The sequence below is a fragment of the Spermophilus citellus genome (genome assembly GCF_964194105.1).
Source record: "Spermophilus citellus genome assembly, contig: SCAFFOLD_149, whole genome shotgun sequence".
Classification (NCBI taxonomy): domain Eukaryota; kingdom Metazoa; phylum Chordata; class Mammalia; order Rodentia; family Sciuridae; genus Spermophilus; species Spermophilus citellus.
Genome location: NW_027673076.1, coordinates 435,932 through 580,110, shown reverse-complemented (window position 1 = coordinate 580,110; position 144,179 = coordinate 435,932). Strand labels below are relative to the sequence as shown.

At 35.8% G+C, this 144,179-nt stretch overlaps 2 protein-coding genes across 2 annotated transcripts; one reads left to right on the top strand and one right to left on the bottom strand.

The window, feature by feature from the left end:
- Positions 1 to 68,650: 68,650 nt before the first annotated feature.
- Positions 68,651 to 107,148, bottom strand: LOC308640146 (NHL repeat-containing protein 2-like; the record flags this gene model as incomplete). Its single annotated transcript, XM_081312159.1, is given in 11 exon segments — positions 68,651 to 69,171; positions 73,107 to 73,350; positions 76,220 to 76,439; positions 77,427 to 77,636; positions 78,697 to 78,819; positions 79,372 to 79,603; positions 82,425 to 82,516; positions 94,352 to 94,486; positions 101,717 to 101,838; positions 104,109 to 104,564; positions 107,013 to 107,148. Coding segments are annotated over 11 exon segments (1,983 nt in total). The 3' UTR covers positions 68,651 to 69,158.
- A 7,632-nt stretch (positions 107,149 to 114,780) lies between these two features.
- Positions 114,781 to 133,524, top strand: LOC308640145 (mitogen-activated protein kinase kinase kinase 2-like; the record flags this gene model as incomplete). The annotated part of the gene is made up of 9 exons (XM_081312158.1): positions 114,781 to 114,818; positions 117,564 to 117,631; positions 117,798 to 117,890; positions 118,581 to 118,787; positions 122,096 to 122,244; positions 122,617 to 122,748; positions 127,154 to 127,283; positions 131,806 to 131,983; positions 133,299 to 133,524. The coding sequence occupies 9 exons, from the start codon at positions 114,781 to 114,783 to the stop codon at positions 133,522 to 133,524; spliced, it is 1,221 nt and encodes a 406-aa protein (XP_081168284.1).
- Positions 133,525 to 144,179: the final 10,655 nt, after the last annotated feature.

Below are 144,179 nucleotides of genomic sequence, written 5' to 3'. Positions count from 1 at the left end.
ATTATTTTCTATACCAAATGATTTAAATCTAGTCTGATGAGCTGCTAACTTGGATCAAGAGCAAGGTACAGCCTTGTGGCCATTCAAAAGTGGGAAATTATGATAAAGGGAGACTACATAGAGGTAGGATTTTTGCTGGCTCCATATTCACTAGATCCTTAGTAAATATGCAATGAATAAATAATCTTTAAATTAATAAATGAATTTATAAAACTAGAGACACATGTCCATTACCCAGGTTATGAGGAGATTTTAAACTTTGTTCTAACAGAACTGGGGAACCACTGAAAGGTTTTTAAAGGGGGACATGAATTGATGAGTTTTGAATTATAGGTAAAAGGATTAAATTACAGGCAGTAAAACTGAAGATGGCTAACACAGGCAAGAGATGCTGTTTTTTAAGCAAAAATGGCTAAAGGAGATGTAATTCTAAATAGTTGGCATATGAATTAGGAAGGTGTTTGGCTGCAGTTAGTAGAAAATCCAGCTTGTAGCAGTGAATGACTAGGGTTCCCTTTTTTAAAAATATAATAAGTCTTGGAAATATACAGTGGCTCTAATTGGTTCAGAAACTCTACTGTTATACTACTCGGTGTCCTTACAGTTCTGTGAGAGATATCTTGCCTATTCTTTCTTTAACAGAAAAAATGTTACAGGTTAATGACTGATGGGAAAGGGTTGTGCTAGGTACATTATTTATTAGGAAAGAAAAAACTTTCAGCAGGCTATAAGAGGCTCCGTTCCCCATCTACTCAGCTTCAAGGGAGGTTGGGAAATCAAGGAAAAATGTGATTATGATTGATTATCAGTATTCATCACTAGGAGGTCACATTGTTTCCTCAGCTAAAATCATGTTTCTGTTAACAAGCAGCAAAGGGAGAATGGAAATGGGAGGAAATAAACAGTATCTTCCACAGCTGACCATTTTATCCCAGGTGGCCCTGTGTACTGGGTTGCAGTAACACACTGCACATAGATGTAAACATGCCATTTCCCTGACTGACTCTTGTTCATAATTGTGTATGACAATCTGAATTAGTGAATATGATACCTAAAGGAAAATAAAAATCAAGTTTAAAAATGAAGTAGCTCTAGCAGTTTTCCCATTTTTATTTAATGATACCCACAAACACAGCCTATACCAACCAGAGCATCTCTCCTTTCAGCATGGCTGCTGTAGAGCTTTATTGTTTCATGACAATAACAGATATGAGGAAGAATAGAAATAGAAGTCTCAGAAGGGAAATATGAAGGAACACCATGGCACTGACCTGCATTGAAAATTCAGCATTATCCAGATAGTGTATTATTGTAAACTATATTTTGTATCAAGACAGTTGATTTTTCTTGTAATAGTAATTCCTCAATATGAGCAAAATCATATGGTTATGCAGCCTTGCACAATCTGTTTCAGTTCTCTGGCAACAACTGCTGAAAGACATTAGCTCCAGGGAGCCTTCGTCAGGCTTGAAGAACTGTGGCATCTGGCATGTTAATCAGGGAATTTTATAAAGTCAGTGAAAACAAAATATCTCTTATGTATTTTTAATTAGCTTAAGAAAATTGAATACCATAGACCTTTAAAGGTTATTGGTTTAACAATGTAATAATAGTGATTAGGCTTTGTCTATAGAAGTGAATGCATTATCTGCTTCTCTAAGATGTATGCAAGAGACTGTGATTTCTGATACTGTACAATAAGTTCTACTTAAAAAATATTTAAGGTGAATTTGAACATTTTGAATAGTTTTGTTATGGGATAATTTTTTTTAGGAAACCATAACATCTGCATGAAAAATACAGAATCAGAAAAAAAGAAAAGTTACCTTAGTCAATGAAGTTCAATTTATGACATGTTTTCTACTACTTTATTTTATACTTTCCTATTTATGTTTACATGACATGTATTGTTATATGCTGTAATTATAAGTAATATGCAGGTAAATGGGACCTCTTCCATAACTAATTTTAAATTAGTCTTCCCACTCTTCTGAAATGTGAAAAGGCAATGAACAATTACTTCTTAGAGTCATTGAAGTTTAGATTGCAGAGGTGGTCTGAGAGATCAACTTCATAAACCTATTCCTTCCACAGCTGAGGAAATACAAACACTAACTCATTGAGTTATCTGCTGAAGATCTCGCAGCTTACTAGGGACAGTGATCTGAGGAATACAGTTTTAATAATACTCAGTGTTTTCTCTTGGTCTTAGATTAATTTCCCTAAATATCTAGGTATAGTCATTAATCATAACAGAAAGTCCTTCAGTAGTGCCTAGAGTCAGATAGATGAATTGGTCTTTTAAACACTTAGCCCCTGAGACAGTTACTCCTTCAACCTTAGTTTATAGAAAGATGGGATCTATGAAAGGGTGAGAGGAGGTTGAATAGACATGATGTAGGTTGTATTCAATTATTAATAAATTAATTAATAGAATAGATATTTATAGAATATTTGCCAAGTGCCATGAACCATTTGAGGCTCTATAACACTGTACAAGATAACATTCTTTTTCTAATGTCATTTATATGCAGTGAAGACAGCAAGTTAAGCAGACAAAGGCATAAGTAAGCATGATATTTACTGAAAATGTTCATTCTCAACACCATCCTACAATGAGATTTTTCCACTCTGAAAGACACTGAACATTCTTTGAAGTAGACACAATTTGTGTTATTCTTTAGTGCATTTTAAATGTTTGTAGAAATTTCTTTGTTAGGGGGATTGTTTAATTTTCTTACAACATTGCACTCTAGAAAATCACAGACTTTGAATAAAAACTACATGTATTCTAATCTTTATTCAAACATGTATCCTTACTGTTATTTAACTTTCTGGAGCCTGTTTTCTCACCTGTAAAACAGATTTAACGCCGCCTTGCATGTGTTATGTACTCAGTAGCATCAATTCTCCTTTACTCCCATCCTTCTTAGGGTTTGGTTTACATTGAAGATTACAGATTGGGTCTCTGAGATGGGTCTGAATAAATAAATCTCATCTAAGGCATCTCTACCCAGTGTACAACTGTGTTAAAATATATAGTAAGTAGTCACTAAAAATTGGTAAGAGCAGTAGTCTCTTGTCATTTTCTTCTGCTTGGGAACATAATTGTCTTTACCAGGTCACTGGGTAATAAGATCAGCAAATCCCATGGGCATTAGAACTTTGCTCTGAATCTTTTGCCATTTGTTTGACAGAAGTAGTGTTGCATGGGATAAAATGCTGGTGCATTAGGCATTTAGTAAGTCCACAGATGGTGGTTCTGATATAAGCACAATGAGTAAGGAAAGAAAATGCAACAGCATAATGAGTGTCTAATTCTATGAGGAGGTGTAATCACATTTTTCATGATGGAAGGGGTCTAATGTAGTCATTCTGCCATCATCCAGCAGGTTGATTTCAATGAAGCATGATAGCACGCTGAGTGACAAGGGTTAGTCACCACTTCCAAAAATCTGTGTGACAAAGGTGATAGATCAGTCTTAATGAGGCAATTCCTTGGCATTATGCCCATTATATTCTATGTCCCTGCCACTGTGACTGCCCACCTTGTTTGTAAGCCCACTGAACAAGCACTAAGTCATTAAAAAGGAGGCTAACCCCTTTCCAGAGTGGGTGAATGTATCAGTTTACTATGATCTACTCCACTGTGGAAGTGTTTTGAGTATTTCCTCCCAAATGTTCTTAGTCACAAGTCTTTCATCTTATTTTTTTTCCAAGTCCCTGATCATTAGCCACAGCCCAGTAATTGCTATAGCTCCTTAGCATAGGTAATCTGTCTTTTCAGGCAAAGTTCACAGTGAAATATGTAGCTGATATTCTGCCTGCTGAAACAATTTTCTTTAGTTCCTGACTTTCAGAGTCATCCAGAATGTGTCTAAAGTAGTCCAGTTTAAAGTCTGTGTCTGAGTTTTAGACTATTCTAGTCTTGTATTTATCTATATCATAATGGGTTTGATTATATTTACTTTACATCCAGTTTTAATATCTAATTGCATATGCTTTTATCAGTATTTTTCTTTTAAAAATTACTACCCATCCTTGCATATTTCTTCTTCAATGTGATTTATGAAATTTTCTCCTATTCCATGAAAAAATATTATTGGTATCTATTTAGAATTTCTTTAAATTTACATGTTAATTTGGGAAGATTTTAATAGTTTTACAGCATAAATCACCAGTTGCTTGAGGTTATTTAAAAACATTAATAAAATTGAGTATATATATTTTGCCTAGCTTTGAAGGCTCTCCATAATAGAACCTCACCCAAACTATTTAATTTTTTCTAAATTTTCAGTTAGACTCTTTCTTGGAGTCACCCACACAGATATTTAAATATAACAGTGCCAAAATGTTGTGAGTCTACTATATTCTAGTTGCCAAGTAATTAGCAGAGTTGGTTCACCATGTAGAAATTTGCAATGTAGTAGAAGGAATCTGCTATTCACAAACAACAATGGCACAAAGTAGTAGATAATAAATGCTCCGTAATACAGGTTCAAGTAAAGTATAAATTCAGCCTACCCAACCTGTACTATAACTTTCTCAACATTTGCTCACCTTCAATGTTCAGATGAGCCATTACTTTTACAAGAGGTAAAGTAATGGTCTCATCACCATAATTCATAGTGATCTTGTCTAGTCTAGTATTCCATAATATTTACCACCAATGAAGGAATTTCCACTTTGTTCAAGATATTGTGTTATGTACTTAAAGGAAAGGATATAATTTCTCAAAATTTTCATAGGACGATTTGTTACTAACATTCCCATTTTATTAATGGGGACCAAAGATTCCAGATATTTTCTTCTTTCAAGGTTATAAATAGTCAATAAATAATAGAATTGGATCCTAGATCCTTCTTATCTAATGCTTGATGATTTTTGTTCCTAATATCTTGCTAACATCTATATTCATGAGGGATACTGATCTGTAGCTTAATTTCAAACATCTTTGTTTTTGGTATTAGGATAATATATGATAATATATGTTTGTATTAGGACAATATACCTCTTTTCTGTTTTCTGGAAGATATTGTGTAGTATATTATTCCTTAAATGTTTGATATTCACCAGTGAAACGGTTTGCATGATTGATTTCAAGGTTCAAGCTTCTTTCAACATATTTCTTCTTGACTCAGCAGAACACTAATTTATATTCCATTTTTTTAGTGTCCCATTGAACCATGTCTATTTTGCTTTCTCATTGTTCATTTGACCCTAAAATTCTGTCAAAATGTTAACTGCATTACCTCAGCATTAAAAATAATTCCTTACATATTTAAAAAAATTATGACCCATTTCTCTCATAAAAGAGAGGCTTCCTTTTACCTTGAGAATTTTTTTCAATATATCTCCTTTTATTTTATCTTTCGGCAATCCAATAGAATAGTGAGTTTAGAAAGTGAGTAATAAATTTTCTGGTTTAAATCATAGACCAGGAATATTGTTTGAAGGAAGTATTTTTCAAAAAATTCATAGTTGTTGCCAGGACATTTTCTTTAAGTTAATTGGAAAAAATGCACTGAAAACAAAGATCAATTTGAACTTGGACTAATGGATATAGAAACTAAGTTTATAATGTGAAATAATTATCTTTACAATTTTAAACTTCTCCTCCCCAACAAAAGTAATGAGAATCATATTTTGATTGACATACATCACCGAATCTCTGTAAAAATATTTTTTCTTTATTTTGTGGGGGGCGGGAGCGTACCAGGGATTAAACTCAGAGGCACTTGACCACTGAGCATATCCCCAGCACTATTTTGTATTTTATTTAGACAGGTTCTCACTGAGTTGCTTAGTGTCTCTCCATTGCTGAGACTGGCTTTGAACTCTCATTCCTCCTGTCTCAGCCTCCCCAGCTGCTGGGATTATAGGCATGCACCAATGTGTGCCTGGCAAAATATTTATTTCTTTGTGGTTTAGTTTTCATGCCCATTTGTTAACTGCCTCTCTTATTGTCTCTCTGGTATACTGGGGGTAAAATGGCAAATCAGACTAAGTAGGATTGAGATAAGAGTATTAAGGGCCAAGAACCTGGTCTAGAGTTCAGCACCCCAGGGGACTGTGACAGCTGAGATGTGACCTGAAGACTGAGGAGTCAGCTGGACAAAACTAGAGGAAAGTATTTTAGGTGACGGAAAGCATATATCTAGAGAAACTTGGGAGAATTAATGATGCATGGAATATGTGTTAGTGTGGGTAGGACTTGGGAGTGTTTGACAAGAAATGGAGAGAGAACAGGAGAATAGAGTTTTAGAAAAAAAATCTGGATTGTTTTGAGGTCAATGGGCAACTGCTAGGAAACTTTGAGGTGGGGTGAGATAGTGGGATTTGGGTTGGTGAAAGATTAATTTACTCTAGCTGCACTTTGGAGGATGCATTGAACTGAGAACTGTGATAAAAGTAGAAGCAGCATTTTGTGCACAGGTAGAAAAACACTGTAGGTGGAAGTGGGAAAACTTTGTGATTAATTGAATGCAGAGGTTAAGGAGTACAGTAGATAAAAACAGGGAACCAACCACAAGTAATCTGAAGCTTTAATTTTTGAAGAAAATATTAAATCATAGCAAATGCAAAGATGATTATAATTATAGGTGTTATTTCTTCAGAAGTTATATAGTGAAAATGAAATATTTTATAAACAGTATTTAAAAATGATTTCTAGAAAATACATCAAACAATAAAGTAGCTTTCAGATATGATCAACATGTAAAAGCTGTTTGAGATTTGCCACAGTGGCTCCATGCCTGTGTTTATTTACAAACAATATTTGATTAGTCAAAGATTCTAAGGAAAGCATCTTTGGTTCTGGTATTAGGATAACATACCTATAATGGATTTGGTTTGTTCAAACCTAATTAAGTGCTTATGTTTACATTTACATGAAAGGTAAAATGAGATGCCATGTATGTTTTTAAATATGCATTTTGCTACTAGTATGTGTTCTTTTTGCTACAAAGCATTAGTCATACCCGTAATTCCTTAATCTTATTTATTATTCAGTTCCTCATTGCTATCAAACCTTGGCCCTTTTCAAATTGTTTCATTAACATTTTCCTTTTGTGCTACATTCTTCCATCATCCTGATAGTGAAATCTGCAAGACTAATTAAAATAAATATTAAACACAACATAATCAAAACGTGATTTCTTCATAATTCAGTACATAGTCACTAATGAGTGGAAATCTTTTATCTTGTTATACACTAATGTTCTAAGAATGAAAGTAAATTACACAGAACAATTGTCAATAAGGCAAAGGGGAAATAAATGAACTCATTGTAATGAGATGATGAATGATTAATGTAGGAATATTTCTATGTTATTTAATCGTAGTACACTTCTGTGTTGCCAGTATCACTCTGTTCCTTAATCCAGCCTGCTATTATTTGAAGTAATGCTTATTCCAGGGTACAACAGAAGATAAACATCGGTTATGTAGTAAGACTAATAAGAATATTTGAATCTTGGTGAGTTTATAATGTTTTATTTATATTCTACCTATTTTCAAGAGTTTTTTGATGTTATACTTTACAAAACACTTATTTTATTTTTATGTTTTGAGTCTCCTAATAATTTTGTTAGAAAATCATTTTAGTTCTTTACAGAAGAGAGAATTCAGACTGTGAGGGTTAGTGACTTTTCTGGAAACTTCACTGGTAAATATAAGAGCTTACATTCAAATTTGGACATGCCGACTCTTAATCCTATAGTTTTTCCTATATCATGGTGTGGTTTTCAAAAAGTGTGGTGAGGTGAGTTGCAGTGTATAATGTTCAATTTCGCCAACTTTCACTAAGAACTAGTTCTGTGCAGCACTGTGCAAGGTGCTTTGGCTAACAGCAGGATCCCAATGTTTCAGATATGGATACCCTCAATGTTCTATGGAACATGCTATCTGCTGCATTTTTGTGGAAATTAGCATATCCTTCCAAAAACTTTTATCTATTTATTGCATTTATTGAAAGCAAAAGGAAATGTTATCCACTGTGAAAAATGTGATGAATCAAATTCTGGTCTAGATTGTCTCATTGTGTACTCCAATTGGATGTGAAGAGGACAGTCTTGTTGGAGACTAATCTGTGAACAACACATGTTGAAGGTAGAGTGCAATGGATTTAATAAGCATCAATACCCAAGTACAGCACTCTGCTTTTCACCTGAATTTTTCCAGCTTTATTAAGCCAGGCAAGCAACATAGCACGTCTCATGGCCTGTATCATATGAATGAATGTAATATAGAAAATGTATCTGTTACCTGTCTTTAAATGAAGGGGACATATTTTCTTGAGTGGATAGAGAGATGAAATGGATGTCACATTTTGCAAATAAGGCGGATCAAATAGTCATTGATAACTGGATTCTTTTTTTTTTAAGAGAGAGAGTGGGAGAGACAGAGAGAGAGAAAGAGATAATTTTTTTTTAATATTTATTTTTTAGTTTTCGGCGGACACAATATCTTTGTTTGTATGTGGTACTGAGGATTGAACCCGCGCCGCACGCATGCCAGGCGAGCGCGCTACCGCTTGAGCCACATCCCCAGTCCTGATAACTGGATTCTGAATAGTCTGGGGGTGAGGTTACTTTCAAACTAGGAGAGGAACTTGTTTTGTTCCCTTAAAAGAAACAATGATTTTTAAACTCCCTTTTAGATTTTTATTTTTTTTACTGGAATTTAGTTGTAAGTCTAAATTTCTTACATATAAAATTTTTAAAAATATATTTTTGAGAAGGATTTAAATCAATTCTTAAAATGTTTGGTAGAATTCAACAACAGAAACATATGGTACTAGACTTTTTTCCATTGTAATGGTTTTGATGACTAAATCTCCTTATTCAAGTTTAGTCTGTTCATATTTTCTTTTCTTTCTGATTCATTCTTGGCAGGGGGTATGTTTCTAGAAATTTATCCTTTTCTCCTAGGCTATCCAATTTGTTGACATATAAATGTTCATAGTATTCTCTTATGATTCTTTGTATTTCTGTGGTATCAGGTGTAATGTCTCTTCTTTCATTTCTAATTTTATTGGAGTATTCATTTTTCCTCAAAAAATTGTCAGTTATATCATTTCTAAAAAGTCAACTCATTTCATTGACTAAATCATTTTTTTTAGTTTCTATTCCATTAATTTCTACTTTAACATTTATTACTTCCTTCCTCTTACTAAATTTGAGCATAGCTTGTTCTGCTTTTAGTTTTTTGTAGTATAAAGTTAGATTGTTAATTTGAATTCTTTACTTTTTTCTTCATGCAAACATTTGTTACTACAAACTTCCCTCAGTACTAATCTTGCTGTATCCAATACGTTTTGGTATTATGTGTTGTTACTCTCAGTTGTCACAAGATAGTTGTTTTTATTTCCTTTTTGATTTCTTCTTTATTTATTGTTTAATAATATAATGTTTAATTTCCACATACTTCTGAATTTTACAGCTTTCCATTCACCACTGATTTATACTTTCATATAAGTATAGCCAAATCCCAAATGACTGATCATTAGAGATCTTGAAGACATATATGAACCCCAATATTTATTGAAGCACAATGGGAAAGGTATGGAAGCAACCCAAATGTACTTTGATGAGATAAATGCAGAAAAAATACATGTATGTAGTATGTAGTATACATACAATGGAAGGGGGCTGAAATAGAGGGATAACAAGTTTGAGGCCAGCCTCAGCAGCATAGTGAAACCCTGAGCAACTTAATGAGACCCAGTCTCAAAATGAAATTAAAATTTTAAAAAGGACTGGGGGTATAGTTCAGTGGTAAAGTGCTTCTGGATTCAATCCCCAGTAACCCCTCCCTGCCAAAAAGAAAGACAAAACCATTCCTGAAAACATGAGTAAACTTGGTGGACATTTTGATAAGTGATATAAGCTAATCTCAGAAGGACTTATAGGAATTAACTGAAATAGTCAAATGCATACAGACAGAGAAGAGCAGGGTGGTTGTCAGGGACTGGGAGGAGGGATTGAGAAATGGGCAATTGTCTTTCAGTGGGTATCAGTTCTGTAAGCCAGAATGAATGAGATCTAGAGATCTAATGTACAGTACCTAAATTAAAAACAACATTGTATATTTTAACATATTTTAAGAGGGCAGATTTCATGTTATATATTCTTAAAAAAAGAAGAAAAGGTCAAAATCCACAAAAGAACACAAGGAAGTTTTTAGAAGCAATGGATATATTTTATGTCTTGGTTAAGTCATGGCCTCATGAGTATGCAAATTTCCAGTTTCATGAAAATCTGGACATGAAATGTGTACGATAATTTATATATCAGTTATATCTAAATAGCTAAAAATTATGAAAAAAATCCCATTATACAAACTTGAGTGTTTGGTGAGTTTAGATGTTTTCAATTACAGAAAATGACCTAGTAGGGAATTAGAAATGAAATGATTTCCAATAGAGCAACCAATACTCTCAGGTTGCTGCAAGTTATTAGGTTAATAAACTATAAGTAGAAATCTTTGGAGGTAAATGGTCAAATGCCAGTTATAATGCTTGGAATAAAATTATCTTGGGGAAATGTGAATGTTTTAATAAGTTTGTAAATTTTATTCATAGCATTTTTTTTCCTGCAGGCTATATCTGTTCATAGACAGAGATGGAAAGTAAATGTGCTTGTTGATCTTTGTACCTTGGCTATTGCTGTCCATGGCTGAGCTCCTGCTAGAGCCATTTAAAGCATAAATATTACTGAAGAACTTCCTTCTGGGATGAGCATGAATTTCTGATGCATAAACAATCTGTAGAACACTATCACATAAATTCCAAATTGTTGAAGTAAGTTCAGGAGCCCAGGAAGCTCCAATTTTATGTCCTGAATAGATTCTCTGTATTTTATAAGAAATTTTTAAGGAATCTAATCTTGGTGAATTCCAGCTTGTTTACTTTTAGATACCTACAAATGCCCTTAGTTAGATGGAAGATAGGTAAGCACCCCTGAGTGGAGAGAGAACATGAGCAAGATCTTGGTAACTGAGTAGACTGCCTGAGTTTGGTCACTAAGAGAAATGACTATGTTTGAGAAAATATGTGCATATGAATCTTATGTGTTTTGTAATAAGAATTCACAAGAACAGAGTGATTGCTGATACAAGGCTAATAGAGCATTTTTGTTATGATTATTGTAAAATGTGTAGTTCTGTAAAAATTAATAGAATTTGGGGCCTTGAAGGGTTCTGACTTTAGAAGGGCTCTTCAGACAAATAACCAAAAACTATTTTCTTTTGTAATTTGTTAGCTACCTAATGTCTGAGGAAAACTAAAGATTTATGAAGATTAAGAAAATTTTCAGTGAAAATACAATTTTAAACTTATGTAAAAAATATATATTAGAACAAATTTTATGTTCTACTCTTCCTTGACTTGAATAAATCATATCTTTCTGTTATCTTTGCATTTTTATATGAATGATGGGAAGGCATTATGCTTATCATTGGATCTGAAAAGTTATAAATATGTATTGTTTATAATCCCTATGGTAAGTAAAAAATGTCTTTGTATTGCTTGTTCTTTTGCTCTATAATAAATATATTCTAATGAACATTTTTGTCATAGATTATCTGAAGCTATAAAAATATAGCTATGACAAATAAAATGGTATATTTTTGAATGAACCAAATTTATGATTATCACAACCTCCACATACCTAAACTTGATTTTTGAATGGTTCGTGGTGAGAAATACCTTGGTTTTAGATCTATGCTCTTCTGGATTAGAATTGTATATCCCTTGCTTATGAACTGTGCTACTTTTAATAGGCAAGTAAACCCTGTCATGTTCTCCTTCCATGTAACTCTGGGTGATAAGAGTCACTCTCAGGCAAGTATGTTAGGGGATGAGAGAGGCCAGAGTAACTTTTACTTTCTGAGGATAAAAACAAACTAAAAACTCAAAAATAATTTCAGTGTATTTTATTAGTTCTAATCAGTTATACATGATAGTAAAAAGCTCTTCAAATCATTATACACAAATGGAGCACAATTTTTCACTTTTCTAGTTGTACATGAAGTTGAGTCACACCATTCATGCAATCATACCTAGGGTAATGGTGTCCATCTTATTTCACCATCTTTCTTATCCCCTTGCCTCATGACCCTCCTCACCTTTGCCCACCCAAAGTTCTTCCACTCATCTCATGCTCCCCCCCCCACCCCATTATAGATTAGCATCCACTTGTCAAAGAAAACGTTTGGCCCCTGTGTTTTTGGGATTGGCTTATTTTGCTTAGTATGATACTCTCCAACTCCATCCATTTACCTGCAAATGCCATGATGTTATTCTCTTTTATTGCTGAGTAATATTCCATTGTGTATATATACCACTTTTTCTTTATTCATTCATCTATTGAAGGGCATATAGGTTGGTCCCACAGTTTAGCAATAGTGAATTATGCTGCTATCAACATTGTTGTGGCTGTGTCATAATGCTGCTTTTAAGTCCTTTGGGCATAGACCAAGTAGTGGGATAGCTGGGTCAAATGGTGATTCCATTCCAAGTTTTCTAAGATATCTCCATAGTGCTTTTTACATTGGTTGCACCAATTTGCAATCCCACCAGTAATGTATGAGTGTGCCTTTTCTCCCACATCCTCACCAACACTTATTGCTGCTTGTATTTTTTTAAATTAATTTTTAAAAATTTATATATGACAGTGGTATGGCTTGTATTCTTGATAACTGCCATTCTGATCAGAGTGAGATGAAATCTTAGAGTAGTTTTGATTTGCATTTCTCTAATTACTAGAGCTGTTGAACATTTTTTCATATTTTTGTTGATAAATCATATATCTTCTTCTGAGAATTGTCTGTTTAGCTCCTTAGCCCATTTATTGATTTGTTTTTTTTTTTCCGTGTGTGTGTGTGTGTGTGTGTGTGTGTGTGTGTGTGTTAAGTTTTTTGAGTTCTTTATATATCCTGGAGATTAGTGCTCTATCTGATGTGCATGTGGCAAAAATTTGCTCCCAAAATGTAGGCTCTCTCTTCACCTAATTGATTGTTGCTTTTGCTGAGAAGAAGCTTTTTCATTTGAATGCATCCCATTTATTGATTCTTGATTTTATTTCTTAGACTTTAGGAGTCTTATTAAGGAAGTCAGAGCCTAATCCAGCATGATGAAGATTTGGGCCTACTTTTTCTTTTATTAGGCATAGGGTCTCTGGACTAATTCCTAGGTCCTTGATACACTTTGAGTTGAGTTTTGTGCATGGTGAGAGATAGAAAATCAACTTAACTAAAGAGGTGAATACTTCTATAAAGAAAACTAGAGAACACTAAAGAAAAAAATTGAATACCTTAGAAGATGCAAAGTTCTCCCATGCTCTTGGATAGGCAAAATTAATATTGTCAAAATGGCCATACTACCCAAAGTACGATACAGATTCAATGTGATTCCAGTTAAAATCCCAACATCATTCCTTATAGAAATAGAAAAAGCCATCATGAAACTCATTTGGAAAAATAAAGAACCCCAAATAGCCAAAATAGTCCTTATCAAGAAGAATGAAGCAGGAGGCATTATAATACCAGAACTTAAACTATATACTACAAATCTATAGTAACAAAAACAGCATGGTATTGGCACCAAAATAGGCATGTAGATCAGTGGTACAGAATAGAAGACATACAGACAAACCCACATAAATAATTATCTCATATTAGACAAAGTCACCAAAAAAATATGTTGGAGAAAAGATACCCTTTTCTTTTTCTTTTTTTTTAAATTATTTTTAATTGTAGTTGGACACAATACCTTTATTTTATTTATTTTTATTTGGTGCTGAGGATCAAACCCAGGGCCTTGCACGTGCTAGGCGAGTGCTGTACCACTGAGCCACAAACCCAGCCTGAAAATGTAGTCTTTTCAACAAATGGTGCTAGGAAAACTGGAAATCCATATGCAGCAAGATGAAACTAAACCCTTGTCTCTCACCATGCAGAAAACTCAGAGTGGAGCAAGAATTTCAGTATATTTTAAATATTTATTGTTCAACAAATGATATGGGGATTGCTGTCTGTGTTCCCTAAACCACTAACAAGATGAAGGTAATGACATGGAGAGAAATGAGCCTATTTTTTAATAACATATAGAAACCTTGTCAAAGTTTGAATTTTGAGAACCTTTATCAATGCAAGTAGCTAAAGAAATCTTGTTTTTGCTGGTCATTTGCTGTTGTAAATGCCAAAGCAATAGTAGAATATATGTGAGAACTAATTATAATGTTTGAAAAGTGTCCAGGAAACATTCTGCTACTGAAGAAAACCACATGTAACTTCTGGATAAAATACATTGTGAGACAATAGAATTCATTTGAATTGTTTCTTCTCCTCCATTTTAAAAGACTTTATTGTTCACAAGTTAATGCCTCTTTTGAGACTCTTAAGGGGACATTAGCAACTTCCAGTACTTCTTTATTGACAATGACCCATTTAGTCAAGTACTTACACATACATGCATCTCATATTACACTAATCTAGCCCATTCTTAAAAATATGTTTAACATAAAATTTTAATAGAGAAGGAACTTTAGTGTTGATCATATTAAAAAATTATAGCCATTTATAGTGGTACATGCCTGTAATCCCAGTGGCTCAGGAGTAGGAGGTAGGAGGATCTCGAGTTCAAAGGCAGGTTTAGCAACTTAGAGAGACTCTGTCTCAAAATAAAAATTTAAAAAAAAGGTCTGGAGATGTAGCTCAGTGGTTAAACACCCCAAGGTTCAATCACTGGTACCAAAACAGACAAAAAAATTAATGATCTATCAGCTCATACAAAAATCTAAAATTTATTCAAACATTATTAAGACAAGCAACTGAAATAAACATATAAAAATCGACTAAGAATTTCTATACAATATAAAATATCTAAGAGACTAAATAATTACTTAATATTTAATGAACATCTGTAAGTATATTTGGGGGAAAAATTCAGTAATAATAGATAAGAGGAGAGTATTATTCTCTTTTACTTCAGGGGATATGTAAATATATCAATGTGATATTTCTTATTCCTCTGGAGGTCAACAGTGAAACAAAACAGACACAGTTTGCTTTAAACAGACAGTTTGCTTTAAACTGAGACCACTTGATCCAAATTTTATGTGGTCCATCAGGAAAAGTGGCACATGCCTCTCTATTATGAAAGACATCTCAATGATGACATTTAAATAACACAGGTCTGCGCATTTCGAGGTCATTTGATCCACCAGTATTTCCTTTGAAACCCTACTCCTTCACCAACTCAATTACCTCCTCCATTGCCTTCTTCTTCAGATTTCTTGAATATTTACAGCAGGTTCTATTGTGTCCACGTGATGCTCAGTGGCAATCTTTGCTGATTGGAGACATTGACGACCCCAGTGCACAGGGTCTTCTCTATCTGTTCCCTGCACTCTTGCAGCATGGTAAAGCTTTCCAGAATCTAACATACTTCCCTCATTTTTTTTTAATTTTCTAACACATTTATGTCTTTGAACGATTTTGTGTTTTTCTCAATCTATGCAGCTTAAAACTTCCAACTTTTCTTCTAACATATGAACTTTTCAAGAACTTTTAAGTTTAATTACTTTCTTCAAAGCCTTTTATCCTTTTTTTGAAGATTTTTTTTACTCAATAATGTGGGGGAGATAATAACCATAATACACAATACACTTAAGTGTTAAAAGCACAAAATATGATTCTGCTGGGGAAAAAAAGATGCTATATGATGACATGTTAATTTTATACTTTATTTGTAGACTTACAAGCAACTTAAATGTTTTTGTCTGCATGTACATATAAATTTGTTGTCATGATTTTTGCTTTGGTTAGTAGACTTTTGAGTACACCTGATTGCACTCCATAGAAGCATGTCTTCAGATAGAGACTTCAGCTAGGGAGAACTTGGCAGACCCCATTATTTTTTCAACTCTTCAGTCCCTCCACAGTAATAGGATTATACATCCACACCCTTTGCCATATGCCTTTTCAGTGGTCTCCTACCAGTGGGAAGACTATAGCTCTCGAAACTTGGCTCATGATTTAGCAAACAACTTTCTTTGGATGGATGTTAAGAAATGTAATATAAACAATGGTTTAAATAATATTTGAGTGATTGGTCCTCCTTTCCTGTGTTTCTCCATTGCTATGAGATGAACATACTGCCAGCACTCTTGTTCTGGTCCTGGGGGAAGGAGGATAACAGATATGTGGAGCAGAGCCAAACTAGCCAGGTTGACTCCAGATCTGCTCAGTGAATAAGCCCAGTTGAGATCAACATCCTGTTGAGACTCAGCTAAGTGTAGACTAGAATCGGCAAAACCTAACCTACCCACACATCTGCAAGCTAATTAAAGTCTTATTGTTTTATGTTGCTATAACTTAGTGTTTTCATTTTTTCGTCTTTTAAAAATACAGCCTTATGGTGGCCATACATAGCTAACTGATACAGGGATATCTGTATAAACAAATCAAATCTAAGTTTCACATAATAACATTTTGTATTAGTATATTTTCAGCCTTATTAGATGCTATACAATCTGATTTTTTTCATAATTATAGTATTCTTTTCTTGTTTCCATTTCATTATTTGAAAGTGATGTTTATAATGAGCTATAATAGATGACAAGACCACTAGTGGACCTCTATCCAAGTTACCTTAACTTCTTGTTGTTTCAGTTTTGTACTCCTTCTATATCCTCCACAATATCACATGTTCTGCCCCCAAGTATAGTATGCTCAGTTTGCAGCCCCTGTAACTTCAAGCAAACATACAAGATAGGGTAGTTCAAACCCAAGACTGACTTGTTTTTAGTAAAGATAAAATAAGCCACTTTTAGATTTAGACAGTTTATTACTTATATAGTCAGCAAAAAGATCAAGCCAAAGTTGCCAATTTCTTGTTTCACAAATTGGAAAGGATAATATTAAAACAACAGGAATCAGATAACAACAATGAGATCTGAGGGATACACATGGCTGAAGAGCTAAAGACAGACTGTACCTAAGTGGTTTTATGCTCTGAGACTCTCTTCTGAGAGGGATGAGGCAGAAAGCTCCACACCTTATCAAAACTCAGAAATTGATGATCTGTCTCATACTAGCCTGCTGAGAAAGATAGTGAGGAGACTAGGATAAGGTCTAATGTAGCTCCTTATAGGCCTTCTATTCTCTTTATTGAAATAGTATCACAACATGCTCTGCCAAGACTCAGACATGTATGGTTCAAGCTTTTGTTTACATGGATGTGTGCAAGGAACCCAGGTACCAAGATGGACTTTCTACCTGTAGTTAGCACCTCCTTTGCTTTTGTTGCAGCAAATGCTCAAAGTTCTCAGATTTTATAAGGGTGACATGTCTCCAATAGTCTATGCGAAAATAGCAGTTTCTTTGCTTGTTATCTCAAATGACTGCACAACATATCAGCGTCAGTTTTATATGACCATTTAGCAGTTTTTCCACTCTGACATAATTATTTTCTCCCCAGTGGTCAGCATTATGCAGATGCTGATTATTGAAGGATTATTTAAACTTCTTTTAAAGAAAAAGAGTAATTTTCTTCTTGCTGTCAGAATTAAGTATGAACTTAGAATTCACAGTGACATGAGATTTCCTGTGTAATACTAACAACTTTCATCTAGAAAGAATTATTCAGAGATTTTAACATTTAGTCACATCATGTCTTAAGTTTTGTAGTCTACAAAGCAGTTTAAAGTCCAAAAAAGAAAATGCTACTAAATTTCAGCAAATCATAATTTTGAAGATATTTAATTCCATTGCTAGAAATCATGTGTAGTAATTAGTAAGACAAACTTCATAACTTGTGTAAAGAAAATTTTGGATTTTTCTGCATATTTAAAAAATATTATTATATTTATTGTCTTATGAATTTTAATTTTACAAACAATAATATTTGTGATTTGTAATTACTAGAGAAACTTTAATTCAAATTCAAGAAGTTATACTGAGCAATATGTTAGTGATATTATGATTTTTTAAAGTGAAATAAATTCTAATTTTCACTTTATAAATGATTTTAGAAAGGCTGGATGAAAACAAATAGACCCACCACATTAGCATTGAGAAAATAGATTTCCTGTGATAGCAGAGATAGCATTCAAAAGCAGAAGCCCAAATGCTGAGCAGTGACTAAGTGAATGGCAAACTATTCCAGACTTTATTTCAGTCTTCCAAAGGGCTTCAATCTGGGAGAAAGCACAAAGTGGAAATGCACTGGCCCAGTCAAGATCAAAATTTTAATTTCAGATCAACCCAGTTTACTATTGGATTAAGATGATCTACCCTGTTTTTGGTTTAGTTCAGAAAGCAGAGAATAATATAGAGACCTGGATGTAATTATTTTATTTGAGCCATTATTCTGGAGGCAGAAAAGGATAGAGTAGGGGAAAAATTCCGGAAAAGAGAGAAAAAAGTCAGTGTTTTAATGATCTGATTACTACTGAGGGCAATTCACTCTCATATTGAGAGAGAATCCTCAGAGAAACCATGCAGTACTTACTTCAGAATTACCCACACTGAAGAATATGAAACTGGAGTAGTTATCTACTGATATCATTGTTGGTTGAATGTTGCACTCAAAAGCATTATTTTCCTGTAATTCAGGACTCCACCTCTGCACAGTTTTGAAACAGGCTTCCATGGCATTGGAGAAAGCTTTTTTTGCAAAGAGTCACCAAAATGCTGATATACACTTGACATGAAATGTTGACCTCATACAAGCAAGTGCACATTTCAGCTGTGTAGAAATCAGATAGTCCAAGGGAATATGGCGTGAGCAACCCAAATATCTGCTGTGCTAAGGGCCTGCTACAATCCAGAGATAAGACCTTGCTTAAAGAAGGGACTTTAAATTATCTCTACAAATTTTCAGATATAATATAAGCATTTTTGCTAATATAATTTATGTCAGACAACATGATTTAAATGAAAATCAAGAGAAATACATAAGAAAGATGCACAAATATTTAACTAGATACAGGAGTTAACCAACATACAGTTTAAAATGACTGTTTAGATAATGATATAAAATTTCATTAAATTAAGGACAATATACATGAAAACTATACAAGTAGAAATGTATTAATTGAAATTTAGAAATTAATGGACAGGTTTAACAGAAGTTTCGACACAGCTGAATGATGAATTAATGAATTGATATGTAGAAAATGTTCAGACTAAACCCCAGAGACAAAAAGATGTGAGGTATAGAAGAGATGTTAAGATATACATGGGATACATCTAAAATACTTGCATTTAGAGTGCCAGGTGAGAGATGGAAAGGGAGCAGATATAACATCTGAAGATTGACTGAAAATGTTCCACATACAGTGAAAGATAGCAAGCCAGAGATTCAAAGAGTGCTTTTAACCAACCCCACACAGTAAAGAAACAGCTGTCTATCATGATAAAATTTCTGAAAAATTAAAAAGCAGTCATAAAATGACAGCTTTTAAGTGAGAATAATAAAAAATTCAGCTGATGTCTCATTGGTAATCATGGAGGCCAATTAACAATAAGATTGTATCTTTAAGGGGCTTAAAGAAAATAACTACCAATCTAGAATATTATAACTCTAACTTAAAAATAAACATGAGATAAATATGCTTCAAATAAAGCCTGAAGAAACTAATCAGTTAGTTGCAAGTATCACTGTATTCGTCAGCTTTTTAGCAGTGGTGACTAAAGGACCCGACCAGCACAATTATAGAGGAGGAAAAGTTTATTTGAGGGCTCATGGTTTCAGAGGGCTTAATGCGTAGAAGGCTGGCTGTATTTCTTAGGGCTGGAGGTGAGGCTGAACATCATGGCAGGAAGGGTGGCTGACAGAAGCAGCTCACATGGTGATCCAGAAGCAGAGTCTCCTCTTGCCAGATTAAAATATTTAACCAAAGCTGTGCCCCAATTCCCACCTCCTCCAGCCATACCCTACCACTTCAGTTACTACTCAGTTAATCCCTATCAGGGGATTAAATCAGTGATTGTGTTAAAACTCTTAAAACCCAATCATTTCTTCTCTGATCCTTCTTGCACTGTCTCACACATGAGCTTTTGGGGCCACCTTATATCCAAACCATAACATTACCTTGTGAGACTGAAAACACAGAGACATAAAATATATGACAGAATAAAAAAGGTATAAAGGATAAATGGAATTTAAGGAGTCCATTTCCAATATTTCTTACCCCTATTCCCTATGTCCAGTTGATGATAATTTAGGCCACATAGTAGGAACTGTAGTCTGTATTCTGGAAAATTCTGTGCATGGGTCCTGATGAAGATGGACAGATCACATGGCCATTGCTATGGTGTTTATTCGAGTTTTAAAATCACATAGTGACATCATGTTGATTTTAAATCTTCTATTAAACTGAAAGGAATATAGTAACAAGCCTATAGTGGACCCTTGAGTAGAGAACATATTAAAAAGCTAGCTGAAAATAGAAAGATAAGAACTTTTTCTCACATTTTTATTATTAATAATGATTATTAAGGTATTGAATAAAATATTGTTTAAATAAAAATAGTTTGAAAATTATATTTCTAAGATGTGAGTTATTCATAAAACTTTCAGAGGAAGTAAAATATTATTATAGTAGAACCAATATGTTCACCTATTAGAAGTTCATTTCAAAGTAAATTAATTTCCTTACAAGTATAGAGAAATAAGAATTAGATTATTAAATTTTTGCATAATCAGAGGATAATATCTTTTTTTCAACATTGGCATTATTATAAAATTACTGTAATAATTTCATTAGGTTTATCATGAGCATGCATGGCTCAAATGTTCTGAGAAAAACAAAACAATTCTGCACAACATTTTTATAAAATGTTTAGATTACTGAATTTAACAAAATTTCAATTTATATTTCTTAAGTTAATTTTTTTAGGGCATACATAAGTAAAAGTGAAAACATCCTTTACTTAATATTAGTGCTAACTCTAGCAACTTGAAATAGCTCTCCTTGAAGAAAGTCTGCATGACAAGGTTAAAATTAGATAATGATTGATGCAAAGATGTTAAAAATAAAGGCTGAAAGAGTGTGTGTTTTTTTTAAATATACCTAGTCAACAGTGTCCACACTTTATAAAAAGAGTCTGTTTCACAGCTTTCCTAGAAATTACACTGGGAAAACAGTTCTGCTATTTTTTTTCTTTTAAATAAACTGTACTCTTCCTTTTAGGGTCCCCTGCTACTTTGAACCATAAACTTTCATTATAAGCTTGTTTTATGTCACTTGCATTTGTATTAAACATACTTTGGCTCACTGATGTCAGAGATAATATTGGTACTGAAATCCCAATATAGCTTTCTTCTTGGGAATACTATATACTTTAAAATAACCTAGAACAGAGAATATCCCTTTTGGCAAGGTACACTGGTGTTAATCCTGCTCTGGCAGGTCATCAATGAAAAAGGGGTTTCCCCACACTACTCCAATACAAAGTGCAGCTACTGCCAGAATTAAAAAGCTTCCTTCACGTTCATACATAATTCAACATGTGTCTTCTGATATCTGACGATTGTGCCTACTGTAGCCAAAGGAAAAAAATATTGAAATAAAAAAACCATGTTATGAGTCACAATAAACAGCTCTGTATGTAGAAAGAATACATTTTTTATATATTATTGAAATGTTATTAGAGGTTCTAGTTCAAAAATTCTAACACCAAGAATGACACAAAGAAAAGTATGTTTATGTTCATTACATACAAACAACATCCTCTTCCTCAGAGGTAGTCACCAGGAAGAGTTTTGTGTCTTTTCTGAAATTCTCTGTATATGCAAGTGTTTTTTTTTTTTTTTTGTGTGTGTGTGTGTATGTGTATACGTTTCAAAAGGAATAGTTTTTAAAGCAAAAATATAGTTATAACTTGAGGAATATTTTAAAAATAATATATATAGTTATTAATTTAAGTGATACAGGTTTACATATTTCCAGTGGATGTATTTCAGTCATTTTACTGTTTTTAATTAATTATTGTTTTAATTCTTTATCAAATTCCTATAGGGACGTATTATTCAAATAAGATATTCTTAATGTGGATGAAAACAATAGAGAATAAAGTAATTTTGTGCTTAATATGTATATACCCTCATCCAAATGATTTACTTTTATTAACTTACCAAATTAGCTTATAAGATTATCAATTCATCTAATTTTATGTATAAAGAAACTGAGTCAACAAAAGATGCTACACGTGAAATTCACAGAGAAATGAACAGCTAAGGGTATCATTGATTCCTGGTAGTGTGACTGTAGGAAACTACATTCTTACATATTCTGTTACCTTGGTTATCACATTTAGGCTATTAATCTGAAAATATTATCTTCAAATACATTGTATAGCTGTGAAAGTTCATACTATGACATAAGGTTCACTTTATTATTCCTTCTGTGTGTTCCACACACAGATGATAGACCTCTTTTTCCCCATCCTAGTATACACTATGAATTACTTCCCACAATCTATATTGCTGTCACTCCTAACTCTTTCCAATAGAACTATCAGAGATAATTTATTTTAGGCTGCCTTGACAGCCACACAGAGTGTGGACTTATGATTCTGATGTTGGCACCAGGCTTCCTGCCTTGTGAGGATCCATCTGGAAATTGACTTCCTGTCTCTTTTGGCATTGTATGCGTCAGCTGCGTGACACTGGTTCATTTGGGGGTTCTTCTTCCTGGCATCTCTCTTCATTGCCTGTCACTCCCATCAAAACAAAAACTCTATAGTGATACATTAACCCTTCTGGTACCAAACCCCCTTTTAAGGGAGTAATCATGTTTTTATTAAAAACAGTTTTCAAAAATGTTGTGGAAGTGTTGACCCACATTATCTTCCACAGTAACAATAAGCTGCTAACCTCGTCTGAGTGCAGCTGTGCATGACCAAAATACTTCACATACAGTTCCATTTGTTTTTACATAGCCAAAGCTAAATGATGCTGCTGAAAGGAAAAATCACTAACATTTGAAGGTTTTGTGGGAATATTTCCAATTCTTCCTTCTGAAATCAGATCCAGTTTTCATGAAATTATGAATTTATTAGATTATGTCTAATTAGCGATTGTAAGCATAGAGAAAAAAGTAATGGTGCAGGGTAAATAGAAATATTTCTAACATTTTTCTAAGAAAAATATAAGCTGATTGGGAAGACTATATTATATTTACATTAAGTTTTACAAAAAGAGCAATAGCATTCCTTGAGAATGAAGAGCTAAGGGTAGGCCTACTTGGTGCCCGTTTATAGATGTACCTGAGGAAGCAATTCAATAGATACATTATAAATTTTAACTGCTTAGAAGAATTAAGCCTTCCTCTTCTAAAAGAGGTACACGTGTACATTTATTTATTTTTTTGTTGTTATTTAGCTGACTTATTTTATCAGCATTTTATTGTAGTCATTACAGCTATTTGTAAATACTCCAGTTATTTGCCTTTATTGCTATGACTTGTCGCGACCCCCTTGCCCGCAAGGAAGACGCAACACCAGGAATCTTCTTTCAGCCGTTTATTCGGATCCTCGAACTTTCTTCAACTCACTCCCGAAAGCCCCTCCCAGCCTTAATAAAGTATCCCAAGGCCCAATGCAAAGCTGCCACGTGGAGCTTTCTCATAGGGTGGTAAAGAACCATGCGCCAACTCTCCCAAATAAGGAGTTGTTTGTCTGAAGACCACAACGAGGCCAGCGCCATCTTGTAATGGCGACCACAGTCCGCTGAAGCGGCTCACCACAGTTCCCCCTTTTGTTTTCTAAAAACAATACAGGCGAGAGTAGAGGTCCTATCCCACTGTGCAGAAAGGGCTGCATAGTATGGCTCAACCCCAAGGAGACGCCTTCCCCAGATTTGAGGCCATATCAGCCGACGCTTTTTCCGTGGGACGGGGCGTGGACGCGTCTAACCCGCATGCAATAGGACATGCTCTCCTTGAGGTCCACTCCAAGGATCACTCAAGTGCAGTGCCTTGCCTCGCATCCTGCATCGTGACGATGGTGGACGAAAGGGGATAGCCGAGGCTGAACTGTGGCTATTTAGAAATACAACGACAAACAAGTTGGCAACACCCTAAAAGAAAGGCACGGGTCCTAAAGCGATAGAAAAGCACTAGTGTGGAAACCCATCTGTGTGCAATGGCAGTAAAGCCGGCAGAGTGCAAGGGCTTTCCAACACTAAGAGAATAGCAAGAAGAGACATGTCGTTCCCAGTGCGGTGTCCGTAAAACTTGGGGTGCAACGACCATGTCAAAGATTTACTGTTTAATTTGCGCAAGCCAAACTTGAGGTGAGTTGCCATTTTCTAAAGCTGCAAGAGCTTGTATGATCATAGCCTTATCATGAGCATTGCGGGCCTTGAGGCGACAGAGAAACCATAAGCAGAGAACTATACCGAAGCAAAACATTGCCCCAAAAATGCCTACCCCCACCCACTCTTTAAAAAAGGAAAAGGCAGAAGATATCCAATCGGTGAATTGACCCAAAGTTATGGGATCGACACGGGTACTATTCAAGACAGCTATCTGGGTTAGTTGAGACTGGATCAGGTCTTCCGCTGCCATGGACCAATTTCCGGCCAAGTATTCGCCAATGATACGGGAAGCATTCCTGGAATCATTAAATCTGACAGAGGTTATACATAAATGTGCACGTTGGTCAACACAGCCCAAAAGCACTAGGTCAGCCAATTCTTCTACCTGAGCTTGGAGTAAATCTATTCTTTGGTTGGCAGCTAAAATCCCTGACAAAATATGTTGATTAATTGCATTTTGGGAATCAAGTATGGTGGAAGTTTGTTGAACAACTTGATTAACAGTGGCAGCAGTCTGCACTTGATTGGCCATGGCCACTCCGGCCGCGACCGCTGCAGCAGCAGATACCGCCACGGCTGTCACTATAGCAGCCGTGATTCCAAAATCTCTGCGGACTCTAAGTAGCTCAACAATGGGGAATGTATCAGGGTCCGCAATGACTGGGATTGGAACAAAGGTTGGAATTTTCATAACCACTGCTACAGCCGAAGAACCATCCCAACACTCAGATAAGAAACAATTAACATTAAAACAATCTAGCATTTCTGATGTGGTGTCATTAGCCAAAAGGAGTAAGAACGGAGATTGAACACAAACCGCTGCAGGGGGCAATGTGGCATTATCCAACAGAGAGTTGAACGAAACAGATGTGAGTCTACTACCTCGCTCACTCTCGTAAACAGTGCCAGAAACATTAGCCAGCCAACTTCTGGCTCCCAGCAATTGAGCCAGTGCAGAAATATCAGCTGAGGCCCCCTTTGTGTTGGAAATCAGCCATTGAAACCAGGACCAACCCACTCCTGTAGAGGAGTTGGCACTGTTGTCAAAGTTATAAACATACCTCTTAAGAGAGGGGGAAAGGGAGAAACCTTTAGCAACTTGACGTTTTTCCCAAGAATAATCCTGACAGGGCGTGAATGTTGGGGGGAAACCAAGATTAGGGGTACAGTAAGGAGAAGCCTTAAAATGAGTGGCATAAGGAAGTCCACTAGAATATGGGGGCATTGGGATTAATACCTCGGAGATACTAGCCAAGGTAGTTATGGTTAAAGCAGAGCTATTTACGGAGGTTCCTGAGCCTGATTGTTCCCCTGAGACTACTTGGCCCAATACCGCACTGAGAATGCTCCCTGAGACTTGATTGGACTGCAATGGGTTGTCCCAGTTAGTCAAATTCTTGGTCTTAAGACGGATACAATGAGCGTTCCCAAGGCTAAAACAAAACACTCCTGTGAGATTAACTTGAGATTGATTGTAAATGCGTTCCATGTCCCCTCTAGGAGAGGCACAGGGAGCAGACATCTCACACGAGGTAGAGAACAGAGTGGGAAGGACACTAGAATTACCATGAACCGGCATCGGCATTGGCCAAGCCCGTGCCACTGCCCACCACTGCATCGGTGTCGTCTGCGTCATCGGCATCAGCACCAGAGCCAGGGCACTCAGCAGAATGAAGATGCTCATCGCGGGATTGCCGTGGTAATTCTTGTTGCTGAGTAGCTGGCGCCAAGACTCTTCTTGTCAGGCGTTCCGGGACCCACAACGGTTCCGTGCGATCCTGGGGGAAAACACATACAGATCCTCGTGCCCATGTCAGCACGGGGTCAGGGCCGTTCCATTGGCCCGTAAGAACATCTTTCCACTTAACATAGCCAATCACAGAGGGCTGAGGGGACACATGTCTATCGGCCGCAGAGCGACCATGAATATCCAAATTCAAAAAATTAATGGTAAAGAGAGCTAAAGACAGGCGTTCTTTAGGAGTATGGTTAGCTCCTATTCCCCCTTTTTGTTTTTGTAAAGTTTCTTTTAAGGTGCGATGAGCACGTTCAACAATGCCTTGCCCTTGAGGATTGTAAGGCAAACCATGAGTAAGTTGTACTCCCATAGTAGAACAAAAGGACGTAAATTGTCTGCCAGTATAAGCAGGTCCATTATCAGTCTTAAGGGACGTGGGCGCACCCCACGCCGCCCAGGCCTCTAGGCAGTGAGTAATGACATTACGTGCCTTTTCTCCTGATAAAGCAGAAGCATGAATAATTCCGGAGAACGTGTCAACAGAAACATGGACATACTTGAGGTTACCAAAGTCAGGTATGTGTGTCACATCCATTTGCCAGACAACCAAGGGTTTCAATCCCCATGGATTCACTCCATAAGTAGGGGGATGAAGAAACGTGACACAATGGGGACAGTGCAAAACTATCTGCCGAGCATCTGCTCTTGAAATGGAAAACCGCCTGCGCAATGTTAAAGCGTTAACATGGAAATTTTGGTGAAATAATTTAGCCTCCTCTAAGGAGGAAGCCAAACAGATCAACTGACCTCTAGTGGCTAAGTCTGCACAGGCATTACCCTGCGATAATGGACCAGGGAGAGAGGTATGAGCCCGGATGTGCAGTGGATAAAAAGGGGCAGTGCGGTTACAGATAAGCTGTTGAAGCTGATTAAAGTAAGCAGATACATTACAGGCATCACTAATAACTCCCACAACCTCCAAGATTTTTAGTGCTTGTACTACATAGATGGAATCCGAAATGAGATTAAAGGGAAAAGAACACTGTTTAAAAACCTCAATAACAATTTGTAGTTCCACCCACTGTGGATTTCCAGGAGCAAATTGATGCTGAACAGGGGGAGAATCACTAATTACATAAGCTCCCATTCCAGACTTGGAACCATCAGTAAAAATGTTAACAGCCCCCGGAATCGGACTGGATGAAGTTACTTTAGGGAAAATGATAGGATGTTCTTTCACAAAATGGAGTAACGGATGAGAAGGGTAATGATTATCAATGTCCCCTTGAAACGAGCAACATAAAATAGCCCAGTTATCTAGAGTAGCACACAAAACACTAAGTTGAGCTTTAGTATAGGGTATAATAAGAGAAGAAGGTGATTGTCCGAAAAATTGAATGCTTTGTTGAATCCCTTTAAGTGCTAATGCTGCAACAGCATCTGGATAGTATTCTAAGGATTTTCCTGGGGATACATGTGGGTGTATCCATAGCAAAGGTCCCTCTTGCCATAGTACTCCAGTAGGTTGCCGCATAGTGGCAAGCACACATAGCTGGAAAGGTTTATCACTCTGGAGCCTGCATAAAGTTGCATGTTGTATAGCTTCTTCTACTGACATAAGGGCCGCTCTAGCCTCTTTGGTGAGGCTACGAGGGGAGGTAAGATCTGGATCACCCTTAAGGGTAGCATACAAAGGCTGTAGCATAACATTAGAAATATGTAAATATCCTCGTATCCAATTAATATCTCCCAGCAGTTTTTGAAAATCATTAAGAGTTTGGAGATCCTGAGTTCGTATGGTGATTTTCTGTGGTCGTAATTTGTCACACCCAATTGTTGCTCCCAAATATTTAATAGAGTTCCCTGTTTGAACCTTTTCGGGTGCGATATGCAGTCCAAATTGAGCTAACAACTTCACTAGGTCTTCATAGGCCTCATGAACTATCTGCTCTGATTTAGCAGCCAATAATACATCATCCATATAATGAATGATCTTGATGGAGGAATACTTGTGCCTGAGAGGTGCGAGTGTCTTCCCTACATACATCTGACACATCGTGGGACTATTAGCCATTCCCTGCGGCAACACTACCCACTCGTACCTTTGATCTGGCTCCTCGTGGTTACACGAGGGAAGGGTGAAGGCAAAACGCTGCGAGTCTTTAGGATGCAAAGGAATAGAAAAGAAACAGTCTTTAATGTCAATAACAATAATGTGCCAGCCTTGAGGAACAGAGGAGAGCAGAGGCAGCCCTCTTTGAATGGGCCCCATGAGTTGCATTTGAGCATTAACTGCCCGTAGATCATGCAACAGGCGCCACTTCCCTGATTTTTTCTTAATGACAAATATGGGAGTATTCCATGGAGAAGTAGAGGGTTGGATATGACCCAAGTCAAGTTGCTCTTTAACTAGAGCATGGGCTGCTGCCAATTTAACCGAGGGAAGAGGCCACTGAGGCACCCAAACAGGCTCCTCGGTAAGCCATGTTATGGGTATCTGAGCCTCAGCGGCCCCTAGGAAAAACCCAGACCAAATCTGTCAAGCTTTTGATGACCTTGTACAGGATGCTTACGTCCCTGTAAATGTTTTCCTAGTCCTAGACCTGGCCTATACCCCATATTTTGCATAATCTGTTGGGACACTGGGGAATAGTCATTACTAAGAGTGAACCCCATGTCTTTCATCAGGTCACGGCCCCATAAAGAGATAGGTAAATCAAGCACATAAGGCTGAAAAGTACCATTATGTCCTTCCGGGTCTTTCCAGAATAGATGCCTGCAGCTGATCTGAGGAGCTTGGGCATATCCAAGTCCTCTCAGAGACTGATCAGAAGTCTGCACTGGCCATCCCTTAGACCAGTCCTTAAGTGCAATAATGCTACGGTCTGCCCCTGTATCAAGCAAGCCCACAATAGATTTACCCTCTATACTTAATTCCAAAGTAGGGCGATTGCTCATATCTAGTGACAAATAAGCACAATTCCCTCCGGTGGTACCAATCTCATTCCCTGTCCGTGACCTTAAGTCTGCAGGGAAATGATCATGTAAACTAGGCAAAATCAGTAATTGAGCAATCCGATCCCCTGGGGAAATGGACACAATGCCCCTTGGAGCTTCCACCATAACCTTTACTATCCCAACAGTATCAGGACTTATGACTCCGGGGAAAACATGAAGACCTTGTAAAATAGAGGATGCACGTCCAATTAGCAAACCTACAGTGCCAGGTGGTAGAGGCCCTTTGAACTCAGTTTCCACCAATTGAACTCCCATCTTAGGTGTTAACACGAGTCTGGAGGTGGAACAGAGGTCCAATCCCGCGGCACCTGTAGTGGCTCTCCGCGTTTCATGGGATGGCGTAGAGATGGCCATGTCTCGGGTTCGGGTGTGACATTCTCCACTGCCCCATATATTTGCGGGCCCTGGGGTCGGGGGCCCCGTCGGCCGTTTTTTGGCCCAGCTGAAATAGGCTGTCCATGGATGTCCCTCACTGATTTACACTCTCTTGCCCAATGCCTCCCCCTTTTGCATTTTGGACACAATCCCGGTGGACGAAGGCCATTGGAAGGGCCACCGTGAGGAGGTCCAGTAAAATTGTTTAGTTTGGGACACTCACGTCTGACATGACCGGGTTGACCACAATGGAAGCACGTTCCGGCGGCAGGACCGCCTCCTTTTGCAATCCGAAGGACAGCAGCTGCAAGACCTGCATTAGTTAAAGGTCCTCCAATCTCTCTACACACCTTCATCCATGCTTCTATGCCCTTGTTCTTATAAGGAGCGATTGCTGTTTTACATTCCTTGGTGCATTGCTCAAAGACCAATTGCTTGATAAGGGGCATGGCTCTATCAGGATCCCCAAAAATCTTTCCAGCGGCGTCCACCAGCCTTGCTACAAAGTCTGAAAAGGGTTCTGTAGGGCCTTGTATAATCTTGGTCAGATTACCAGATACCTCTCCTCTGTTTGGAAGTGACTTCCATGCCCGAATGCAAATGTTATTAATTTGATCATATACCTCAAGAGGGAATCCCGTCTGTTGATTAGCAAATCTACCTTGCCCCAAAAGCATGTCCTTATCCCAATGAGGGTGTCCCGCCGCATGGTTTTGGGCGGCCTGCTCTATTACGCCCTCTAGCATAAATGCTCTCCAGTCCAAATATTTGCCTGGGGAGACACAAGCCCGAACAAGGCTAGCCCAATCAGAGGGAGTCATACAGTATCTAGACAGACTCTCCACTTGAGTTAGTGTGAAGGCGGCATCCACCCCATAAGTGCGCACAGACTCCGCCAGGGTCTTTACAATTTTGAAATCTAAAGGCTCCTGAAATCTTCCCCTATGTTCATCCTGAAAAACTGGATAAGCAAGACCCATTTCAGCGTTAACAGCCTTCCATGTCTGAGCATGGAAAGCTCTCCCCGAAACACCCCCACCATACGGTGGTGGATCCGGAGGATCACATTTCTTGAGCCCCTGTCTATCTTTGTTTCCTTCTCCTACAGCTAAACTCCCTAGCTGGTGAGACAGCCTCCCAAACTCCTCCTCCTCATCCTCCTCTTCCTCTGACCCACTTTCACATGGGGGTGTGCGCAGCGCACTGAGATCTGGATACAAGCGTTTCTTCCCTTGCTTCTCGTTCCGCACACTTCCATCCTCCCGAGATACCTCACCTTTTGCCGGAGACAATCGTCTCCTCCCCTGTTTCACACTTCGCACACTCCCATCCCCCTGAGATACCTCACTTCCTGCCGTCTCTGATTTCTCCTCATGTAATTGCTCTAGAACTTCCTGTCCTTTAGTAAGTGCATCATGACATCTGTCATCTGTGAGACAACTACGAACTATTTTCCAAAGAGGTATCACCCCACCCTCTAATATGCCCTGCTCAGAAGCAAAATCAAGATCTTTGCCTAATTTATCCCAACTAGGTATAGTAAGACTGCCCGAATATGCAAACCACGGTGCAGCAGTATCCACCTTCTTTAAAAATCTCTGTAAAGTGTTATGTTTCACTTTCAGGCCCTTGGAGCGGAACAGGCCGTCCAGGGCCAGAAGAAGTGGACTTGACGATGTGACACCCATGACACAACAACAAAACAGACACAGAAAACAAAAATGAAAGCACACAGAAAACAACAATGAAAGTACACAGTGCAGCTGCAATAAAATATGAGGCTCTCTCTTTCTAGTAGAGGAGCTGATTCCGCTTTGGTTGCGGGTCCCGCTCACCGGGACTATGGGGTCCCGCTCTCCGGGACGTTGGGGTCTCGCTCTCCGAGACGATGGGGTCCCACTCTCTGGGACGATGGGGTCTCGCTCTCCGAGACGATGGGGTCCCACTCTCTGGGACGATGGGGTCTCGCTCTCCGAGACGATGGGGTCCCACTCACCGGGACGATCTGGTGCACCACTCCTGATGACTGAGAGTCCTGGTTTTTCCCGGGTTTCGGCACCACTTGTCGCGACCCCCTTGCCCGCAAGGAAGACGCAACACCAGGAATCTTCTTTCAGCCGTTTATTCGGATCCTCGAACTTTCTTCAACTCACTCCCGAAAGCCCCTCCCAGCCTTAATAAAGTATCCCAAGGCCCAATGCAAAGCTGCCACGTGGAGCTTTCTCATAGGGTGGTAAAGAACCATGCGCCAACTCTCCCAAATAAGGAGTTGTTTGTCTGAAGACCACAACGAGGCCAGCGCCATCTTGTAATGGCGACCACAGTCCGCTGAAGCGGCTCACCACAATGACTGACAAATTGTGAACTATATATATATCTTTTTTTTTCAGGTGTTATTGTGCCATTGTAAAATGGTGCCTTTGTTGCCCTGGGTTATTTGTTGACTTTGATGAACACCCACTCTGTTGACCTGGATTGGACATTAATGTGAGGTATAAATAAACCTATGTTGTTCATTGAAATTTGGAGACTGTTAACTACCACAACATTATCTAGCCAATCTTGCCTCTTCTAACACACACAAACTGTATTGCAGTTTCCACATTCATGGATTCAAAAAAATTTTGGATCAAAAAGACCGCATCCTCTCAATGCATCTCTACTAAACTGGTACCTTTTTATTTCTTGTCATTATTCTCTAGACAATACAGTGTAAAAATAATTTACATAGTCTACATTTTATTAAGTATCATAAGTAATCTAGAGATGATTTAATGTATGCAGGAAGGATGTATATAGGTTATATGCAAATACAGTCGAACATCTGCAGAGAATCATATCCATGAGCTCCTAGAACCACTCCCCAATGGAAACTAAGGGATGGTTTTATCTGTCCTAGGGACCCTTGTCTTCATTTTTTTTTCAGGCTGCAGTAATAAAATGTTAGAGAGTTTGCAGTTTATAAACAAAAACAATGTATGTCTCATAGTTCTAAAGGCTGAGATGTACAAGATCAGGGCACAAGCAGATTCAGTGCCTGATTAGGACTCACTTTTTAAAAGGCCTTCCCTTAATTGCAATTTCACAAGGTGAAGCAGCTGGGGGTCTATCTCAGGCCTCTTATAAAGGGCACAAGTCCCATTCACTTATCAATGCCCTTAGGCAGAACCTAATCATCTTGCAAAGGCCTCAACTGCTTGTACCATCAACTTTAGGGTTAAAATTCAGCCATGGCTTAGGTTCTTAAAATTCATAACCATCTCCCATATTATTTTTCATCTAAAACCTAGTCACATAACTGCTTCTGATATGGGGATATGTCAGTGTTTTGAGAAGCTGCTTTGATACCACATACCTAAAATGTTTTCCCCTCCCTTCACTTATAGCATGGAAGAAGGCTTTCTGTTTCATGTTAGTTGTCAATGTTAACTATAAGTTGTACATATTTTGGGGGCATTAATCTGCAAATTTATAGAGTTCCTTTAAGTACCACTTAAAAATAAGATCCACAAGTAATGTGACTATTAGGCCAGCCTTTTATTCAACAACAAGGCTTTACATTAAGGTGAAATTAGGGCATACACATTTTTACTTCAATCATTTTTTCTTATTAGAACGAATAATATTAAATGACATTTATTTTTCAAGAATTATACTTCTGCTTGTGACTTAATGTTGAGCATTTTAAAAGTAAATGTGTGGAAAATCTAATACATGATCTCTCTGGTTTGACCTCGCCTCCTTCATTGGTTTTGGGTTCCATCCTACCTCAATCATTCATTTCCATGGGAAAGTCCTAGAGATCCTGTCTTACCATAATTTAACCCCTGCAAATGTAAAAGCATGCATGTGTCCACTTTCTAACCACATCCCTCTTTTTTTCCATTTCATAGTCACTACCTGGAACTCAAGACGCTTGAAATCTAATCAGTACCTCTGTTCTGCTCCATGGGCACTATTATACTGTCCTTTGCCCTCCTGATAGCTTTTCCATATACCAAAATTAAAATCATTGTCTCTGATTTTGGTTCCTTTTATATATTCTCTACTCCTTTTTTAAAAAAGGTTACTCTTGCTTTATTTTATCCCCTTGGCAAAACAGAAATCTTGTCTAACTAAACTTTTCTCCTTTACCAGGCTTACAACCATGCAACATCAGGTTGGAGGAAAATGCACAACTGAGTTAACTTGTCTCACTTTAAATTCTTGACTTTTAGTACTTCATTGAGAAAACTGTAGCAATCATTAGCAAACTTTCACAGAAAGTCACTACCACATCCAACCATCTACCAGTGTTAGCACATTCATACTCCAACCATCCTACTTGTTAATATGAACTCTTAGTGATTTATTTTAAAGACAGCCCCTCTACTCATTGATGAATCCTATCATCCATCACCTATTCCATTTCAATATTCCAGAGATCCTCCTCTTGCCATCATTCTTAATATTTTCTTTCTTTTTTCTTGCTATGGGATCAGTGTGCAAATATTTTGTTATTTCTTCAGTCTGGAATATTTTCTTTCCTCACCAGCTCTCATGCCATTTTTTTTCTTTTACATTGCAGGGAAACTCATCAAAATAATTGTCTTTACTTGCTGTGTCCAGACTTCTTTGTCTCTTCTCTGAAATGCACTCCAATCAGGTTACCCCCAACACTCCACCAAAATTGCCCTTCCAAGTTCGCCCTGCTACAAGGATGTCCTTCTCATCCCCTTCACCACTTCCTGCTCTCTTTTACTCTTAGTGTTACAGAGTTCAGACTACTTTTCTCTATGAACACATCCCTCTGGAGATCACAGCCAGTCTCCTGGCTTTAAATATTACCTTTCCTTTGGCAGTTCCCCTTTATTTTCCATATAAAAACAGAAATACTCATTATATTTTTTATTTATTAGACATTAACTAGGATTTTGTATGTGCTCACCTAAAAATAATGTAATCAACATTGTAAGCCCTGCTCTAAAACAGCATGAGAAATATAGAGTCCATTAGGTCTGTTTCTGTCATACCAGACATTATATTATTGTTTCTCTTAATTCTGTCTTCAACGTTAAATTAGATTTTTTTTTTTTTGGTACTAGGGATTTAACTCAGGGTCACTGCACCACTGAGCCACATCACCAGCCCTACTTTGTATTTTATTTAGAGACAGGGTCTCACTGAGTTGCTAAGCACCTCATCATTGCTGAGGCTGGTTTTGAACTAGAAATCCTCCTGTCTCAGCCTACAGAGCTCCTGGGATTACAGGCATGAGCCACCATGCCTGGCTTAAAATTAGATGTTCTGATTACTGTTTTATGTGGACTGTTCCAATTGCATACTCAGACTACTTTTTTTCTTTTCAAATTCAACCCACAGAAATAACTTAAGTGAAAGACTATCAGTGGTGATTTCTCTCAGTCATGTGCATTTTTTAAAAGTATTTTTAATATTATGTATTTTTCAAAATGTGATGTTAGTATCAAGAGTGATGTTTATATTTATTTAATCCCACTAGATGTCATATATTATGTGGGGTACCCAGTATGTAGAAGACAGCAAAACAGATGCTGTTCCTGCTCTCATCAGTTTTAAAATAGCATGAAATTCATTATTACAAATTAATTATTTTATAGTATATATAAAATATTTATATTTTATATGTATATCTTTATAAAATATTATATATGTACATATTTATTCTATATAAATATAAATAAATCCATTTATATGTAAAAGGATTTAGCCTCTCATTTGCATATTTTTATTTTCTAATTGCTTTTCTTAAATTTTATAACTTTCTCATGAAAAATACTTTATATTCCAATTTTACATTAAAAACTAAAAAAATGTGATTTAGCACTTGTGTGTGTTTAACTTGTGAACAAATATTTATAGACAGGTACAAGCATAAATCCTCTTTTGCAATCCATAACTCATTGTTCATTATGAGTTTGGTACATGCCATCAGGGATATTATACATACAACAGCTTGAAGTTATGGGGTTTGATAATTTAAAAAGTTGGTTATAAGACTAAAGACTTGATAATCCAAAAGTATAGGTCATGAGCAAAAACATAATAACAATAAACTAATAACTATTCCATAACAAATTGGTAAACCTGATGTTGCATATTTATCTGGTAAAAAGTTAATTGTTCAAAGAATGTATTTGTCAAGACAATGTAAACATTTCATTCCAATCTTTATTTCTGTCCTCACATGTCCTTTTTCAATATGCTATAATGTATTTGAATCCATCTGAAAATTTGTTAAAAATTTTGCTAAATATGAAAAGGAAGTTGATCTTAAGAATTACTATAAATGGGACACAGTATTCTATAGAGAGGAAATATCTCATTTATGTCATGTGCCTGCTTATTCTGTATATAATCAGAGATATCTTTGGTCTGCTCAAAATAGATTCATGCTAACTCACAAATTAACAGTGGAAATGGGAAGAAAATATGGAATGGGCAGTTCCTGCATAATGGTAATGGTAAGTTATTACAAAGTTTATTTACATATGTTTGCATGATTTTTGATGGATTACATGCAACATATATTGGATATGCTTATTGAAACATTTAATTTACAAAAATGATGCCAAGCTTTGAGTAGCCAGAGCTTCTAGTTAATAGAAGTATATTTGTTTACCTGGAAAATTATCTAGGTACTAGGTTTCATTAGAGTATCATTTATAAAGTTATGGATTATTTCATATATATTTATAAAAAGGGTGGCATAACATTTAAAATATATCTTTTCAAAATTAATTTAAGATTCAAGTTTATGAGTGATAAAGAATGAGCCTGACAATTCTGGAGTATAATTCATTCCATTTCAGTGGTTTCTGCATTTTATATATATTAGGAAAACAAGGTATAATGAATATGTATGTGTATATGTATATGTATATGTATATGTACATATATAGGTCTATGTACATATATACGTGTATGTATATATACGTATATATATATGTATGCTCTGTGATTCACTTGATTATAAGTATATCTGATGTTTTCAGCAATCACATGTGCTTTTATTTATAATTCTGACTTTTTTTTCCTCAGAGACTAGATAAGAAGATGATATCACAGAACTTTTTAAACTGAAATAAAATAACTATGCTGAGTTTTATTTTTGAAAATAATCACCACTGGTGACTTTGAATTTATGTAAGTAACAGTCTATTTAAAATATTCTAGAGAAGTACTTTCAGAAATTTTTTAACAGCTAAATTTATGAATGATTGAAGAATTAGCTTTATATTATACTTCATATATAGTGGAAATGTCATGGAAATTATAGCTATAATTTTAAAGTCAAAAGAGATATATGAGATGTTAGTCTGGTGACTTTGGGCCACATATTAGTTTGAACTAAGAAAACTTCCAACACCACAGAGAAATAAAAAGATTAAAACAGAAAGAAAAAAGAAAGAAAGAATCAGAGGAGGAGGGAGGGAAGGGAAGAAGAGAGGAGGGAAAGCAAGGAAGGAAGACCACTTAATTGGAGTTCCCATCAAATCCTTCTAATTTGTGTGTGCATTGCTTGAGGAGGATAATTGCAGAACACTTCTTAGTGAACACCAGCACCCTGTGTAAAAATTACCTGTCATTATAATATAAATGCAGTCCAAACCAGAATCCAGTCATCAGTTGTACCATATTTTCTTTTCAACCTATCCTAGGTTTGAAAGATCTCAATTAGCTATAGGCACTATCTATTGATTTCCATTTTCTAGAAATAAGTAGAATATTTCAGTCAAGCCAGTTCACCTATACTAAACATGTTTTTCTGACACCTGGACAATATTCATCCTGGTTTATTTAGAAAACCAATTAAAGTTAGGTATCAAATCAATTGCTGATCTCTTTCTGTTGTATTAAAGTCAATACACTCATATTCCTCCTTTTATTTTTCACATTTTAATTTTGTTCTATAAGAGCAGTAAAAAAAGAGTATGTCGTTTCATCTGTATTTTCTTTTCATCCAAGATTCACTGGATCTTGGAAACAGGAAATACATGAATGATCTTTAAAGAAAAGAGAGAAATTCATTAATAAAATTTTTTAAGCCTGACATGTTGTTTTGATCCTGGGGACCTGAATTTTGGGGTGTGTCAGGGTGTTCTCTGAAAAGTAAAAGACTCATCTCTGTACCTTACACAACACATCCGTTAACAAGAGGACAGCAACTGTTGAGGCTCTGTAGACTGTGGTGGTAATTTCTTGCACATTTCAGTGTCTGCTCTTCCTGTTCACTGAGTAATAATACCTAAGCTTTGAATGAGTTCCAGAGGGAGAGGAATCTGTAGAAGATGCACACTGTGAGGCTGCCAGTTCCATCTCAAGAACCTTATGACCCATAAGATCCAATAATATCGGCCTCATTAACAAAACTTTCATGTCTTGTATTTGTGTAACTATGTGAGTTAAATTAAAAATAAGAAAGAGAAATAAACAGCAAAAATATTGGTTGAGTGCAAAATAAAAGAACAAGGAATTAAACCATTCTATACAATTGGTGAGAATGTAAAAGAACAACTTCTGGAAAACAGCATGGAGGTGCATGTATGTGAAAGAAATGAAATTAGGATCCCAAAGAGATATGAACATTTCTATCTTCATTATAGCATTACTCACAATAGATAATGGGAATAATCCAAATGTCCATATACAGATGAATGGATAAAGAAAGTGCCCCCCAACCCCAGTGTTATCAGTCTAAAAAAAATCAAAAGAAGGAATCTTATCATTTGCAAAAACATAAATGAAACTAGAGGATATTATATTAAGGTAAAAGTCAGAGAAGGACAAATCCATCATGATTTCTTTTTTAGATAGGAGGTATCTAAAATAGTCAAAGTCATAGAAACAAATAGAATATTGGTTTCCAGGGGCTGATATACAGGGGAGAATAAAATAGGGAGCCCTTTCTCAGTGGGCCTAAAATTTCAATGGTGTAAGATGAGTAAGTTCTTTAGACCTATTATATAACATACTTGCTCTAATTAGTAATATTGTATTATACACTTAAAAGGATAGATTTCATTTTCCATGTTCTTAACACATATAGACACATATACAAACCAACAAAGAGACATGAGGATCCTCTTGGAGGTAATGAACATGTTTAATATCTTGATTGTGGTTGATAGTATCATGAGTAAATGCATATTTCCAAGTTTATCAATTAAACAAGCACTGTTTAAAAATATTAACTATACCTCAATAAAACTGATAAAATTTCTGAAAAAAAATAAAACAAGAAATGAATTTCATTTTTTGGAAATGATCCTGTCATAAGACATAGAAAATAGGTCCATAAAGAATTAAACTATTAACTGGGTGCAGTGGCACATGCCAATAATCCCAGTGGCTCGAAGAATGAAATAGGAGGATCATGAGTTTCAAGCCAGCCTCAGCAAAGTCAAGGTGCTAAGCAACTTAGTGAGACTCTATCTCTAAACAAAATACAAAATAGGGCTGGGGGTGTGGCTTAGTGGTTGAATGCCTTTGAGCACAAACCCTGGTACCCACTCACCCCCTATAAAAGAATTAAACTCTTTACATCCAATTGGTTAATTAGTCCATGGGACCATTAAGCACATGGTCAAATATTAGTCAATTTCAAGTAAAAATTTTGTTATCCATTCACAAAACATTTCAGCAGTACATGTTGATAAAGACTTAAAAATTTATTTGTGAGAGAGATTTCAAATGTCAACATTTTTTATACTTTTCTCATGGTACTGAATACTTTTTATTGTGAGATATGAGGTAGTATGGAATACTCATTTAAGTTTTTAGGCTTTTTAGTTAACTATGTATAATTTGATAATATCCAAATAGAAACATTAAATCTGACCAAGGTTAAGTGTTATGGTGTTTTGTAGTTTTCTTAAACTCTCTGAACCTCAGTTTTCTGCTGTGCAAAGTGGAAATTTTAATGGTGTTGGGTCAGAAATTGGTATGAAGCTTAAATGAAATAGTCATGTTTAAGTATCAGCAACAGAGAAAACCTTCAGTAAATATTAATATCCTGGAGATTGGATGCCAGTTTCTTCAGCTGTAAAATTATAATTCTTTTCTAGTGTGAAAAGGTAGATTTCTGTCATTTAACTCATATGTGAAATGAAGATTTAATCAGTCATTTTATTAAAGGTAAAAAACTACCATATAAACAAAGCTTATGAGCAAATTGTTAGAAACTGATTGTATATTAATGACTCAATGAAATTTTTATTTTTAAATGTAGGAAGTCAACCTGATTAAACATTCTTTAAAACCATTTAATTTTTCAAAACTCTAGTTACATTGTACTAAATTGTGTTATTAGCTCCCAGCTACCACATCCTTCTTTTGAAATTATATTTTCCATGTGTTTTCACATTAAATATTTTGCAATTTAATAAATAATGAATATAATTATCAACATAATTTATGTTAGAATGCTATTTTCACTTGTGTTTGGTAAAAAGACATCTTTTTTATTTTCTAAAATATCTTTATTCTCTTTTTAAAAATATTAAACATTTGTTAAAGGTAGTGACATTAATGAAAATAAAGATCCATTTTTTTCCAATAGAAAAACAAAACATAAAAGTCCAAATAACTTTTGCCATTGATTGAGGGTCTCACAATAGAAAATAACTGAGTAACTGTTTTGCCGGTTTAGAGATCACACAAAGAATTACAGCATTTGTTTCATTTCACTCTGAATTGATAGACTAATCTATTTGGGGAAGATTTTGGTCTCAAAATACACTGTGAAATTTCTCCATCAAAATCAATATCTCTAAAAAAGGTATGCATAATAAATGAAATTTTGTGCACTTCATGATAACCTCCATAGTTCTCAACTCTTCCTTACTGTGAAGGACAAAATAGTTATCATAGAATAATCTTGAGTCAGGCTTTCCATTTCTTTCTTCAAATTGTAGGCTAATTTCTCCCTTTTGAATTTCACTGCCTGAAACAAATTGACTCATTGATTGTGATACATTTTTCTGTGCTTCTCCTAATAATTATTTGACAGAGAATGTGACTTAAAAGGATGAAGACATATCAATAATGATCTCAAGAATCAAGTTTATGGTATATAATAAACTATTGATAATTTTTAATAAATAAATAACATGATGACTGGTAATATCCATTAAAATCCTTGTAATTAAAAGTGATCTTAAAGTCATGGTCATCCATAATTCAAATATTACTAAAAATTGTTATCCAAAATATGGAAAACTTTAATGTGTTTTTTAAAGATGAAAGAAAGAATCAAAGATATTCTATTGTTAGAAAATCAGCCATTTACCTGAGACGGCAAGAAGAAGGCTTGTGACTTCTCTCTGACTCTTCTGCCACTTTTAAATTTGGACCAGATCTCACAAACTTAAGGGCCTAGGGAATTGTACTGAGTGAAGGACATCAAGCAATACATATACTTATGAATGCCATGTGTAGCATCTGCCTGATGTCACTGCTGCTCATATCAAACAACAAAATAAAGATCACATATGGGTTTAAAATTGTTTGCACAATGTGGTTTTGACCATATTTTTGTTTGTCTAACCTGTAGCATGTTATATCTCTGGCTTCCACTGCCAATAACTCTAGCATACACTGCATACAACTCTGCTGGTCTTCTACATGACCAAACTTCTCATATCCTTTTCTTTTTCAAAGTGTTCTCTGTCTTTTTTCTGTTACTTGATGCAAACACCTCACTTTCCAAAACAACTTCAACCTTTTGCTTCAATCTGGTGTCCTGTGCTCTGGCCATATTGAATATCTTGCTATAATCTTTCAGTGCCTCATGACTTTTAGGGACTATTATAAGCTTTTTAATAACTCTCACTCTTACAAATTGACAATTAATATTGTGAATCCTTCCTCTAAAATCAGCAGGTTTTCATTGAGGACACTGCTTTTGTCTATTCCCACCCCACCTCTTATATGGTATTACAATATGGAATCTCCTATTTCCACTCCTTCAATTTCAGGACAGAGAAAATTCTTATTTATCTTTGCCTCAAAACTTTACAATACTTGCTTGTAAAGAGGTTTTCAAATAATGTATGAATGTGTATGTGTGTGTGTGTGTGTGTGTGTGTGTGTGTGTGTATGTGTGGTGTAGAACTGCATGAATGAATAAGCTAGCAGTGTGGCAAAATTAAAATTCTAATACATTTCAAAGCATGATAAATGCTTTCTACAATTTTTCAGCTAGTGAAAAGTTCTTTCAACAAATGTGAGCATATGGATGAAAACAATGAATACATTGAGAATTTTCAAAAGGAAATGTATTTTCTACTTTCACATTAACTAAGATTATTCTGTACACAATCCATATATCTACTATTGTTTCTTATCCTTGACAAGTGCTTTCCAGATCTGTGGTTCTCTGATGATTTGTTGCTTTTCTGTACAATTTTCACCTGCTTTCCATTCAAAATAACAGAATAACTGTCCTTGAAATTTGAATGTTTTAAAAGAAACTCAGAAATGTGTAGCTCTCTGCTTCTGAGACAGCAGACTCTTCTATGACACCCTGCACCTGGGTTTCAGAATCACAAGAAAACAACAATTAAAAGCACAGTGATTTTCCATTTGGTGCGTACCTGTGTATATGAGTGTGTTTAAATAGGATGGAATTGAGCTAGAAATTTGAACATTCAAAGCCTAGTGTTCTACAACATGTATTATTATTTATGTATAGTATTTCCATTTTCTTTACTGAACATAAGTATTGCTAGTACCTATCTGATAATTGTACTCTGTAGCTGTAATATAATGTTAATTAAACTTCCCTAACATTGGTTTCACACAGTGATGGAGGAGCATATAATCATGGTCTCTTTTTGGATGAAGACAATCACATATATACAGTCCATAGCTTAGAGCTTTCTTATTTTTCCACAGGTTTCAATATTTTTCCCTGAGCTCTTAAGATATATCTACATTTTTTAAGACATACCTTCTTTTACTAAGAAATATTTTCACCTTACTGCTGAATTATTTCAATATTTCTCTATCTTTTTCTATTTCTTTGATGCACTGAAAAACTTTAACACTGTTTTCTGATTCCTGTGTTCACTACAGAGAGCTCAGGCTATGAAACCAGGCTTTGGAATTAGATCCAGTTTGAATAACCTTCAGCCAAGTATCACCTCTGTCTTGCTAAAGTGAAGACATTATTCCCTTAGAGAATATGAAAATAATACTAATACCCAAGTAATGGAATTGAAAGGATTAAATAAGACAATGCATGTAAAACAGGATACACATTTTCTAGAACATGTTTAACAGCCAATAACTGTTAGAGATCATGGTGATAGTAATGATATTTTCTCACTGCCACTTATACCATAATCAATACAATTCAGGTTCTGCCTATGCTGTTTTCTCATTATATTTAGTGCCTGTGATGAGAAGTTTTCATTGACTCACTCAATAAAGTCTTCTGCAGTGTACCAGGTATTGCTCCAGTGGATGGAGATATGGCAGTGTACAAAATAATAGACACAAATTCCAGTAACTGTGAAACAAATTTGATTTTGGGACAGATATAAATAAATAAATTAATAAATGAGTTATTTTGTAAGTTATTTTTAAGTGATTATTGCTGTGGAGAAAAATAAAGGCTGAATGAAGTATAGAGAATTAAATGGATTTTAAATAGGGTAGTCATGGAAACTCTAAGAGGATTTTTGGATAAAAACAAAAAGAGGAGAGAAAGCAACTGTCTCAATATCTCAGGAAAATGAAATCTACAGAGCCAATGCTTGTGAGGTGCAAAAACTTCAATAAGTCCAGAGGGCTCTAGGAGTGAGAAAGAGCCCAGACATCAGTTCCACTGTAATGATACAGGTCATTATCATATTTGCTTTTTCTCAAATCAGTGGAGGAAAAAAAGTGGCTCAGTGGGCCACTTGTGTGTCTCTTAACCAGAGTGTTCTCTACTGGGGCTGTGTGGTCGACCACTCAAGAGCCCAGAGTGTTGGAACTAGGAAGCACAAAATCCCCCAATGAGTCTTGGAAGAAATAATAAGTGAGGTCATTCCTGCTCCCACTTCTGATAGAAGGATCTGTATATCATTCACACCATGAAAATAATACTACCATGGTCTCTGGTTCATTAAACCAGAGAGCATCTTCTATCTGGAAAGTATAGCATCATCTCTACAGGGTGGTTCCTTCAGTTAAACCTTCAGAAGCCTGTTACAGCATTATGTACAGCTGTCTGCTGTGAAGTGAATCCCTTGGACAGGTAGTGTGCCATGTAGATTCCATTTATATAAATTCTATGTTTCTGAGTAGTAGTATTGGCTGAGGCTTTGCAGAGAGGAAGAGAAAATTAACCTCAAAATAATTAGCTTATAGACTCTTCAAGGATGAAAGGGGCCTAGTGCAGCCAATTTGCCACCTACTTGCTAATTAGCCTTCTATCTGGAGCTCGATGTTGGAAAGTGGTACAATTGGAGGTACAAACAGATGAATTTGCCTTAGAAATTAGAGTCCATAATTTTGGAGTTAATATGTACTCTTTGTGTCCACCTCTGTGGTCATTCTGATCCAGCTTGAACAGATGTGCTATTACCATCCTGTGATAGATTCTTGTGGCCAGGTATCTTTAATGACTTTAGGACTTGGCAGGCCTGACAGAAACCAATTTACAATGAGAAGTTCTGGACATATATTCACTTGGAATCCCATTGGTTAACTACTTACTTTCTACCAGGTCCCATACAAATGTCAAGACTTGCTTCTCAAAAGGCATATTGTTATTATCCTTCCAATACTTAGCTTTGTGGCCTGCATTAGATTCTTTCATCATAGCTACCTGCAAACTCCACATTGTATTTTTCCCACTACTGTTATGTCCGACACCATAAGGTTTGTCAGATCACATGATGCAAGTTTCAGGGCTAACTGCACTAAGACCAGGACCTACTATAAAATCCTTTCTACCCGAGGTCTGCCTAAGTCTGGAAGTCTTAATTTCATAGGGTATACAAACCAGAGCAAAATTCCAAGCTATAGAATATGTTGGCTCCAGATCTAAAGAGGTTTATCAAGCACTGTGCTTCATTATTTGTATAGGGAATGAAGTAGATGACAATGACAATGATAACAAAGATAATGACAGAATCTCACCATGATTATGATATCTGGACACTTAAAAGTTCACTGGAGTGACACTTCTCTGAAACTTCTTCAGGTTTGTTTCTTATACAGTTTCTAGCATACTAGCCATAAATTGCTCATCTTGCACAATCAACATGATGTCCACCAATGCAGTGGTTGCTGAGATATTCTGTGAAATGTCCAGGTAGTACAGGTCTTTTCAGACTATAATAGGATAGAGGGTGGAATAATTATCACTGCCTTCAGAAAAAAAGCATAAATGTAAATTATTATCCAGTCCATATGAGTGCCAACTATTTTTAACCTTATTCTTAATCAGAATGGTTAAAATACATTCACAAAATTATCGTGCATCAATCATACCTGAGGCTTTCATAATTTGCACTAGCAATGATACTATGTCCACAACTGCTACAACATTACAACTTTATTAAATCTGATAGAGTCTACATCTATTTTCCATATCCATCCCATTACTTCAGGGACCAGATTGGTAAAGCAAATGAAGATAAAATATGGGGCGACATTCTTGTATCTGTAATATCTAATGGCAGTGCCCATATCTGCCATAACCCCTGGAATAAAATTCTCATTTTTATATACTATTTTGGCTAAAGGTAGATGAGTGGAGGGTGGACAGTTTCAAAGGTTTCCATATGGACTCTCCTAATATGATAGCTTTTACTATATGAACTAGAGACTTTGCATGGCCATGCATAACAAAACCAAATTGTCCCTCTGGTGCTGAGGAAATGACCACTTATTTGAGTCCCTGGGCCCACTGGGTACACTGTGAGCTGGAATGTAGACAAGTGTCCCTTCATTAGTTGCTTCCCAAAGATTTTCACTTTTAACAGGAAGGCTCTGATGCAACTTGGAACTTTCAGGCACCGGAGTCAATTTGGAATCTTTGTCTAATAGTCACAAAAAAGTGATTATTTTCCTTTTACTGAGATACTTGAGTAAATGGTCATATGTAGGTTTCTTTAGATAATTTTCATTATTTTTTTTATTATATATTTGCATTGGTGTTGTCAGATTTTTCTTCCTAGAGACTTGAACTTTTGTTCAATGAGTTCCAGATCAGAAAATGGGCTCAGGAGCAAGAAATGATAATTTTTTATGGTGACAACTGTTCTCAGTCATCTCCTCCTCCATTCTTGTTCCATTTTTTTAACCTTTATTGGCTTCCATTTATTTTCCTCCCTGGGACATCATGTTCTGTTAATTATTTTCACAACTCCCGTTGGTCAAGTCCCCTAACCTACTCCTAGCCTCAGAGGTGAAAGGAAAATTGTGAGGAAGAATCTTAGTTCCTACTGAAATATAAAAAGTTTTAACAAGATCACCAGCGTGTCTTGGAGCCAAAGCCAGCTACAAGAAAAGCTGTTGGTCTTTCAGTAATAAACCTGTTTCAAGATCCCTGTGTGCTCCGCCATTTACTAGAGATAGCTAGTAATAAATGTGTGGTAGATTTAAAATGTGACTGTGATGCTTTTGGCCAACTAAGGTCCCTAGAGTTCGAGACCTGTAAGAAATATTCTCATGATTGAAACATTAAATAAATAAAAAATAATTAATTTTTCAGAAATAGGAAGGGGTGGGATGGAAATGCAAATAACCATAGGAGTGTAGCAAGTGATATAAATGAACAAAATATGTGGTCTGGCTTCTGGAAAGAAACATTGATCAAGCTTAAAGATAACTTGTCTCCTCCCTCCCCTTTGCTCTATCTAGAGTTCATCTAATCCTCTCATGCTCCCTGCCCCACCCCACCCCATTATGAATCAGCACCCTTTTATCAGAGAGAACATTCAACATTTGGTTTTTGGGATTGGCTAACTTCACTTAGCATTATATTCTCCAACTCCATTTATTTACCTGAAAATGCCATGATTTTCTTCTCTTTTAATGCCGAATATTATTCTATTGTGTATATATATATCACATTTTCTTTATCCATTCATCAACATCTAGGTTGGTTCCACAGTTTAGCTATTGTGAATGTGCTGCTATAAACATTGATATGGCTGTGTCCCTGTAGTATGCTGTTCTTAAGTTCTTTGGGTATAGACCAAGGAGTGGGATGGCTGGGTCAAATGGTGGTTCCATTCCAAGTTTTCCAAGGAATCTCCATACTGCTTTCCATATTGGCTGCACCAATTTTCAATCCCACCAGCAATGTATGAGTGTGCCTTTTCCTCCACATCCTCACCAACACTTATTGTTGTTTGTATTCTTAATAGCTGCCATTCTGACTGGAGTGAGATGAAATATTAGAGTACTTTTTATTTGCATTTCTCTAATTGCTAGCCATGTTGAACATTTTTTTTTCATATATTTGTTTATTGATTGAATATCTTTTTCTGAGAAGTATCTGTTCAGTTCCTTGGCCCTCTTATTGGTTGGGTTATTTGTAATTTTGGTTTTAAGAATTTTGAGTTCTTTATATATCTTGGAGATCAGTTCTCTATCTGATGTGCTTATGGTAAAAATTTTCTCCCAAAATGTAGGCTCTTTCTTCACTTCACTGATTGTTTCTTTTGCTGAGAAGCAGCTTTTAAGTTTGAATCCACCCCATTTACTGATTCTTGATTTTATCTTTTGCACATGGGGGTAGGAAAGATGGTGGAATGAGATGGATATCATTACACTAAGTACATGCATGAAGACATGAACGGTGTGACTCTACTTTGTGTGCAACCATAGATATGAAAAATTGTGCTCTATATGTATAATATGAATTGTAATGCATTCTGCTCTCATACATAACAAATTCGAATTTTAAAAAGTCAGGTTTGAAGCCGTAAAAACAGAAAAAATAGCCTCATGGAATTCAAGTTAAATATTGAAAGGAATAGACATCATATATAATTTCTTATTCATTAACTAATGTAACAAAATAAAATGTTGATGTCAGCAAATAAAAAAAAAGATAACTTGTCTTCAGGTGTTAGAAAAAGAAACCTGCTTTGGTGCTGTGAATGAATGATTGCTTCATGAAAACTTGGAATCTGACATTGCTAAATCTGATTTTTTGGAAGAAGCCAAATGTATGTTTATTACATAATGAAAACTAGTTTCTAAAAACCCATTGCAAACAAAATCAAATGCATCCAAAAGTTTATTTTGTCCTAAAATTTGTGCTTCTCATTTAACTATCTCAGTACATGATCTTCTTTTCATCTTCTCTACTTACATTTTATGGGAAAAATGCTAGTGCACAGATAATTCACTCTGCACTCCCCAATTCAAGATCTAATTGACTTTATTCCCACTTTTCTTCTCTTTGTCCCCCAGTACTTTAATTCTTGATGTTGATGCTCAAGGCCAGGGAAGAAAAAAATCTTTATCCTTGTGTTGTGCCAATATCATGGTCATTGCAAAGGATGCCTCCAACAGTTCCTGTTAGTTGTCACTCATACATTCGCTAATATCTTTACCAGTCCTATTGGTGCCACTTCATATCCATCACCATTTCAATCCTAAAACCAGTAATGTTACTTTTGCTGTTTTATTTATACAGAATACTTTCCTATAACTTGCCAATGCCTTTATTTTTCTTTTTTTTATATTTTTTTAAAGAGAGAGTGAGAGAGGAGAGAGAGAGAGAGAGAGAATTTTTAATGTTTATTTTTTTTTAGTTCTCGGCGGACACAACATCTTTGTTGGTATGTGGTGCTGAGGATCGAACCCGGGTCGCACGCATGCCAGGCGAGCGCGCTACCGCTTGAGCCACATCCCCAGCCCAATGCCTTTATTTTTCAAATTGGCATACTGATAAAATTTAAATTCCTGAAACATTTTTTTTCCTTGTCATAGAGTCTCAGTGTCAATATTTTTCTAGAGCCAGGGTGGGCTGAGAGCTGAGGTTTGCTATGTTAGGATGTAAGTGATTTTTTTGCTGGTTTAAATCTGAATTTTAAAGGAGTTCTTGACCTAGAAAGTATATGCAAAATTGTTATTCTTATTTTTTTCTTCTGATTTAGAAACTCTTTTACAAGAAAAATGTTGGCTCAAGCACCCTCAGGACATTTTTTTGTGTTCTCTATTTTAGAGCCATGATTTTCCCATGCACTAATAATAGTAACTTAAGGAAGTATGTTTTCTATCCCACATACCTGTTCACACCATGATCATTCCTCCCTTAGAATTAGTCTCACTAAACAAGTATATAATTACATCATTTTTCCTTTCTTCACTTATATGTCAGTCCTACTAAGGAACACTGAGAAACTGGATTCCATTCATGGACATTAATTCCAACCCTTAACAATCCCATTATAACCTACTTATTTATTCATTCTCAGTGTAAAAGGAGTTTAAAATAATAAATGTTTTTATTGCAACATGTGTATCTATTGACAATTTATTCATCCATTTAAAAAAAAACAATGCCAAGGAGCTTATATTTATAGTAAAAATGTTATTGAGTATGTTGCTCAGTGTATTAAAGTGTCTTTTATGAGAGTCTGCAGAATAGATTTTGCTGTAGTCTCGGAACCAGGAAGAGTTATTGCTCCCCTTGAGGAACTAGATGTTTTTATCTTAAGACATGAAGAACTATGTAACTGAATAAATGCCTTTGCAAAACCTGGAGCCAATGTGTGAACCCTCCACTAAGGTTGATGGTATTTATTTTGTTTTAAACTCATTCTGGTGCCATTTTACTTTTCCATTCTTATTTCCACTTTGCCTTGTTTTTCTTCTCTTTTTAAAATTTAGTCTTGGCTGAATGGCATACTTTTCATTGCATATGTTCTTAGAAGTCCTTTCTGGACAAAAAGAACATATAAATAAATTATACATAAATGAAGTCAGCACTCTTCCAACTAACAAATTACAAATTACATGGCATGACTGTAAAAGAGACTTAAATCAGGCAAGATTTCATGGGAAACTTTATCCTGTCTAAAGTAAACACAGGTAGGCTTAAGTTTAGAATTGTTTCCCAAGCATATAGTAATTTTTGAGAACAGTTTTCATAATGAATGTATGGGGTAAAGTATGGTTGTGTGTATTGGCAGAAAAGTTGGGAAGTATGTTTGCAGATGTTGATGGTCTCAAATCCCTGTGTCTCACAGTGTCAGGATAGTCCTGTGAAATGTGAATGTATAAAAATATAATTTGGCTTTCTTCTAAACCTAGACACTTTAAAAGAAGAGTGTGATTTGCAGCTCTTTCATCCAGATAGGGGTAAGGAGAAGAATGGCATGAGCGAGGCAGGGTTTCATTTGATTCTGAGGCTTAACACCTTTCTGAGATAAATAACTTCTCAAAGAATACTTGAAAGTCTACCCTCGTTGGTGTTTTCTTTAATTTTTTTTTTTTGCATGTAATATGAGTGTCGAATTCCTCATTTTTCTGCAAACTGTTAAGTTTTCATTTCAATGTTTACAAATTTGTCTTTTTTACATTTGTTTTGTAATTTGAAGTACCATTCATTCATATAACAAAGTTTAGTCAGACTGCTAATACATTAAATTTTCCTGGAGAATTTTATTTTTTGAAACAACGGAAGTCACATCCCCATTGCCTAGAACCCTTCAATAGTTTTCTGTGAACTTAGAATGAGTTCAAACTCTGTGTCATAACTTGAAATTCTCCCCCATTCTAAGTCTGCCTACTTCTCTGACCTCACCTCTTGCTACTCTCCCTTTCATTCCCTGGGTCCAGTAATCCAGGTCTTCATATTATTCTTCTAAGGACAAAATTGATTCCCTCTCCAGCATTTGCACTTAATCTTTCCTTTCATGGAAATTTCCCTCTGGATTTTCAAACGACTATTTCTTTTTCTTTATTCAAATTAAGAAAGAGGTATTTCTCAAACATCCAGGCTACATTATACTAGCTCTGTGTCCCCACACAACTTCATTCATCACATCATTCTGCTTATTTTATACAGCTAGTTATACTAACTGGTTTATTTCTTACTTACTCATGCATTGTTTGGTTTCCTGTGTTTGAATGTAAGCTCCTCGAAGAGGTGAGCTTGTGTATCTTGTTGGTTTTGCTATCTTCTATGACAGATCTGGTACAGAGTAGATGTAAGTGATTTTTAACTATTTCAGTAGATGATCTTGTATCTTTATGAATGATGTAAAAACAGAATACACCGTCGTGTAGAAACAAGGCCTGGAATTAACTTCAGTACTGTTTTGCCAGGTTGGTGAGTGGATGTCCTGTGAAGGTTTCTTGTTCCCCTTTCCATCAGCAGGGATGAAGAGAACTGGTATGCTAGAAGCTTCTTTCTGCAGTGATTGTGGGTTTTTTCCCCCCATGGAAAATTTGGATCTCTGAAACATCTCCACTGGATTTTAAAAGACTCAAATTGATGGCACCATAGGGCCTCCTGCAAAATTTGCTTTTCTTTTTTTTTTTTTTAAGAGAGAGTGAGAGAGGAGAGAGAGAGAATTTTTAATATTTATTTTTTAGTTCTTGGTTGACACAACATCTTTGTTGGTATGTGGTGCTGAGGATTGAACCCGGGCCGCACGCATGCCAGGCGAGTGCGCTACCGCTTGAGCCACATCCCCAGCCCCAAAATTTACTTTTCAATTTCATGAATCTCAATGGTCATACTTGAAAATCCTTTGTACTCTACTTGAGTCCTTTAATTAAAAATTACATAAATTTACTTGCATGCATTATCATAAAGTTAGTCTCAAAACCATCAAACCCTGAATCCTAGGGTTGTACCATACATATAAATTAGAAAATTACATGGACAGAATAGCTTTCTAATTTTACCACATATTTGATGGTAAAACTTCTTTATAATTTAACCTCATATTTTTTCAATGTATATGGGAAATGGTTTGTGAAAAAACATCATGGAAGATAATGTGAATTGAGTCTATATCATGTGCTTAGTACTTTTCTCATTTGATCTTAAACCAAACTCCCGTGGCACTATTGCTATTAATTCCATTTTACAAATGAGGGGACTGAGGCAAAGAAATCAGAGATAGTGTGGAGCAAGAATTTGTCTGATGACAAACAAAGCCTGTCTGATGAACCACCTTTGTGGATTTCAGAAAGAGATGGAAGTGTGCTTCATCAATCTCAGCACAGGAGCTTGGTAGACACTGCTCAGATGCTGTCTGCAAGGATCACAGTCTGCTGATTGTCAGGACTTATGCACTAGGTGCATCCTCTAGGATCTCTTTCCTAACTGTATTGTCTTTGGACATGACATCCAATTCTGTAATTCTTTTTCACAATTTAATTATAAAAGTATTTGTGCACTGGAAAATTTTGCAAATAGTAAAAATATATTTTAAAAATCCCTTATAATCTCTACATAGTTAATTATTAATTATTCCTTTTCCTTCAGTTTCTCATAATATCTTTCCTCTATAATTATATCCTTGGTGCCAATGTCTTCTTATGTGTTTTCTTGGGTCTTCCTAAAATCAAATGCAAGATGAGGTTAGATATGTAAAAAGTTTTTTTTTTTTTAATGGCAATCCCTGTACTGGCACAAAGATGCAAGTGCTGGAGAAGATGGGGAGACTCTTGAGATTGTAATGCTAGTCTGATCTCTTCAATCTAGAAATTTAGTGGTACATTTAGAATATGTCCTTCCATTGTTCCATGAAGTTAGTTATTTCTGGATGCTAACATATGTGTTTTGATGAGTCCATGGGCCTATTCTCATGCCACTCTGCTACAAAGTACATGCTTCAAGGTTTGTTTTCGCATGTCTGCGGATCAAGTATTCTGTGAGCCAGGATAGTGGTAGTGATTGAGTCTAAAAAAGCAGGAAAGAAGAACTCATACCCTGAGTAAATCTCTATGGAGATGAACCACTGCCCCTCTGAGGATAAAAAGAGCCCATTGTAGGTGATTTTCCATTAGTGGATAGTGGTCTCTTAAGGAAAAGTGCTCATTGACTAGTATCGTGATAGATTGAATTATGTCCCATGCAAATTTATATATTGAAACCCTACCTTCAATGTAACTGTATTTTAAGATAAGGACTTTAAGGAGGTAACTAAGATTAAATGAGGTCCTAAATGTTGGGGGTGTATTTTGATAGGATTATTCTCTTTATAAGCAGAGGAAGAGATACCAGAGCCGTCTCTATATGTGTTTGTGCATGCACACAGGGGAAAGGCCAGAAAGGACACAGTGAGAAAAAAGCCAGTGAGAGAGGCCCCACCAGAAACCAACCCTGATGGCAACTTGATCTTGAACTCTTAGTTTCTAGAACTGTGAGAAAATAAATACCTGTTTTTAAAGCTATGCTGTGTGTGGTATCCTGTTAGGGTAACCCAGCGCACAGATATGGTTGCTGACATGATAGAAATTCAGAGATTTGGCAACTGGGAATGTACATCAACGATGTTCTCCTCAGCAGAGGGTCTGGGTGAATAGTACATTTTCAAGCCTACTTTTTAAAATTAACATTCATTTGACAGGCAATTTGGGAAGAGTTGGAATTGTTTTAACTATAAGAATAAACCAAAAAATTCTAATAGCACACATTTTCCACTCAAATCCATATTGAGTTTAAACTAAGTAGTAGGGAAGAGATGATTAATGTATTTTAGCCCTTAGAACTTACAGTTCACTGTAAACAATTCTAGCATGTTTCTGCTAGAAAGTATATTTCAACTTCAGTTCCAAGGGTATTTGTTGAGATTTCCAAAAATAACAAGAATCATCTTGAATCTGTTTTTTATGTTTCATTAATTGTTTAAGACCAATAAACATGAACTTGATGTTTTTCAAATGTCAAAATTAATACATATAAAAACTATGTTTTACTTTTTTTGGAGTTGACAACTCCAAATCATATTTTTATTGTACATCTACTGTGGGCTCACCCCTGTAGGGGGTGTGAATAAAGTAAAGAACATGGGTGCTTATGCCACCCTTAAAGAAATTATAAGGTAATAGATCTCTGTCAGAGCTTCACTTAAGATGTCGAGATCAAATATTTTTATGTCTACTGATGAAGCTTTTGAGGCTTGTGCATCTGCTTTAACTCCATTAACTTCTGATGGTCAGGAAGTATAGCATAATGAGAGGAAACAATTGCAGAGTGTCTGTCACTTTATTTAGCTGACACACATAGTGAACATAAATGCTACTTGTAGTGGAGTGAGCAAGAATGGGCATTGTCATTCTGCTATAGCACAAGCTGAAAGTAAAGGCTTAAGGCAGAAAAAATGTAGCCATCATAGCAAGCCCAGTTCCAACCTTTTCATGGCCTATAGAGATAGGATCTGGACATGCTTTTCTAGTTGCTTTATATTATTATTCCTATTATCTTAAGTGATTTTTAGATGTTTTCTATAATATGCTTTAATGTGGCAATACCCTCTGTAAAATATAAATAATTCTTAGTGATGAAATTCTTATCCTTAACACTTGCCAAAGATATTTTAATCTCTTAAGGCATTACTATTATTTTTGCACTGATTATATATTTTTTGTAGAAAATTACTGGTGTGGCATATGTGTGTTTGTGTGTATGTGTGTGTGTGAATGTTTATACATGTGTGTCTGTGCAATATGGAGTAGAAATCTTATATTCCTTGCTATATTATCTAGTTCCTCTTTTTTTATACTCCACACATTCTAGAGTTTATGCTGAACTATTACTGTTCTATATTAAATTGCTGGTCCTCATGAGGACATGTCTTTTCTTTCCCTAAATATATTTAATATTGTCGTATTAAAGTTCATTCCCAAGACCTTTAGCTATATCCAATAAATATGTCCAAGTTAAAGCATGCATTATTTTTATATCATCAACTCAAGGACAATATCACCAGGGCAATTTACAGAGTTCTTCAAAATTAAATGCATATAACTCTTTTGTTGCCGTTGCCTAGGAACAGATTGCATTTGAAAATGTTTCTAAGAGTCAAGGTAGAATTGAGGCAAGCAAAAGATTTCACTCTATAAATACAATTAACAATAAACCCTTTCAAAAATATACCATGAGATATGGTGGTAATTTTGCTTCTGAATTAAATTAGAAAAATCTTACCCCATAGTCATATTCACTAAAATACTAAAATTATCACATCTTGTCTCATGGGCTGTGGTTGCTAGATAGCACAGTTCATGATGTGGACTTTATGAAGCTGTGACAACCCTCTAAGGGACGTGATGATTGTTTCAGTGTTTTTCTTCCTTCTTATAATTTATCTCTTATTTTTAATGTGTGATTCCAGTAGCAAAAGGTTTATGAGTAAAAACAAACTCTACTATATGTGTTGCTTTCTGGGTAAGGAAAAGTGTCTGGAAAGGGTAAAAGCAAAGGAATAGCTGGTGCTAGGGTAAAGTACCAGCAGGGCTAGTCCTGCTATTTAAAATGCACTTGCTTTCCTTTCTTTCTTTTTTTTTTTTTGAATCATGTGAAAAAAAATGTTCATTGCTGCTGTAATCTAACCTTATTACTTTATTATTAGTTAGAAAACACTATTTCAATTGGTTTATATTTTGTACAAAATGTCCTATTAACTAGTACTCACACTAGTGATATAAAAAGTGATTCATATGTGACTTTAATGTAATTGGAGTTACATAATTATGTAATTAAAGTTCTGATTGGTTTATTTGATTTGAACAGGCAGTAATCCACAGCCCAAAGATGAAGGAAGCACACACCATTCCTGCAGCAAAAATACTATTATATGAGTTTTATATTTAGGTAATATATCATAACTTATTTGTTCTATAGAATTATCTAACATGGCAAAAAAAAAACAAATTCTGCAGATGAAATAACCCAAAACATCAAACACATTTGTCTTTTATCAGTAAGCCAGATGTTTTCTTGATAGAGTTCCCTGCTTTTTTGAAATTACTTGAGAGGGCTCTAAGCTCCAATTTCATGACCCATGGAAATTTTCAGCCTTTCTCCTAGTGCTATGTAAAGTCACCTGGGTCTCCTTAGGTTCTCCTAGCTTCAGCTTGCGCTGTGTATCGCACCATTCAATGAGTGAGACTCATCCCATGCATAAGATTTAAGGGGGGAAATACTATAAGAAACCACTTGTAACTGGGGTGGTTCCCTGGAATATTAGTTAGGAAGGATATTATAATTAGGTGTAGGAGTTGCAGAGGTAAGTCCATGTGTTGAAGTGATACCAATAATTAGAAAGAGGACAGTTTTGAATGGAATCTTCTCTTGTGTATTCCAGTAATACTGCATCTCTGCTTCTTCTGAGTCTCTGGCTATTCTCTATTTGCCTGCATGTCCTTCCCTCTCAAGAGCTGAACAAATTCCTGTCCATGTCACTTAGAGAAGAGTTTAATCCTGATTCTTTCTTTTTTTTTATTGTTGGTCATTCAAAACATTACATAGTCAATCTTGATTTTCCCTCATCCTAAACTCCGTAAGACACATCCTCTGCTGAAAGCGGCTTAGCCAGTTAGTTACCCAAATACATTTTTTTCCTAAGTTCTTTTTAAAGGGAAAACTTTTTATGAAAACTTGTTCCCATGCAATGGCTGAGTGTGATGTCTCCAGACTAGGAAGAACTACAAAAAGGCATTTTGGGGCTGGAGATTGACACAGCTCTTCAGAGTGATGGCTGGGTGTTCCAAGTTGATCTGATGATACAGCTATCTCTGCAGAAATAGAGCACCGTTTTCACAGGCAAATAATTCAAAAGCTCCTTTCTCTGGCTAAAAAGGACCATATTCACTACTCTTGCTTTTATATGAAAAATGTGTGTTCTCCTTTGGTTTAAAAAGTGACGAGTACGTTCCTCGATTTTACTGTTGTAGTGAATACCTACACTGATTATGTAATAAATTACTGTACTTTAAATGTTGGATCTTTATAATAAAATTGTACTAATTACGTGATAATTCCTAAATTGTCTTAAATTTCCATATGTTATCAAGTCAATTGTTGCTTTCATGTCATGTTTTTCCAGGCATGCTATCCGTAAAATGCCCTATTTTCAGAGTAGGTTCATTATCCTAGAAAAGCTGAATTGTTCTCTGTTTAGAAGTGCTTCAAGAGTGATCCAAATGTGATTGAGATTGTTCTTACTATTTCGTATTGTATCCATCTAATTTCTTCTAATACACACACTCACATACAAATCTAATCTTTTATTTTAAAAAAGAAAATACAGAAAATATTTTTTTGCAAAAATATGGACCAAGTGAAAATATATATGAGTATGCAAGGTCAAGTACCTTTGACCTTGCATACTCATATTTTAAGGCTGTTCTCACGTTTAAAATTTTTCATCCTTTTGCTTAGCAAAACTGTGGTCATTTAATTCAAACGCTATTCCAAATTTCCATAGCCTTTTGTGAAAAATGGAATCAAATAATCTGATATTTTTCCTATACATGAAAAAATGCAGAAAAATTCTTCTGGTTGCATAAAGAGACTGTAGTATTAAAGTCTGGGAAATAAGGTTCAGACTGATTCATTTGTTGTGATCATAATTTTGTTTTTTTTTTCAAGATATTCATAACAATGGAGTTAAATAGTCTTTTCTCTGATTTTTTAGTTCCTGGCTAATGTAACATCCAATTAAAGTCCAAAAGGTTAAGTGAATATAGGAGTTAATCTTTTAAGAAATTCCAGATAAAAAATTATTCCTTTGTTTTTATATTGCCTGAGAATGAAAAGATTAATTAGGGGACCTAATATTTAAAGCACATGTGTGTTATAAACATAAGGCTAATGCATCTATTATAAACACTTACTGCATTCTGCCTGGTATTGGAATTTTATACATGTTTGATCACCATATTTTTGTCTGTACTCATTAAAATCAATTGCTTTTATTAATGTTCCAGAATACCCATTCTAAATAGTTATTTATATATTTATTTACTTTTGTGGTGAGGACATTTCAAGTATCTTATTCATCTTTGAGTAATCTAGTAGTATATTATTTATAACAGGCACTTCATAAATGTGTCAAGTTGAATGTATGAATGATAGTAGTAACAATAACATTTTGAGTAGTTATCTGTGCATTATATAGTTTACCAAGTATTCTATTTTAATGGTGAGGACAATGATGATTATTTTTAGTGTTTCTATTAAGGACAAAGAAGAAGGAATCTTAAATTACAGTAATTGTAAGGAAGAACACTGAAGTAGGTGGCAAAGGATTTGCATTCTTCCATGTTAAGATAAATAAGGTAAACTGAGATATTAAATTTTAAGTATGAATGAGTTTAATAATTGTCTCTCACAAACAGATCTCAAAGAACATTAGTAATAATTGGTCATATTTTATTGTAATGATGTCTGCTAATTTGACCTGTGCTATGTTTGTTTTCACTTCTAGTGACAATACTCTATTTATTCCCCTTTGGGGCATCTCTTCTCTGCCACTCTGAGTTCATGTGGGTTATAATGGGACAACCCCATGCCTTCATTCTAGGGGAAGAACATCATTCAGGCCTGGTTTATGATAGTGGCCTTCTCTTTGGCCATGGTAATTCAGTAATACATGATTCTAGAAAAAGAAACTATTGACAGAACTAGGTCTTTTGTTGCAACCAGAGAATGAGGTATGCTCTTTTTATTGAGATTGCTGAGCTTGTTTAGCTGAAAGTTAGAGCGACTTGAGGTCATAATTTTTTTGGCAAGGTCTTCCTGAGAATGGAAGTAACATAGAAGAAACAACTGAATAAGTGTTACAGACAATATCCACCAACTGATGTGAAGACCACTGGGTGAAAGTTTGAGGAGAAAACTGATATTGGCTTAGTCTGTGTGTCTTCCCCAAAGTGATTTATCAATTGCAAAGGGAAAATTCTAACTTTACAGTGTAGGAGTCTGGTAGCAGAACCTCAACCAAATGATCATTGTTATCTAATTATAGGAAAAAAAATCATTATTTCTGCTATATTGTCAAAAGTGTATAACTTCAATTCAAGCACAAAGAAACATCCGACAAACTCAAATCAAGACACATATACAACATGACTGATCATTACTCATCGGAAGTGTCAAGGTAATGACAAACAAGGAAAGAGTTTAGAATTGTCACAAGTAGAAAGACTAAAGATACACATCAATGAAATATGAGGATGTAAATGCAATACAACAGTCCAGAGTGATCTAGGGGGAAAAAATTTTTAGGGAAAAAAAAACTTGTGAATTCAAATAAAATCTTTAGTTTAACGAGTAGTATTGTACTAATGCTAATTTCCTGGTTTTAAACATTGTATTTGGCTATCCAAAATTTTAGCATTAGAGAAAACTTATCATTCTATAATATTTCACAAACATGTTTGCAAATCAAAAATTATCTCATGCTAAAAATGTTTTTAAAGATACAAAAAGGTAAGAGTATGAAGATTCCTGGCAATTCTGTATACCTCTGTCCAGCTATGTTTGATCAAAAAACCTACCATGGACTTTTCAGATAAATGAGTCAAAATATTGTTTAATCATTTTAGTTGTATTTCTCTTTCTTCTAAGCAAAAGAGGTAAATATATGTTTTTTTTCCCCAGTGAGTTAACTCTGGCATGTCTAGAAAATGCCTCAAGACCAATGAAGTATTTCGCATAAGGGAATTTCTCAGATTACTTTTATACTCAAGGCAATACTTTTGTTCATTTTAATGATTCTGCATGGGCAATTTTCTATAATATGCTTCATTTTCCTGTCTCTATTGTAGAGTGTATGGAAGAAAATGTTTTGTTCTTTCAATGACTTTGAGTCATTACGCTGAACATAAATCACTTTGCATGATAGCACGTGATGGCATCATGATTGATTGAAGTGTAGAAATGTATGGTTTTACATTAACTGACCTCTGATTGCTAAGATGTTTTGTCTATTGTTATAGTTTTATGACTATAGTTTTACGCACATATTTCTGCTTTTAAACTATTTATAACAGCTTCTTACCCCTTCAGAACTTGCTGATGTAAATCTATTGTTGGAGAACACAGTTCTATTGAAACCAAAATGAATCAGAAGTCACACTCTGAATGAAAATCTCTCAGATGATCAGTTTTCATGGATTTTGTGATATGTATTTTGTTTAAGGAGTTTTATTGGTGTTGTTTCCTCATACTCATAAGAATGAGCAATGCTCAATAGGGGTGAACTCACTGAATGCATCCCTTTGGGACATGGTATTGTGATTATATTAGAAATTAGAGTTTATAACTTACATTTTAATTAATATTTCCAAGCCTTAGTTCTTAATAAGCCATCAGTACTTCTGTTCACCATAATACCTTTCTCAAAACAGCCTAGGAAAAATGTTCATCACCAGATGATGAAGAGAAGAACTAAGGGTAACACCCTTAGGCAGATTACATGTTTATCCAGGTGCTAGGGACTGTGATTACTTCTTCCTGCTTCAGAACTTTCAGTGAATCTCTCTCATGACAGGTCCTTTGTCCTTGCTGATATGAATATAGAGATTTTTCTTTTTTTGCTTAAATATGTCAACTACCTGCAGCCCTAAATGCCTGTCCCATTTTATTCAGGTCTCCTTCAAAATTTGTCCCTTGCACTTGTATCCGATTTGTAATTAATCTGAGCTGATTGTACTTTTCTTCATTGCCCATATGAATCTATTATTATCCATTCTTTCTTTTTGTTCCCCTTCCTTCAAGTCAGCAGTAGCTCTACTATGCTGTCATTTCCTTGGCTTGGAATCAATTCTCTTTTCCTGCCAAGTGCCATAGATCCTACAAAGTGCTTCTGTTGCAGTAGTAATTTCGTTACCTAATATAAATGAACAGCCAAGCTTCAGAACCTTTGCTATTAATAGCATGGAGTTTCTCAAAGGTCTCCCACTGATTTTTTCACCAGACTGATTTAATCTGTACTAATAGGCTTAATTCATAAATTGACATTTTAACATTGTTTTCTGATTTTTTTCTACCTGCACACTAACCAATTTTTTCCTCATTGTGTCTACAGCATTGACTATTCATTGTTTGTTTGTTTACAGCACTTACACATACATATGTATAATCTCAAAGAAAAGGAATAAGTAAGAAGATTTGGGATTTTCTATTGTCTCTTATTCTTGCAAACTATTTGTCTATCAACCTTTTGAACAGGATATAATATGGAGGCTCTCTGGTATATTTTGTCCTTGTGATCATCAGTTGGTAAGCAAATACATTGATCACTGACTGGGCTCAGAAGATTCAGTAAAAGGGAAATGATGTGAGAATGTAATAGTAAAAGCCCTGGGCAGTGAGCCAGAAGAGGAGTTTGGTCACAACAATGTCAGTGAACTTCTGTGTGCTAATATGTAGGTTTAGCCCCATCTTCTAAAAATAGTTATATTTGATTATTTGAATTTCAACTACTTTCATTTATAATACTTTTAAAGATATAATACTGTGTTTATTTTGGAATTCTCAATTTAATTGAGATGGAGAATGAGAGGAATGTCAATCCCCAAATTTTCCTATAAGAGTTTTGAGTTGCTGTTCCAACTCCAGGCATAGTCTTCAATGGAGATTTCAGTTTTTACCACAAAGACACAAATTTCAGTGACATTGATATTTACAACACACACTCATAGGTCTTCAGAGTATTAGAAGCCCATCTGTGATCAAATGGTAACTTTCACCTCTCCTCTGTCATTAAATTTCAATGATACTATCAAATCTGCTTTTGTTTATTTAAATCTCTTTTTCAGGTGTAATGGATGCAAAATAAACTGTACATATTTAGAGAATACAATTTCATATGTTGGCATATGTATATTTCTGTATAATTGTTCCAACAGTCAAAATAATGAACACATCTACCAACTCTTACTATCTCCTTCTCAAGCTATTTTGTGATTACTCAGGTGTGCTCCTCCACCATCCTTCTCCATCCACTGTCACCTACTTATCTGATTTATGTCAATAGAGATTACTCTGAAATTTCCAGAATTTTAAACAAATTAGATCAGGGAACGGGAAGATACAGGGGGATCCAGCATTTTGTTTTGCATAATTATTTTGATACACATCTTCTGGTGGGTCTAGATATTTTATTACCTTAAAAGAAAAAGACACTTTTTAGAGTAGCTTTAGGTCCACTGCAGTACTGAGTAGAAGGTATAAGGATTTTCTGTATCCTCCCTTCCCTCACACATGCATAGCTGCTCCCATTACCAACACCTGCCACCAGAGTGGTACACTCATGAAACATCACTCAGTTAACTCTGGTTACCTCTAGAATTTATTCATGGTGTTGTACATGCTATGAATTGGGACAAATTTATAATGACCTGTTTTCATCATTATAGTGTCATAAAGGGTAGTTTTGTTTCTCTAAAATCCTTCTGTAACCTTTTTATTTATCCTCATCAACCTGTGGTTATGAATATTTTACTGTCCCCACAATTTTGCCTTTTACAGTATGTCATCTAATTTGAGTGATATAACATGTGGCGATTTTACACTGACTTCTTTCAGTTATTAATATGCATTTAAGTTTATACCATGTCTTTTCATGGCTATGAACTACAGTTTGTTTTTTCATTTACCTACAATTATGAGTAAAGCTGTTGTAAATATTTCTCTGTGGGTTTTTGCATGAAGATAAGTTTTCAACTCCTTTAGGTAAATACCAAGCTCCAGCCTCACTCATTTTTTAAAGACTAATTTTTCCCACTGTATTGCAGTTGCTCTTTTTTCAAAGATCATTTGAATATGTAAGTGCATATATTTCTGGGTCCTCCATCCATTTCATTGACCTGTTTGTTCTTTCACTCATACCACACACATTGTCTTGATCACTGTAGATTTATAACTACTCTTGAAGTCAGGAAATGATAGTTTTCAACTTCAATATCATGTGGACTGTTCTAAATGTTTCACAACTCCACATGACCTATGGGACCTTTAGAATCAGTTTGTTGAGGGGTGGGAGGAAAAGGAAGGTGTTAGAAATGATGGTGGAATGTGATGGACATCATTATCCAAATTACATGTATGAAGACACAAACTGGTGTGAATATACTTTGTATACAACCAGAGGTATGAAAAATTTGTGCTCTATATGTGTAATATGAATTGTAATGTATTCCACTGTCATATATAAATTAAAAAACAAACATCTTGACCACACAGAATTTTTCTACCCACAAACATGATCTATTTATTCAGTTCTTTTTAAATTTCTTTGATTGAAGTTTTGTTGTTTCCCTCATATAGAACATGTATATTTTGTTAGCTTTATGGAAAAGTATTTTACTTTGAGGGTGCTAATGTAGGTAATATTTTAATTCCAATTCTACTTGCTTATGCTAGTAAATGGGAAACTAGTTGACTTTTGCCTCTATTCTATAACTTCTATTCTAGAACCTTGCTATAATCAATTATCAGTTGGTCCTTCTTAGTCTGTATGCCAATTGTTTCCCTTTCTTATTATTAATTAGTTAGAATTTATAGTAAGATGTTAAGAATTTGAAAAGAACAGGTTGGAGGGAACAACCTTTCCTTGTTCCTGATTTTAGTTGGAAGGATTTGAGTTCTCACCACTAAATATGATGTTACCTATAGACCTTTTGTAGATATTACTCTTTATCAAGTTGAGGAAGTCCCCCATTCTGGCTTAATCTTATTTTTTTGTGGAGCTGGAAATCCATCCCAGGCCTCATTCATGCTAGGCAAGCAAATACTCTTCTACCATCAGTTACATCTCCTGCTGAGAGGAAGTCCCTTTTTATTCCTAGTTTACAGAAAGTTTTTTTTTAATCATCCATCATTGTTGGATTTTGTCAAATACTTTCTGTCTGTTGGTATTATTATGTGATTTCTCTTCTTTGAACTATTGATTTGAGAGATTAAATTAATTGATTTTTTTCTATTGACCCAGATTTATATACTCAGGAAAAATTATACTTGATGTATAATTCTTTTTAATATATTGTTGGAAGTTTTTAAATTTCTATTGTTGAAATTGCATTATATTGTATGAATGTACCTAATTTTAAAAATCCATTCTTCTGTTGGATATTTGGTTGTTTTCGGATATTATTCTGCTATAATATAAAGTTCCTGTGGAAATTTGTGTATAATTTTTGTATGGACTTAAACTTTCATTCAGCTTGTGTAATTGTCAGGAAGTAGAATGATTTGATCACATGCTAGGTATAAATTTAATTTCTTAAGAAATTGATAAAACTGTTTTCCAAAGTAGTTATTCCATTTTATATTTCTGCTAACAAAGCTAAAGATTCTCTATATCTTCATCAACATTATGGTCAGTCATTTTGATTTTACCTACACCAACATCATCTTGGTCAATTTGCATTTTTTTTTTTTGTTGGGTGAGGTACTGGGGATTGAACCCAGGGGCAGTCCACTACTGAGCCACATCCTCATCCCTATTTTTGTATTTTATTTAGGGCTGAGGATGTGGGTCCCTGAGTTTCTTAAGGTCTCACTTATAATGAGGTTGGTTTTGGACTCACTATCCTCCTGCCTCAGCCTCACAAACTGCTGGGATTACAGGCATGTATCACCATGCCAGGCTGCATTTTCTTAAGGACTAGTAGCAAAGAGTATTTTTTTGTACTAGGTACTTGTGGTAGTTCTCTGATACATCTGATCAAATATTTGCCCATTTTTTGAAATTTGTTTCTTGTTGGATTTGTTATTGAGTTTTGAGTATTTTTCCCATATCAGAGATTTTTTTGTCTTAAATTACATATCATATTTTTGAATATATTTTATGATTTAAATATAATTCATAAAATTTATATTTAATGTTTTTATCTTCATTTTTATAGTTTCCTGAGGAGTAAAAATTTTATTTTTATTTATTTATTTGTATTGGTTCTTTTTAGTTGTATATGATAATAGAATCCATTTTGATGTAATTATACAAATATGGGATATATCTTATTCTAGTGAGAATCTCATTCTTATGGATGTAAATGGTGGTGAGATTCACCGTGTTGTTTTATATATTTACATGGATGGAAAACTATGTCAGATTCATTGTATTCTTTCTTTTGCTTATCCCCTCTACCTTCCCTTCATTCCCCATTATTTAGTCTATTGCACTTATACTCTTTCCCCTTACCCATCCCTCTTATTTTCTTATTTGGGGTTAGCCTCCACCTATCAGAGAAAACATCTAATCTTTTTTTTTTTTTTTTTTTTTTGCGGGGGTGATTGGCTTACATCACTTTGCATGATAGTGTCCAGATCCATCCCTTTGATGGCAAATGTCACAAACTCATACTTCTTTATAGCTGAGTAATACTCCATTGTGAATATATATCACATTTTCTTTATCCATTCCTCTATTGAAAGATGCTTAGATTGGTTTCATAGCTTATCTATTGTGAATTAAGCTTCTATAAACATTTATGTGGCTGCATCACTGTAATGTGATGATTTTAAGTCCTTTGGCTATAGACCAAGGAGTGGGATATTTGGGTCAAAAGGTGGTTTCATTCCAAGTTTTCTGAGGAGTTTCCATATTACTTTCCAAGTGGCTGCATCAATTTGCAGTCCCACCAGCAATGTTTGAGTGTAACTTTTTTCTCCCACTTTCTTGCCAACATTTATTGTTATTTGTATTCTTGATAATTGCCATTCTGACTGGAGTGAGATGGAATCTCAGTGTTGCTTTAATTTGTATTTCTCAAATTTCTAGAGATGTTGAACACATTTTCATATATTTGTTGACCATTCATATTTCTTCTTCCATGAAGTGTGTGTTCAGTTCCTTTGCCCATTTGTTGACTGGGGCATTTGGTTTTCTTTTGGTGTTAAGTATTTTAAGTTCTTTATATATCCTGGAAATTAATGTTCTATCTGAGGTGCAGGGAGCAAAGATATTCTCCCATTCCATAGGTTCTTTCTTCACTCTTTTTTTTTACATTCGAATGGCCAAAATTCAACTCTGACAGTACCAAGTTGGAGAGAACATGGGTCCACTGGCTCTCAAGTATTTTGCCAGTATTAGTATAGTTCAGAGAGCCTCTTTGAGAAACACTATCCAATGTGGTTCCTGTACTTCACATAGGTACCTGTAGGAACTGGGTTCTTTTCACACCAACGCAATTGAGGCCTGGTATCTCCCGTAGACCTTGTTAGTCATTAGTCTTTTTGTTTACTTATCTCCTTGACTTTCCTCTCAACTATAAAATAAGGTCTGGAGCAGACATCTTGTCTAACCTGTTCATTACTGGACTAGAAGAGCACAAAACACCACTCAGCGAGTAGCTGAGTGAATCATTTTGCACCTCCTGATACAGTGGGACTGCACAGCTTTTCATTACTGTCTCTTCTGGGGACTGCATGCTCACATTTCTTGGACTTTTCCAACTGGGGAATCTCTTATTGCCTATAGGAGCTTTTCACATATTATACAAAGTATTTCTATGTCTGTTTTGTGTTTTGAAAATATTTTTTAAGTTTGTCATTTCCTTTTTCATTTCTTGACACTTTTTGTGTGGTCACACCTGTCAATCTTCCCATCACTGCTTTTGGGTTTCAGGTCACTCCCAGGAATGGCATTCTAACCTTCCACACTATTCTTTCCTTTATCTTTTCCTGGCATTTTTGTAGTTTTATTTTCATGTTAAGTCACTAATTCCTTTCCAATCTATCTGCACAGTATCAGGTAGAGAGTTAAATTTTGTTGTTCTTTTCAAATTTCCTAATACCATTTACTGAACAGGTCACTCCTTTCCAGTGTTTTTTTTTTTTTCTTTAATTTTTGTTTTTAGTTGTCGATGGACATTTATTTTATTTTATATGTGATGCTGAGAATCAAATCCTCACACATACTAGGCCAGTGCTCTACCACTGAGCCACAACCCCAGCACCCCCAATGTTTTAAAAAATCTGTATGTAATTATGACAGCATGATTTTATTTTGAAGTGTTTGTTCAGTTTTTTAAAAATAACTTTATTCCCCCAAAGTTCAAATAAATCACGGCTTACAGGTTTCTAAGTAGTAAACTTATCTTATATATTTATAACAGAAAGCACATTAAAAAAAACCCAGAAACATGGCTTGAGAGAAAATATTTAATCTATTTCATGAAAAAAAAGTATACAGCTTTAGAAAGAGAGGCAGTAGGTTTCCACATGCAGTATAAACATACCTTCGCTTTCTAAGATCACATGTACTGCACTTTTTTTTTGCATCTCTGAAGGCCACTGTGCTTACTGCAAACGATTAATACATGCACTCAAAGAAAAGACACTGAAGAATACGGTCTTGAAATAAAAGTAGAAATAGTGTTGTATAAAAATATATGTCTGTCTACATTAAATACTTTAAAAAAGCACAAATAAATTCTTTTAGAACTAGACCGTACCGACAAATATCAGCATCTGAACTTGTAATTTACGATTTTCATTGCATTTTCAATCAATGAAGAAAAAATAAATATAATTATACTTTGGAATTGTAAGGATGAAGTCAGCACAGCAGACCAGCTCCAGTTTCAGAAATAAAACCACATACTTTCTCCACACAAAAGATAGGAAAGAATCTGAGTTTTTATAATTTAGTGTATTTATGAAATGTTATAATTTGAAGCAGTGATAAATGTATGTAAATCTCAATTACACAGCAAATTTTGATTTCTCCACAAACCACATGTAAAGTAATGACAGTGATCCTAAAATGGCTCTCAATGTATCCTAAGAGGGAGATTTAAAATTTTTTTTGAAAATTTTAACCTAGGGAAGTATAATTAGAACATATAGATCAAATGACAGAGAAATTAATTTCAAGTCACAAAGGGTATTGCTCCCCTACTTTGAAAACTGATAATAGGAATTTAAGGGGAGGAAAAAAATCCCCCCACAAGAAACTCATTCTTCCCTATCTATGGTTACTGACATGACCACAGTTCCTCCCTGAAACTTCTACACACACTCTGTGGTTTCTAAGGAGTGGGAGGTAGTGTGCAGGGGAATGGTGGTTTCTGTTTTCCAGATGATGCCAATGACGACGGTTCACAGGCATGGATACAGCACAATGTGTCACACGCAGCTCCTTCCCAACACAAATCGGCTGGTGTTCCCTCCCAGTGGGACTAAGAATAATGACTATGAAATTTTAAAAGTGGAAGGCAGTTACATGGTGGAGTCAGGAACTTGTCTATTTTTACCCTTAAGAAACATAATTTATTGACTAATGTTTTGTCCTATTTATCTCAACATATTTTTCATGAGCATTGCACAAACTACGTAAAGAAAGAATAACAAAAATTTTGCTTAAATTGGTCTGCTTAAATCTGAGGGCTGATTTTTTTTTCTCTACTTCTCAGCACTGAGTTCTCCCTTCACTTATTTCAAATGGAAACCTGTAACCAAACACATTAAAATTAAAAAGGGGTAAATTGTGTTTGTTCAAGTATTTAACATTAAAAATCTGACAATGTTGCCTAACCCTGTGTTTCTTAACCAAGACTGATAGAGGAAGGAATCCTTACCACTTCTGGACAGTTACAAGGATGCTTTTTGGTACAAGACTGTTGAGTACTCATTTGTGCTTATTTAGTGCTTTTTAATGAAAGGTGGATGGTCCAGGGGGAGGAATACTTGGAGATGTCTGCAATACTCTGCTTTTGGTCCTGAGGCTTTCAACAGAACAAAACATCCCTTGGTCCTCTTGAGTGGCATGCCAGGGAAGGACACCAAAACAACAACTAACTCTATCTAGGCAAATGGTCCATGACATGTGGCTAGTATTTTAACTTTACAACTCTAACCTTTGAAAATGATTAAACCAAACCAGCACACTAAGAAAAGGAAGGGCTGTATCAAAAAGCCAAGTAGGGCCGCCTCCATTCTTCTGTAGGCAGACTCTGCCAAAGGAGGCCAGGCTAAACTGCAGGTTGAATATGTGCAAGGGCCAGGGCTTGTTGGCTGTGGAATGTACAGACAACTCGAGCCTCTCACTTAAAGTACTATTCTTTATATTAACCTATTGCAAAGAAATGAATGAAAAGCAAACTTTTACTTATTTGGGACAAAACAGTGATTTAAGATTAGTGCTAATTCTTCATTCACATAAACTATGTGCCACAGGTGGAAAAAGCAATCTTGGTGATTAATGGTAAATTCCACTTTTAAAATATGTCAACATTCATCACTTTCTTAAATGGACATACATCACCTTATAGATTTCAGGAATGGGATTTTATACTAAAATTAATAAATTCCTTAGTGCATGCTACTGTTAGTATTTATTAAGCAAGCCATTTAACAGTGAAAAGATGACTGCATTCTGTATAAGAATGATCATTAATCAGAATCACTGGCAGATAATCACTGCTAGTACTTTGCTTCATTTCTTTTAATAGCATCTAATGCTGAAATCATAGGCTGACCCTGGCAAAAACTTTACTGAAATTGAATTGCATGTATTTGTGTCATTGTGGAATGGTCTACATACCAGTATTTATGAAGCAAGAAAACACTAGACTTTACTTTACTAGAGCTAATTTGCTAAGGAAACAAAATTTTCTTAAAATACAAATGATCTTATCAGGGTTTGAAACAGTCCTGTGCTAAGAATTGTTAACTCTTGCGGCCATGGTCTTCATTACTGTCTGCAGACCAACTGAAGCCACACAGGTGGGACCAGCACTGGGATTTCTTTAATACACGCATCTGCCAAGAAAATTTGTGGATTAGAGAAGAGTTGTATGTAAAAATCTTTGGGGAAACAATTATTCAGACCATTTTAAGGCCTGAATAATAGTTTATAACAAAAAATCATGCAATTAAATGGATTTAAACTTCAAAAATAATCATTAAGAGTACTGGGTTCTCTGGATTGACGAATTACTACATAAAGCCTGGAAAGATGCCACTTCCTGAATGTGTGACCTTGACTCTGCTGGTATAACTACTCACCCCTATCTCAGCTTCTGGTCCTTCCCTCTTAAGGCGATCCTGAGTTACTCTACAAAGTGTTTGAAGAAGCACTTGGAAATGCTTACTACCTAGTTGGAGGCCTAAGAAAGTGTTCACAGAAGTAAGTGTTCTGCATCTCGGCTTTTTAACCTTATACCCTAGTGTAGCAGAGCCAGGAATTAGGAGACCTGAGCCAGGACAAAATATCTACCATTCACTCTCCTCCCTCGTCATCCCCCATCACCTAGAAACTGTGGACACCCAGCCCTGCTCTAGGTATCAACGTCATATTGGGAGCTTTCTGATCTCAAAGCTGTTCCCTCATCTGCACAAAGGAAACAATCATCTTCCTGTCTAGTTTATAAGGTTATTTTGAAGCTCAATTAAGGCAGTATCTATTAAAGCACTTTGAAGATCCTGTAGGCACCATCAGAGTGAAACTTCGGGTTAAAACACGTATCCTGGTGCAAGTTGTTAGGCACGTGCTGTTGGAGTATGGTTCAGGGTGTCTGGACCTTCTCTGAAGCAAGTGGATTATTCATGGGTCTAGAATCTCTTTTTAAAGTTTTAATATGACTGTAGGCATGCATCTTTATAACTACAGTACTGTTTGGAAAACAATGATATGCTTTATTACAGAACTTTCTCTTCTTCAACCCCAGCTCTATGGAGAATACTAACATAACAAATAGTTGGTAGATAAAGATTTTCCTGTAAATTTGCAGTTGCAAAGAAAATGTCAAGCCATGTGTGTCTGTGGTCAACTTATCATTATTATTAACTAAGCCTTTAAGTAGCAGTTTCATTATTTACTAAATGCTAAAGAAAAAAATTATTATGCTATAGGTACATATTTTTATTATCTTCCCCAATTTTCCAACTTTGGAAAAACAAGTAAAGAATAACTTATCTCAGGGGTATTAGCTCAAAAGTAGACTGGCCATAAAAGAAATGTGAAAACTTCTTGAACTAATCTTCATATCCATGTACACATACACACACATTCATCCACACATATTATATAGTTTTTGGCTGCATTAAGACCTATATATTAAGCTTACTGTAGCTTTTTGAAGACCTGATAATACTCTAACTAAATACATTATTAGACAGTTAGGGATAAAATTGTTTTTCATAGTCTTTGAACTTTGCCAAAGTTACACTTATAGGTGATTAAACACAAGGTTTTCTCTTGTGAATAGGTTAAATATTTGCTTGAGATAGAATACTCAAAATAAGCAAAATTCTTTCCAGGGATCATATTAATCCTGAGTATAAATTTTTTTAAAAAAAATCTTACTATTTGTAAAATGATATCACAGCAAGGAGAAAAAAATATATAATTCAGGGTAAAAATCTAGGCATTATGTCAAAATGTGTGTAATGTTATCTTACTAGCATTTTAATTAAGGTGACTTAACTGAAACTTTAACTCTTTTGAAACCCACTGGACATAACTTGTGCAACAGAAAAGCAAAAGTAAAAAAATAAGAGCCCTAACGAAAAACAGAAGGCAGACATGGATCAAGAAGTTTTAAAAATAAACTTTATAGTGCCTACTCTTATATAAGAGGTTTATGTTAGTTATAAATTCTAGAATCACATTTATATTGTTTTAGTGTGATTTATTCAAAATCATACTAATCCATTATAAATAAAATTTTTAGTGTATAAAACAATGCAGACTGGCAGTGGGTAAGAATAAGAATGTTCAATAAAAGAGTACTCTGAAAATCAAGAAAAGTATTTGCTTAAAACTAATCCAAAACTCTACCTAGGCAAGTAAAGGGAAAGCTTAAAAAGTAGTTTTGAATTTTTAATGTACACAAAAATATATAAACATATTCTGGGTATTATACTAAAAAATAAGTCATCAGTTATTTCTACATTAGCAAGTTAAAAGTCTATTTCTTTTAGAGAGTGAGACTATTTATGTCCTTATACAGGAAATGAGCCAAAATATTCTCATCCTGTCCAAGTGGAAATGAGAAGTATGATAAGTCAATGACATTAAAAAGTAATAAGGTTTATTCTCCATAAAAGAGAAAATTATGTTTTGGTTGTTTGTGGAGGGAAAAGGTTTAATGACGTAATTACATACAATTTTAAACAGAATTCTTTTTTATTTTATATTTTTCTGTAAAAGTAGTTTTTGTAGGCTATTAACTAATCAAAGTCATGATCTATACATTCTCTTAAGAGATTTCACCAACCTTCTGAAACAAGTAAATACTATGTTTCAAAACTGTATTTCCCAAAATATACATAAATGGGTAGACAATGTGTTTAAAAGATTACACTTCAAATTTAGCATTGTTTTTAAAGGAGGGGAAGCATATTATGTCATATTCTCTAAAAATATAAGGAGGGGAAGCATATTATTCCATATTGTTCATAAATATTTATTAAGTAAATAAACATGGTCCGCCTGAGGTTTTTAAGACCTTGTAAGCTGATTAAATCACAAACATGTTGAATCTACTTTTGGAAAAACAAGAGTAAGTTTTTAGATAGTTATAAGATAAATTGTGATAACAGTAATTTTTTTCTAAAAATCTCCAGTATTCTCAGTAGCTATTTTTTTTGGAGTTCAAAAAACCAAAAACCAACAAAACAGTATATGTTTTGGCTCTAATATTTTAAAAAGTAGTTAAGATATACTATACCTGTGAATTACACAAAAGTACTTCACATTGAAAATTTCAATATGAAGACTTAAATGTGATCTTAAAAAACATCACAATCAACAATCAAAATTTAAATTTTAAATATGGGAATCAAAACCCCAAAACCAACAAATCTGCATTTAAAGCTTACAAGTAAAATATAAATTTCTGAAACAACATACATACCCATTTATATCAGATTCAGCTGTCACAATAAATTTTTTACCACAGACAGTAATGTGTCCTAAGTCCCTTCTCCTTGAAAGTTATACTATTTCTGGGACCCATTCATTATCTAGTGATAATGTGTTCATTCAAAAACCAAAGCAAACCAAAAAACAGTTAAGGAACAGGCCTATATGTTCAACTTTTTCTGTATAAAGTTATAAGGCATTAATAATGCTGTGTTAAAACAACAAATAATTTATAATAAAAATAGATCAAAACTCTTTTAAAAATATTTCAGCTGAGAAAATCACAGAAGGGAATAAAGATATATGTAACCACCACATGCTCTAAGCATCTAGTGTAAAGAAAATAATATATACTTTTTTCTTTTTTGGCTTAAAGTAAACCTTATGCCTTAAATGGCAGGTATCCTTACACAAACATGTAGACTGGAGCTTAGGTCTATCTAAAGTTACTATAAAATTTACATATGCAAATGTGTTTATTTCTATTAATAAAGGTAGAAAAAGTTAGTTAAAATACTTGGTATGATTATATCAGCACTGCAAATTATCTTATAATATTCTTTATAGTGTAATCTTCAGTCTTTTGCCAAATAGCTGCAGAGATTTCATATCTTTGTCTAAATGATGGTCAATGACTTAGTTAATATAAAAGCAGAATGAATTTGTGTACAATAATAAATAAGCATAGCTTTATTTTAATTTTAGTTGCTACAACTGAGCAATGGGCATCTTGAATCCAGAAGCAGAAATAAAATGTTTTCTGTAATGAAAGGAATGGAGGACAGGGCTTGTGACTAAGTGCTGCTAGCTGGCTTGCTATAATACATACCTGAGCTCTACTGGATCTATGTACCCTGGTTGTGTGTAAGTTATCTGTAAAGGCTGCCTGAACAAAATTCCCTTCATCATGCAAGCACTGCTGTCTGCACTACAGTAATAGAGAAACACGCTGATAGTTACAACTGCTGTAAGTGATAAGCAATTGCCAGGAATTTGCAGTGAAATCGTTGGTTGGTTGGAAATGTTCTCTATGTCTCCAGATGGTATCTGTCCTTGAAGAAGCCACTCATTGCCTAGAAAATAAAAGAAATAAATTGTTAAGATTGTATAAGAAGACAAGTAGGAGACTGGAAAAATCTCAGGGAGACAAGATACATTCAATCAACTAATATTGATGAGAGTTTCTAATGCTGGGCACTGCAATCTGGGGCAGAGGCATAAATATAAATAAGACATAATGACCACAAATGAGCCCCATCTGGTGATTTCTATATGTAATTATTACAATTCTTCCTTTGTTTAAACACCATAAATCATAAACTTAATTCTACTGAAATCAAGCTGAATATTACAAATATGGCTCTAGATCCTTAAGCCCCAAATTTCAAAATGAAATCTAAGCAGGCTAAATAAACACAAGCTATGTGAGATAACAGAACATTTTACCACACAGAAACACAGAGACACAGTACAAAAAGAACTTCATCTAGAGAATACCAGTGTATGTACAACTCCACAGTGGCTTTTTAGTTAAGATAATGGTAAATTCTGAAATATCAGAGTAATAATAATATCAGAGTAATAATATCAGAGTAATAATAATAAAAATACAGATAATGCCATATATACAATATCTGAGTCCAAACAATACAGAAACTAAGATTTTTTCCTACCTAATTTTAATAGATAAAACTCATCTTAGACTTAGATACTAAGATCATCTATATAACAAACATTCAATAAACCACTAAAGAACTTTAAGCCTTCTAGTATTAAAATTCTTAACCATCTGTATTCATTTCGAGCCTTCTCTCTGAGGAAGGCCTGTGTCCTATTGAGGAAGCAGTACTGCAGGGACATTCTGCTCACAGGGGCAGACACCAGGAGTCAGATTTGGGAAACACAGCAAGAAAGTCTTCCTGCTAGAGAACACTCAACATCTCTCATGATGCATCAATGACTTGGCATTTGTACAAAAGCTGGGTCCTCCACTGAGTAGCCATGAGACACTTTTTAGCTTTTTGTCTCTTTTCTTTGCCTCCTGAGGAGCCACAGACTCAAGAGCCTGCCTCTATTAGTGTTCTCTCCTCTCCCCTTTGGTTGATTGCTTCTAATATTCGGTTGACTGAAAAATGAAATTTGAGAAAATTTAAGACACCCCATTGCTCAGTTCTAGAAACTGCAATTAAAAAAGTTAAGAAGAATAAGGAGAAGGTGAAAGGGAAGAACTGGAGTTAAGTGCAGAGAGTTTATGCAGGAGTTTTTCAACAGGTCTACAATTCTCTTGAAAATTCTTTGGCTTTCTTTACTTAGTTCTGGACTGGGAGTATGCTCTACTTAATCCTTGATTTCACTTGATAGAAAATTAGCACAGAATTTCTTAAATTTTAAAGCCAGATGGAAAAATAATAAACTGCTCTATTTTAATATTCAAATAAAGAAATAAAATATTTCTTTACCTATTTTCATATATATGACATTAAGGATCTGTGAATTTATAATATATGCCAGAGGTTTTTTTTTTCCTGCTTTTTTCTTTTGGCTTAAAACTTTCACATATGCTAACCACTTTAACTGTCTCAAAAAGCAGCCAAAAAGAGAAAATATCTTTTAATCCTAAGTGTACAAATGTATTCCATAAAATAATTTTCAAAATCTTGCCTAAAAGTTTATTTGCCTGTATGTAATAAAAATGGCACAAATATCTTGGACAAGTGATGAAAGAGCTAAGTATTTTCCCCCAGACATTTCACTTTAGTACCATTTGTATTTTATATCCCAATGACTTGAGAGTAATTCATCTGTTTAACAAAGCAGAGTTAAAAATGTTAATCTGTCAACATTTTATTTTAAAAATCAATACGCTGCTCTACAATTACACAGAGAGAAATGAGATTAATGATATCCAGCTGATGCACCACTTCAGACCTGGGGGCACAGACACAACAGTTAAACCAGCAGTATAGGGTCTGCTGTGAACCCAGAGGGCTGTGGGACAACTCTTCTGTCTACAAAGCTAGCTCCAACTCTCTGAGTAGTGCATGGCTGCCCTGCTCCTTGTAGGGAGTGAGAGGGGTGGTTTCCCTGTAGGCTCAGTCAGCCCGCCCCAGTCAGCCTCCCAGTCTCTAACTGGCATCTACACAGCTGGCCCACCAAGTTCTCTTTTTCCTCTTGATTTAGACTTGTTGAGTGGCTTCTGTTCTGAGAATGTATGAAGGTAAGAAGGCATGAAGCCAGGATTTGGGTAATGTACAAAAAAAAAGTGTGTGAGAGGGTATGAGGGAAAAAGAGTTGGGGAGGAAATGGAAGATTGAGTGAGAACATGTGAAAGAGCGTGGGAGACTAGGACAGAGGATGATCATTTGAGACAAGAAGTCCTACTTTCAGAAGTTCTGGACCACTACTATCCCACTGTAGAACTGCTGTCCGCTACATTACAGATGATGGAAAGCTCTAGAAAAACTCTAGGAAAACCAGGAGGTATGCTTATTCCATAGCATCCATGAATAAAACAAGAAGCTAGATCACAGTATAAAGGGCAGGGACTGCATTAAGGTGACTAGACAGATGAGTTACAGAAAAAGATGTTAAATAAGGAGGTGCCACTTCATTCCTCTATTTCAGACTTTAACTTTAAAAGGTTCTTTTTGGGAACAAAAATGAAGAAAAAATGAAGAACAAGCTTAGAATATGGGAAGAAGTATAGGCAAGTCCATTCTCTAAGAAACTGCTAACAACTGAGGTGTAATTCAGTGAGTTACACTGTTCTTTAATAAAATGGAGGAAAGGACCTCTGAGATCAAAGAAAACTGCCAATGTGGGTTAGATCTAAATTCATTTTTTTCATATAATCTTCCTCAATCACTGAGTAAAAAATAACACATGATAAATGAGCAAAAATTATTGTATTAAACACAAAAAATTTATTAAATATTTTCATACTTTCAGCTGTTAGAAACCAGCAACTGGATACTCCTTCAGTTAGCTTTGCTCCTGACGGGAGGTCCAGTCTGAGCTTGAACTGCAGCGTCTGCCCAGGACAAGCAGTTACTGTGGAAAGCCCAATGCTCGGGGCAGATTTAGGCAGTTTGGGTACCGTCTTCTGTTTTTCCACTAGGAATGGGCCATCTACCACGGCATTTTCAGATCTGAGGACAGGGAGCTAGGAAATCAAAAAATCTGTTATTAAAGCACCAGTACTGTACAGCAATTGAGAGTGAGTTTATTTTTAGATTTCAGTAGGAAAATGAATTTCTCTATCACTGAAACTGTCATTCTAGTCTGAATTAGAAGGTGTTTGTCCTGATGCCCTCCAGATTATTCTGTGAGTAGAGAGAAATGTTCATCTTAGCAAAAAAGAGAACCAATACTTATAAAAGAGTAATTGTCCAATTATGTTTATAGGTGGCAGGAAATCAAAGCAAGATTTTATGAATTTAAATGTAGTAGATATATCCATCCCCTTATAATTTGTAGCCAAGTATGTTATTCATCTTACAACAGAGATCTATGTGAAGAAAGATGACAGCTTTGATGGTAAACTGTTTTTTTTATTTTAAAACATATTCTTTGCAGATTACTAGAATTTTAGAAGAAACAAATCTTTTTTTTTTCCAGGTAAAGGTGATTCATCAAGAGGTAGCTATGATAGACACTTCTCTTACAATTCTATTATAGACCATGTCCACATCTTTAAAATGTGGCTTCTAAAACTTCCTCTGGCAGATAATTTGGTCCTGGATTCACTATAGGGAACAAAGATTACACGATAATCTCAGGATCACTGCGTAACACCACCCAACCCACGTGCCGTGTGTATGTAGTATGTGCTGGTGTATCTATATATTTAAAAACAGATCTGAGTCCTTCTTTTTTTCTTGAAGGTTCATCAAATTCTCTCCAACTCCCAGTCTCTTTCTCAAACTCTCAGCACAGATGGAACTTATATTTTAGGAATGACAGGATATCCTCAAAGCAGTCCTGCTGGTCTGGTTATCACAGAACACAGCGGAGGAGGGCTTACTATACCACCTCCACGTGTCACCTGAGCCACTGGAGATGGTCTGACTCAAAGCATCTCTGTCAGTGCCATGGCACCTGAGTACTGTTCTTAAAACCACACCCTCAACTTATGCTGCAGTTCACTTACCACAGAAACTGTTCTTGTTTCTAAGTCCATCACTTTAATTTGGTGATTATTGGTATCTGCGACATACAATAATCGACCGTTCTCTCCAACACACAAGCCTCCTGGCTCATTAAAAGCTGACTCAGTAAAACTGGAACTGAAAACATCATTTGTGTCTCCGGTTCCTGCTAATGTTTTACAGCTTTTTGTTTTTGGATCCACAACTTTAATCTAAAGAAAAAGAACAAAATTTATGTATCTGAAGATCCACCTCAGGCTGTATAATGGAAAGGTATAGTATCCAGAAAATGTTAGAGTTTTGGATTGCCATTAAATTATCAATAAATCTAAAAAAAGTAGGTATTTCCTTATTCTCTTGAAAAGCCCAATACTCATAATCTAAGAAGAGGTATTCCACCCCAAGAACTTAAAAACTGTGTATTTTCTAGGTGTAATCGTGGATAAATTTTTTTTCTATAATTAAAAATAAATATTTCTATTGTTTTTCTTTACAGTGGAACATATTTTCACAACTGAACTAACCCTTTTCTCACGAGCATCTAGCACTGACAGAAGATTTGAACTTCTTTAATGACATCAGACACATCTCAAACATATTAAATTTATGATCTCTTATTACAAAGTGTTAACATTTGTTATCTATGGATGCCTTCTAAAAAAGAAACATGCAATGGGAACTAAAGCCACTAAAAAGACAAGTGGGGACGCTGGTGGAGATGGGATTTCGTGGCAGCAGGCACTGCGAGACAAGAGCTCAGAAGGCCTCGCCTGCTAGTTGACACATTATCTTCCATGCTATTTGCTTTCTCCTTATTTCCTGAACATATTTTGATGGATCACAATTCATAACTTTTTTGCGGGGAGGGGTACTGGGGATTGAACTCAGGGGTGCTCTAGCACTGAGCTACATCACTAGCCCTTTTTATTTTGAGGCAGGATCTTGTGCTATGATGCCCAGGCTGGCTTCGAAGTTGAGATCCTCCTGTCTCAGCCTCCACAGAAGTTGGGACTCTAGGTGCGTGCTGCTGAACCCACACAATTCATAACTTTTTATTATAGCCAAGTTTAGTGCTTTTCCTGCTTCAGATATCATCATAATATCTTGCCAAAGAAAGGACCAGAAGAAACACAGAACAAGCTGGTACATAGCTGCCAAGGGCTGTTGTTCCTCTGTATTCTGGAGTGGCACTTGTAGGAGGTACACAGATCTTTCAGCGTTTTAAACACCACAGGCAAAAGCAAGGCATTATATAATTCTGTCAAGACTCACCTTGTGATTATAGGAATCTGCCACATAAAGCAAATTTCTCTTTTTATCCCACGCTACTCCAAGTGGGTGTTGAAGCTTTGCACTGAGGCCTACTCCATCGACATCACCAAAAGCAAATAAATTTTTATTTTTTTTAAAGAGAAAGAAACAGCAGTTATTAATTTTTATAATGTGTGATAGAAAATAAAGTGAAAATTAATATAGCTGTATGTGCTATTACAGTTAAAAGGGAAAAGGCCTGTCTTTCATACAATCAGGGCTGGACACTTGCTGTAGACTGGCAGGAACTCACAGGACTGTGGCCTGGGCTGGTTTTGGTGCATCGCCACTCTACCCACGCATGGTGAGGAACAGGCTAAATCATCGAGGCTGGTGCCCTTTTCAACCAACATCTAATATGCGTTCTTCTCTTCTCAGTGAGCAATATTCTATCCCTTCTTTCTCTCTAAAGCCTTAACGTTTACATGGTTACATATCATCAAGTAGCACTGATTTACTTTTCTTAGCTGGCTTTACTTCTTTTTCTTTATACTCAAATTTTCTTAGGCTTGACCTCCATTTGATCTCATGAACAGGCCAAGAATGAGTTCTCCTAAGTTTCATTAACTCTGCACAATTCAGGAAACTGACAGCTTGATCAGTGACTGGGCACACTGCAAAAGTGACTTTCTTTACCATGGGATCTCTTTCTCCTCCTACAAGGTGCTTCACTGCTCCATCTTTCAGCGAGACGGTTCTCACTGTACTGCTCTCACTATCTGCTACAAATAGGCAGCTCCAGGGATCTTCAGAGGCCAGAGAAAGACCTGAAGGTTGGGCAAAGCCCGCCTTGTGAGGATACGCATTGTTTCGATTTTCCTCATTTCCACTTCCAGCAAACCGAAGGCAGGTTCCTTTTTTTAGCTCACTGAAAGACAAGGTCATAGATGGCATCAATAGATGGGATATTATGTCCAATATAGTCATCCAACAATTAATAAAAATGATCTAATCAATGGTGATAGCACTGTAAAAAAAAATCAAAATTAGTGATCTTGGCCTAGTGAAACTGTGCTAGTCAGCCTTCTCTGTAATTTTCCAAACCATTACTTATTCAGCCACTGGGTAGAAACCTTCCTACTTTTCTTCAACATACACACAACTGAAAGCCCTCTCAAAGGCCAAATAGGAAATCCCCGACAGGATTGGAATTATAAAAATAATGGTCAGATTGTTTGATAAAGTTTATTCCCAGTTTAATGTCCTGACTGGTTTGCTGCATGAAACATTAAGTTCCGAAAGGGAACTAACAAGACTACCTAATTCGTGATAGTTTAAAGCTTACATTTTTATTAAAAATGTTTATGCTCTTGTGTAAAAGTAGAGAATAACAAAAGGAATTAAGTAATAGTTTTTGAAAGAGAGCCAGGTCAGGCATCACTACTTTAGGAAAATGACATAGGCTGACCTTACTGCATTGACTACTGAGTCACATCAAATCAACTTCTTACATACACTAGGGAAATGTCCACTCAGGATACTGGAATGATCCTTTTTGTGATATAGAGAAAGTTTTACAGGTTAGTTTCTAAATTCATGCATAGGGAAAAAGCTGACTTAAAATGTAATATTTAAAACAAATAAATTGAAAGGTAATTACTATTAAAAGTCTGAACACTTAAAAAATGAACCCCCTTAATCAAATAAAAAAGAGTGAGAAAAAGCAGTACCTTTTAAAACATTAAGGGTCATTACTACTTGAGGACCAGCCATGAATAAAGATAATGCATCCTTAAAACTAAGGTGAGGGTCAATGTGAACCAAGTGTTCATTTTCCTATTATGAACAAGAATGACGATCTTACTTAATTAAGAAACTTAGACAGCCCTTGACCATTTATGTCCAAAATAACCGTCACCCAGAAGAACATATTCTGGCAAGCTCCATTACTTCTGCCTGCTGTTTACAATTAAGCCTCACGCACGCTGCTGGTAACCTCTAGCCTGGATAGCACTGACAGTCTCCTCGATGGCATCTCTACCTCCAGTTTTGTCCCAATCTGAATGCTGCCAGGGTTCTTTCAAAATCACAGAACTAATCATGTCACTCCCAGCCTGACCCTTTCTATAAAGGCTTGCAGAATGTCCAAATCTCTTAAGAGGACTCACAAGGCACTGGGTGATCAGCTGCCACTGACATCACCAGTGCCAGCTCTTGCCTGGAAACCACCCCTGTCCCTGTGGAAGCCCTGCTCCTCCAGTATGCATCTTCCAGGAAGCTTTCTCTGACACTCAACTCTTACTGGTAATGGGTGTTCCTCTTACTTATATTCAGGATAATTTCAACATGAAGACCGCTCCAGTGATTCTTTTCTACATACACTGTTTTTGAATTGTTTGCGATCTGATTCTTCCTCTGTAGCCCACCGAGTATGGCAACTGCATGTTTTCATTTTATCTTTAATTTAGTGAGCATATCCTTTCATCTCTAGTACCTAGCACAGAGTGTATTTAATAAATATTTTATATGATTGTTGTAAAACATTACATAAATGTTTCAAAGCAACACACACACACATATACATAATACTTAGAATACCTGATATTTTCAATTTTCTATATAACTGCTCCTTTCTACTGATAAAGATAATTGAGAGGACCTTACTTTCTATGGTGATTTAATGATTTTTATGGTCTACTGACTTTTATACTTCATTTATTCTACAAAACCTTACTGAGTACCAGATACATAATTAGGTACAGGGGATGCAACAATGAATGGGACAGAGCTTCTTTCTTTAAGAGATGGTCTAGTATGAGGACCTAGTTAAAGAGGGGAGAGACAGGAAGAAAAAGAAAGGCTGGGCAAACTTACAAGCACAGTGATGGAATGATATCTGGATTATAGTGAGGCCACAGAGAAGGGTGTGGCCATCTATACCTGGAATGTCAGGCAGAGGCAGAAAGGCTCTATGGGAAAAGATCTGTAGAGACACCACCTTTCCATTCTCATATACCCTATGTTGGCAGTAAATTGACCTGTGTTTATGGTATGTGCCAGGCATTACACTGAGCTCTTCACAGATTATTCATTATCAAAGAAAGCATAGGAGATCAATATGAGTAAGGAAACTGAGGCTTGGAAATCAAACAGATGAGTTCTCCTAAACTCAGAGTCAGTCGACGGCAAAGCTAGGGTTCAACTCAGGCCTGACTATAAACCTGCACTTAGTGACCACTCTGCCACGCGATGCTCCTCCATCTGAAGGAAGAACAGCAGTTACTGGAACTATGTGTCATTAGTTAAGGGCTCACCAAATATTTCTAGTTCTTTTTCTGGATGCTCAGGAGGACAGCTCTTCCTGGGCTTCTAGAAGCCACATGTGATCACAAGACTTGCTTGGCTCGTGAAATGTGAGTACAGGTGATGTATGTCACTTTGCAGAAGTTTAGGGACCAGTGAGTGACTCGCCACCTCCTTCCCTCATGATCTGCCTTGATGATGGGCAAAGCTCTAAAAGGCAGTGGCTTCATCAGCCAGGGTGGCAGAGCAGCGTTCCCCAGAGAATCTGCACAGTGAGCAAGGAAAGTGTCTTGCTCTGAGCCAGCAAGAACTGGATTGTTTGCCCTGGTAGCATAACCTAGAGTGTCCTGCCTAGTCCAGTGGGCCTGATGAGCATGGCAACCCTGGGGGAGGGAACTCTGAGCCCCTAGAATACAGTCCACTCAAAGAAAGATGCAGAGACTTACTTTTTCTTCAGTAGTTTGCCAGAGTCCAGCAGGAGTGCCCATATCTGATGGGTCCCTGCCATGGCTATCCATAGGATGTCATCTCTCTGGACCTCTGAACCTTTATAAAAAATAATAATTACTATATTCACATCTGGTAATATAAACATTCCACTTGTTTCAGAAATTTAAATTCATGAACAATAGCAATATATTTATAAATCACAAAAGAAAAAAATATGTTTTATGTTGCTTTTGAAATTTTTCTGTTTTGTGAGAGGTTTACTTCTTCACTTATACATTCTTTTTCTTCTTTTTATTTCAGTAGTGGGATTGGACCCAGGGGCATTCTACCACTGAGCTTGAGCTAACTCCTGTACTTTGTCCTTCCATCCCTGCCCCCCCCATCCTTTTAATTTTGAGACAGGGTCTTGCTAAGTTGCCCTGAGATTCTTTCATTTTGGCCTCTTGGGTGGCTGGGATTACAGGTGTGCACTACTACACTCAGCTCAGACTTATAATTTCATCTGGAATTGTAAGATTTCATGAGAATCCAAAGTGTTAGGATACACTAGAATTATTCAATACATGTATACAATGTGTAATAATTAAATTAGGGGAATTAAAGTATTCTTAATAGACTTATGCTTCTCTGCATTCTGAGCACAATGTTTTTAACTATCTGATTTCTTATCATATACAACAAAATAAATGAGCTGACATACTCTTCAAAGAAATTCTCAAATATCTAGAACAAACCCTCTAGGTTATACTCGTTAATAATAGCTTCTTTGAACAATTTTCATGAAAGAACAGAACTTTTAAGAGTTCAAGAAATGTGTATTTCCACCAGAGTCTGTAATTCAGACACAAATCAAAACAACTACTTAAAAACCCATGGTTAATTGGTTGTAACTTTTAAAAAAATTTAGGACTTAAATACAAAAAATAAAACCAAGACTGTAATATATGACAACACAGCTTTTTACTAAACATAATTTTCTTTTTTAGAAAGTGAACGATATCACAACTTAATACAATGGGACAAAGGTCTACTTCTCAAATTAATTCTACTGTTAAGATATTTTATTATTTTAATTTAAAATGTATTCTAAAGTAATTGAGGCACTATAACTAAAATAATTTGCTCAGACATTATCTTATAATAAAAGGAATGTCTTAGAAAGGTCATGTTATTTATGTTTCCTTTAATTTTATGTAGTTTGTATCCAGGAGAAATTTTTTTTTTCATTAACTGGTATCTCTTTCAATTTAACAAAAAAAAAAGAAAAAAGAAAAAAAACCCCACAACCAACCAAAACAAAACAAAACAAAACAAAACAAAACAAAACAGAAACCACAAACAAACAAAAAAATGCAATGATGAGGATCGTCCTCAAATAACTGTGGCTGCCATGTGCCAAGCACTTTCCAGAGCTTCATTACAGTTTCTCAAAAGCCCCGTGAGAGAGATGCTTAACAGCTGACTTATAGCTGGGTAAACCTCGAAGAGGTCAGAAAACTTGTCAGCCTCACAGAGCTAGCCAGTGAAGGAGCTGACTCTGAACCCAGGCAGTCCACCAGAAACATCAATGCCCTTAACCATTTCACATGCTACTTCTTTCTCCGTGCTCTTAATTGCTATCCAGTAAAATCTAAAGAAAAATAATTCATTTAAATTTAGTATTTCATACTCAAATATGTCTATAATCATAAATTATGGTAAAAATGATACTGGTGTCCATACATTCTGGGAACTGAGCCTCTACTTACCTACCTTAAAACTAGATCAAAAGTTTTCCACAATTAATTTTTAACATTCCACACTGCTCCTTCAGCTACTCTAGAGCTACACTCGGGGACTACTAGAATGACTGCAACACTGAGGCTATACCACATCCCATTACCTTAGATACCCTGAAAGGTCCAAGGCCTGCCGAGCACTGGGACAATGCTGAGAGGCAGCGACACTCAAATGTCAGCCACAACCATTACTGCATGACTTTGGACCTTAATTTTATAGCATGTCATTTTAGGGGAGTCCTAAGGCATTTACAGACTGAACAGCCCTTGAGAAGATGGCATTGAGGGTAAAAAGCAGGACACGTCTTCCATGAGCACTTGTTAATTTTACAGTGAGCGTTACTAAGCCTGTCTCATAACAGAGGATACTCACAAAGGGCTTGGTTTACAACTGCTTATTTATGTTCAATCTACCATGAACCCAAGATTATAAACTTCTCAGCATTAAGCAATGAAAATGAGTTTTTGCTCCTGCTTAGATGACAGTGATAAGAACTAAGGAAATGGCCAAAACAGAAAAAACAAAAACTTGAGTAAGTAGCATAAACAAAAGGCACAGAAAGTCCACCAAATGAGCAATTCTCATGAATTTTAACTTAATCTGGAAGGTTTTCTAATCCTAATTTTCCAAAGCCCATATTTATTCAATAACATTTTAGAATCCTATCTGAATGAAGCATCATAAAAGATAACGGTTTCAAGTCCACCACTCAGTCCTCCCATTTCTCTGAATAGAACTAATTATGCTATAGAGTGATGGGCCACTGAAAGAAGAGAGTTCTGGACCCTTTCTCTATTTCCTTAGCTGTGGAACCAGGTGGCTTTGGCTTTGAATTCCCGTTGTATCATTTGTCCAGCTTGTGTATCTCAATTTCCTCATCTGTCAAATGAGAAGATCTTGTCTTGGTACTTGGGATTGAACCCAGGGGCATTTTACCTCTAAGCCACATCCCCAGCCCTTTTTATTTTTTATTTTGAGATAGGGTCTCACTAAATCATTGAGGGCCTTGCTAAATTGCTAAGGCTGGCCCTGAGCTTTTGATCCTCCTGCCTCAGTCTCCTGAGCCTCTGGGATTACAAGCATACATCACCACACCAGCCAACTTTTAAAATTTTACAGAGCAACTATTAGAAGCCATAAATAAAATTATTAAGGGTATTAGATATAAAGCCTACATAAAAATGAATTCTATTTGTATACCATCAAACAAATACAAACAATTTTATAATGATAATGTTTTAGAAAATACCAAACACCTATGAGCAAATCTAATGAAGGATGTATGTGTCCTCTTCAAGAATCACTATCATGGTGGCAAAATTACTGATACACTATTCTTCCAGCTTCTCAGATCAAAGCCTGAAGTCACCCTTAATCCTTCTCTCACAGGGCACACACGATCCCTCAGTAAATCCTGTTGGCTCCTCATTAAAATATATCCAGAATCTGAGCACCTGTCACCACCTTGTTGCTCTAAGCCATCATCAGGGAGTACCGCAAGGAGCACCCGCTAGCTGGACTATCACCTTGTCTCCACATGAACGTCCTCCCCTAGGAAAACCAGGGCAGGGTGAGTTAGGCAAAACTAGCTCTCAGCCTAAGAGCCCCATCTTGGTAAAAAGAGCTATGCTGGTGCACATCTGAAAGGCCAACCACACAGAGCCTCCGTGGTCGAGTTCTCTGAACAGGTCAGTCCAGCTCAGCTGGGCTCACTACACACACCAGCAAAAGCCTCATAGTAATGAAGTGTGAGCACTTGTTTAACCTTAGTCTCTGGGAACTTACTTCCTTCAGAAGCAGTGCAATGAGAAAAGCAGAAGAGCAAGGCTGTGAGGCTGTGGCAGGTCTTTGGGATTCTACACATCAAGCGACGAGGAAGGCGGTGCAGTGACCACCTAGAACGCTTCCTATGTTTAAGGCTCTAAGTGCTGTACACAGGTTCCTTACTTCTATTTTACAACCTTGAGAAGTCTTGTTATCATCATATTCATTTTATAAAAAAACTAAAATTCTACAAGGTTAAATAAGTTGCTAAAACTCACATAGCTAAATCTGGAATACGAGTTCATCAGTGAGTCTGGCTGAATTATTAGTGTTGTGATAAGAAAGAAGTACAGAGGTGAACCTGTACTCTTCTGTTCAGTTCTTTGGTTGGCCCCTTTTGTTTTGCTCTGACCCACAGATGGCTCTGGACAATGTCCCCACATCTGTGTTCAGTGTGATCAGATAGATAAATCAAATGTACCACATTTCCCATGGCAGGATGTGCAGCTAGGCTGACCCTGTCTGCCCTTCTCTCTGTAGACCCTACAACTTGTGTATGTATGGTTGGATAATCTAACGGTATATTTTCTAGTTCTCTGCCTTCCCATTTTTGTTATGGTTCATATCATCAGTATCTCTTTGTGACTTTCATGACAAAACTCTCTTGTAGCAAACAATGACAACCGCAAAGACTCACACAGAACTTTCTATGAACTGATGCGCATTCGGGCTCCTAATCCTCCTGGCCTTGTGGTGGGTGCTACCTGTATCTTCCCTGCTGATGAGGAAACTCAGGCATGAAGAGGCTACAGGGCTCGTCTCAAGTCCATAGCTGCAGAGATGGAGGGACTCGGAGCCCAGGCAGGCTGGCTCAGAGTCCATGCCCCACAGCACCACGCGGGTCCACCTTGCAAGAAGTTTTCACCTGCCTGGTGATCTGTTTACATGCGAGCTGAAGAGTCTGTTGTAAATAAAATGTGTTTAAGAAAGGAAAAGAGAAACGTGGCCAATGTCACCTTGGATGACTCTCCAACTAGTAAAGAGTCATGTTACTGATTTACACTGTTCTCCCTAGAGTTTAGAATCTCTAAAGCACATGGATGCATCACTAGGTATGGGTATTACTTCTGCTCCTTCTAAGAAGAATAGTAATCAAGAACATTTCCATTTTTAAATTAACAGTGTACTTGGTGTTATTGACATTTAGAGACTCATGATGAAAAGTAAAACAGTAAAAATAAAGACGATACCAAAACTGACAACCTTTTATAACCCTCAATAAATATTAGAGAAATAGTTTCAGAAAACAGGAATGAAACCAACAAATGTGAAAACTATCTGAAATTCAGTGTTTATAAATTTAGCTGTTTTAAGCCATTACGACTGTACTCTCTTGGTGGCCTCTGAAATCCTCCTTGGTACAGACAAACTCGTCCACAGCTTCTACGAAGCAAACCCTCAAGCCAGGAGGGAAAAGCAGCAAGTGCAGAGGAGAGACCCGTGACAACCCCATGACAGCTGTGGGAAGGCAGAGGAGGAAGGCCACACTCGGGAGGCTATCTGGTCTTCAGCCAAAGACCTAGGGACACAAGTAGAGGTCTCATGCTGGGAGAGAAGCGAAACACTTAGATCAGTCACAGACACAAAACAGAATTCAGCTGCCAGAGAGGAGAGACAGCATCCAGGTGCTCAGGAACTTCCTATGAATGAGGCTGGACCAGCCTAACACACACCCCATCCCCAACACAAGCCTAGTGCAAAGTGACCGGAGCAGCAGTCTGTCCCTGGGGGAGTTGTGCGGAGAGAAGTGCTGTGTGGCTCTGCTGTGCTGGGTAACTGGAAGCTGACGGTGGGGCACCTCAGCCCTCCTTCCCTGCGCTAGGGGCACAAAAGGGAGCAGCTGCCCAGGTACAGAAAACAGAAAGCTGCGGTACACTGACAGTCACCACAGCAGTAATGAAACCCAGGCCTGCTCAAGCTTCAGCCCCAGGTGACAGCCTCCTGTAATGTGACATAAATGTACAGTGGCACACAAAATGGCCAGCATATAAGAAACAATGAGAGGACACTCTTAAAGGTAAGAAAATAAATTACACATTTTGGAGTGATAAAGAAACCAGTGGAACCAGATTCAGAGAAGATGTGAAATTTGGAACTATGGAACCCAGATGTTAAAACATCAATGCTTACTGAGTTAAATATTAGAGGAAAACACAGTCAATGTACCGAAATAGTTGGGAAACTTCATCAGAGAAATAGAATCTCTAAGAATAAAATGGAAAAGTTACTTTTAAAAGAAGTCATAATATTGGAGACGAAGAATTCCTCATCAGCTAAGTGAGGCCGAGGAGAGTTAGTTAGTGAACCTGACAACAAATCAATAGGAACTACCAAACCAGCACAGGCTGAAAGAAGAGTGAAAGAAAGAGAATACAACATGCAAGAGTTGGTGGATATGACATCGACGAACCTGATGTACGAGCGAATCAAGTCCCAGAAAGAAGAGAGAGACGGGGGCAAAAAAAATTAGTTGAAGAGGTAAAAACGGTTAAGAATTGCTTGAAAATAAAAGATATCAAACCAGAGATGCAAGAACTCCAGGCGGGATAGCTCCTAGGCATATGGAACTCTGGGAACCAAAGGTAAGAGCCTGAAGGAATCAGAGAAAAATATACTTTACATGTAAAGGAACAAGAGACCTCCTATGGAAATCGATGCCAGCCAGAAGACCAAGAAGGGACACCCTTAAAGAATAGCAAAAGAAAACACTGTCAATCAAGATTTTTGTATGGAATAAAAATATCTTTAAAAATATACAAGCTAACCACTTTTCCAGGCCAGAATAAAGGCAAAATAAATCATGGCAGCAGACTTGAATGAAAAGAAACTTTAGAGGCAGTTCTTCAGGTAAAAGCAATGCTGACAGACACTTGGACCTCTAAGAAGCAGCCACTTTGGAAAGACAGCTGGCAATTTAATTCCTACACATTGCACAAGAGAAGTAAATATGCATTCTCTCTCTCTCACTTACACACACACACACACACACACACACATACCCAAAACAACAAAAAACTCCTGTACACAGCTTTTATGGGGGCTTTGTGAATCACATGTCTATCAAGGGTGAAAAGGAAACTGGGCACAGGAGGACAACGCACTAGTTCTTGATAACAAAGAAGAACAAACTTCTGATAAGTGGAACAATGAGGAATCTCCACAGCATTAAGCTGAAGGGAAGAAACTTGACAAAAGACACTGCTGAGGAACAGCAGACGGGCAGCTGCCAGTGGTGGGAGGGGCTTGGTGATGGTGGAGAGACTGAGCAAAGGGGCAGGAGACAACTTTTTGGGGTGATGGAAGCAACTCTGTATCTCGACTGTGGTTAATAGGTACAAGACTGAACGCATCTGTTAAAATTCATAGAACTATATACCTAGCAAATTTTCTTTATGCAAATTATACCTTTGCTAACCTAAGAAAATAATCTTACCAACATCAAGTCAATGTGACAAGAGTATAAAATCTTCCCTCAAATTTTAGATATAAAGATGCAACAACTGTTTTTCAAAATAAAAATCTATTAGTCACTGCATAAAATAATGCTACAAAAATTTCTGATCACTTAATTATTTATAAAACAGAAACATTTTATGGTATTTTATAGAATATTCATGGAAGTAATAAAAATGTATTACCTAAGCACTAAGTACCAACACTCTAGATAATCAGACCAGCAGGCTAAATAACTGGATTTCAATCATTAGAGGTTTTATAAGAAAAACTAAATTTTTATCTAGGGAAAAATGCTGATTAAAGGGCTAAGGAAGGTTAATGGGATTCAGGCACATTATACTTTTATAAATGATTCTAAATCAGGTAAAGTCTAAAGTACTTAGAGACTGGCAGGGGTTCTGACCTCTGTGATAAAACATTTTTCAGGTTATTGTCTGGCATCAGTGGAGTCAATGCAGACCTGATACACATTTTAGAAATATGGCAAACTATCTGCTAAAAAATGTATTTATTGCAGTCAGTAATAATTTTTAGTGCATGATAAAGTTCTGGCCATATTTAGAGTGACAATCAAATAAAAAAAGAAAAAAGATGAAACTCACTTTTGTAAAAATCACTTTATGTTAATCATTTTTATGCTTTATCACCGTGACAGCACACCAAGGTTACATATGCAGGCCCTATGCACAATAGACACATACACTCACAACTTACATATATATTTAAAGTACTCAGAGGATTTCAAATCTGTTTCTCTATTTTCACCTTGAAGTATGTTGTTTATTAAGCTGGAACCCTTGGTTGAGTATATATGTGCAACTATGGATTTGTCCTTGTTATTTTTCATTCTCTTTACCTCATCTTTACTTTCTTTTACTGTTTGTTTATTTGCAATACTGAAGAGTAAACCCAGACAAAGTACCTTGGAGGTACATCTCTAGCTCCTCCCTCCTTTTAAAAATTTTGAGACAGGGTCTTGCTAGATGTCCCTTGCTAAGTAACAACTCCAGATACTCTTGCCTCAGCCTCCAATAATAATTCAAATATATATGAACCACTGCAAATGAAAGCAAAAAATTGTTTCTACTTTGAATAGAAGTAGAATAGTTTAAAAAGATTCAGTAAAGGCCAGTAGTTAAGTCAAATTGTCAAATTAAGTATGAAAACAGAAAGAATAAGTTAAAACTTTTTTTTTCATAAAAACTGAGTAGAGGGGCTGGAGTTGTGGCTCAGTGGTAGAGTGCTTGCCTGGCATGTGTGAGGCCCTGGGTTCAATCTTCAGTACCACACACAAATAAGGAAATAAAACATAAATGTCCACTGACAACTAAAAATATATTTTAAAAAAACTGAGTCGATTTTAGCTCTCAGATGTCTACATGTGTTTTTAAATTCTCATCACACTTTAGGGAAATCAAAACAACACATTTTGGGTAATAAAAGAAAGACTGTCAGGTGCTGCTTAAGGAAAAGGATTTATTCTCATATCAAAATATTGGCTAACAAGTGTACATTTATATGTCTTAAAAGACAGTATTTAAAAATTTTTTAGATTCCTAAGGTTTTTTCCTATATGGTCAATTATTGTACTGACTCACCACAGTAAAGAGAGATTCTACTGTATTTATGTACTTCTGTTTTTCTTTCACAAAGCATTGGTAGATTAGAAAGAAACTATCTCTAATGAGATAAATAAAATTTGATAAAAAATTTGAAGCAAAGGTAAATATGTTAATATTAAAAAATGTCATGTTGTTCATTATACTTTACTAAGGATAAATTTGTCTCTGAGTTTCTCAGCAATCAATACAACAAGGCAAACAGTTATGATTTAACTTAAAAACAAACCTGAGAAAACATAAACAACCTAATACTCAGGAAAAAGAAGTATAGTTACCCATAATACAAAGACCAGAAAAATTTTCTCCAGTAGACAAAGGTCACTTATAAGGCAATAACTCAAAATGTCAGCAAATATTTATAGTAGAAACTCTATGTCCTACAGGGCTGTGTTTGGAAATAAGTAATGTGAATATATACACACATTACAAATATAAATGAATATTATGTTTACAAATTGATATATTTTAAAATAAATGGCATCATGCTAAAATGCAATTAAGTAAAGACAAGTACAGCAAATATCCTATAATCCAATTTTCCATATTCTGACAATATACATTAATTCAGAATTAGATTCATGCAATTAAATTAAGAGTAATTTAAGCAGTGGTTCTTAAAATGTGTTGCATAACACACCACTTTGAAAATGTGATGAGAATCTAAATAATTCTTCCAAATCTTAAATAGAATTTCTGGGAATACACAGAAATGTGTACATATCTTATAAAGCCTACCCACCAATGTCTTGGGCCAGAGTAACCACTGTGGCTGCAGGTCTACCACAGAGCCGAAGCTGCTTTCTCCTAGCCAGTACTCTGCAAGGGACTGAGCTTACGTACATTCACCTTACCTACCTCCTGCTTCTCCTGCCAAGTGCCTGAGTGAAGATATTTTCAACTCTAAGTTAAACGCAGAGCCATGCTCTGTTGAGCGGCAGAGCCATGCTCTGTTGAGCTGAGGCAGAGCTCTTCTCCTTTCTTAAAAACTGAGCAAAATAAACAAGTAAGTTTCAAAGAGATGAAACCTGATGGAGTGCTTGACAATGGAGCCAGCATTTCCTTGGAGATTGATTTGGGTGCCTTCTCACTACAGAGATTGACAACCAGAAATCCTACACCATAAAGTATGATTGAAAAAATTTTAGCCTCAACAAAATTTAAGTGCATAGTGAAAGCTGAATTATGGTTCTCAATTCTTCACTTGCCATGGCCTCTTTGTAAGCAAAGTATATATCCTTATTCTCTGACTTTGAACTTGGTTATGTGACTCGTTTTAACAAACGGTACGATGTTATAGTAGGTAAATAGGTATGGCATGAACAAAGGCTTAAAATGTGTATAACTGGGCTTACCCTCTTGCACTTCTGCTTTGTTAATAGAAGAATATACCTCAGATAGCTACCGGTCCATGGAAGGTGAGCACAACATGGACTAGATTTATACCCAAACATGCTGATCAGCTAAACCCCAACTCCATAAGTGAGCAAGAAATAAAGGTTTAGAGCTGCATGTGGTGGCACATGCCTGCAATCTCAGCAACTTGGGAGGCTGAGGCAGGAGGACCCCTAAGTTTGAGATAGGCAAGAGTGTATCTCAAAATAAAATAAAAAGGGCTGGAGGTGTTACTCGGTGGTAGAGCACTTGCCTAACACAACAGAGGCCGTGGGTTTAATTTCTAACACTACACACAGGAAAAGGAAAAGGAAAAGGAAGAAAAGTTGTTTAGTTTAGGTTTGTGTGAGTCTTGTGATGATTTCTTGGTGGCATTATTGAGGCAATTACTAATAGACGAAGATGATACAAAGTGGCAAAATGCAAACATCAGTAGCTACAGTGTTGTATGGACTCCTGGCTGTAAATAACTTTTGGGGGTTAGGGGATGTTATATATTAAGTGCAGAACTTTTTTCTCCCCCTGAGAGATGGAAATTGCATGCCAAAGCAGGAATTCTCATTCACTTTAACTATGTTACTGACAGCTACATTTCAGACTACTTTTCCATCCGTAAGATTTATGTTCTGCTTTGCCATCTGTAAGATTTATGCTCAGTGTTGTAGCAAAGGCAAGGAGGCAGCGTGATAGATGTTGGCAAGGATTTAACTATGAAATTGTTTAGAATTTCGAATGCATGGTAATAAAATGGAGATGAGTTTTAATTAGTTTATTATAATTTTAAATTCTCTACATATGACGTGTCCCCTTTAGCCTGGGCCTGGGATGTACTGCTCCACAGTGCTGCCTCCCTTAGAGGATGACAAAACAACTCATTACTCTTTAGAACAAGAATTCCAAAAATGGAGTTCTCAAAAACATATTCCATGTCACACTAAGTTAAATATATTACATGTGCATGGTACCAACCCATTCATTTACTTTAATATTAAAAGCTTTACAAAAGCTAATCACAATGGAAAAAATGCCTTTGAATTATAACTAAATTGGCAACATAATAGAAAATTATCTCAAATGTAAAGCAATTCAACAAAGCTAGCATGTATTGACTCTTTGACTATATTAAGACCACATGAACCATTTAGCCTCTCAAATTCCATTTTTAATGGACTCTGCTAACTCTTTATTTGTTTACCTGATTGTAGACATGTAAATAACCATCTCTGTACCACTAAGGGCCAGTAAAAATAAGTGTACTAATAAAAGGACTCCAGGATTTCTTTTGAGTGAATTAATATATGTAGAAAAGAACATATGAACAATGCTAAGTCTTGTTTATTATCAATATTTGCATATTCAGTAGGGTTAATGTTTTTAATTGCTCAAAAGAAGCTATCATATTTCAATACTGTACAAACTTTTAAAATCTAAAGAAAAAGTAACTCCCTCTTTGCTTTCTTGACTTCTTTTTCAAACTGGAGTTAACAAGGACACTAAGTAATATACTTCATAAATAGTCTCCAAGTTCTGAAACTATAATCCTTTCAGTTTTCTGAGTATTCTTAAACTAAATATGTTAACTGGAAAATGCTAAGATAAAATTTTTAAACTTTAAGTTAGAGGACTATATACTCCATCTTGTATATAAAATATAATTGTTGTGTGTAACATTTATACTAGCCTGTATATATTACTGTTGCCTTTGTTGTATACAATTAACTCCAAGTCATAAGTACAAAAGTATAAAATAACCAGCAATACAATTAATCCAAATGATTATTGCAAGAATATTTTTTTAAACCTTAACTATTATTAAGCAAAGTTTACTCCCATTGAATATTGAAACCACACATACCTGATGTTCCCAAAGCGACATCCCATGGGGAGCTAATGGGTTGCTGCTCTCCTGCTGCTCCTCCTTCTCTGTCTGTTCCCTGAATTCCAATGCCAGCTACAGTGCTCACCTTCTCAGCCTCTAGGTCAATCTGTAAAAATTTAATGGATATGTTACACGTAGCATGCTATCTTTTTTTTTCTTTTGTGATGCAGAGATTTCCAACAGAACACAGACAGTATTTGCAACACAGTGTTTCTGAAAAGGCCAATTGATTATAAGGAACTTTCTATTCAGTATAATCAGTGCCTCTCAGTTCCCCACCTGTCTACCCCCCACTTCACTCCTCCTCTCCCATCCTCATCATGCCTCTGCCAGAACTGGCCTGGACCTCATCTTACCTTGAAAATATTTTAAAAGGAAGTGAAATTTTAAAACAAAATCTAGCAAAATGCATGCTTCTTAAAATTAAATGTCTATATTTCAATTTTGCTCAGCACTGGTCCAAGAATGAGCCAGCCAATCAGCATTCTCAAGATCCCACAGCTAGTATGTCACAGATCTGGGATTTGAATGGATGCAGTCGATGACTCTATTTCTTAAATGAAACAAAAAGAATGTTTTAGGCACTGGGGATTGAACCCAGGGCCTTGTGTTCGAGGCAGGCATTTTACACTGAGCCACACCCCACCATAAAACAAATGTACTCCACTGATTTAAAAAAAGATACTCTGCTTTCAAATCCCGACACCTTCCCAACATTTTACCACGAATACTTTCAAACACATAGAAAAAACTAAATTTTGCAGCAAATATCTATACACCTATCACCTAATTAGATCCTAGTATCAACACTTCACTTACTTGCTTTACCATATATTTTTTCTAGCTATTAATCCATTTCTACTTTTTGATGCATTTCAAAGTCAACTGCAAACATCAGCATACTGTCTTTATTAAAAGATCAGCACTTCATGTGCTTTTGTTTTTCTTTTCCTGAGACAGGGGTCTCACTATGTTGCCCAGGCTGGTCTGGACTCTTAGGTTCAGGCGCTCCTCCTGCCTCAGCGTTCCTAGTATAATCAAGTGCAACCATGCCTGGCTGACCAAATGGCTTTAACTTACATTTCCTTCTTAACTCACAATGTTGAATACCTTATTCCATGCTTATAGTCATTCCTTTATCTTCTTAGATTCTGTTCAAATCTTTGGCTCATTTTTTTAATTGTGCTGTCTTCTATTTCAGTTGTAGGAACCTCTGAATATCATGGATACTAGACCCCTAATAGATGTTTTGTGGGTTTGTTTTTTAATGTTTCTGAAACTCTGTGTTTTAATTTTTTAAAATGGTAAATTTTAATGAGCAGGTATTTCAAATTTTGATAAAGTTTAATATCATTTTTTATGATTACTATTTTTTGTGTCCTATCTTAATAATTGTCTTTGCCTACTTATAAATCACAAAGATAATTTCAACCATCCTATGGGAGTATTAAATGGCTTGTTATTGTGGGTTTTGTTTGTACGTATTTTTGATACTGGGGATTGAACCAGGTGTGCTTAACCACTGAGCCACATCCCCAGCCTTTTTTATTTTTAAGAGAGTCTTTCTAAGTTGCTTATGAGGCTGGTGATCCTTCTGCTTCAGCCTCCCAATTCACTGTAGTTTTGATATGCAATTTCTTGCTTAATAAGGATGACAAGTATCTTTTCTGGTGTTTATGGGCCATTTCAGAAATGTTTCAAAAATTTAGTTTTGTCAGGCACACTGGCATAGCCTATAATCCCCAGGATTTAGGAAGCTGAACAGGAGGATCACAAGTTTGAGGCCAGCCTGAGCAATTTAGAGAAAACGTGTCTCAAAAAAGTAAAAAAGGGCTGGGGATGTAGCTCAGTGGTAGAGCACCCCTGGGTTTGAGAGAGAGAGAGAGAGAGAGAGAGAGAGAGAGAGAGAGAGAGAGAAAAGAAAGAAAGAAAACAAACCTGGGTGATATTACGGGAGAGTTCTAACAAATGTTCAAAACCCAGTAATTCCTGTTAGGCAACTTTTACATTTAGGTCTGTGAGACATCTTGAATTGATGTTTGTCTATGTTGTGTTAGAAAAGTGTATTCTGTTTAAAAAATTCCATATGGTTATCTAGATGTTCTAGCACCATTTGCTGAAATAATTTTTTCTTTCTGTGTTTGAGTACTTTGATGTTCTTTGAAAATCAAATAACTAGCCAGGCGCAGTAGTACATGCCTGTAATCCCAGAAACTCGGAAGGCTAAGGCAGGGGATCCTAAGTTCAAAGCCAGCCTCAGTAACTGAGCTAGGCCCTCAGCAACTTAGTGAGACCCTAGCTCAAAATAAAAAGGGCAGGGAATGTGGCTCAATGGTTAAGTGCCCCTGGTTTCAATCCCAGGGTTAAAAAAAAAAAGAAAAGAAAATCAAATAACTGTATTCATATGGGGCTACTTAAGGCTCTTCCTTCATTTTTCTTGATCTATATCTACCCCTTGTGTAAGAACCTGCCTTTCTTGATGAATGTAGCAATATAAGGAGTTTTCAAATCAGGTAGCATAAGTCTTTAAATTTTGTTATTTTTCAGGATTGGTTTAGACATTATATACCCTTTGTTCTGTGTTTCCATGTAAATTTTGGAATCCACTTGTCAACCCCTACAAAAAAAGCCTAGTGAAATTTTGATTTGGATTGTACTGGATTTATATATAGATCAGTTTGGAGAGAACAAATATTCTAATATTGAGCCTTCAATATTAATTCTATTAGATACATTCATATAATATCTAACATGGAATTAATTTTCTCAGCAATATATTATAGTTGGAAATACCTCAGTATCCATGGGGGATTGATTCTAGGACCCACCCAGTACAATAAAATGCCAGGATGCTCAAGTCTTGAATATAAAATGACAGTATTTTTACATAACCTACATACATTCTTCCATATACCTTAAATCATCTCTAGATTACTTATAATACCTAATGTAATAAAAATACTATGTAATAGTTATACAGTATTGTTTAGAGAATAATGACAAGAAAAAAGATTGCACATATTCAGTACAGATGCAATTTTTTTCCCTGAATATTTTCAATCCTTGGTTAGCAGAATCTACAGATGCAGAACTTGTGGATAGAGAGGACAGGCTGTATACAGGTCTTGCACATATTTTGTTAAATTTATTCTAAGTATTTTATGTTTTTGCTGTTAGGTAGATAGAATTTTAAAATTCTAATTTCCAATTGATTGTTATTAGTATATAAAAATAGAGGCCAGCACCATGGTGCACATCTGTAATTCCAACAGCTCAGGAGGCTGAAGCAGGAGGGTTGCAAGTTCAAAGCCAGCCTCAGCAATTTAATGAGACCCTAAGCAACACAGTGAGAACTTGTCTTTAAAAAAGAAAAAGGCTAGGGATGTAGCTCAGTGGTTAAGTGCCCCTGGGATCAATCTCAATATCAAAAAAAAAAAGAAAGAAAGAAAAAGACTTGATCTTTTTGTATGGGTTTTATGTTCTATGACTTTCCTAAATTCACTTCTTAGTTATAATAGCTACTAATAGATCTCTTAGAATTTTCTGTGTATACATGTCAATGGCAAATAAAGACAATTATTCCTCACTTTTTTATACTTCTTATTTCTCTGTCTTGCCTTAATACAATGGCTAGAACTTGCAGTAAAAGTGTTCCCAATACTGAGGGGAAAACATTCACTATTTTGCATTAAGTGAAGCTGGAGGCTTTTTGTAGATGCCCTTTATCATATTAAAGGCATTTATTTCCATTTCCAGCATGTTCATTTCATCATGAATATAGATTAAATGGTTTCAAAGATTTTTCTTCATCTATTTAAACAATCTTAAGGTTGTCATCCTTTCTTCTGTTACCACAGTAAATTTATGTTAATTTTTTTGGCAATACCTCTTTGCATTATTTCTCTAGTGTCTTCTCTAAGCTGTCTGAGATTATAGAAAACTCCTCTATTTAACCTTACCAATATGTTTACTGAACCTGATCTGTGAAAATATAATAGGCAACTTGGAAAGGGTCCTTGAAATAGATCTTGACTTCAGAAATACATCATAGAAATAGACAAGAAAATTAAAAACTCATCTTATTAAAAAAGAAAATCAGACCTGGGTGATATTACAGGAGAGTTTTTAACAAATGTTCAAAACCCATTAATTCCTGTTAGGCAAATTATTCCAAAATACAGAAAAATGAAACTAGTTGATTTGATGAGGTTAGTGTGACCTTGATTCTAATGTCAGATGAGCAGAGTACTTGAAGTTTTGGAGCCATTTAAATTTGAACATGAATTTTAAAATACTAAATGTAAATTTGAATAATCAAAATCAACTTGATTCCTAAAAAATTAATGTCAAGGTAAGGTTTATCCCAGGAATAAAAAGATGGCTCAACCTCAAAAGAATCTACCAATTCTACACATCTACAGACCAAGGACAAAAAGAAATCATATAATCATTTCAATAAATGTAGTAATAAAACAATTTTCAGCAACTAGGAGTAGAAATTTTTCTAACTTAACAGATATTCTGTTTTTAAAGTTACAGCAAATATTAAACTTTTGGAGAAAATACACACACATTTTAAGATCATGAACATAACAGGATACCCATTTACTCTGTTAATGCTTAGAGACAACGGAGGTCCTAGGCAGCAATACGATAAAAAGGAAGAGAAAGTTTAACAATCAGAAACAATTTGTTTATGTAGACATTTATATACAAAGCATTCAAAAGTTTCTGTTTCATTTTTTTCACAAATGGACAAGTTGATCCAAAACTTCATATGAAACTACAAATGACCTAGGAGAGGCAAAACAGTCCTGGAAAAGGAAAAGTGGGAGCAGTCAGATTTGCTGATATAAAAACACTTAAAGCTATAGCAACAAAAGTGATGTGGCCCTGGCCAAAGGACAGACATATAGGTTGATGGAACAGACTTTAAAGTTCAGAAATAAACCCACTCGTTTATAATCAAGATTTTCAAGAAGGTTACCAAAATTAATTAATGAAGGCAGAATATTCTTTCCAATAAATGATTCTGAAGTAACTGGATAGGCACATACAAAAGAATGAAATGGGGCCAGGGAATATAACTCAGTGGTAGAGCATTTGCAAAATCTGTTAAATCTACTAAAAACTTAGTGAATTGTGTGCTTAACTGGTGAGTTTCATGATACATAAAATATAACAAAATAGCATCATTTAAGATAGCTATGCACATAAAACACTGTTTTATAAGGTCACATGTAAGTACAAAAGACATACACTAAATGTATCAGACTGCTGCCTACAGACTTGTTCACATAAGGGAATGGCAGTTGGAGTGGAGAATAGGGATGTAGGAAATTTTCAAGTTAATATATGTTCTAGACCAAACAAGGTTCTGCTTGGAACAATGATGTTCATGTGTGTGAAAATAGGACTATGATCAATTTAATCTTCTGCAAATGAGGTCTTAAAAACAATGTAATAAATATTCTTAAAAAGGAAGGGAAGAAGCAATTTTGCTACCTATTTTTACAGACGTTACACTAAGTCATATAACAGAGAAAAGTTAGAAAGCCTAACTTTGTTGTGATTATGTTACTTAAATGCATAAGCATTTGAAATGCAACAACATGGTTAATCCTTCAAAACCTACTAAGTTATAAAGCAGAAGGATGGAGCACACTTCAAAAAGAACAAGTCCTCTGGATTTCTGGGCTAGCCCTCTTGCTACTTCAATGGATGGCTTATGTCCATGACATTCTGGAGAATTACAGAAACATACAACCCCCAACACAAAAAGAAGGAAGAAATATTGATCTCTAAGGGCTCAATAATAGAAAACCACTTTTCTACAAAGTAGGTATCATGGAAACATCAGTCCCATGAGAAGCCCTGCCTAAAAAGGTTCTTCAGCAGTAAGTTTAGAAACATTACACGACTATGCCACCACTAACATACTCAGCAATATATTATCATATTTGAGAAGACAACCTCAAAGAGTTTCAAAAATTACATCTATTTTATTAATCCCTAAAATCCTTTTCTCACATAATGCCTTCTTTTATTAATAGGAATATATATATATATATATATATATATATATATATATATATATATATTTAAATGCTTCATTAGGCAGATGTTATTTGTTCATAAATTAACAAATGTCTACTGAACACCTTCCATAGACCAGGCCCTGTTCTAGGTGCTAGAATTTCAACAGGAAATTCAACAGGGTGTGGTTCAGTGGTAGAAGACCTGCCTAGCATGCACAAGGTCATGGGTTGCATCCCTAGAACACCCCCAAAAAATAAATAAAAGAGAGAAAACCTATTTCTTGTTTCCATGGAGATTTACATTGCAGAAGATAATATTATATATTCTATATATGTATCTGCAATAACCTAATAATATTATTGAATAAATGAGGACAAATATCAACCCTGAAAGAAGTAGTGATTAAAGCAAGAAAGTTCCTCAAACAATATGTTCATCTATCAGGATGGGTCAGAGTAACTTAGTTACTTATCATCCAAATATATGGCAATTTAAAGATCAGGAATTATAGCCCAAATAGCTACAGGTGGGGAACATTTAAAGGAAGTGGGTATGTCCAAAATGGAATATGACAGTCGCATCATTCATGTGACTAATTTGAAAAAAAAAAAAAAGAATACCCGCAAAACATTATGTATTTATATGGTATGAATCCCTTTGTTTTTAAAAGTTCTCTATAGAAATAATCTTTTAAGTATAAATTTATTTGTATATGAGTAGCAAATTTCTGAAAAGATACAATTTTTAACTGTGGTTGGTCACCTCTAAGGAACTGGAGTTGATAAACAGTAAACTTTTTTATTAACTAATTTTTTCTTTCTGTATTAATAATTTTTAAAACATGAAGAACACATATTACTTTTAATGAGATGAAATAAATTTTAAAACTAATTTATCAGTGAGTGTTACCAGCCAACAAGTTCAGAGCTGAGGAGAGGAAGGAGTGGTAGGACTTTTTTTTTTTTCTAGATTGGAGAAAATTTAACTGAAAAGGACAAAGGATCATTGTGTGAACTAGTGGTTAGGAGAAAACCTCAAAATGAGAGCTTTTGGGTAATCAGGCACGTAACTTTCAAACAAAGGATAAACAAAGAATTTATTGGGTTCTTCTTCTGTGGCAACTATAAACTGACACAAATGAAAACAAAATACTTAAGAATAAAACTAAAGCAAGTACCCCTGAAAAGGTGGAATAAGGATATGCTTAAACATCACCCTTCAACCTTGAATATTTAATGTAGTAAATAAATATAAGCTTTTCTGATCAGAAGTAGTAAAACTTAAAATGGGAAATTACCTTCCTTATGAGGTGGTTTTCAGTGTCTGCCACGTATATGACATTATTCTTCATGACTACACCCTGTGGGGAGTTAAAAGTTGCCTCTGAAAATATTCCATCTTTTCTTCCAGGGTTAGGTCCTAAAAGACAAGACATAACTCATAAGATAAAATTTTCTGACTAAGAAGTAATTTCAAAGTAAAACCAACAAAAATGAAAATTAAAGTTTATATTTAATGCTGCGATTTTAAAATAAACAACATGATACTTCTTCCCTCAAAATGAAAATGTTTCCCAAGGTATCTATTTTTCTCAAGAGTGAGTATTGGTAATGACAGGGCTTTTGATGTAATAGTTACTAGTGAACTTCAGCAACACAGAAGAAACAAATTTTAAAAGCACTTTAATTACTTATTAACTTTCTAAACTAAAAAGTTAAAAATAATTTTAACCTTTCAACAGCTAGCTGAAATATTTTCAACAAAATAATAAGATAAACTCCTTTATAATAAAGTGAAAATTATGCCCCTCTTCCCTAGAAAAGCACACATACCCCACACTATCTCAAACAGTGCAACAGCCTCAGCTGAGTCCTTGCTCTCTGTTTTACCTCATCATGAATTTAGGCCTATAACATCTCATCCATACTTAAAGATTCTGGTACAAAGGCCTACTCAGACTTTACAAGGGATGGAAGAGTTCCAAGGGTGGGGAATATAAGATGATAAAACACAGTTGCTATTTCTGTGTCCTGGGGAAAAGCAATTCAAAGTCTTTAAAAGTCAGCAGCCACAAACTGCTCTGCAGAACTCCACTGTGCTAGATGTGAGATAGGTAGTAAATGACCTGAGGAGTCTACACACATGGCTTAAATCCCAGCTCTGCCCCTTACTAGCTAATGGTTTGGGTAAGTTCTGTGCCTCAGCTTTTCTTCTATAAAATGGAATTAATAGTACCTAACCTACAGCATTGCAAGAATAAAAATAAATTAATACAGGTATTATGCTTAGAATAATGTCAGGCATACAATATTACTAATGACACTACTGTTGTTGATGTTGATAAGAGTTCCCAGGGGAAAAAGCACGTGGTGGGGGAATTGTGTAGTCACTTTAAATTAGAAAATATTGTGTACTGTAGTCCCCTTTTGGATATTCGAGAAACACTAACAGAGTAAGATACAAGGTGTCAGATGACTCACAAAAATTTGTTAAATCATATATTAGTTCTTCCTGAGTGTATGTGACCAAATAATTATTTTTAAAATATTAAAGAATAACTATTAATATATCATCAGATAGCATTATTCTTAGAAATATTTGGGAAATATAGCTTTCGGGTGGTTTCCTAATTTATTAGCAAAGAAAATGGTAGAATCTATTAAAAACTCCTTTATATAATTTTAGATATAAAAGACAAAAGAATTCTCATAAATGCTTGGTTTACACAAAAATACTAAGTAGCCAAAACAAAACATAACACATACTCAAATAAAAACACTAAACAAAAGACATCACTTCTTCAAGAGGTAAGGCAGTACCTTGGCAACCTGGGAACAGCATGATGGCTCAGGAGTAGGCCTGGCTGACCTGTGCTTTGAGTGCTCCTACCCTATGTCTAAGGCCGCATGTGTTGCGCATCTTGATTCATGACCCAAAGACATGAATCACTTTTCTCTTTGACTAATATGTTGTCACATTTCAGTTCAGCCTTGGATAAGCAGAATTACTAAGGATGTACTTAGATTTTATTAATTATGTACATGTTAAACAAGAGGCTTTATTTATTTTTTTTTAAAACGTAAGGCCAGGAAGATATGGAACAAAATGATTTATGCTTAAATGATTCTTTATTTTGCTACATTCAAAGGGATCCAGAAGTATGCTTAAGTTCTTATGGGAAAAAGGAGAGAAAAGTAAAATTACGTACAAATCCTGGCTTATTAATTTTATAATCTAAATGTCAAGTTCTTGAGGCACTTTCCTGGTCTTCAAGAAGATTTTGTTGGAAAATAAAATATAATACTTCTTTTTTTGTTTTTTTTTATTGGTTGTTCACAACATTACAAAGTATAATACTTCTATTTAAGATATTAGAGGTCCAAAACATATGTATTTTCATAAGTAAGTGTACAGTTTATTAAAAACAAGACAGGATATATAATTATACTGAAAGGATACATAACTTAATGATTTCCTGCTTTGACAAGACTTTTTTGGATATTTTTGTTTGCTTTTTGAAGAAGTAAGATTAATTCATATACATTAAATAACAATAATTTTGTAATGTAAGTTAATGTGTTGTCTTTCTACAGTTTGCTATTAATTATAAATTTCAATTTTAATACATTTACCTGAGTTATTTTAAACTACAAAACATATTATATAGCATAATTAAAAGGAAACTTTACCTCCAATACTGTACTGAATTTGTCCATTCTTCCAAATGGCCAAAATTCTATGATGTCCAGTATCTGCTACTGCCAATCTATTAGTAGCATGGTCCACTGTTATTTTGCCAGGAAACAGCAATGGTGAAGGTGGCAAAGAATCTTTATAGAGCTTCATTCCAATTTTATTATCTCTGATTTGTCCCCTTTCTTTGTAATATTTTAAAGCTATTGAAGTGTATAAAAATAATTTATCTTTGTGTCCCTCTCCAACCAAAGAAAATGACATATTTCCGCGGGGCCCAAGGATGACCAGAGTGGGCCAGCAGGAAACTTCTAGCTCTTGCCAAAGGCAGGCATCTGCATCATTGACCACAGGGTGGGTGATGTTGTATCGGAGAACAGCACTCTTAATGTTGTCCAGGACTTTTTCATTTGGAAACTTAGCTGAGTGGACACCAACAATCAGAAGACCATCTGAAAGACGGAAAGCATACAAGAAATATTATTAAGTATTACACAGCATCATCTATACATTAGACTTCAGGTCATTAAGAGGTATAAACAGTTGATAAATTTTTTAAAAAATACAACTATAGTATCTTTAATGGCATAGAACACATGTATAAAAAAATTAACACATTTTTTATTATTTGGAGCTGTAGCACAGTGGTAGAGCGTTTGCCTAGCACATGTGAGGTATGGGTTCAATCCTCAGCAGCACCACATATAAAAATAAATAAATAAAATAAAGGTACTGTTATGGCAGTATGTATAAATGTGACTATATAACCAATGTGATCCTGCAATTTGTACATGTGGGGAAAAATAAGAATTCATACCGCATTTGAATCAAATGTATGATATATGATATGTCAAGATCATTGTAATGTTCTGAGCAACTAATAAAAAAATAAAGGTATTGTGTCCATCTACAACTAAAAAAATATATTAAAAAATTAACATATTTTGCTGGGTGTAGTGTTGCATGCCTGTAATCCCAGGGAACTGGGAGGCTGAAGCAGGAGGATCACAAGTTCAAGACCAGCCACAGTAACTTAGCAAGCAAGACCCTGTCTCAAAATAAAGAAGGACTAAGGATGCAGCTCAGTGGTGAAACACCCCATTTAAAAAAAATTTCATGATAATCTTTATTTCTATATAAAAACACACGTGATCAGGGGCTGAGGTTGTGGCTCAGTGGTAAGAGCGCATACCTAGCATGTGTGAGGCACTGGGTTCAATCCTCAGCACCACATAAAAATAAATAAATAAAGGTATTTTGTCCAACTTAAAAAAAAGACTAAAACAAAAAAAAAAAACGTGATCAAATTCATGGGCTATTGTAGTATTAAAATTTTTCATGCCTATTGGCTAGATAAAAGCTTTTAAAAAATAGTATTTGTTTATTGCAGTAATGAAAATACTATTTGAAATAAATTCATTGAATGAGCTTAATGGCAATAAAATGACAGAGGGAAAAGTCAAAGAACCTAAGATAGTTCAACAGAAGTGATCCAAACGAAAGAATGCAGAGAAAGAAGACTGAATAAAAATAAACAGTACCTCGGAGATCTGTGGAACAGGTCAGAAGACATAAAATGTAACTAGAATCCCAGAAGAAGAGGAGAAAGAGACTGGGGAAGAATATCTAACTAAATAATAAACTTCTAAAATTTGGCCAAAGATATAAATTTACTGAATTTAATGTCAGCAAGCAACAAAAAAGACAAATTACAAGAAAGTCCTGCCTCGATACATCACAAACAAATGGCTGAAAACAAATGATTAAATACATCTCAAAAGCATATTGAATAAAGATACATGAGGAATGGTTGCCAGAGAGCTGGATATAGGGAAAGAAATGGGAAGGGCTGAATACTTCTTGCCCTGGGCAAGTTAATTCCCCTCTCTGTTGATCGGTTTTTGCAAATGAGGGAACTATCACTAACTGCTTCCTAGGTCAGGCAGATTAAAAGAGTCTGTGTAAGGCATTTAGAATAGTGCCAAGTATACAATAAAATCTCAAAGAACCTAGCTATTATTATTTTTTAAAGTTGTAAGTATAAAGATAACCAAACAAACTTCTCAAATCATCAAAATAAATTAATAACACACGATGTTGGGAAACACAGCAATACTTATTATGTGTCAGAACTGTGTTATTGTGTTTACTAGGTCATGCCCATAATATGTGTATTGGGTAATACACATAATGGCACAATGCTTTTAGACAATAATCATAGGAATCAATATGAATGGGTTCAACTCATCTATTAAAAGAAAAAAGTTTTATACACACTGGATATAAGAGATACACCTAAAATAAAGTGAATCAGAAAGGCTACAAATAAGGGATAGGCAAAAGTAGAGCAGGCAATAATGAACACAGGGGAATACGGCATTACGTCTTCTCTGACTCCTGGGCCAGTAGAGCGTTCAGCTCCCTGACAAAGGAACTTGACTCTGCTTTCACCTCATTAAATAAATTGGAAGCCTATGAAAGTACTTCTATATAAAAACGCATGTGATCAAATTCATGGGCTATTGCAGGATAGCCCAATTCCAAATTGTCTTTGTTCTTCCCTACTTCAAACCCATCCTTCCTTTTCAACTGCCTGGCATCTTCAAGCTGAGTTGCTGCACACAAAAGCAACAGCCTCATGCAGAGGTCCGCACTTACATACGCTCAATAAATCCCTGTTTTTCACTACTCCTAATGGCTCTGCTTCTCTTATCAAACCATGACTAATACTAAAACCCTACATCCTTGTTTTGGTCCTACCTCTACTATTACGTGTATGAAATCTTCAGCTACCCACAGGCAGTTTCCCTATCATCCCTAGTTGGATGAAGCTCTCCCTAAGGTACATTCACCAGGAAGGACACATGTGCACGGTATTCTGAGTTCTTGGACACTCAAACTGTTTTTCACAGCTTTGACTGATGCTTGAACACAGGGTTGGATACAGTATCCTTGGTTTACTCCTGAAATGCTTGCTTGTATCCTGTCTGTGAAAAGTCTGACAAGTCTTGATAACATGTCTTCTTTGCAAGTCATCTTTTTGTCCCAGGTCTTGAGTTTTTTTTTTTTCTTTCTTTCAATCTTTAAAATGGAATAGTTTTATTGGGATACTGCTTGAACTGTTTTGGGTCAATTTTCCCTTGTACCTGGTAGGAGCCCTCAATATGTAGATTCAAGTTTTCTTTCATTCACACTAAGTTTTCTTAAATTCTAATTTTAATTATTACACTGGTTCTGGCCAGTTGTCTTGATTTTCTTGAGTATCTCCAAGTAGTCTTATGTTGGACCTCCTTTGTCCACCTACCAATTCAATCATTTTTTTTCTAAATCTTTGAACTTTTTTGTTTAGTTCATTTTCAGTCTCCAGGCTTCCTTTTTTCCTTGCTTTACTTAAATATCCTTTAGTACATTTTTATATGAATTATTGTCCCTTGAGTGCCTTATAATTTAGTTTTCAATTGTAATATAATTTTGAACTTTTCCTTTCTTTTCTTGCCTGATCTCAATCAACACACATTTCTTCTTTTTTTGTCTTTTTCTTATTTTTTCAATTTCTGAATCCAGTTGTTTTTTCATTATTCCTAAATGCTGTTTGAGGATATTTAATTCAGTATGGAGGAAGTGTTACAGTTTTTGTCAATTTGGTGATTGGTAAAGTGAGACTCTGTATCAACATTTCAACTCTGAATTGCATTCTCAGCTTTCCACGGTTCTATACAGATGTGATCTGCGTTTCCCATTCCTCTTCATTTTGTGGGCAGGTTCCCAGCTTGAGAGTGCCCTCTTCTGACAGTTCCTTTTTTTCTGTGAGGTTTTATTGATGGGAGGTTTTATTGATGGATAGCATCTCTGAAGGGAGGAGTGTGTCTTGTTTCTGCTAGATCCTAAACTTTTCCCTCTTATTTCCTTCTTTTCCTTAAGCTGCCCATCTCAAGGGATGGCAAATCTGCAACATGTGGAATTCTCTCCCCAAAGCAAAGCTCCTCCCATGGAAGAAATGATTCCATCCTAGCCCTGTATTCTTTTTTGTTTTTTGTGGTGCTGGGTATTGAACCCAGGGCCTTACACATGCAAGGCAAGTATTCTACCAACTGAGCTATATGCCCAGCCCCTGCCCTGTATTCTTTCAGAGCTGGTAATACATTCAAATCTGTGTTGAATCTGGGCACTTTATACTGGAATTTCTCTTTCTGGGAGTGAGGAGGTTATTCTATTTTTGCTTTGATTGCCTGAGTCCTTTAATCCACTTATTTTTTCTTGAGGAGCCTTTTAAGTTTCCTCTGTACCTGTTCTTAGCACCTGCAGGCTTGTAGCAGCAGGACCTTTCCTGGTATTTAGTTTATTTCCCAACTTACATGTGATGTGAAGGCCATGATATTCTGTCTCCTAATATTATAAACTGCAGGGTCAGATATTGTTTTATTTGCTCTCCTTGTCGTTTTTATGTTTGGGGAGGGTAGGGAAGGAGAGTGGAAAGGTTTAAAATTAGGTGGCCAACATTATCCAAACCTGGAAGTAGCACTGACTGATTCTTGTTTAAAGTATGTTTCAGCTTTTATATTGCTCACTGGTTAAATAAATGTAATTGAGTTCTAAAACCAGTCCCTTAATTAATGGAGAAATGTAAGCAGTATTTTTCTTTCTCTTTTTCTTTCTTTTTTCAGTACTGGGGATTAAACTCAGGGGTACCACTGAGCCACCCCAGCCCTTTTTTTATATTTTACTTAGAGGCAGCAACTCGCTGAGTTACTTAGGGCCTCCCTAAGTTGCTGAGGCTTATACATATTACATATCTGCAACAATTACTATCCATCACAATCCACTGTACGTTTTCCTACTAATCAATATACCTCAACATTTCCTGGGGGTGTTCACTAGGTGAAGAGAGTGAAGGAGATTCCAGGGAGGAAAGTCAGCACATGTAAAGAGGTCACAAGGAAGAAGAGACAGAAGTGACCAAGCAGAAAACAAAAGGTGAGCAAGGGATGGATGAGAATAAGGAGAGAGGGTTAACTTGAAGTCAAAAAGGATTAGATCTTCAGCCTCAGGGCAATGGAAGTCATTTGGGGATGAAATCCAAGTCTCAAAGGCTCTCCCAACAAAACCAGGGGCTGAGGTTGTAGCTCAGTGGTAGAGCGCTTGCCTAGCACGTGAGGGACTACAGATCTGCTATATCCACTCTTGCTATTTCCACCAGTGACTTATCTACCCAGGAGTCAGACTGAACTTCTAAAAAATGCAAATCTGATTTTGCCCGCCCTCCGAGAGAAAACCCCTCTATGGTTTTCCACAGTGCTTAGTATAACAACCAATCTCACAGATCAGGTTCAGTAAACATATTGGTTTTTAGGGATTGGCTAGCTTCACTTAGCATAATCTGCTCTAATGCCATCCATTTCCCTCCAAATTCTATGATTTTGTCATTTTTTAATGCAGAGTAATACTCCATTGTGTATAAATGCCACATTTTTTTATCCATTCATCTATTGAAGGGCATCTAGGTTGGTTCCACAATCTTGCTATCATGAATTGTGCTGCTGTGAACATCGATGTAGCAGTGTCCCTGTAGCATGCTCTTTTTAGGTCTTTAGGGAATAGTCCGAGAAGGGTAATAGCTGGGTCAAATGGTGGTTCCATTCCCAGCTTTCCAAGAAATCTCCATACTGCTTTCCAAATTGGTTGCACCAATTTACAGCCCCACCAACAATGAACAAGTGTACCCTTTTCCCCGCATCCTCTCCAGCACTTGTTGTTGTTGGACTTCATAATGGCTGCCAATCTTACTGGAGTGAGATGGTATCTTAGGGTGGTTTTGATTTGCATTTCTCTGACTGCTAGCGATGATGAGCATTTTTTCATGTACTTATTGATTGATTGTATGTCCTCCTCTAGGAAGTGTCTGTTCAGGTCCTTGGCCCATTTGTTGATTGGGTTATTTGTTATCTTATTGTCTAATTTTTTGAGTTCTTTGTATACTCTGGATATTAGGGGTCTATCTGAAGTGTGTGAAGTAAAGATTTGTTCCCAGGATGTAGGCTCCCTGTTTACCTCTCTTATTGTTTCTTTTGCTGAGAAAAAACTTTTTAGTTTGAGTAAGTCCCATTTGTTGATTCTAGCTGTTAACTCTTGCGCTATGGGTGTCCTATTGAGGAATTTGGAGCCCGACCCCACAGTATGTAGATCATAGCCAACTTTTTCTTCTATCAGACGCCGTGTCTCTGATTTAATATCAAGCTCCTTGATCCATTTTGAGTTAACTTTTGTGCATGGCGAGAGAAAGGGATTCAGTTTCATTTTGATGCAAATGGATTTGCAGTTTTCCTAGCACCATTTGTTGAAGATGCTATCCTTCCTCCATTGCATGCTTTTAGCCCCTTTATCAAATATAAGATAGTTGTAGTTTTGTGGATTGGTTACTGTGTCCTCTATTCTGTACCATTGGTCCACCCGCCTGTTTTGGTACCAGTACCATACTGTTTTTGTTACTATTGCTCTGTAGTATAGTTTGAAGTCTGGTATCACTATACCGCCTGATTCACACTTCCTGCTTAGCATTGTTTTTGCTATTCTAGGTCTTTTATTATTCCATATGAATTTCATGATTGTTTTATCTATTTCTACAAGAAATGCTGTTGGGATTTTGATTGGCATTGCATTGAACTTATAGAGAACTTTTGGTAATATCGCCATTTTGATGATGTTAGTTCTGCCTATCCATGAACAGGGTATATTTTTCCATCTTCTAAGGTCTTCTTCTATATCTCTCTTTAGAGTTCTGTAGTTTTCATTGTATAAGTCTTTCACCTCTTTTGTTAGGTTGATTCCCAAGTATTTTATTTTTTGGGGGGATATTGTGAATGGGGTAGTTGTCCTCATTTCCGTTTCAGAGGATTTGTCGCTGATATACAGGAATGCATTTGATTTATGCATGTTGATTTTATATCCTGTCACTTTGCTGAATTCATTTATTAGCTCTAATAGTTTCTTTGTAGACCCTTTTGGGTCTGCTAGGTATAGAATCATGTCATCTGCAAATAGTGATAATCTAAGTTCTTCTTTTCCTATTTTTATGCCTTTAATTTCTTTCATCTGTCTAATTGCTCTGGCCAGTGTTTCGAGAACTATGTTGAACAGAAGTGGTGAGAGAGGGCATCCCTCTCTTGTTCCTGATTTTAGAGGGAATGCCTTCAATTTTTCTCCATTCAGAATGATGCTAGCCTGAGGCTTAGCATAGATTGCTTTTACAATGTTGAGGTATGTTCCTGTTATCCCTAGTTTTTCTAGAGTTTTGAACATAAAGGGATGCTGTACTTTGTCGAATGTTTTTTCCGCATCTATCGAGATGATCATATGGTTCTTATTTTTAAGTCTATTGATGTGGTGAATAACATTTATTGATTTCCGTATATTGAACCAGCCTTGCATCCCAGGGATGAATCCTACTTGATCATGGTGCACAATTTTTTTGATATGTTTTTGAATCTGATTCACCAGAATTTTATTGAGGATTTTGGCATCTAGGTTCATTAGAGATATTGGTCTGTAGTTTTCTTTCTTTGAAGTGTCTTTGTCTGGTTTAGGAATCTGGGTTATGTTGGCCTCGTAGAATGAGTTTGGAAGTTCTCCCTCTTTTTCTATTTCCTGAAATAACTTGAAAAGTATTGGTATTAGTTCCTCTTTAAAGGTTTTGTAAAACTCTGCTGTATACCCATCCAGTCCTGGACTTTTCTTAGTTGGTAGTCTTTTGATGGTTTCTTCTATTTCCTCAATTGATATTGGTCTGTTTAGGTTGTCTATATCCTCCTGACTCAATCTGGGCAGATCATATGACTTAAGAAATTTATCGATGCCTTCACTATCTTCTATTTTATTGGAGTATAAGGATTCAAAATAATTTCTGATTCTCTTCTGTATTTCTGAAGTGTCTGTTGTGATATTGCCTTTTTCATCCCATATGCTAGTAATTTGAGTACTCTCTCTTCTTCTCTTCATTAGCATGGCTAAGGGTCTGTCGATTTTATTTATTTTTTCAAAGAACCAACTTTTAGTTTTGTCAATTTTTTCAATTGTTTCTTTTGTTTCGATTTCATTAATTTCAGCTCTGATTTTAATTATTTCTTGCCTTCTACTCCTTTTGCTGTTGTTTTGCTCTTCTTTTTCTAGGATTTTGAGATGAAGTATGAGATCATTTATTTGTTGGTTTTTTTCTTTTTTTAAGGAATGAACTCCAAGCAATGAATTTTCCTCTTAGAACTGCTTTCAATGTGTCCCATAGATTCCGATATGTTGTGTCTGTGTTTTCATTTATCTCTAAGAATTTTTAAATTTTCTTCTTGATGTCTTCTATATCCCATTGATCATTCAGTAACCTATTGTTCATTCTCCAAGTGATGCATGATTTTTCCTTCTTTTATCGTTGATTTTCAGTTTCATTCCATTATGATCAGGTAAGATGCATGGTATTATCTCTACTCCTTTATATTGTCTAAGAGTTGCACTGTGACATAATATATGATCTATTTTTGAGAAGGATCCATGTGCTGCTGAGAAAAAAGTGTAACTGCTTGATGTTGGGTGGTATATTCTATATATGTCAATTAAGTCTAGGTTATTAATTGTGTTATTGAGTTCTATAGTTTCCTTATTTAACTTTTGTTTGGAAGATCTGTCCAGTGGTGAGAGAGGTGTGTTGAAGTCTCCCATGATTATTGTTTTGTGGTCTATTAGACTCTTGAACTTGAGAAGAGTTTGCTTGATGAACATAGCTGCACCATTGTTTGGGGCATATATGTTTATTATTGTTATGTCTTGTTGGTATATGGTTCCCTTGAGCAGTATGTAGTGTCCCTCTTTATCCCTTTTGATTAACTTTGGCTTGAAATCTATTTTATTAGATATGAGTATGGACACTCCTGCTTGTTTCCGCAGTCCATATTAGTGATATGATTTTTCCCAACCTTTCACCTTCAGTCTATGTATATCTTTTCCTATCAAATGCGTCTCCTGTAGGCAGCATATTGTTGGGTCTTGTTTTGTGATCCATTCAACTAGCCTGTGTCTCTTAATTGGTGAGTTTGAGCCATTAATATTTAGGGTTATTATTGAGATATGGTTTGTTCTTCCAGCCATATTTGTTTATTAATGTTACTAAACCTGATTTGTTTTCCCCTTTGATTACTTTCCCCCTTTACTGTCCTACCTCCCACTGTTGGTTTTCATTGTTATTTTCCATTTCCTCTTCCTGTAATGTTTTGCCAAGGATGTTTTGAAGAGATGGTTTTCTAGCTGCAAATTCTTTTAACTTTTGTTTATCGTGGAAGGTTTTAATTTCATCTTCCATCCTGAAGCTTAATTTCGCTGGATACACGATTCTTGGTTGGAACCCATTTTCTTTCAGTGTTTGAAATATGTTATTCCAGGATCTTCTAGCTTTCAGAGTCTGTGTTGAGAGATCAGCTGTTATCCTGATTGGTTTACCCCTAAATTTAATCTGCTTCCTTTCTCTTGTAGCTTTTAAAATTCTCTCCTTATTCTGTATGTTGGGCATCTTCATTATAATGTGTCTAGGTGTGGATCTCTTATGATTTTGCACATTCAGTGTCCTGTAGGCTTCTAGGATTTGGGATTATGTCTCATTCTTCAAGTCTGGGAAGTTTTCTCGTATTATTTCATTGAATAGATGGTTTATTCCTTTGGTTTGGAGTTCTGTGCCTTCCTGTATCCCAATGACAATCTTAAGTTTGGTCTTTTAATGTTATCCCATATTTCTTGGATGTTCTGCTCATGGTTTCTTAGCAGTCTTGCTGAGCTGTCTATGTTCTTTTCAAGTTGAAATACTTTGTCTTCATTGTCTGATGTTCTATCTTCTAAGTGATCTACTCTGCTGATAGTATTCTCAATTGAGTTTTTAATTTCGTTTATTGCTTCCTGCATTTCTAGGATTTCTATTTGTTTGTTTTTTATTACCTCTATCTCCCTGTGTAATTGATCTTTTGCTTCCTGGATTTGTTTATGTAGTTCCTTGTCAAAGTGATCTTTCATTGTCTGATTTTGCTGTCTCATGTCTTCCTTGAGACTCCAGATCATCTGAAGCATGTATATCCTGAACTCTTTATCTGACATTCCATCTGTTGCAGCTATTACCTCTTCTAAAGTTGAGTTGACCTGCATTTCTTGTGGTCCTTTCTTTCCTTGTATTTTCATACTGCTCGCGTTTCTTTCTGCTTGGTGAAACTGTTGTGTTTTTGAAATTTTCCCCCTATTTATTTATATTGCTCTTGTATAGTTGGAAAATCTCCCTTGCAGGGCGGGTAGTGGCTGTGCTCCTCCTCTAATTAGGGTGATCTGTCTACCACTCTGGTCGGTCACATGTCTGCCCACCCTGCGGGCGCGGGTGGTGGCTCTGCTCTGCCCCCACTCCAATTGTGGTGATGTAACTACCACGCCCTCGAGTCGTTGGTCCTGATCCGGATGTGGGTGAAGGTTCTGCTCGGCCCCTACTCCAATTGGTGTGATGTGTCTACCACGCTGGCAAGCCTCTAGGCCTGTTCCGCTGGTGAGTCGCAGGTCTGCCTACCTTGTGGGCTCGGGCGGCAGTTCTGCTCAGCCCCCACTCCAAATGGGGCTACCTGACTGCCTCTCCAACGGGTCGCTGGGCCTTTTCCGGACATGGGCGCTGGCTCTACTCCATCCCCACTCCAACCAGTGTGATGTGACTGCCTCGGTGCTACGTGTCCACCATGCTGGCAGGCTACCGGGCCTGTCCTGCCAGTGGGTCGCAGGTCTGCCTACCTTGCAGTTCTACACAGCCCCTACTCCAAATGGGGTGACTTGGCTACCACGCCTTCGGGTCGCTGGTCCTGTTCTAGGCGTAGGTGGCTACTCTGTTCGGCCCCAGCTGCAGTTGGGGTGTCGTGAGACCACGCCGGCGGGTCACTTGGCCTGTTCTGGGCGCAGGCGGCAGCTCCCCTCTGCCCCTCTGGCCCCCACTGCACCCAGCAGGACCCGGACCGAGAAGCAGTTACCGCGGGGTCCCCTTCCCTCGGCCAAAGCCTCTCCGGGAGCCAGAACCCGGCCTCTCTTAGCCCGGTGCACGCTCCGCTAGGCGCAGGCTCCAAGGAGCAATCTCCGCGGGTTCCCCAGCCCTAGGCCAAAGCAGCTCCAGGAGCCAGAGCCCAGCCGCTCCAAGTTCTCCGAGCTTGGTGCACGCTCTGCTGGGAGCAGGCTCAAAGATGCAGTCCCCGCGTGTTCCCCAGCCCTGGGCCAAAACTGTTCCAGGGGTCAGAACCCAGCCGCTTCGAACTCGATGCACGCTCCACTAGGAGCTGGCTTCAGTACGCAGTCTCCGCGGGTTCCCCAGCCCTGGGCCAAAGCAGCTGCGGGAACCAGAACCCGGCTGCTCAGAGCTCGGTGCACGCTTTGCTAGGAGCGAGCCCCAAGGAGTGTTCCCCACAGGTTCTCTAGCCCTGAGCCTGAGCGATCTGTCTGCGAGACGCAGGCAAATTCCAGCCTGAAATCACCTGTTCCGTAGCTGAATGAGCTGAGATCAGTAGAAAACAGGGATGATTCCATCAGTTCTCCAAGATGGCGGCCGCTGTCCTCCTCCGTGGTCCGACCGGTGTCGAGAACCGAACTGGACCGCTTCTCTCCTCCGTCTCAAAGCCAGAACTCAGCACTAAGCATGGCCATTGCGCTGCTGGCAGGAGCCCCCAGAATCCACATTGCTGCACCCCCGCTCTGGCACCTCGCTGCTTCCCAGCACGCACCGCAGACTCCAGCCTCGGGACGATCCAACGATCAGTCAATGCGACCGCGTGCGAGCCCCCACAGCCAAACCTCGCGCGATGGAAATCCCTCTACTAGATTCTGGAGCACCTCAATTTCCCCAGAATTTCCCAACCAGACAGCCTTCAGCTGTTTCACCTCGTCTTTCTCCCGCACAGTGACGCGGCGCACGGGGGTGATGCACTCCCTTCGCCGCCATCTTCAATCCCCTACAATTCTTATTACACATATATACCACAATTTTCCATATCTCTGTTTGTATATAAAGTATGTTGACCCCCAGTTTGAGTCTTCATACATGTACTTTGAATAATGATGTCCATCACATTCCACCATCCTTGCTAATCCCCTGCCCCCTTCTTTCCCTCCCACCCCTCTTTTCCTATCTAGAATTCATCTAATCCTCCCTTACTCCTCCTCCCTACCTGACTCTGAGTCAGCCTCCTTATATCAGAGAAAACATTTGGCATTTGTTTTTTGGGGATTGGCTAACTTCACTTAGCATTATCTTCTCCAGCCCCATCAATTTACTTGCAAATGCCATGATTTTATTCTCTTTTAATGCTGAGTCAAATTCCATTGTGTTTATATGCCTCATTTTTTAAATCCATTCATCCACTGAAGAGCATCTAGGTTGGCTCCACAGTTTAGCTATTGTGAATTGTGCTGCTATAAACATTGATGTGGCTATGTCCCTGTAGTATGCTGTTTTTAAGTCCTTTGGGTATAGAGAGGAATAGTTGAGTCAAATGGTGGTTCCATTCCCAGATTTCCAAGTAATCTCCATACTGCTTTCCATATTGGCTGCAGTAATTTGCAGTCCCACCAGCAATGTATGAGCGTACCTTTTTCTCCACATCCTCACCAAATTTAATATATTTGGTTTTGGAGATTTCTTGAGTTGCTTCCCTGTTAGGATTATGTTCATCCTGGCACCAGAAATAACTTAAATTCTTTGTAATTGTGGCTTAGTATGTTGGTTGACATTTTAAAAATTCAAATATTTTTTGTGTAATACAGGGATGTGAGCAGGATCAAGTAGCAACTGTGAATTTTATGTTACAAATGTGCACTCTTCTGGTTGTAATTGGACATTGTTCTTGGTAGTCATACTGTATCACACAGTCAGTATTAAAATCTTCACTTATTTAATCCCTAGAATTGCTTTATGATTTTTTTTATTTGGTTTTAGGGATCAATTGTCTATCTACGTGAAACTCTTGTCTGTGTCAGTGTCTACCTGAAGATAGACATTTAAGAAAGTTAGGGAAGTAGTAATTAGAAAACTATATAGTGAATACTATTTGGAATGTACTCTCCTGAATGCTTACATATATGTGTGTGTATGTGTGTGTGTGTGTGTGTGTGTGTGTGTGTGTGTGTGTGTATTTGATGAGTTTGAAATTATTTTTTTTTATATAGATGCAAAGATGATCTTGGTTATACAGAGCTTGGACTGATAGGTGTTTCTAGATAACTATGATTCCAAAATGCATCATTCTTACCACTATATAGGTTAATTTTAAAAGCTGTATGCAATATACATTTTCCTATATGTATCAAATAAATGTTTGTAAAGACCCACAAACACACAGATATGGCTTAAATATTTTTTACATTTTATTTTAATATTTTCTTTAATTTAATGTGACATTTTCTGTTTATAGAGAAAGCTATCCAAAATCACGAATGCCCAGGGCACAGAGCTACCCAGATAATCATCAGGAGTTTTCAGGTTAGACTATATGAATTCTAAATATTTAAATATTTATGTTACAGTAATGTTTTAGCGGGGGAGGAGAGAGGGAAGATTTTTGAAAAATCAAAAATTTTGTCAGTATACTTTTCATCATTAGAAACACTTGACTTTTTTGTGATGTAGCTTTCTTATGTCTTCACAGACTATGATAACCCTATCTTTGAGAAGTATGGAAAAGGAGGAACATATCCAAGAAGGTATCATGTTTCATATCATCATCAAGAATATAATGATGGTAAGTTTCTGGCAGTTAGATCATAACACTTTGGAAAAATCTCAAATATAAAACTAAATAGAAAATGTCAGGAAAAAATTCATTTGTGTAATATAAAAATTGTTTTTGAATCAGTTTTCTGGTTTTAAAAAGAGCCTTTTTAAGGAAATTGGGTCATAACTAAAACTATAGTTACATTTTAGTATTGTTTCTAAAATGTAATAATACTTAGATCTTTCTTTCTTTTAAAAGGAGTAATTTGACAAATTCCATGATTTAAAATATAGAATTATAATATACAATAAAATATGAGGGAAAAGGAATAATTTTAAAATGATTAATTAGAAAATTATTCCTTAATGATAAAATTCATACATGTATTGTCCATTTTAGGGGAAAAACTACCTATAAACTTTTTAGTTTTTGTTTTGTATTTTAAAATCATTGGAAATGAGAATAAATTATTTTTTTATCCAAAAATGAAGGGCTTCTATTTTGTAGTTTATTTTGTGTATGTGCATGTATGTACATAAGTTACTATTTGAATTTATGTTTAGATCCTAGTTTTTTTTAACCCCACAATTATTGCCATTTCAGTTCTTTAGCCTAGTTACCAGAAAAATGTCTGTTTCCTACCATATAAATTTTAAATACTTTAAAACTAAAACATATTAACAAAAGGAATAAGTTAATTCTGTTTTCATTTTGTAGGTCGAAAAACTTTTCCAAGAGCTAGAAGAACCCAGGGGACCAGCTTCAGATCTCCTGTGAGTTTCAGTCCTACTGATCACTCCTTAAGTACTAGTAGTGGAAGCAGCATCTTTACCACAGAGTATGATGATAGTCGAATAAGAAGAAGGGGAAGTGATATAGACAATCCTACTTTGACTGTAATGGACATCAGCCCACCCAGCCATTGTAAGTAATAAAAATTGTCATAGTGAAATGTATAGCAGAACCTTGCAGAATTTTATAATATTAACAGGAATAAATACCAAATGAGTATTCATGGTAAGACAAGACTTTTCAAAAGAGATCATAATGGGAGTTTCTAAAAATGGCCGGAATGTCTGGTGTAATAATGGTATTATTGCTGATTACTCTTGTTAATTCTGTCCTTCATTTTTATTAGAAAAAATGTTATCAGCTATTCAATTTGTCATCTGTTCCATTCCATATATCCTTGTCGAGTTCCTAAAACTGAGATTTCAAACATGATCTTTAAGATATAGTCTAATGGGATAAATGGTATATAGAGAAATAAATATAGTATTGCATTTAGTGTAGATCTAAGACCTGAGTAGAAATTCAGTAGTTAATGAAGTGACGTGTATAAGAGGCCATGACAATTTGAAAATTGAGAGTAATTCATATTTGCTAATGTGGGAGACAGCTTACTTTAAATCATAGGAATGGATTATAGTGGTAACTAAGTCTAGATTTTAAAGTATTTGGACTTTATCAAAGATTCATTCTTAAAGATATTTATTGCAGTAAAATTTGTATGCTATGAATTTCTCCCTGTTATGCTAGTGTTGTCATACTTTAGTTTTTATGTCTATAACCCCACACTGTTGTTTTTTCTTTGCTTTAGACAGCTGTATTTAAAGTGATACAAAAATAAAAGAATATCCTTAATATCCTTTATATATATACCATCTGTTTATCTATTTCTATAAATCTTTGTTTATATAGATGCAGTCAAGTATCAGATTCCTTTTTTCTAGAGAATTGCATATAGCTGGGTGGCACACACCTGTAATTCCAACTATTTGGGAGGTTGAGGCAGGAGGATTTCAAATTCCAGGCCAGCCTGAGCAATATAGCAGGACCATGTCTCAAAATAAAAGAAGGGCTGGGGGTTTAGCTTAGTGGTAGAATACTTGTCTAGCCTGTGTGAACCCTAAGTTCAATCCTCCCCCCCAAAAAAAGAAGGAAGAGGAGGAGGGGGAGGGAGATTATTTGCATTTAAACTTTCTTATAAAACAAGTCTGTTAGCAATAAATTCTTTCCAGCTTTTGTTTATAGAAGTCTTTTTCATTTTGAAATATTTTTGTTTTCCTGGGTATAGTGTTCTGGGCATTATTTTTGGGTTTTTAAAAAAAATTTCAGCACTTAAAAGTTATCTCTCCATTTTCTTCTTGTTTACATACTTTATAAGGAGAAATCTGCTATTATCTTGTTTTTGTCATACTGTATACAGTGTGCTTCTCTATACATCAACTCTGTACCACGACCACCCCCACCCCTGTTACCTATCCCCCTGGCAGCTGCTTTTAAGATTTTTCTTTTGGTTTACAAAAGTTTGAATATGGTGTGTCTGGATATATTGATATGAGATTCTCAACTAATGTTCTTTCACTGCAGTTTCCCTCAAAAATATTCTGATATTATCTCTTTAAATATTTCTTCTATTCCATTTTAAATTTTTCTTTATTCTACTACCTATGCAGTAGACTAATTGATAGTGTCTTATACATCTTTGTGCACTTGAATTTACAAACATTCTCTCTTAGTTTGAAAAACTTTTATTGATCTGTTTTCAGATTCATGACTCATTCCTCAGCCCTGCTGAGTCTATTCTTTTGAAGGATTTTTTTTTTAATTTCAAGCATTTTCATTTGACTCTTTTCTTCAGTTTTTATTTCTGTTGAAGTTCTCTGCCTGTTGTTAGCTTTTTTTTTAATTAGAACCTTTAACACTGTAATCGTAGTTACTTTTAAATATCCTGTCTAAATCACTTAAGTCTTGTATTAATTGATTTCTCTGTTGATTTTTTTTGTTTGCTTCTTTGCATCTTATAACTTTACACTGAATGCCAGATAATGGAGACTGAGGTAAATATAATTTATGCCTGGAAATAGACACAACTATTCTGCCTAGGCAATTACTGTGGGGGATTGATTGGTCTAGTCAGCTGGGTTTAGATTTGGTGGTTGCTGGTATTTCTATTTACCACTGACTTCAAATTCCTCTAGAATTTCCTTGTATTGGTTTTCTAGAGGGATTTTCTCCATGGTGATGCTCCAGTCTCAGCTTTTGGCCTTCCTTTTCAGAGAGAGAAGGTCTATCTGTGCTCTCACTCCTCCCTCAGCAGTACATTATGCTACTTGTTAGCATATTATAGGAGAGGCAGGATAGAAGGCTGAGAGCTGTCCCATGCAGATTCCATCTTAGGCAGGCTCTAGTTCTGCAGTTCTCAGAGATGGGTTTTCTCCATGATAGTTTCTAGCCCCTCCTCAGGGATAAGCCCCCACCCTTTTTTTCTTATTCTCCTCATCTGTGGGTGATGTTTCTTGCCTCCCTTTCTTCCAGCAGTTTAAGGTTTTTACGTCTTAGGGGAGAAGAGCTGAAGAGAGTAACAACAGTGCTCATTTTATTCTTCAGGTCTTAACTTACAAAAGGAGGCTTTCTCTGGTCTCTTGCTCCTATGAGTGCATGGAGATTGTCTATGGAAAAGTCTGAAACCACTTTATGTCAGGATCTCGCTAGTGTTTGGTATTCTCATGTAGCCCGTGCTTGTTAAAAGTGGAACTGAGTTTTTCTTACCTGCCATTGTGGATCTTTCTGCCCCTCCACAAGTGTGCCAGTGCTTGTGTTCCATCTCTCCTTGGAGGTGCTTATTTTTCCTCCAATTTCAGGCTGGAAAACATTCCAACAGGTTCAGTAAAGGTTATAATTTTATAGATTACCCAGGATACTCTTGTTGTTAGGATGGAAACAGTGCTCCTTCCAGCTTTTGACACTGTAGGTAGAAGCTGATAAAGTAATTATAAATATTGCATTGATAAAAGTTAGAAATAGTGAATCTTATAATCAGTGGCATCTTAGATTCAGTGAAAGATGCTGTCACATTTGTAATTGGGGGAAAAATCTTATTAGAAAAATAGGAGTTGTAGATATGAATCTTATTTGGATTTAGAATTTTTTAAATTTTTATATATTTACTTATTTATTTTTATATGGTGCTGAGGATCAAACTCAGTGCCTCATGCATGCAAGGCAAGCACTCTACCACTGAGCTACAGCCCCAGCCCAGGGTTTAGAATTCTTAAAAGAGAAAATATTTGAAAAATAGTGACCTTAATGAATTTGGATACTCAAGATTTTTGCTTATATCCTAGCATGTTCAATGAAGGGAAGCACTATCCACAATACTCATTTAGTCCTTAACCAATCTTGTGCATCTGATTATCCCATTTTTAAGATAGTGTTCTTTTTTTTAGCACCTCGAGCACCTACCAACTGGAGATTGGGCAAACTGCTTGGCCAAGGAGCCTTTGGCAGGGTCTACCTCTGTTATGATGTTGATACAGGAAGAGAATTGGCTGTTAAGCAAGTTCAGTTTGACCCTGATAGCCCTGAGACCAGCAAGGTAAAAATCACTACACAAACTACTTTGTCACATTATAAAAAACATTTTTGCTTAAAAAGGTAATATACAGAAGACTCTTTAGCTTTTCCTTAATAAAAATGATTTGCAAAACAATTAGATGAATTATATTTATCTACTTTGTACTGTGGATACTTCTTTTCCAGTATTTAAGTTGTCTTCTTAGTCTGATATAGTATTGCTTTAGCGTACTGTGAGGGACTTTTAAAGAAGCTACTGATTAGCCACTTTAAAGTGTTTGTTCCTTGGGAAATAAAAATTTCAGAATGTAATCACCTTGATAGGTCTTGAAGTTAGATTTTTTTTTTGTTTCTACAGTATTGTAAAGACTTAACAGTGAATTTTGTCTTTTAGGAAGTAAATGAACTTGAGTGTGAAATTCAGTTGTTGAAAAACTTGCTGCATGAGCGAATTGTTCAGTATTATGGCTGTTTGAGGGATCCCCAGGAAAAAACACTTTCCATATTTATGGAATATATGCCAGGGGTAAGCTACTACATTTTTTTAAAAGTAGACATTCTATTTAATAAAGTGTTAGTTGAGGAAAGAAAACAAAATTTTCATTATAACCTTAGTTAAGGACATTTTAGAAGAGTTTTAAATTAGAGCTGATTAATATTTTATTTTCTGTTTTTTTTCATGTATCTTTGTATTTTTAAACTCATTAATGGTAAATGTTCTAAAAATATCCTTGTAGCCAGTTTATCCAAACCGGAACTAGAAATTTAATTGGTTCTGATTTCTAATCATACTCTTTCTTTCTCCTGAGTAATAAGTTAGCATTATAGTTGTACATAGTTGTACATTATATCTCTGAACTCTATTTTTTATCTATCATAATCCATTTTTACATGATGTAGATTTGGTGAGACCAGGAGAGTTGTTACTTTTAACAGTCTCATCTCACAGATTTCTATAATTACACTCATGGATTCTGTTTAATTTGTTCCTTCTTTCTTTTTTTCCTGTGAACTTCAGGTTAGATCTAAACTCTTAAGTCAGATTCCATTTCATACTTTCTTAGCTCATATGTCATAGATGAAGCTGTATACTTTATGTTGCATCCCATCAGGAGACATTCGATTTGTGGTTATTTTACCATAGAGATGCTAAGAGTGATTGCTAGATTTGATGACTGACATCCTGATTCCTACATTGTAAAGTTTTGCTTTTTCTTGCAAACCAGTGGCACATATGAATGTTCAGGTTCTTTCCAAACTTTCCCCTAATTTTTTTTAATTCTGGATATTAAACCCAGGGCCTTGTTCATGCTGAAGCATGTACTCTACTGCTAAGTTAGAGTTACACCCCAGCCCCACACTTGTTTTTAACAGTGATTTACAGCCATCCTAAAGTCAGTAATTTCAATGGGAATTATAAAATGATATTTGTTACCTTTTGTCACAAATTGTTATTATTTGTATCTATAGAGGACATTTTAATATATTATTTTCAGAATGGTGGTTGATATATTCATTTAAAAATATGTATAGTCTAAAATTTTAGTGGATGGCATATGCCAGAAAAAGGAGTTTGACTTATAGGTTTTTATGGAGGTAGCTGATTAAAATTGTATGTAGCAGGTATAGGTTGCAATGTGAGCTTATGGATCAGTAAAACTGTGTGTGGATCAATACCTGGTAGTAATATTCTTAATCAACCTTAGTGTAACATGAGCAACAATAGAATTTTTTCTTACCATAATGAATAACTAATTGTTCCTAGTGACACTATTGCTACTCAGTGGTTATCTTTACTATTTCTGTTTTTAAAGATTTTATTTCCAGTGCAAGTGGACTTTAAAAAGTCCTCTTTGGGTTCTGGGAATGTGACTCAGTGATAGAATGCTTACTTAGCAAGTATAATAAATCTTCCTTGGTAGCTGTGCTCCTGTGGTGTGTGCTTGTAGTTTCAGTTATTCAAAAGGCAGAAGGATTGCTTGAGTCTAGAAGTCTAAGGCAAAAACACACACACCCTCTTTGAAAAGCAAATTGAGGGATATATTAAGAGCAATAAAAATATTGAAGACAGGGCTGGGGATGTGGCTCAAGTGGTAGCGCACTTGAGCCTGTCATGTGCGGGGTGCTGGGTTCGATCCTGAGCACCACATAAAAATAAAATAAAGATGTTGTGTCCACCGAAAACTGAAAAATAAATATTAAAAAATTCTCTCTCTCTTTCTCTCTCTCAAAAAAAAAAAAAAAATATATATATATATATATATATATATATATATTGAAGACATATGATAATCTCATGGAAATTTTTCTTCAGTAGTAATCTGAAAGAAAGGGAAAGCTCTGTATATGTATTTTAGTATTATTTGATAGTGGAAAAAAAGGGGAGGTCTTAGTGACCACAATGGAAATAAATTATGATGACATTCTTTTGAGAATGTGTGCTAAAAGTTAAAATTATGAAAATCATTATCATGAAGTTTGAGGAAATATTTTAATAAGAGGAAGGAAAATAATATAAAATGCTTTTTAAATAATGATTACAATATTTTAAATGTGTCTGTTTGAACAAAGAAGAAACTTAGAAAAATGTGATTATGGTAGATTTTTCTTATTCACATTTCTTTTACTGTCTGTGCAATAAATATTTATGTTAAATAGAAAATAATTATGAATAAGTATGAATAGAAACTCATCATTGAAGGTAAGATTAATTAAAATGGTTAAAACTGATTTACATCACAAGTATAGATATATAATCTTTATACATTTATTATATAATTATCTTTTTGAGAATGTAAACTTCCTCTCATTGAATTGTGAGAATATAATGAAAATAATGAAACTCATTTAAGTACTTATTGTTTAAATATTAAGTTGAATTGGTATATGATGAAGTGATAGTTATGCATTTAGAAAGATTTCTTAAATTGAATATTATAATATTTCAAAACTTTTTATTTTTCAAATTAAATATAATTTCCCTTTATTTTCTTTTTCCTTCACAATCTTTTCTTATTTTATATACATATCAGAGCATTATAGTTGTACATAGTAGTTGGGTTCATTTTGATAATCATCGTATAACCTTAAGACTAAAACCAGGACTGTTCAGGAAGGGAGAGCTGAGTGATCTTGTTTCTCATTAGCTACACTTGGTTTTGTAAGGGCAGCTATCTCCATCAAAGCATAGGTTGTCATTCCTTGAATTTGAAAAGCATGTTACTAAATTAATGATAGCTTATTGATAGTCTAAGTGAATTAAACATGTAACATATAATATAGCAAGACTATGGTAATAACTGAATTTATATATATTTCCTATACTTTCTTGAATTCCCAAATGTGTGAAATGCTATATTTCTCTCATTAAATTTAATATGATGGGCTCCTTTGTGACCTAGAATCACAATGTCAAAATTGTCATTCCATTCTTCAGTTTTCCCAAATTTAGCTTTGCATTCCTTAGTTTGTATAGAACTGTATTCATACTTGGGACCATAACTTTTTTACATAAAATTTTTTTAGATACCTAAACTAGCTTTTGGCTTCTCTTCTCTCTCTTTCCACACTCCTTCTTCTCCTCAACCCTCCCCCTCCCCCTCTCCCTTTTCCTCTTCACACACACACACACACACACACACACACACACACACACACACAGGTTTTTAGCTGGTACAGTTCTTCTCAATCTGTTCCAGTTGTACATGCTGCAGAAGTTAATTTTTTATAGTACACAGGTGTAAACAGACAACATTAATGGAGCTGTTAGCTGTCATAGACCACTGGTCCAGCTGCCCAGAGGATCATATCTCCCATAACCCTATATGTATTTTTCTACCTGTTGTCTAGAGTGTTTAGTTGTAGTTGAGATATACACAGAATACTGTGTGTCACTACAAGTGGAGACATAGTAAATCGACTGAACAAATGGGCCACAGTGGATTGCAGGTATGAATGGCAAACATTTCACATGTGTGTTTGGAGTTTGAGTCTGCAGAATTTCATACTGTCATCTCTGCAGGAATCACTCATGAGGAATGGAAACACCACATGACTAAATCTGTAAAATCCAAGGATCTATTTTGTATGGCAGAGTATATAGTTTTCTAAAATTGAAGGAAAGACAGAAACATCAGGACATATTTTCTTATTTAAAAAAAAATTTCCCCTGTAAAGCATTTATTTTTATTTATTAAAAGCCTTGATAAGTAACCATAATGTACACATTGGAATCACTAGGAAAGCTTTTTCAAAATTCAAATGCCTGTGTCTTACCTCAGGCTGATTCAGCATACTCGGAGAAAGACACCTCATCCTGGGCCTATAAAAACACATAAAAGTTTGATATTCCCCTTTTATATACGCTGTTACGTTTTGAGCTAGAGTGTTGGGTATATATAGTAAGAACTAGAAGTTTAATTGGTTCTGATTTCTAATCATACTTTCTTTCTCCTGAGTAATAAGTTAGCAAATGTAATAAAACACTTTATAAAAAACAGAATAAGAACAAAAAATGAATAAATAATATTCAAGTAGAACATAGATGAGCAAATAAGAAAAACAAAAGTATACTCAAGGCAAAAAAAAAAAAAACAGTGCAAGATGGATGTACTGGAGAACCTTTAAAAACCAAGTTGCAAAGAATAGGAGGTTGTTAAAACCAAGATAGTCACAGAAATGAGGGCATCAGTTAAAACATAGTTTTGATAGCTTCTCTCAGCTATGGCATATACTCTTCCACAGTTAAAGTTGGGGAATGTAGGTGACTTTTATGTTAAATTGTGTGGCATATTATGTCTTTACTGACAATTCCTGCCCTCTCCAATTATAGCTTCCCAGTCATGAACTCTAGGACTCTCTTAAAAACAAAGATTTAATAGCAATTTTCATTTCAAACCGTACCATAGTTTTGTTGTTTTCTTTTATCCTAGGGCTCAATTAAGGACCAATTAAAAGCATATGGAGCTCTTACTGAGAATGTGACTAGGAAATACACCCGTCAGATTCCAGAGGGTGTCCATTATTTGCACAGTAATATGATTGTCCATAGAGATATCAAAGGTAAGCAATGTGTTTTTTACCTTAAGTGCATAATTCTTGTTGAATCTGAATGAAATAATTGATATGTTGAAGATATTTAACATTTAAATTAATATATCTGCCTCTAAAATACCACAGGGAAACAGTTCTCCTGCTTTTCTCACAGACTGTCAATATCCTTAAAACAGTCCTGATATTCAGGGCTCTACAAATGAGTAGCTCCACAGTGGGGATTCATAGAATCAATAAAGATCAAAATCACATAAGTGGCACCATGTCTGTAAAGATATACATGCAATACTTATGCACTGTATGTAAGTATATTGCATAGGCATTATAATGCAGTGGTTAAACTGGGCATGATGGCACACACCTGTAGTCCCTCTGATTTTGGAGACTGAGGCAGGAGGATCTCAAGTTTGAGGCCAGTCTCAGCAACTTAGCAAGGCCATAAAACATTTTAGCAAGACCCTGTCTCAAAATAAAAAATAGAAAGGGCTGGGGGTATAGCTCAGTGGTAAGTGCCCCTGGTTCAATTTCCAATACCAAAAGAACAAAACAAAACAAAATAATGTAGTGGCTAAGAGTTGGGGCTTTACTACTAAACAGCCTGACTTAAATTCAGACTTTATTTGGCACTGACTCTGTAATCTTGGACAAGTTTTACCTAATTTCTCTATACTTGAGCTCCTCTTCCATGAAGATTCTTTTAAGGATTAAATGAGTTTAATGCATATGATTACTTAGAACAGTGCCTGGTACCTAGAAGACATTCAAAAGTTAGCTACAATGATGACATACTTGATGTTGAGATCATATTTGAAGTCAGAGGAATGGATGTCATTGCCTAGGGGTAGGATGGAGAACAGAACTGAGTTTTGAGGAACTCCAACTCAGTTATACTTGGCTTTTTAAACTTAAAAGCTCAACTGTTCTCAGGGATCAGGCATGTAAGTAAAGCATATAAATCAAAAAAGTATTAGGAATGTGTGAAATTTGAAAGTACTGAAAATGAAAACTATGGCAAAGCATACCTGGAGGGTCTGATTCTATACAAGCTGGGTTATGACTCCAAATTTAGAAATCATTTTTATCACTCAGTCAAAAAATAAATTGATAAATATAAATGTCTGTATATAAATACATTATTCATTGGTCTTTCTAAGGAGTCTGTGAGGTCCTGGGCTTTTGCTTCCTCCCTATACTGTAGCATATCCTGGCTGTAGCCATATTCAGGCAAAGGAGAACATTCATTCCTAAACCAGTTTTGGGTGATAGAATAGATCTGCACCATGCCTGAACCAGATCACATGTACTGGAGTAGCGCTTACTAGTGAATGTGAGAGGTACAAGGAATATGGCTGACGATCTACCCTTTTAGGCAGACCTTAGTTGTTAAGTATAAAACCTAATCACTTAAAAGTACCTCATAGAGAAATTATTCAATTAGGAATAATAGGTATTCAAGGTAGCTTCTCCTTGGCCTTCATAATAAGGCAAGGCATTGAAACTGAGTGTTCTACTCACTACAGGAATCCTCTTTCACCTTTCCAGAAAAACTGATAAACCACTCTGGTCAGATGAGGAGGGTAGAAGTAAGAGGATTTTAAAACATTACAGGGCAAATAATATTGATGAGGGAGAAAAGTAAGATGTTAAAGTGAATGTGTAACAGAATCTCAGGTTTATAGAATTTAAGTCTGACACAGAAGGAAAATGTCCATGTGATTAAATCTTATATAATGGCAAGATAGGGATAGTTGTTCTCTACTATATACTTTTTACTTTGCTGTATTTCCCAGTTTTTAAGAACAACTTTTAAGTGGTAAGAGAAAAGAAAAGAAAATTGGTTGTATGCTGAAACCCATGAGTTCATAATGAAACTTGTGATAAAACTTAGTTGATCAGTTGATCAGCTGGGCGTGGTGATACATACCTGTAATCCCAGATACTCAGGAGGATCACAAGTTTGAGGCAGCCTTGGACAACTTAGTGAGATTCTGTCTCAAGGACTAGATTCTGAGTGTGTTAGTACATGCCTGTAATCCCAGCTATATGGAAGTCTGAGGCAAGAGGATTCCAAGTTTGAGGCCAGCATAGGAAATTTATCAATATTCTCTCTCAAAATTTATAAAAGGTCTGGGGTTCAATCTTAGTGGTACAGTGTCTGCTAAGCATGTATAAGGTCCTGGGTTTAGTCTCCAGCACTGCAGAACAAACAGGACAGGGATGAGTGGGAAATACAGAGCAAAAAACAAATGAGCCTAGAGTGCAAATCTTGGTTTTGATACCATTCTCTCCTAAAGAAACCAGGGCTTATTAGAGAAGTTACTGATTCTGGGTCTTGGGCAGGAAATATCCAAGAGGAGCCTAGGCATCTTCTCAAAAACACAATTTTAGAGGTAGGGCAAAGAGATAGAGGAGCCCGTGGAAAGGGCTCCCAGTGACCAAAACTGACAAAAATTGAGCAAAAATAAAGTAGTACTAGATTATAGCCCAAGGTGTAAAATATATATCCATGTGTTCAGAGAAATATAAATGAATTATTTAATAATAAATGGGTGTTTTAGTCAGATTTTTTTGCTGCTGTGACTAAAGGACTGACTTGTAGAGGAGAAAAAGTTTATTTGAGAGCACTCTTGTAGAGGAGAAAAGGTTTATTTGAGAGCTGACGGTTTCAGAGATCTTAGTTGGACAAGGCTGGCTCCATTTCTTGAGGCTTGAGGTGAGGTTGAACATCATGGCAGGAGAGTATGGTGGAGGAAAGCAGCTCACATCATGGTGATCAGGAAGCAGAGAGAGATCTCCAGCTGCCAGATACAAATATATACTCCCAAGCCACATCCCAGTTCCCACCTCCTCCAGCCATACCCTACCACTTTAGTTACCACTCAGTTAATCCGTATCAGGGGATCAATTCACTGACTAGGTTAAAACTCTTACAACCCAATCATTTCTCTTCTGAACCTTCTTGCATTGTCTCACACACGAACTTTTGGGGGACACCTCACATCCAAACCGTAACAATGGGGAACATGGGACAGTTCTCTCTGCAGAATAATTCCAATTTAGGAATTATTTTATCGAATTCCTGGAGTGCAATTCTCTTGTGAACTGCACAAAATGAATTTTTTAAAGATGACTATAATGTGGAGCTGGGTGTGGTGGCGGCACGTCTGTAATCCTAGTGGCTCAGGAGGCTGAGGCAGGAGGATCACAGGTTCAAAGCTGGTCTCAGCAACTTAGTGATGCTCTAAGCAACTTAGTGAAATCTTGTCTCAAAATTTAAAAAAGGACTGGAGATGTGACTCAGTGGTTAAGCACCATTGCCAAAACAAAAAACAGAATATGTACATACAGTATAGAATAGAGGAAGTGACCTTACACTGGAGAAGGCAACAAATACTGCCTCCAGCCAGGCAGTGTCAAAGGTAACATCAACAGTGATGTTGACAATATGCACCTGTAATAGCTTGCTAGGGCTTCAGTTAGTACTTTACCTCTGGTCTTCTTCCACAGAACTCATAAACCCCAGTCTAATCATGAGAAGAACATGAGACAAATTGAGGGACATTCTACAAAAATCTCTATCAGTGCTTCTTAGAAATGTCAAGATGATGGGCTGGGGATGTGGCTCAAGCGGTAGCGCGCTCCCCTGGCATGCGTGCGGCCTGGGTTCCATCCTCAGCACCACATACCAACAAAGATGTTGTGTCCGCCGAAAACTAAAAAATAAATATTAAAAAATTCTCTCTCTCTCTCTCTCTCTCTCTCTCTCTCTCTCTCTCTCTCTCTCTCTCAAAAAAAAAAAAAAAGAAATGTCAAGATGATCATAGAAATGGAAAAGTAAAATTAAGGCAAAAACCCAATATTAAGAAAAACTTTAGGGCTAGGGTTGTGGATCAGTAGTAGAGTGCTCGCCTCACAATGCAAGACCCTAGGTTCGATTCTCAGTACCACATAGAAATATATAAGTGAAATAAAGGTATTGTGTCCAACTACAACTAAAAAATTTAAAAAAACAACTTTAAAATACAGGTAACTAATATTTAAATAATGGATGAAAGTGCTAGAAGTTTGTGACTATAAAGTACCCTCAGAAAGTTCCTGAGGAGAAACTGACTTCTTGGGAAAATAATTTTCAACCATGCTCTTCTTCCTTTATGACAGAGAAACAGGGGCCAAGAGCCTCCTAGTGCTTTCCTGGTACTTCACTGAGCTTTACTCTTTAGCCTTTCCCTACTCCTCTTCTTGTTCACCCTCCACCCCCGCCACTCTGCCACAGTTCTTTTGAGTGGGAGAACCTTCTTAGATTCTGAAGCATAACACAGTTGATTAAAAATTCAGTGTTCACCCAGCAAATCCTTAATTAGCACCAACTGTGTAACTGGTAGTATGCCAGTTCATCATCACCTCAGAAGATGAAAAGCAACAATTTGGATAGATTGAAAAAATCCACTAAGTACTTCTCTGCCATTGTTCTTTTTACTATATTCAAGAATGCTAGTACAATTAATAAAGTGAGGTTCTCTCTTATTTTTAGGCGCAAATATACTGCGAGATTCAACAGGCAATGTCAAACTAGGTGATTTTGGGGCCAGCAAACGGCTTCAGACCATCTGTCTCTCTGGAACAGGAATGAAGTCTGTCACAGGTACACCATACTGGATGAGCCCTGAAGTGATCAGTGGAGAAGACTATGGCAGAAAAGCAGATATCTGGTAGGTTTTGATGTGAGATTTGCCTGAAAACTTACCTTATGTGTATTTTCACTCAGAATTGAAAATACTAAGCCAGATTTAAATTATTTATCTTTTGAACTAGGCTGTATGAATTGTAAGGATTAACATCATTTTAACTGTGTCTCATTGAGACTATACTTAACTAAATATTTATAGAGTCCTGGAACCTGTATTCCCTTCTTTTTTAAAAAAAAATATTTATTTTTTAGTTGTAGTTGGACATCGCATTTTTATTTTTATTTTTATTTATTTATTTATTTTTTTTTTGAGAGAGAGAGAGAGAGAATTTTAATATTTATTTCTTAGTTTTCGGCGGACACAACATCTTTGTTTGTATGTGGTGCTGAGGATCGAACCCGGGCCGCACGCATGCCAGGCAAGCATGCTACCGCTTGAGCCACATCCCCAGCCCTGCATTTTTATTTTATTGATTTATTTTTATGTGGTTCTGAGGATCGAATCCAGGACCTCACACATGCTAGGCAAGCTCTCTACCGCTGAGCCACAACTCCAGCCCCCTATATTCCCTTCTGAGGAAGGATTTGTTTTAAGCAAAGTTTAGCATTAGATAGATATCATTACCCAGAAGAAGTTTAAAAGTAATTAATTATTATCAATGTTCTTAATATTCACTTGATCTTTAATTGCTTAATAATTTATAAAACACAAAATGGCCATTTCGTACTTCCCACACAGAAAAAACTTTCATCGATGTTTATTGTAAGTACCCCAAGGCAAACAATTTCTTTTCTTTTTGGGGTACCAGGGATTTTTGAACCACATTCCCAACACCGCCCGTCCCCCTCCCCCCTTTTAATATTTTATTTAGAGACAGAGTCTTGCTGATTTATTTAGGGCCTTCCTAAGTTGTTGAGGCAGGCTTTGAACTTGCCATCCTCCTGCCTCAGCCTCCTAAGCTGCTGGGATTACAGGCATACACCACTATGCCCAGCCTAAAAACTCTAGCAAAAAATTTCTAATACTTATATTCTTTATAAAAAGAAGACAAAAAAACTTATCTTTAAGATTAGGCAGATTATAAAGCAAAAATTATAAAATCAATAATGTTCTTTGCCCCATCTCATAGATGGCATGATAGTAATTAAATTGTGGTATGCTTTTGATTTTTATGTTCATTTTATGGTTTTATGTAATTAAAAGTGTTTTAATGAAACTTGAATCAAGTCATGTTTAAATGTGTGTGAACTTATTCCTGTTTGTCATTTTCTGGTTTGCCTGCTTTCTTTCCTGATTTTATTGCTCATATTATGTATTTCTGTTTATTTCTTTTTAGGAGTGTAGCATGTACTGTGGTAGAAATGCTGACTGAAAAACCTCCTTGGGCTGAATTTGAAGCAATGGCTGCCATCTTTAAGATTGCCACGCAGCCAACAAACCCAAAGCTGCCACCTCATGTTTCAGACTATACCCGAGACTTCCTCAAACGGATTTTTGTAGAGGCCAAACTGAGACCTTCAGCTGATGAACTCTTAAGGCACATGTTTGTGCATTATCACTAGCAGCTGGTAACCTCTCCTGTGCCTCCACCCAGCTCCCATCTGATCGTTCACCTTCTCTCTGACTGCACTTTTCTTTTTTATATAAAAAAAGAGAGATGGGGGAGAAAAAAGACAAGAGGGAAAGTATTTCTCTTGATTCTTGGTTAAATTTGTTTAATAATAATAATAGTAACCTAAATTTTTTATATTTAGTCGTTTTTCCCTTACAAGAACTTGAAACAACTACTTTTTTTAAAAATAATGTACTGATTTGGTTCAGAGAGATAAAGCACTTTAGTATATAGTAAGTCTTTTTAGTACAAACAAATCATTTGGAATACCGAAAGATTGTAGAGTCTTTCCCTGTATCGCTGACATATTGATAGTGTTGGGGAGATGTGAAAGACAAGGAGGAAATGATGTACAATTTGTAGTTTTTAGTGATAGTATTTAAAGTAGTTCCTCATTTGTGGGGTTGAGCCCTAAACTTGAGTTTAGGGTAGGTACTCAAAGAATATAGATTTTTTCTTATATCTGTATTTTTTAGATCATAACCTCTGTCTACCAAGCTTTTTGCTCAGTAGGAATCTTGATAGAAGATATGAATATCTAAGAGGTATGTTTATTTGTAATTCTAACCAGTATAGTAAGCAAATACACTATAATAGATCCATGTTACTGGAATCTGTAAACCTTGAGGGATAGTGTTCTGCTTTAAAAAAAAATACTGTTTTGTTTTAAAGCAGATATGGGAAGTCAATGAGTAAATCTAACTAAGAGACAAAAAGAGATTGCTCTCATTAAATGTGTGAGCAAAGAAGAGACCACATTCGCTAGTAAGCAGAAATAATTTAAAAATTAATTGAGTGTTGTTTAGCATATTTTAAACTATGTGCTTTATTTGAGGGGGGAAGTCCCAAAATTAAGGAAATTGAGAAAAAATAAAAATCATATATTCTGTCTTCCTATTTCTAGCTCCTGATTTCCCATAGCTAACAGTCTTTAGAAACTAAGGGTGAAGCCTGGAGTATCCATGTGTAAAGCTAATGTAATGAGAAGAAATTCTTTTCTTGGGATCACAGAATACTGAAGCACCTCAGAAAATAAGACGCCACGTAAAATAGTGAGATTGTCATTGATGGCACAGGGACATTTCACTTGGGTTTAGCAATGCCTGGAGACGTTTTGTTTGTCACAAATGGGAAGATATTTCTGGCATCTAGTGGGTGGAGGCCAGTTCCCCCCAAAAGAATTATCCTGCCCCAAATGTCAAAAATACTGAAATTAAGAAACCCCAAAGGAAAGGCCAGTCCCAACTATAAACTGAAAACAGCCATTTACAAAGTCGTAATTACAAAAAAAAAAAAGCAAATTTTAAAGAAAAAGTTTTAATGTGTTACAAAATGAGGGTTTTATAAGAGCAGATACCACTGCCTTAAGCCCAGGGTGAATGATCTCAGCAAGTAGCAATCACTTCTTTACCAGCAGACTCTTACATCCAAATCAGTAATTCTTCCATTTTAGAAACAATGTGTTTTGATTAAAAGATATGAATATCTAAGAGGTATGTGCATTGTCACTAGCATCAGTGAGCTCAGCATCAGTGTGTATTCTTTACTTAAAAGTCAATTCATAATCATGGGCAGAGAAAAGCATATCAAACAAAATGTTTACTGTAAACAGGAAGGTTAAAATGCTGTAAGGCATTTCTAGAATAGGGTATCCACTAAGAGAAGGGACATAAAATGAAAAGAGACAGCTGGGAAAGATTCCACCATCTCTAATGGAATTATGCTAATTAAAAAGATGAGGATGTCAATAATTTGGCTACTTGTAATTTGTTTGAGCCTATCAAAGCAAGTGTGAAGTACTTTATTTTTAAAGATCTAGAAAATAATAGTCTTCCAGGAGGCCCTAAATGTGATGCCTTTCATAGAATTCATAAGGGACTAAGGTATTCTTTTTTCTGCCACAAAGTATGCTAATTTAGGGACTCAAAAGTACTTTGTTTCAAAATTGGATAGGTCTTGGTTTACCATATCAAGGTCTCACCTGGCATTTCCTGTAGAAAGGAATATTTGAAATTCCATCTGCTAGTCTGAGAAGTCAAAGCACAAAATTAGTTGTTGACGCTTCTCCCATACTCTGAAAAATCAAAGGAAGCAGCTTGCAAAGAACAAAAATCAGGTCCCTCCTGCTTTGATGAATCCACTACCTAATCTTTGAGCTAGAAACATAATCCCCAAGTATGTGGATCTATTATAATCTATTATAATTAACTTTTATGAATGAGGGTATTTTTTTCTACTTGAGCAAGATCATGCTATCTGGACCAGTGGACTTTTCTTTGTTTCTTTGTCTCCTGTAATTTCGCTTTGGCTCATTTTTGGTCTGTCAGGGTAACCAGCAGTACAGAATATGAGGCAAATACTCTCAAGAAAGAAATCTGGGGAGATTATGGAATGCAAAGCAAAATTGTTTGCTTTTTTTCAGTCTCCATTTTCTTTTTTAAATGCTATAGAAAATGAAGGCACCGAAAAGAAACTACTACCTTAACACTGCTGCAGAAGACCATTGCTTTATATTTTAAAGGAGAAAAAATTATCAGCTATGGGACAGTACTATTCTTTTATGTAAAGACTTAAAAATAGACTAATAGTTTACAGAGTTATTATATAGAATATGATGTGAATTTACTCCAAACAAGTTGTGAAGGTACCAAAAACCAAATAAACGTTAATATATATAAAAACTACTAGAACAAAAAAAGCTTGACATGGGGGTGGGGGCATGGAAGACCAAGGTAAATTTAAAAAAAAAATTGGAAGGAAACACATTTATCAGGGGAAATTAAATATTACACTCTGTTTTTTCTTCTTTCTAATGTTGGTATGGGTCAACAAATGAAATTTGAGCTTTTTAAGATGACTATAAATGTATTTTGTTTTTTAAATGCACAACTGATTCTTCTAGTTTTTCTTTGCTGAGGCTGGAAAATGGCCAGACTGCTGACTTTGTGCCTTTAAAATGCATTCTGCTTTGACAGTGGCAGACTTTTTGGTGCTGGAGAAGATTTACTAGCAGTCTTATATGTGCTTTTCAGGAAATTCCTTTATACTGAGGCCTTGAGAGATTCAAAGTGGCATGACTTAGGCTTAGACCAAATATAAGATCATTTACGTCGTGAAGTATATTGAATTTAAAGAGTTGAAAAATATCATAATGACTAGTGGAAATTTCGATGGATTGCTAATTCTTTAAAATGTATTTAAAGATACACAGACTGAAAATTTCAGAATGAGTGTCTTGAAAAATCCTAGCACTTTTCCTTGTTTACAAAGCATGTTTTTTACTTTAAAAATGACTAAGACTATACTGCCTTAAAGTTTTAAAAGGCACACCCTTAATATATGTAAGAAATTGAGTATGCACATGCTGAACTACAAAAGGAAATTCGAACTTTGATTTAAGAATAAATTGAATTGGCTTTTATTTAAGGGTCTTTACTCTGTTCCCAATAGGAATTACATGAAAAGAATGAAAATATTTCTTTACGGCTTTTTGCTACAACAGCTCTGAAATAGGTTAGGTCTGATCTGTGGTTTATCTGAGATGGAGTGGTTTATAAGGTATATGAAATCACTAAGGAAATAAAATTAAACCTGTGTGGTTTAGCAAGGTGACCAATCTACCTCCTTGGCCCATGGCATAATTCTCTGCCAACAATATTGTTTGGGGGTCTAGGAGCCAATAGTTTTATATAAAACCACATGATGTCAATCAAATATACAAATCTATCCATTTTCTTTAAAATAGGGTGAATTTCTTTTTTCATTTATTTATTTAGTAACTGTGACTTATTTTGTCAGGCACTGAATTACATCCTAGGTCACAGTCTAGCAAGAACATGGACAACAGATAGTTAATCTACTTCATGCCATACCCTAACTCTTGAAAGTTCAGCAGTGATGTTTTAAAATGTTATGTTTCTTTTTTTTTTTTTTTTTTAATGAAGGTAAGGGGAAAGCAATTTGGGCTAATCTTATTTGGCCATTATAAACTAAAATGTTTATAAAATGTCATTAAGGAGGAATTAGAGTAAAAGTGTCCCCAAATTGGAGTCCTCCCCTCTAGGCCAGACAACCTCTTTCTCAGGACCCTCTGTTACTACAAAACACAACCTTTACTCAAATTGTTCCAGGGAGGGGAAACATTTATTCCATAACACGATGTTTTTTCCCCCAGCAGTTTCTTTGAAAGAAAAAAAAATATTTTCTTTTTGTCTAAATTGTGAAAATACCAAAAACATTTGATAGAAAATTAACTCTGTCAACATTGTTATTTATGCTTGACAATTTCTCCAGACCATATTATTTTATCTTTAAGCTTAGCATTTGTTTTTATTATAATGTGCATATTTATTTGAATTTTAAAATTGGTTAACAGTTAATGTAAAGCAGTTGTTAATTTTTAGTAGTGCCTTTTTCTCTGTATGCCTTAATTTTATTTTACTAATTCAAGTTACCCACCAAAATGAAGATGTTTTTCCAAAATCAATAGGCTTCATGAATTCATTTGGCCTTAAACTGTATATTGGTCCTTAAATGTTTCTTAATGCCTGCTTCCTCCTCCTATCTTTTTCTACCTCTTTTTTTTAATGTTAGGAGAGAAGAAACATTAGCATTTGTGATAGACACATTGCAGTCTCCACTAGACATGAATTCCTAAAATAAACATAGTAAGATGGATTCTCATTCTAAAGAAAGATAGCAAATTGTTTTCTGAGTTGACTACTTGATTTTTAATCACATTGATATCGTCCAAGTTCTTTACTATGATTTAGTTGTGATTTTTCATAGCTGAGCTAGAGTGGTTGTTTTTTGCCCTAAAGATATCATTTAAATAGTTTTAAAATGTTGAGGCAATGAGACTTAGGGCATTGAGCAGGAAATACAGGGGTAGTGAATTCTAACCCTTAGTTTTAAACTAACATTTTTACTAGTATTCTAGCTTTTCTGTGAAGAGAGAATTGAGAGTGCATGTGTGTGTACGCGGGCGCGGGCGTGGGCGTGCATGTGGTTGGAATTGGAGCAAGGGTGGGAAGGAAGCAAAGATATAAATGTTCGATTAGATCAGTCTTTATTCTTGGAAGAACAACTCAAAAAATGTTAAGACCTACTGATGATGGATGACAGTAATCATCCTCAAGTAGGAACGCCAGTACATTTTTCATAAGTAGCTAGTATAAGTGATTTTTAATAAAGGTATTTATTGTAAATTGCCAAACTTTTGGTTGCTAAAAATAGACTAAAATTCAATTTGTGTGTGTGTGTATGTGTGTGTGTGTGTAAAAAATGAGCTTATGTGTACTTCTTAAATAGAAAGTAATTGATCTTAACATAGTTCTTCATTAATTCTTTTGGATAGAATTTCTGCCAGACATTATCTAAACCAGCTTCCTTAGCTTACCAAGTATTCAAAAGGAAATTCTCTTATACCTCTTATTGGTTGGCTAGGGAAGGCATGCTGTGAATCCACTGTTCCTCCTTCATCGTCATCTTTTAACTTTGCTTTGACTTCTGCCATGGTCTGAGCAACATGCCCTAATAGGTATGGGAAGGATCAGGGCCATCCATCTTTCTCCATCCTCACCTTTCAGAGCTGTAGAGCGCTCTCAGGAGCTTAGAGATTTTTTTTTTTCTCAGTGGAAGTGACAGTAGTCGAGGCTGAGTTTCAGGAAGGTGAGGTAGGAGTCATAGTAAATGAAAGTAAATTGTGTCTGTTTTCGTACACAGTCTCTTACATAATTCTTTGGGTTTTTTCATAATTGTTCATTTTAATTGACAGTCATATTGTTGTTAATAACAACAAAGGCATTAAATCATGAATACTATTATTCCCTCTGCCTGATGACTTCGTATTTGCATCACAATCTGTATTTTTAGAATTACTTTAAACCAAAGCTTTTATATTCCATGCACACATAGCCAAAATGATTCACACTGTTATATCTGCCCACTGTAACCTACTAGAATAAAAATAATAAAGCAGGTACTAGTATAATTTGTATACTGGTCTATCATTCATGGAAAAGGACAGGTGCTCAGTGTTTGCATTTAGAGGTACAGAATTTATTTCAACTATTAAGGAGTTAAGTAGACATTACAAAATGAAGCTTGTACACGTGCCAATCTTACTAATGTCACTTGAGCACAGATGCATGCAGATACATATTGACATCCAGTGCCTCAGGGTGGTGGCGTATCTTCTTCTAGTGTCTTAACATTTATGAGCTTGTATTTGACTTGTGGGGCATTTCAGCAAAGCTGTGAAGAAAAATAGGTTATGACTGATGTCTGCTTTGTGCCATAGACATTTTGGAACATAAGGAGATGTCTACTTTTTAGTATATGTGCAGAATTTGTCCCCAAATAATCTAAGTCTCTTAATGCCAGTTGAGAAAAGCTTATGACTATCCTGAAAAGCACTTTTGTGTTCACTTATTTATATATTTTTAAAACTTCTTTTTAAAAATCATGTAATTATAATTTTAGCATTAGCATTACTTAAAGGGGAGAGATAAGTAATGCAATTATATCTTAAACTCTGTTAGATGCTTAGATTCTGAATGAATTTGACATGTTCTCATTTTTCCAAAGAAATTTTTTTCCACCTGGTATAAGGAGAAGACTAGTGAAAACATTTGAGCTGAAAGGCTTATGGGCAAAAGAAAAGGGGGCCAAACCCTTAAAACACTCTTTTCAATTAAAAGTATAGTATATAGGGATAAGAATACTTCTTTAAACACAGCTATTGTTTTAATACAATCTTATTTAGCAAAAGGTTTACATTTTTTCTATCACTGTTGGTTTTTAAATTTGCTACCCTGCATCCTGAAATATTATAAAAAAGTTAATACCAAAAATACTTTTAATGTCTGACATCTCTTACATTTCACATGATTCTTTTTATTCATTGTAAATAAAAGCAAACTTGGATAAATTTAAAAATAAACTTTTAATTGTTGCAAACTATGATTATCAATTTGTAAATTGACCCTTTGACTTAATGTACATTTTTAAAAGTAGCCATTAAATCTCTATATTTAACATTGGTTTCTCTCAGTAAATGTTTTTAATCTCATTTGAATGCTGGGCAGTTTATAATTATATACAGAGGTTTTTTGTTTCCTATTAAGGTTGACTTTTTTGCACATTTTTGGAAATGTTTCATTTGTACACTGATTTACTACTCTGACCAATAATTGTTGAGTGTATAAGCGTAATGAATGGGTGCATTAAACTACTGTCTGTGTCTGTTTCAACTTCTCTCAAGATGTAGCCATCAGTTACTGCACTGCTATGTCTTACTTACTTCTAAAACTTATCTATGGTTCTATCTTTGTCTTAAGAACTCAGGAGTTCCAGTTTAATTTCTAATTTTATAACTGTATTCTAAAATACATTACTAAGTTGTAAGTATGCTTTGTAACTCTGTATTGGGGATGTGTGTATGTGTGGAAATGTCTTTTTCTGTTTGTAGGCACATGTGTGTATATATATATATATATATATATATATATATATATATATATATATATATATCCCAGTAAATTCTTATTTTCATTTCATTTCTACATCTTTATGAACTTGTTTTATAAGGGTACTATTTAGTAAGGATAATTAAATATATATAAAAGCTTTCTGAGAGATTTATTTACTATATGAATATATTTTCAGCTGGCTGATCAAAATATTTTTTTTAATTTTGTTTTCAACCATTTAAGATGTATTTGTATTTCCAGAATTGGAGACAAGTTGTACTTAGAGCTCAATTAAAATATTATTGCAAGGAAAGGCATTGAATTCTTTTGACAATTCTGTGAAATGCAAATTAAGAGAAAGACAGGCTTTAAGCAGTAGCAAAACACACTGTCCACTAACATGGCCTTTGAATTCTCAAAGCTATGAAAAAAAAAATGTGAGAAATGAAATTGTTTTGAAAAGATGTCAAGATTTTTATATCTCCAGTTGCTGTGGGCCTGTCCTACTGTTGTTTTTTAAATATTTTCTTTATTATACCCCTAAAAGATTACAGCCTTTTAGTTTTTCCCCTAATGGGCAAGGTCAGACTGGTTTTATAAAACAATACAATGGTATATTGTGATTCTCTGTGACTGATTAAAAATTGGTTTAGAAATGTCCAAACATATATTATTGTGTCTTTATACTGTACTGTGTTTTAAGTAACTGGCAGAAAAAGAATTGGAAATTAGGTTTCCGATCTGACAATGTTACTGTATTTGAAGAAAATCTTGTTTTAATATGCAGTACCATGTAAAATTACTAGTGTTAGGAATAAAGTCCAATGTTGAGGTTGAATGTCACTAAGATTACTATGTTAAAAGGAACCGGTGTGATTAGAACCTACCAGAAGCCAGGTTATAGTGTGGTATGTGCCACATTTCATGCACATTTTGAGTTTATGTTCATTCAAAATTGTGCTTGTAAAAATGTATAAAATTTTTGAGTTTTATAATTTCTATGTTCTTATTTTTTTCTTGCTGGTAAATAGCTTTTTTAAAATCTAATATAAAATAAACCAAATATTTTGTTAGTTATCAATGACTTTGTTTATATGAAAATTTGTATATTGTTGACACACATCTTTGTTTAGATATATCATGCATGAAGGCTTGCAATTATTAGCACAATGAAAATTGCTTTTTCTTACATATTATTTCTTTTTTTTTTTTTTTTTTGGAAAGATGGTGGTGCAAAGGCTTACTCTAAGTAGCCTTCTGGACTATGGAATGAATATAAATGAATGGCACTTTGAGTGTTAATAAAGCTGGTATTTATTTCCACTGTGATTGTTTTGTTCTAATGTCTTCTTGGACACAGTGTGTTTGCAAATGTAGCTTCTTGCTTGAGTTGATGACTCTCTAGGAGAGAGCAACTCAGTAAAGTTCTATCTCAAATTTTTAAAAAAAGCACTGAAGATGTAGCTCAGTGGTAAAGTGCCCCAAGTTCAATTCCCAGTAAAACAAACAAACAAAAAAATCAAAACAAGCAATAAAGCACAAAGCCTACTATCTTACCTTCTAAGGAAGAAGATTGGTCTCTCATAAAGATTGTTTAAATTAATACCTTCATATAGCATGCAAGCCCAAGCCTCAGAGGAGTCCTCTCTAACCTAGCAATTTTAATGTCTAGGAATGAATCCTGTGGAAATCATTATGAATGTGGTAAGGTATGCCTATAAAAACCTAAAATTGGCTGTGCGCAGTGGCACACACACCTGTAATCCCAGTTGCTAGGGGCAAGGGGTTGGGACAATCCATATTTCTACCAATCTCTTCAAGACAACTAAAGTTTTCCTATCATACACCTCAAAATTCTTTCAGTCTTGGGATATAGATCAGTGATAGAGACTTGCCTAGCAAGCAAGAGGCCCTAAATTCAATCCCCAGTACTGGGGGAAAAAAAATTACAACTTCTACCCATTACCCAATTCCAAACCATGTCCACGTTTTTAGATATTGGTAATGGCAGCACCCTATTTCCCTGAACCAAAATCTGTATTAGTCATGATTCTTCAGAGAAATGACTCCTAGTGTCTGTGAGAAATAAAAAGCCTGGTGGTCCATTTTCAGAAAATACTATTCTGCCTTAATTGGATCAAATTGTAGCCATTTTAATTATAGTCCTTTCCTGTTAACTATTGTTGATTGTACCCCTAATTGTGCCCTGAGTTTCGAATCAGGATGAAGGGCAGTGCTCCATTAGGTATGTAAACTGATGGACTGCCCGCCAGGCCTGCTTGTCAGCCGGGTTCTCTTAGAAGAAAATGCCTTGCCCACCCACTTTAGAGCTCGTGTTTGATTTCTTGTGGCACCTTGTTCTTTCTAACAGTGTCACAGGACAGGGGTCCAAGGAGGAATCCCCAAGGGGACAATAGTATAAGATCCTTGCTTTAGCATCTGAATGGCCATCTTAAGTGACAGCCGCCATTTTAAGGAAAAAGTTTTGCTTTCCCACAGAAGGGCCTTTCTGAGAGAGGCACACCACTCCCCCACACCAACCCAGCCCTTAACCACCCACATTAGGACCCGCCTGACACTGATTCCTGAGCCTCTCCCATAAAAGCCCCAGAATTCAAGCCTGTTTTGCCGCTTTCTCTTATAGAGAGATGGCCTTTATTTGTCAGCTCTGACAAATTCTTGTGTGTATCTCTGCCTGGTCTCCGTCTTTCATTACTCGCTTACCAGTCTCTTGTTCCTTGCTTTCCCTTCAAATACGAGCTCAACTTAACCAGGTGGATTCTTGACTTATGTTGCTGAAAAGAATTCCAAGATGCATCCAAAGCAAGGCACAAGCAAAGATTTATTGAAGACCAGCAAAGGACTACACACCCCAAACACAGGGCACAAGTGCCATTCACTTCTTGGGGAAGAGAAAACAAGTGACACGCCTAAGGTTGAGCTCTCAGACTATATATGACTTTTCTGGGAAGAAATGCGCAGATTCTCAAGGAAGCTTCTTTAAAAATCAAATGCCATGACAGTCATTTGATATTTGGAGTTCAAAGTGTTTCCTTTTTTGTCTAAGCAGTCTAGCTATAAATTAATTGTGGGCATGTTGTATAAGTCTTTGAATGTGGTGAATTTAAATTGG